The sequence below is a fragment of the Ixodes scapularis genome, unplaced genomic scaffold, assembly GCF_016920785.2.
Source record: "Ixodes scapularis isolate PalLabHiFi unplaced genomic scaffold, ASM1692078v2 PGA_scaffold0__279_contigs__length_252992795, whole genome shotgun sequence".
Lineage (NCBI taxonomy): Eukaryota > Metazoa > Arthropoda > Arachnida > Ixodida > Ixodidae > Ixodes > Ixodes scapularis.
In genome coordinates, this window is record NW_024609835.1 from 10,037,443 (window position 1) to 10,181,621 (window position 144,179).

Genomic DNA, 144,179 nt, shown 5'->3' on the forward strand with positions numbered 1-144,179 from the left:
CTTTCTTGTCCTCGTCTTCTGCGCTGAATTTGCTGCCCTCACAGGGGCAGTGGAGTCGCGCATCAACTTCGCAGGAGGTGCATTCAATTGTAGCTACATATTTATGATTGCAGACCTAGTGTACCTCACTCGTTCTGAGAGTGCAGCTTGTCTTAGACTTTCTGTGCTGGTCTGTGTAGTAAATTAAGCGAGCTACAGTGCTCATCTTAGTATGGCATCCCGGGTAAGAGCTGTACGACCAGTGCGGGTCATGATTTGCTGTTCAGTCTGGGATGTCCATTAATCAACAGAAATCCTGTTTTTTTTTTTGTTTTTTTTTTTTAATTTTCTGAATCTGTTTGGTTTAAAATGAGTATCTTCAGAAGTTTGTGATGAGTATTGTTTACTTTATTCTCTGTTCAAATATATTTTTAGCTTGTATTTTTGTTTTGCATTCCTACTGCTTTGGGGGTATTCTACCCAAACTTGCGCTACATGATGCACGCAGTTATTTCTGGGAGCATCGTGTGTGGAACAAGTCAACGACTGGGGTATTTCTTGCGTCCTTATTTTGTTGCCCCCATTTCCGGCTCTTGGCAGGACTATGTAATAGGTCTGTGCTGCCAATCGTTGCGATTTTGGCGGATATCCGTGATGGAGAGCATCTCGGGGCTCGCGGCCACCTGAACTTGATGTTCAAGTCCCTCCACCGTCATGCACGTGAGGGGATAGCATTGTCCATCAGATGGAGGGTGGGGGTCCTCAGTGTAGATCTGGATCTTGGGATGGGGGTGTGATAATGAGGCTCCGCACGTCCATCGTCACGTCTGGGGACCGTTGCAATGATTTGATATTTCATGAGATAAGCTGTGAATCGTGCGTGGAAAATGGCTACTTCGGCAAACAGGAATGTGGGAGGTCGGAAGGCCACAATGAAGGATGTGACAACCCCGTTTCACGCTTAGCGTAAACATTTTTAAAACTACAACGCAAGCGTGCGTCTTTATCAAGCTTCTCATTTGCGCAATAGCGCTTGTAAATGTGCGCTCTACACGCTTGTGTCAGCGACTTGACAGCTTTGTCTGGTCCGGTGGCCATGTTTCTTGTGTGTAAGTGGGCTTACATGTACATAAATATACAGAAAATAAATAATGTAAGTATGACTACAAAACAAACAGCAAAACACGTGAAAACGATGAACAGGATAGATGAGTACATATAAGTAGACAAGAAAAAGATAATAAAAACTATGTAGATGGTATTGTCAGTACACACAAGTTCTTGAAATTTTGTCAGGTCTTCAGTCGCTATGTGCGGCAGGTCATTCCAATCGATTGTTGTTCGCGGTACGAATGCTTGGGTACAAAGATGAGTGGCATGTGATACGCTTAACTTTAATGAGTGATCTCGGCGTGGAAAAATAATGTGAGGTGCCTGAAAAATCATAGTGAAGCGAGACATTATGATAAAGTTTGTGGAACAGTGTTAGACAAGTGAGCTTCCGGCAATGAGACGAGGCTTGCAGTTGGGTATGATTTTTTTTTAAATTCTGTAACACTAAAAAGCATTGACTAAGAATAAATTAAAAAACGAACAGCATGGTTTTGCAGGAATTTGATGTTGTTTATGATGTAAGCCTAGTCAGGACTCCAAATAACAGAAGCGTATTCAATTTTGAGGCGGGTTAGTGTGATGTAGGCAAGTTTTAAGTGAGCAGCAGGCGCCGGATCTGTTAAGTGAACGATTAGCAGATGCAGGAGGATTAATGTGTTAGCGCTATTTTAAATCGGGCTGAAAAGTAACACCTAGGTACTTATACATAAAAGTGACCTCCCGCATTTTTGTGAAAAACCCGAGACTGAGGTATTGACAGACGACGACAATAAAGGCAAGGAGAACGTCTCATGTGAGACATTCTCCTTGTCGCCTGTCAATACCTCAGTCTCGGGTTTTTCACAAGAATGTTTGATGTACACCAGCTCACTTGCGCCCTTACGTTCTGATCATTGACCTCCAACATTGTTATTTAGAAAGTATGTGGTTATGATTGGAGATGAGCAATTAGTACATCACATACTGCAACCTGGCTCATGACACTTGTCATGAGCCCGGTTGAACACTATGCGCTTGCTGCATTAAGGTCGGACTGAAGGGTTTGGCTTTTGGTGTTATTAGAAATGTTACGATAAATGGCGCAGTCATCTGCGAATAGTCGAACTCGGAAAGAAACGGGTGGGTAAGTCGTTAATGTAAAATTTAAAAAAAAACTTAAGAGACCAAGCACGCTGACCTGTGGAACTGCAGACGTCACTTCATCAAAGGAAGAGTTAGAATTACCACCGGAAGTGAGCTGATGTCTAGATGAGAGGAAGCATTTTATCCATGCGAGAACATGAGGGTGGATATTCAATAGGGCAAGTTTTAGCAGAAGCCTGTGGTGAGGGACGCGCTCAAAAGCCCTAGAAAAGCTGAGAAAATTCCATCAACCTGAATACCAGCATCTACAGATGAGTGTAAGTCCTGAACAAATCCGGCAAGTTGAGTGTCACAAGTAACACCTGCGAAAACCATGCTGCTGTTTGAAGCCGTTATGGTCTTCTGGAAGTTCATGACTTGAGAATGTATAACGTGTTCCAGAAGCTTACAGATGGTACTCGTTAGTGAGATGGGTCGATAGTTTAGTAGGGACGAGCGATCACCGAATTTAAAGGGACCACGGAATGATTTTCCGGCTTTTTCAAAATGAGGACCTTAATTAATCTTTCTTGTTCATAGAACCCGGAGCAGGAATTTGTTTTCGTTTTACTGCCTCTTCGCACAAAAAAAGGAAAATGAAAACTCGCGTCGGCTTTCCTCCTCGACTCAACCGGACTAAGCCACCAACTTCTGAAATCACTTGGCCGTAGCATCAAGTAGTATGCCTTTTTACCGGAAACGAAAGCTCTCCCAACCAGCGAGGGAGCTGCGCTGGACGGCTGGACACGAGCACTGCGTCACATGGACGTATGCACCCGTTGACACTCGATCCGTTGACAAATATTTGAATTAGCGTTTGTGGCCAGTGTGATATGAACCCGTCCGCAACAAATCGCGTAGTCCAGTTCATGACCCAAAAGACAATGAGCTCAACGGTTCCAATATCTCCGGCAACGACACTCTGCCGACGCATGCATCGTATCGTTAGCGGGGTCGGAGTTATCGGTACGATCTGAAACTCTTTAATAGTTGATATGTGATTTCGTCCCGATTTTGGAGAAGTCGTCCGTTTCAATTGTTCGATCGATGGCAGCTTGTTTCCAATTTAAAGTCCTCCTGACTGTGTTTAGATGTGCTAAGCTGCTCTTTACGTGGCCTTTGGCGAAGAGGATATATCGTTCACCCATTTCACGTAGAGTTCAGTATATTCCCGAAACTTCTTTCTTCTGACTTGAACGCAGACTAGTCTTTTTTTTTCTTTTTTTTCCCCCAAAACACTGCTCGACGTATTCTCGGACATTCTTCTTGTGGAATATTGTTCCAACATGAGGGCTTCCTTAAATATAAGTCCTTCCCCAGCGAACGAGCGACAGTTTTTCACTGACTAAACTTCCCAGGGTGAAGGAAGGTAGAGGGAAATGTAGGGAAGCATACTGGCGGGCGAAGCCAGAATCGACACTACTCTGTGTGCCACCTGCTATGCTCACTTTTAGTCGTGACTCGTTTTCAACTACAAGCGTCTTTACCTTCGAAGGACAAGGCCACACGCGAAAAGGTTGACAATGTATTTGAGATTAACTACCGAGTCCTCGCCTCAGTTATAAAACACTCAAACAACAGGCGAGCTGGTGAAAATTCATCTTTGAAAAAACCTCGAGACTGTGTGAGGCAAGGTGGAAAAAAATTACGGTAAAATACAAACAAACAAATAAACTATATTTATTTTACAGTGGAGCTGTTAAGCGCTAGTTTCCCCAAGATCGTGTCCGTCCTCAAATGACCTGATGACACAAAACTCTGGACAGCTAGCGCCATCTATAAGCGACGACGGCAACCAGAGAACCGGCTTGGCGGTTGTCTGGCTGCTGTCGTCGCTCGTAGGTGACTGCAACCTTTCAAGCCTTTTCACTCTGGCTCGCCGATTTGCAGCCAACCATTGCTTCATTCCAGCCACAGTACAGCTTCGCTGGTCTTCCTTCATCACCAGAGTGGAAAGGCTAAAAGTTTTTTTCATTATTTGTATAAGATTTATTTGATTTAAATTCGACTAACTTTAAATTCCTGTAGCCATAAAATAATGATTTTAATCACTCTACCCGTTTTCCCCTCAAGAACCGCAGTAAAAAAGAGTCCGGCCCCTCGCAGAGCATTACTGATTTTCCCCCTTTATGTTGGTATCTTAGATTATATGTGTGTTGTCTTATCAGGAGGGACACGTTCCAAACGCCAAAAGCATCGCGTTTTCCTTCGACAATTAAATCTCCTAAAAGCTATGCTTCGCGCCGCGTATGAAAAATGCCCAAAACGTTTTTCTTTTTTTCTTGAGGTGAAAATGGGTATATGTATTTTCAAACAGGGCAGATTCATTCATCAATCCGTCCAATCACTGAAAACAATGCGGAAGAAAGAATTACCGCGAGTTTAAAGTACAGTTTAATTAATAAGTCCTTACTAATTAAAGCCACCACTAAGGGGAAAAAAAAGCTTGCTGTTTTGGGGTTAGTGAAGCAGCTTTATTTGCTTTTTCTTTTGTGTTCTGTTTTCTTTTTTTTGCAACAGGCAATTACTTTTATAATGCAATTAAATGCAAAGGTGCAAGCGAACTGGACAAGAATGACGAAAATTCCCCTTCTCCAGGGATTATTTTCGTCGGCAATTACTTTTCTAGTTCCTTTCTTTCGCATTCTTATTTACTTGCAATAGGGCGTCGCGTAACTGACGAACAAAGTTAAAGAGAGAAATCTCAACATTCCGATTTGCTCAGAAGACCACTGCTTTCTGCTCAACCTGATATAAATCTTTCTTACTAGATCATTCCTTGATTTAAATACAATACAAATGCATATAGAGAGAATCAAATGATAAACGATATTATATATATATATATATATATATATATATATATATATATATATATATATATATATATATATATATATTGGGGGATTATTTTGCGGGATTGACTTGATTTACATGATCATACTAAGACACGGGCTCAATTTAAATCACGATTTAAATATTGATTTAAATCATGATTTCAATCATCTTGATTTTTATTCTCCACCCTGGTGTGTGGTGTCCCTGTTTGCCTCAGTCTCGAAGTTTTTGAAAGGTGAAAACTCGTGTCAGGTTTTAAAATCTGTTGACCTTGGTGGCGTGCCCTCCGCGTTGTAACTCGGTACCGTGTCCCTGATGACGTGGCGCCGTGGATCCGCCTTGTCTGGACTTTCGTGAAGTGGGGCACCATGGCCTTTCGGCTACAAAAGCTTTTCTCCTCCCTTTTCGGCTTTCAACCCCTCCTGTGTGTGTGTTTGTCTCGTTTCCGAGTCCTCTGTCACAGGTTTTGCACTCACATGGGCCTCGTAAAAAAGTAAACCCCAAAGGATTGAGTAATTTTTTTTTAAAAATTACTCTCTGGAAGCAGTTGAAGGCAAGTTGATTAATCTAATTTCATTACAGTAATGTCCTTACTGTCATCTCTGTGTTGTCTCGTACACTTACGTCTGCCTCCCGTGCACTACAGTTACGGTGGCGCCACGCCTGCGTGGAACAGTTAGTGAGATTGGCCTATCCGAGTTCGCCTCCGTGCCTAGTTAGCTAAGAAAGGCTGGCCTACCTTCCACATTTTTGTTTATTTGAAATGAAAAATCTTCCTTACGTGCACGCAATGAAATACATAATAGGAAATCGGCGTCCGCTCGCATACTAAATGAGACATTCCAAAAGAAGCGTTTTTGTTCCTCCTTTTTCTTTTTCACGCACGTTAACCCGAATGTTGTTTGGTCGACGGCCTCAGTAGACGCCCGGCAGGAGGCGGTACTTGACCCGGTGGGCGTAGCGCAGCCAGATGTCCCCGTAGCGCTGCCGGCACCTCGCCTCCACTTCAGCCGCGCGGGCCGCCAGGAACAGCAGGCACAGCAGCAGGTGGTAGTACGGCAGTACGTGGCCGAAGCCTGCACGCGGCGCCAGGGGTATCAATGTCCGACAGGCGCGCGAGGATCCTGTGATAGTGGAATTGTCCCAAAGCGAACCGAAGGACAACCTCCACTTCCGGTACAACAAATGCCGTGCACGCCATCTGCTGCGTTTTGTTTGGGCGGCCGTGCGACCGTGAGAAGAATCGTTCACTTTGACTAACTTCGCGCTCGCAGTAAACACTACATAAAGCATGAAATGGGCATCAGCCGCTCTGTTTGCACGCGCTGGTTCCTGCGAAAAGTGTACAAAGGTTTGCCCTCAACCAACCAGTTTTCCTCCTGACCGCTCTCTTGGCTACCACAACGCCTGACAGGGATGGAAGTGCTGCAGCATTTGCGCCAAATTGCGCCAAATATTCCGCTACACCTGCGCCATAATGACCTTAAACAGAGCGAAACCAATATAATATTGGTCGGCGAGACTAATATTGGAAGAACTATACTCGTTTTCACCCCAAGAAAAAAGCAAGCTTTGCGCAGTGTTTACACGCCGCGCGAAGTATAGTTCGTACATGATTTGGTGGTCGGGGGAAGAAGCTATGCTTTTGGCGCTTGAAATGTATACATCTTGATAAGATAACATATATCCAATCTCGAATGCACCTGCCATAAAATACCTTAAGGGCGCCCACCCAAAATGAAGAGAATTATGTTGAAAAACATGAAGTAGGTTATTTTTGAAGATGAGACAGCAAAACTTTACAAAACAAAATTACAAGTGCAGGGGCACCCGCTACAAATCACGTGACATGGGAACTGATACCGCAGATCGCAGACACAGCAAATTCGCGTTTCAGAAAGCAATAAACACGCGGGAATTCGCTACGAACTCCCGTGTCGCGAGAATGGATACCGCGACCGCAGATGCAGCAGATTCGTGTTTCACGGTGCGATACACACGCGGAAACCGGATACAAACCTGCGTGCCACGGGAACATCGCGCGCACAGATCGTGGACAAAAAACGCGGGAACTCGCTACGAACCATACCAACTCGCATGTCACGGGAACCGATATTACACGCGCAGATCGTAGACATACTTCTAATAAAAAAGATGGAAAAAAAATCGCAGACAAAAAGGCGGGAACTCACTGTGAACTCGCTTGTTACACGTACCGGTACCGCAGATCGCGCGGTTGATGTGATTTCCGTCGGACATTGCGGGAGGTGTCCTTACGGGATTTTACGGTACACATATCTCATTTCTCCATGTAAAAGTGGAAATTAGTAGTGCTCCGCGAGCTGCCGAACTCTTTTTACTACGATCCCTGAGGTGAAAACATGTACAGAAGGAAAATGGTGTAAACATATATATGCATTGGCACGTCATCGTCTGAACTTTCAAACTATGATGCCGTGATGTCGATCATGTCACGGAGCTAAAAGTATCGAGAAATATTTATGCAAGGGAGGTATGCAGGGTCTCACACTCCTGATGAGGTCGCTTGATTATAATCTCGGTCACACAACTCCACGGTGTGGCACTATACAGCTTTCCAAAAAACGCTCCTCGGCGGCCATTATGTTGCTGATGCTGATGCGGCTGGTGCGACTCTCGCGCCCCCTATCAGCTAGAAATTTTCTGCCACTCTCTTGGACTGTGGGAACCCGCTGAGCGCGATTCTCTACACCTATGTTTTGCGGGTTTGCGTTCGACGTTTTCTGGCCCCTCTTGAAAGTTTCCACTTAATTTTTTCGATGCATGCTGCGTACCCTTTCTGCGTTATCTTCCACTGCGAGAAAGAGGGCTGGCAAGTGACTGTCCATTCAAGCGTTTCTGCTCGACATTTACGGGAAACGAAAGAGGAGAAGGACGTCAATTGGCCGTCGAAGCGATTTTAAGAACAACAACTATTCTCCCTCCCCTCCCAGTGATAATCCGCGTAGAGTCCTCAGTCATAGCCAAAAATAGTTGTTCGGGTTGGAGTCAGCCGCGCCCGTTCTTTTGCCTCGGTTGGGCCTGGTGTGATAAAAGGAAGCTCTCCCCCAAAACAAAATTATCTTGGATTCCGTCCGCCCGATCGTCAAGAAGTGACTGTCGTCGACTGTGACTGTGTTATTTGAGATCTTTCTCAAATAAATTATTTTCAGATAACGCCGCATCGTGTGGTACGTATGTACAATATATTGCTATACTTCGTCTCACCCTACGACGGACAAAAGGTAAAAGCTACGGGTCACCAGATCGAATCACAAGCCACTTGGAAATTGCGTTGTATTTCGCTTCAATGCACGCGGCGGTACCTCAGTCTAGGATCACTAAAGAGTATGGGTGGACAGTGGTTCGAATTGAATAGCACTGAATGACTCATCAATTTTACATCGCAAAAAAAAAAAAAAAAAAAAAAAAAAAGCTACGACATACAGACTCTTTGCACTGTCGAAGCTATAAAAATGATGCCGCGCTTTTTGATTCTGAGCATCATTCGTCCACCCCTAATCAATATTAAGCATGTCATAGTTTAGCGTGTAACGTGATTGGACCTTGCGGCCCGTGGCTGTGGCCTATAGTCCATCGTAGGATGAGACAAAGTATAGGATGTTAACGCTCGCTAAATTGTGTGTCCGTGCCCTGTCCATCGGTAAACACGCTATTTGTGAGCGTGCCACATGCATGCCTTTCGGCTATCTTCTGTCGTAAATTATTTTCGACGGCTAAGCGCTTTGTAGTTTGACACGCGGCTTATCAGGCGGCGCCGTCAAAACTTTTCGTTAAAAAAAAACCAAAAAAACACGACAACGAACATTCCAGTCGCATTCGTACTGTCGCACGTGTACCCAACAAATATTTTTTTTTACAGTTTCCTTTCTTTTTTGCTTTTTCAAATGTACAATGCTTTCTCAATGTTCTCGGGAAAATACATACCCATGAAACACAAAATACAGCGGGAAAAGACGAGAATTTAGCCTCCAGAAACGGGAAAATACGAGAATTTTGCCGCCAGCAGTGTTTGAAACTGCGCCTATCGAAATCAGTCCACTCAGTTAGGGCTAGCAGGGACGCCGGCGGGAGTACCTCAAACCCGGTGACTGGTCTCGAAAACGGTTTGTTGCCCCTGGGGTCGAGTGTTTCTTGGAAAGGCGAATAGCCGCTCGGCGTCGCCCTTCATCGCCTCACACGGGCCCGCGTGAGTCGAGCTTCACCGCTTCGCATCGGTGTGCTACGAGAAGCGGCTTTCGCGGGGAACACCCAGAGTCGTGTAATACCCCTGTCAGAAGGGCTAGTTTAGTGTCACTACAAGCGAGTGCACTTCGCCCTTAGTGTCATTTCTGTAGTGTGCCACACGGCTCCTTCCTGAGGAACACACTTCGCTTGGAGTGAGTTTGACGAACTCACTTCGCTCGATCGAGCGCGCGGAATCAGTAGGAGTGTTTCAACAGTAAAACATAACAACACAGAAACCAAAAGCGTTGCGTAAGTTTTATTTTATAAAGAAAAAGAAATTCGTGAAACAGACAACAAGTAGAAAAGTGGCATTGCAAAAAAAAAAAAAAAAATAGTGGGGTGGACTTGGGGTTTAGGCTTACCTGAATCAAGATTAGCGCAGCGGTGAATTCATAAAAGACGACGACAAAGTCAGTCATTCATGGCTGTCTTGTTTAGCAGAGAATGATGGTCTACTTTTGATTCAGCATGTAATTATTTGAGACAACACGATAATTATGATCTGATTAGGCAGTGTCAGGGCCTCCTCGTAGACTTCCGTGGAACGAAGCGGAACGCCAAAGTTGGATATGCTTCGTTCTTTATAATGGCTTGCGATGATCGATCAGAATCATCCAATTGGCGTAAAACTCGTTCATTAATTTTTTTTAATTTATTAATTTTTAATTTAAAAATTTAATTAAAAAAAAAAACATTAATTTATCAAGAGAAGAGGTGCAAGCTCTTCGGAAGCTTCGAGAGGACAACAACATTGTGATCCTGCCAGCGGATAAGGGCAACTCAACGGTCGTCCTAGACCGGGATGCCTACGAGCATAAGGTCCGCGATCTCCTTGACTGCTCTACGTATGAAAAACTCAAGAGAGACCCAACATCACAAGTCCAGACGAAGTTGAACAAGATTCTTACGGATATTTTCAAAGGTCACCCAGATTCCAGGAGCCTTCACCTGCGCCTTCTTTGCCGGAATGGCTTTACCCCCGGTTTCTACGGACTTCCAAAAATACACAAACCTGACGTCCCCCTCCGACCCATCGTTGACTTCACCACGTCTCCGCTCAAAGCATTGTCAAACTACCTTCATCACACCATCTCTCCTCTCGTTGGGAAAACCCCGACATATGTGCGCAATGCCAGCGACTTCGTGGAGCAGATTTCGCATTTAAAGATAAGCGCCGAGGAGATTCTGGTATCTTTTGACGTGATATCCCTGTTCACAAGCGTTCCGGTCTCCTTAGCAGTCATGACTGCCAGAAACACCCTGGAGAAAGACAGCGATTTGAGCAACAGGACCAAGCTCAATGTGGACGAACTTTGCCGCCTCCTTGAATTCTGCCTGAGTAACACTTATTTCAGCTTCAAAGGAGAGTACTTTAAGCAGACCAGTGGAACCGCAATGGGGGTCTCCATCTCTGTCGCCACGGCAAACCTGTGCATGGAAGCCATAGAACAAAAGGCTCTCCAGTCCTTTGCTGAAAGCCCCAAGGTGTTTCTAAGATATGTGGACGACTGCTTCTGCGTCATGAAGAAGTCCCAAATAGACAACTTTTTGACACACCTCAATTCTATCGAGCCTAACATCCAATTCACCGTGGAACGGGAAAAAAAAAAACACCTTACAGTTTCTCGATGTGCTTGTACAAAGGCAGAAAGACCATCTCCAATTCTCAGTTTACCGCAAACCAACGCACACCGGAAGGTACTTACAATTTGACTCCAACCACCCAACGAGCCATAAGGTATCGGTGGTAAAAACACTCCTATCAAGGGCAAAGAACCTTTGCTCAACTGATTCTGACAGACGAAAAGAAGAAGAAACCATCATTTGCGACCTCAAGAAGAACGGATATACGGGCAGCTTCATACACCGCATTGCCCGTCGTCAAAACCGAAGCCAACACCGCCAGTCGCAGGTTGATACGAAACGCCGGCCAACCACGCGCATCAGCGTCCCATACATCAAGGGAACAAGTGAAGCGCTGGCACGGGTGCTAGCAAAGACGGGGCATTCAGATGGCCCACAAGCCAATTTCAACCCTTGGACGCTTTATGCCACGACCAAAAGATCGGCCCCCTAAAGAGAAAGCGCAAGGTGTGGTGTACGAGATTCCCTGCGCGGAGTGCCCGTCCTCGTACATCGGGGAAACAAAAAACTATCACGAACGGATTCGTCAACACAAGGCTGATGTGCGCAACTTCGATCAAGAGCGCAGCGCGGTTGCTGAACACTGTGAAAAAAATGACCACCGCATTGACTTTCTAAACACACGTCTCCTGGACATTGAAACTAATCCTCGCCGGAGGCTCTTCCTTGAATCTTGGTACATTCAGACCACGCCAACAAACATTAATAGGTCTCTTGGCGCACTGCCATCTGTGTATGTGAACGGACTCCACCAGTTGTCTTCAAAAAACGATCAAAGAGGAAGAAGATGGGATCATGCACATTCGCCTCCGTCATAGAGGAAAAAGAAGATTGCGGCTCCTTTCCTCCATAGTCGCCCCTGAAGAAGAAGCCGAATCGGCTTCGAAACGTTGGGCCCCTGATTTAGGGATTGGTTGGTCGTCGTATTTTAATAATCGTTCATTAATGCAACGTTGTTTTAGAGCACAGCTCATAGGCACCCCTTCTTAATTAAGCGGCGTCGGCGTAACCGCGCGTTGCATTAAGGGCTGTTTCTTAAAATGACGTCACACGTGACGTCACGTGTGTCGTCACGTGTGACCTCACGAGGGTAAACTTTTCCCGCTACATTTTGCGGTAAACGTTTTTGCTCAGTTTGTCGGAAAATTTTTCCGCTAAATTTAGAGGAAATATTTTACCCGTTTGACGTCACATTTAAAATTTCAGATGACGTGTCATGTGACGTCACACGTCAATTCAGCAGGAAAATTTCCCGGCTAAATTTAGCGGGAAATTTAGCGAATTTTTTACGCTAAGTGGGATGGGAATAGGAGAGGAGGATGTGAGGGTACGGAGGGGGACCAGCTGGCATACCCTCCCCTTCGTACCCTTCCTCCCTCCTCTCAAGAGCTGCGCTCCAATTCGGTTTTACAAAGAATTGTGAACGTCAAATTTTTTTAACGTGTCTTTATTAAGGGGTATCGGTGGCCAAGTGGGCTAGCGCCCACTAAAGTCACTGGATCCTGGGAAAGTAACGCCAAGCTCCGCGTGTGGTCGCCATCTTGGTCCATGAAATGAGCAATTTCTCCTTGACCCCTCCGTTCTTGGTGAGCCTATCTAGATTCGCTGGTGACGGGTAGCTTTATTGAGTCGTTTTTTGTATACCGAGATTTTGCTAACCACACACCGGCGAAACAGGCGTACGCGTTCGTACCACCACAAGATGGCGTGTCGGTGCTTGGAGGCACTGAAAAATAAGTTTACTGTCTTGAAATGCGCAAGAAGAACAATATAATTGTAAGAGATCCATGGAGATGGGCCTGATTAATAAGTTGATTGCATACGAAGTGCCAAAGACTCTTATATTGAAGAGGAACGCTTCCAGTACGATGATGCTCCATGGTGATCTTGGCGCGACTGGTTTAGAACGACCCCCTGGAAGCTTCGAAGATTTAAATGGACCAAGATGGCGATTTCCATGGCAACGTAGGCCGATTAGCCAATCGCCTTGCGAGGTTTGGGTCGTCTGTATGTTAGTATCCGTTTGTGTCCGGCTAGCAGGTAGGGAAGGCAATGGCGCTACTTTCCCAGGATCCAGTGACTTTAGCGCCCACCAGATCGGAGTACGTGGAGAGAAAGCTCGCGCTGGAGAACCCAGTGATCCTGAGCTCGATTCCCAGCCCTGCCCGAAGAACACACTTCCAGTGAAGTGAGTTCGGGGAGCACACTACGCTCGCTCCTGTAGACCGAGTGTGTAATCTCGATAGCAGTGTTCATTGAGTAAAAATAATAGAATAAATTAACGCTGCGTAAAATTGGTATTATTTTGATTGGAGTAATATTAGATGCGCACTTGTTTTCTGTTGGCAGGAAAGTAGCGCATTGTAGAAAAACGAGCGGCTAATCTAGTTTCCAGCCTTGGCCCCTGCGCGACGGCCAGCGACGGCCAGGAGGCCTGCGAGACTCCACCAGGAATCTGAAGGTGGCAGGAGAGACGCGAAAGGCTTGCTTGAAATGGAACTCGCCCAAATGGGGCAAGGTGTCTTCGAACCACCGTTCGTTCCTCTGGAAAGTCTACCGTTCTCGACTGATCACGGGTAGATTGTCGGTCATGAGAGCGGCTATGGTTAAAGCATTGGCCTGCAGCTGCTGATCGATGTCACTTGACATTCTTGCCTGTGCGTCGGCATCCAGGTCCAGCTGCCTCTCATCTGAAAGACGTTGGGATCTCCCGGAAAAAAGTGAACCCACCACGCGCTTCCACTGTCCAACATCGCAGATATCGCCCTCAGCTCGTCCTCCATACACTCCATGATGTTTCGTTGTGGCGAGTGGCCGCCGTGCGAGCCGCCAAGTGGGCTCGCGCACACCAGCTCGGAGCACGCGGAGCGAAAGCTCGCGCTGCAGAACCCAGGAATTCTGGGTTCAATACCTACTTCTGCTCGTTTTGATCTATACTCCGTTTCACCTTATGTTGTACCGCAGACAAGGCTAGAAGCGCGAGCTCATAGCGTTGGGAGCTACTCTTAACGCACGAGAGCTTGTGCCGCCGAGATGTGCCCTGAACAAGGAGCTCGCGCTTGTAGCCTTTCCTGCAGTACATTATAAGGTGAAACAGAGTATAGATGAGCATTGTACCGGCGTGCGGACGTGTATCACTAGCTTGTACTGGCTGATCGTAATGATCAAGTTGGATTTAAATTTGGATTAAAGCTCGTGACTTAGCGCAACAATGTGTGGTGACGTGTTTCTAATAAGACGACGAAGTTATTTATGAGAAAATGCGTATGCACTGTAATATTTTGCGTGCCCATTACTTACCCATCGTCATTGCCATCATTTCGGAGTGACACTAAGTTTCCCCGTGTAGCACCAACACACTTGGAGTGTGTTTCGGCGGGTTGAAGTGCACTCGCTTGTAGTGACACTAAACTAGCCCTTCTGACAGGAGTATAAGTTTGGTCAATGGGACGCGCGGACAGAGCCAGGGCGTGCACCAGACGCAGAAAAAGGGTTTGACATGCTCTCTTGGCCAACCAGAAGCCGAAAAGAATCCCTTAGCGGTGGTAGCGAGAAACTGTTTTAATCATAGGTATATGGTTTTAATAAACGCGTAAGAGTTAAAAAGGTTGCTACCCTTCCTGATTGAAAATAGACGGCAGATTCCCGACCCCCGGCGCCTGGCGTACGGATTATGTCGATCGTTCCGCTAGTTGTGCTTTTCCAGCATGGTTTTGGATGACCGTGATTGAAACATCACGTGCACCATATTTTCAGTCACCGAGAGTTACTCCGACGGACTTATTAGTTTCGTTTCTCGCGACCACCGCCAGGGTATTATTTCCGGCTTCCGGATTGGCCACATTCCAATTTGTGAAGACGCCCTGGAATACGCCCGGCCCGCTTTCGGCTATTGGCGCCTCCTCATTTGCCTCCTATACTTCCCGACGAATGGCCAGACTCTCTACATATAAGGGTCTGTGTACACCCATTGTTTAACGCGATGTTCTCGTAAATTATGCTCAGTACTACTACAGGTCGACCTTTTTTGGTCTTGATTGTATGACCTCCACGTGATACAACAGTGCACAGAACACGGGGGCGCTGTTTTATCATGTTGAAATACAAACTAGCTCAAGTTACTACTTTACTACGGCATATGACCTCCACTTTGTAAAACCTGTACTGAGGGGAAAAAAAAAAAGAAACTCACGCGTATTTTTTTTAATGAGGTAGTTAAGGTAGCTCTCCGGCAGCACTCGATCGATTGTTTGCGGGTTTTATGGCGCAAGAGCTTTGATCAACAATGGTCATACTGCTCCAAACTAAAGAAGCAGAAGGCATACAGTAAGGAATCAGGATGCAGCAGTCGATCGAAAGGGCACCAAATTTGATTAAACACTGGCTCCAGTGCCGCTAGTTCTCGCAGAATTAGGAAAGCCAGTTTTAAAACGCAACTCTATTTTTTTCTTTGAGGGGGGGGGGGGGGGGGGGGTTGAGTGTTTTCGAAGTTTACATGTTGGATAGTTGAGTTTGTTTGGTTCATAAATATTCCTTTCTTTCTTCCTTTGTTCCTGCGGATTTGGTCCACAGAGGGTGCCTTCGGCAAAAGGCGTGAAGTCTGACAAGGGCTTGGCGTACAACTAAGTACACGCAAACAAAAACTTTCAATAGGGGTTATAAAATTCCGTACGGAAAAGCACAAAAAAAATGGCATACCTGTGTACAAGAGAATATTCTCTTGTTCTGCGATCAAAAAAACACAAAGTACAATCAAATATGCAACGAAAATATCAAATTGAATTTGAAAAACAAAAACGCACAGAACAAATTAAGATCTACACAATCATGAAATAGGTCTACGATCACAAAAAAAAACGCACACTTGCAAAATTTACGATATGATCTGAGAAGCACAAACAAAATCAGAAACCTTCAGCTGTACATAAATACACCTAATATACCGGAAAAAACAAAAACAAAACATTTGATGTAATATTCATTTCTAGTACAGTAAAAGTTCAAAAGAACAAAATATTCTGAGGACACCTTAGCACTTCGTATGAGTTGTGAATGCGAAAGCACGAATGTTGTCCTCCCGCTCCCTTAGTTCGTCTGCGGCGTACTGGCGTGGACGGCCACGTTTCGCTACTGCCGAGGTAGCGGCTGACGGCCGAGCGCCCGCTCTCGTGAAGGGGCCGCGCCGAGCTGAGCTCGGCCGTGCAGCCTCTCCGGAGTTTGCCCGTGCGGGCTCTGCGGCCAGGCCCGCACCTCTTACCGGATGCCGGGCCGCTGCGTGCGCTGCGCTGCCATGGAGAAGCCTTCTCTGGTGGCGTCCCTTGGAACTACGCAGCGCGAGAGCCAATGGGAGCCTTGTTCCTTGAAACTATGACGCGCGCCAGCCAATGGGAGCCTATCCATCCGATTTCTGCTACAGACGATAGGCTTCGCTCCATTGGGACAGGGGAAGGTGCCGTTTGGCTCGGCTTCAAAAGCTGATGACGTCGGTTCGCTCCATGGGACAGTTAATGCTTTCGCATTAATAAGAGAAACCAAGTTACTGACAACAAGATACGCTCCAATATTTCGTTTAAACTTCGGAATAGAAATTTGATAGTTTATTTCAAGCAGTTCGCGATTTAGGATTGTTGCGACTTGAAATGTCACAACAATAAAAAAAAAACAAAAAACAGAGAGGAACGTTTCAATGAGACGTCCCTTTCTGTGTTTGTTCCTTCTATTAAAAGGTTCCAATTTCTTCCACCACAGTCTCAGGTGTTGTGTGACATGATTAACTTCCTTAAGTCGAGCGCTTTGACGTACCGCACGGCAAGGCGAAGGCCAGGGTGCAGACTAGGTCGCCCAAGTAGTTTGGGTGGCGCACGAGGCCCCACAGTCCGGAGACGAGCAGCCGGTTGCCCGCGCTGTCCGCCACGAAGTCCAACCCTGCGCAGAGCGCACCAGCCCTTGGTTCTCAGCCGCACGGGACGGGTTCGTACGCACGATGGCGTTTCACTACGCTCAACTGCGTTGCGGGACGTACACGTAGAGATCCGGCTGCGAGTTAAAGCAGCAACCAGGCCGCATTGCGTCGCCTGGTTACCATCGCGACCTGCAGTCAAATCCCTCGACCCAAACCTCCGATACCCTGTCGAACGTAAATAATCCAACGCAACTTGCGGACCATGCTTGAGTTCAAACTATAGTTTCACGAAGAGGAACCGTATGCCTATATTTGTGTGTCTGCTGTCTCCGCGCCCTGGCCTTGCGATGAAACGAAAAGTGGCATTTGCGCTCTAAGGTCCGCTCACGTACCTTGTCCCCTCGGAGCAGAGTCCGGCCAGTTCCGCCGAAAGGCGTACTTGCTCTTCTGAGAAAGGTGTAGAATGGCGAGGCCAGTCGCTGCGAGACGGGGTGTAAGAAAAGGGAAAAAGGTCCGTGGAATTATGATGCAATCAGCGTTGCATTAAGCTCTACCGAACATGTATAATAGACTAGTGAAATAAAATACCTCAATACAGTTACTTGAAAAGAAAAAAAAAAATACGTTGCTTGTTACTGCGACTCAATAGGAACGCGTTACCTCAGCTTGAAAGCTGAACGTGACGCGTTATTTTCTCGTTACTCTGAATGTGTAGTTTTTATGAAGCAGTTTACTTCTCGCTTTTTAACGGGTTCATTGGGGATAACTGTACTGACATATATTGTGCAGATCTTTCGATGGTCTATCTAGCGTTTTCTCGTCGTGAAAATTGCAGGCTCGAGCTGGGGTGAGAGCTAGGTTGGGTACTCGTGTTGCACAAGTTCCCCTTAACTAAATAGCACTACGCGTCATAAAAAAACATATTTTACTCGTTCCTTCTCTTAAAAAGTAATCAGGTCGTCACTTTGTTACCGAAAAAAAAAATTAAAAATAGTCGGTAAAGGCCGATTCACACGACGGACTGATCCGCGTACGGATTGATCACGTGACGATATGTCCGCGGTTCGTCCGTCTCCCAAGCGCATCCACACGAGGGAGACGACGAGCAGACGCCAGCGAGGACGGACCGAACCTGTTCGCCACCCCACAATACCGCGAAACTCCACATCGCACCGTGGCACCGTCGTGCAGGAGAGAAATCGACGTTTGCTACCGCGATAAAGAATCTTACGCCGCTGTTACGTACAGATCGAGACAAAACACCGGGACACGTTTCGCGCGAAGCGCCACTAACTTTACTAACCCAAAGCGTGACAGTGATACAGGCATGGTCCTGCTCGAGAAAGCTTCGGCGTAGACGCGACGAAGTTCTGGGCTCGCGGAGGGGTGTTTGGAGATGCCTTCACGCACTCCGCGCTCATGCACAACACTCAAGCACATTACATCCACAAGAGAGGTCTTGCTCGGTGAAACCCTGATTGGACGTGCAAGAATTATCGCGGCGTGCTGGACGAGTTTTGACGGGAGCTTCTTGACACGGACCCGGAGGAGCACCGGAACCTGCGTCGCGTCAGCTGGACAAAGTTTCTGGAGTTTCTTTTACGCGTGGAACCAAGAATCGCGCGACATAATGAACCAACGAACGCACAAAACGCAACGATGCGCCATTTTTGTTTTGAACGCCCAGAAGCAAAATACAAAAAAAAATCATGTACCGTTGCCAGACTAAATGCTTTCCAAGTCAATCTGCCACCAAACGTCCGCGAGTGAACAAGGCGCTCGACTTTATTATAGTGCACCACTTTATCAGTCCGCGCGTCCGCGGACGAGGCGCAGATCGCAGGAATCTGTGACGTGCCGGTCACGTGGTACACGGTCCGCAGACGAAAATCGCGATTCGGTCCGTCGTGTGAATCGGCTTAGCAGGGTTAAGGATTCAGAGGAAACTCCTCCAACCTTTTCCCACCTGGGCCGAGAGAATGCTGGAGAGGAGGTGACCTCCTTTCCAGCGTTTACTCTGCCATAGCCTCCTCCATACTCACAAAGCCTGGCAGTTCTACGACGGAGCCAGAGAGTGCCCGGTCGCAGATATGGAGCGCGAGGATCTGGTAGCATAGAACATCAAAGAGCCATTTGTTGGGCAACCTAGACGTCAGCGCACAGCTATTGCAGTGGCGAGAACCCGAAACACACTTGTTCGCTCGGGGGAAGTGTGTTTCGGCGTTTCGCCGCAGCGGGGCGCCCGTCACGTGGCTCTCCTCTCATCCATTGTCTGCCGCTCCACCTTTTCAGCGGCCGCTTCTCGTGGCGATCTGCCAGGCTTTGTCAGTATATAGGAGGCTATGGCTCTGCTAATGTGAAATGCAAGTACGGCCTTAGGGCGCCGCCATCTTGCGCGCTTGGGGTGTGCTCGGGCACCTCATAATCCGCTCACGACGCGTAAAGCGCGATCCAAACCAACGCTTCTTTTTGCGCCTGTAGGTCGTGCGGCTGCGGATGTGACGCATTTTCGTGACGTCGCGCCGCTTCTTCGCTCCTTCCGGGCGCGCACGAAGAAGTTGGTTGATTTCAACTTCTTTCTCAAGCCGCACAAAAAAGCGCGGTGACGTAGCAGGCCGCGCCTGTGTCCCGGCCAATCGGTGGAGGGCAAGCTAGTTCCGGCTCCGCGTTTCTCGCCGTCTGGCTGCCCTCTCCTCCCCCCCCCCCCCCCCCCCTTTTATTCTCTTCCAACATGACAACGCGATCTCTCTCCCTCTCTCTTTCTCTCGCCGGCCAGTCTGTCGCTGTTGCACTTTGCTTGTGCGCTCGTGCCTGCGTGCGCGCGTGCGCCCCCGCCCGTAGCTGGCCCGTCCAAACCAAAGCGCACGCTTCTGACTCAGAAAGCGCGCCCGGAAACAGCAAAAACGACGCGGAATGCGTCACATCCGCAGCCGCACGACCTACAGGCGCAAAAAGAAGCGTTGGTTTGGATCGCGCTTAAGCGGATTATGACGCGCCCGGGCACACCCCAAGCGAGCAAGATGGCGGCTCCCTGAGGCCGTACTTGCAAGCGTGTATATATGTAAGTGTAACACTCTGCGCGTAACGCGTTATATGTGAGCGCTACGATAGGCAAGAAAGAATGAAGTGCCCAGATTCCCACGGAAGCAGCTGTGAAGCTGTGTATGTGGAAAAAGAGAAATGGTGTTCCTGACGGTATGCTATGGGAAGTGTGTTTGTTACATTACTGCAGTGGCGGCACGCTTTGAAACGTGGAACTTCCGGAAAGCAGACATAACAACGCCGCATTATACAAAATGACTTAGCGCATGCTCGTTGACCCTCAAAAAAGCCCAACACAGCTCTCTTGGGCAGCGCCCTGTGCTTATAGCTCCGCTATCATTAAAGGGATTGTCCGGTCGAAGCCGGAAGTACTTAAGTTCTTGCGCTCGTTACGTCGAGGGAGCCTTCATATAGACAGACGTCATTTTTATTTTGATATATGATCTCCCGTTATTAATTAAACATTTCATGGTCCTATGTACGAAACTGCACCCCGAATTTCGCCAGTGTCAATGGCTGACATCCGTAGGTGCTGCGTGACGTCACAAAACGCAAAGGTTTGTCGGATGGTCGGGATAACAAGCGTTGGTCGATGGATGTCTTGTATTTTGTTTCGAATTATATAGTCTCCTAGGCAGTACCCTGCTGAAATACGGTTCTTTTAATGCAGTTCCCAAGCACGTGCAAAAAAAGCCACGCCTTTTAGCAGGATATTACTCGCAGATAAGCTTCGAGCAAACGTATGCCGTTTCGCGCAAACACAACTGCGACGGACGCCGATCGAACTAGGGGCGTTTGCAAAGCAAAGGATGCAGATTTCGCCTCTGAAGCGGCACTTAGGTACACGAAGTGGCATCTGGGTACACATTTCGGCGGATCCACTGGATCGGTGATGAGGCTGCGGGTCATTCCCTCAGAGGCGACGTCCGCGGGTCGAAGGCAAACGGCGAACCGTTCAAGTGCATGTCGGACTCGTCACTTGACTTGGACGAGCTTGGTGAATCGTAGCTACCTCCATTTTCACACGCGGGTCAAACAGATATCGGGCTGCACGCGTGCTAAATACAACTTCTGGTATCATTTCGAGATTGCCAAGCTGTTGGTTTCGGTTTCGCTGCATAATCAAGGTCTGTTCGATTCGGCCAGGAAGTTCTGAGCTATAGTCGGTTACAAGTCAAGAAGGTAGCGGCAAATGCCCCTCAAAGGGAATCTGCATTTCGACGATAGGTTCGCGGCATCAGGATGATTTTGCGTCGGGAGTCACTGGCGGCAGCGCGCGGTCGGTATACCGGTCACCTCGAAGGCGAAGGCCTGACGATACCGTCTTGGCCAAGACAATTATCGACCGTAACTTTGGCGTCAAGTTGAAGCGAGAATCGGCAAAAAATACCGATTCTCGTTTTTTTTCTTAGGCCCGTTAGTGGGCGTCCACAGATACCAGCGGACAAAGCATGCAGTATTATGCTCAGCTACGGGGACTTGCGAGTGCCAACGCACTAAATCCCAGACCTCTGCAATGTATCGGAGTCGTCAATATGCATTCAAGAGCAACTGAAGGCGGAGGCTATCAAGAGGGCAATACCTTTCCCGTGTCTGTAAGTAAGAATATCAACACTGTGGATCCCAACATAGCATTAAAAAGAAACAATTTACGTGAGCCAATAATTCAACACTCACCACAGGGAGCCAAACCTACGCGAGCAGGTGCCTAAAACGCTTTTAGAATATCATAATCAAGCAAATTCCCACCCTCGGTTACGATCTCAATTCCGCGTCCACCGCGGGCACGTTATTATCATATATGAGAGGAAATGCAACCTCCGTATCGGCGTTATTGTTAAACATCGCAGACATTTCAGCAAGCGCTGCGAAAAATGGCACCGCGAGCAGAGACGGACGAGGAGTTCTGCTATCGCCGTGTGCTCTTGTCGTCTGTTTCTGCACGGACGCTGAACAGAGTCCGGAGCCGGTGCAAGATTTCGAGGAACTGGGTCTGAACTCGTTCAGAACTGGAATGAATCGAGCGCGCCAGTGCAGCGGTCGTGCAACTTACGGTTGAATCGAATGCAGTTCCTGCAATGCCGAACTAGTTCAGCCAGTTCAGGCGAATCGAACAGGCCTAAATTGACTGATCCGATTTGGGCGAGGAGTGGGTGGACGTAGTTTAATATCGTTGGCACAGCATCACACCTCAGCTTACAAGCCTTCTGTCCGCTGAGAGCTCAGCTCGTAGCTTCCTTCTGTGAGACGATTGCTGCATAAGCAGGATCTCGATCTGGACGGGAACCCAGTCCCTACGCACGACGACGATCCACTCGTCACTGCACGTCTCGCGGAAAAGTGTGGAACGTCATGTCTTGGCTCGCATGTGCTGCCCGGTGGTTGTGGCACCCAACCGCGCAACAAAACTCTCACCCAACCACAAAACAAGTTGAGCATAACAACAAAAACGAAGCACGCTGAAGCGTTCACTCGCAGGCAAACAGCGAGACAAAAATACTCGCTTTGTGTTTTGTGACGTCAGAGCTTCAATGTTGCCAACGAAAGCAGCGTTTACGCTAGAATGCGATATGAGCAGTATAAATTCAATTACTCACGCAGAGGGGCATATAAAATTCGAATATTGCACGTACCATGCTTCTCGAGGCAATAACAATGATATTCAATTGTTTTCTCGAATACAAAAATTTGACCGGACAATCCCTTTAAGCGGATGTCTGTTTGGGAGCATACGCCGAACCCGGCTTGACGATCGTTTGGTATTAACGCGGACTCGGAGAACTGGCGGTGTTGGTAGCTCCCGCTCTATTTTGGTACTCTTTATACTTGACGTCAACAATTTTGTGCTACGTTGTCAAGGCGTAGTCTCCAAATAATCCTGGAGTCCCTCACTGCTCCAAGAGCACGTGGCTTCGTCTTGCGTCACAATCGCACGCGCTCTACTGATAAGAAAAGGTCTAACGAAGCCACGCGCTCGAGCAAACAGCTTATGTGGGAACTACGTTAACCTTGGCATTTTGGCATAAAAAATAAGAAATTGACGTTGAGTATAGAATAGAGCTTTCGGTAGCACTTTGACTGAGTGCTGTATACAGTATACAGTATATATTATTAGGTTCCTCCACTGTAAGAAAAAATATGGTCTCAAAGGACTAACGGCAGCACTTGGTCCTCTGAACTCCCATTTACTTCCCGACGAAACCACCTGGTTCGAGCTAGTAGCGTGAGCAAATGCTGGGAACTAACTGCCACTCGACCGGGACTATCAACTTTCTGCGTGTAGTCAGGAGTTACATATACATATAGGCTATAGTCACTGTTTCTGCATCGCTGTGCTCGTGCTCGAGTGGTTCGGACTGATCCACCCACGCTGTAGGTGAAGGCGGTCGTTATAAAGTGGGGAATTGAATAACACTGCTTTAAGGGAGGGAGAGAGAGAAAAAACCTTTATCAAAGCCACCCATGTCCGGGCAGTGGCGCGCTCTAAGGTATAAAGGGTGACGGTCCAAGAACCAAAAATCGAAAAAAGAAAAAGCAGACTGACTAACATTTCAGTATTGGGTCATGATTAGAGTGTTTGCAAAAACAGAACAATAGACGTGCTTTGAGCCAAGACGTGCGCTCTCCCCTCAAACATTTTGACGGCTTTGTGTATGGAAAATCAAGGAATGGATCATTTTGAAAAAGACAGCCACGGTCCTCGGCGTTCCCTTGTGTACTTCTGGGTGTTCAGTCACTCCGGGACGTGTCATGGTTAGTGGAACATTTCGTGGGATGGGCCTGCCATGAAATGCAGAGCGCGACAGATTCCACGCCCGCGATTTGTGGAACTTACATGTTCCTGGAATTATTTGGATGACCTCGTAGGTACTCCAGACTTCTTTAAAGTAATTTTCAGCTTACAGTAACTACGGTAGTTCGAGTTAAGCGTGTGTGTATAGCCGGTGGCTGGTACAGCACGCAGTAGAGGATCCGCCTTCAGCGCGAACTTTCGACCTTTGTGAGCACTTTGGCGCACGCGCAGTCAAAGCGCGACGGAAGGAGATGTCAGAGGGGTGAGGCAGAGCTTCCAGTGGATTCTCAACCGGCCACCGACTATTGACGGTTAATTTCGTATCATAAAATTTTGCCACAGGATGCGATTTTCAGCAAAGTGACTATAAATACATTTCCCCCTTTGTACTGCAAATACCATCTGACCCTGTGCTTTTCAGTGTGCCGAGTATCTTCGAAAGTAATTTATGTCTTTAAGGTATTTGTACTCTGTTCAACATGTTTTGCACTAAAAAAAAAAAAATAAAAAAAAACTCGAATTACTTTATCAGGCGGGGGCAACTCAACCCATGGTTGAACGAGCGATTTTCAGGCTCAATCCTCTGTTGCTCTGTAGAGATACAGTACAGCAACGCGCATAATATGTAAAATAATAGTAAAAAAAAACTGTGTCATTCTTTGGGGAAAAAATGAAGAGCCGAATAAAGTTTTCTCGCGCCTCCGCGGTGAGCAAATTTCTCTCACAATTACCGCGCAGATGCCTACTTGCAACATACATGTAACGTGGCGGGTGGCTCTATAGGCAAAGCACCGTCCTATGCAGTTTGACAGGTGGCGGGTTCGAATCTCGGCCGAGGTGCCCGCAATCTGACCGAAACTGAGAAGGCGCTGTGTAAGCGACTTTTCGGTTGCACGTCAAAAGATCTACAGGTGTTCGAAATTACTCTCCAGTCCTTTGCTGGGGTGTGCCAGATGCCCTTCGATTGTTTGACACGTGAAACCCCCAAATTGTAAATTTGAAGGTGTGAAAGTTTAGGTTTCATGCATCCCCATTCCCCACCAAGTGCCTCATCGAACTGGCAGTGCATGGCCAGTCTCATCAAGGCCCCAAACTCGCCTATCGATCTGCTCACCGAAGAGCGCCAAGATGGTGGCGAGGCGGTGCGGGGCCAGGCCCTGGCGGTGCTCGAGCAAGAACTTGGCCGGCAGCGCGCCCAGGAAAGGCATGGCCACCAGGTTGCTGGTCATCGCCACGTAGCCCAGGGCGTCCTCGGTCACAAACACCGAGGACAGGAAGTACTCCTGCGCAGGCGTGATCTCGGGGTCGGGGTGCGGCTTCGTCCTCGGCGACTCTGATACGGGCAGCGGTAACCAAAAGCCGCAAACTCAGAAGTCCCCGAGTGGATGCTGCTCCCCTATGCACCAACATTGGTCTTCTTTTATGCCCCTGTTTTACAGGCATTTCAAAAAAAGCCCTCAGACCGAAGACCTCTATAAACCCATTTCAGAAAATCTGGCACCGGCGAAAATCCGTTGACCGAGTCCAACAACATTGGGCGGCCGACGCCATGGTGAAGGACTCTGTTGCAGCCTGTACACCTGCTTACACTGCGGTGTTCTTGCGCTTCCTCTGTCCCTTCGCCTCTTTATGGCTGTAGGTAGCGTTTTCTCTATCTCGAGTTGGGTAAATGACATTTCCCAACTCTCAGCCGTTAAGGATGACGAAATACATCGCTTCTACTAGAGTTAATCGGAGCCAGAGCGCTCCCTCGACAGAAGTTACAAGTGGAAACTTACCTCGAATACGTATTTTACTGGTCGGATTTACGCATTAAATTTTTAAGTTCCAATTTCAAATACAAAAAAAAAAAAACACACCTATGCTTTTAAATAGGTCAGTTTTTTATTTTTATCGTACTTGAAGTAGAGACTTGAATTTTGAATCTGTCAATAGGACTAGTATTCAACTTGATACGTTGAGCCGCTCATTTTTGAGTGTCTCAAAATAAAGTCACAAGCTACATTCAATGGCCCGTCAAAAATCAGCGAGCGACTGAGCGTATTAAATTGAAACTTGCCTAGAATACGTATTTTACTTGTCCCATTTACACAATAAAAAGTCAAGTCTCGTCATGACGTAGGCAAAAAAATACAAAAATAAAAACTGACCTTTTTGAGGCATTTTTGTTTTTTGTACTTGGAATTAAGACTTATAATTGTAATGCGCAAGTTTGACCAAGAGAATACGTATTCGATGTAATTTGCTACTTGATACGTTAAGTCCCTGATTTTTGCGGGCAATTTTTCGAGTCGAAGCTTTGTTTTGAAACAGCCTGTAGTCGTAGAGCAGCAGGTTTGTGGTGAAGCAGAAGCTGCAAGTGCGTGCATGTTGTTTTGCATAAAGCATGCGCTGCACACGTGTGTACGCGCTACAGGCAGGTTAAAGCGTGAGGTCGTAAGGCTTCGTGCGTATGACCTAACACATAATTTACGTGCGCAAGTTGGAAGCACCGCGAGCTCGCGCATACGTGAAGCTATAGGGAGTATTCACTGGCGGCCATATCCATGTGCGCTGCTGCTGAGCGCGTGCTGACGGCGAGCTTCCGCAGTCCTTTTGGAGCGTGATTTTAGCACCATCATGGTTGCCGGTCTTAGTAGCCTACTCATGTGAGCTCGTTCTGAGCATGCGCTCTAAACATCGCCCTCAAATATGGCGTCCAGTGAATACCTCCTATAGGCGCTCGCCAAGCAGTCATGTCCACAAGCGGTACCACGAACAACATTATATTTGTGTTTGACGCTATGATTCCTTCAAATAAGCTGAAACTTAAGAACTCTACATCCAAACACTACGAAGTGAGATTAAAAACATTGGACTCCAAACGCCCAAGGGGCGTTGGGTCCCTTGGGCGAATTTTGAATTCTTAAATTCACCCAAGGGCACGCTAATTTCGAAAGGGGTTTTAGACCCCTTTCGAGATTCGCATTCCGATTATTAGAAGGTCGGAACGCCTGCACCATTGCGGAACAGCGGACATCGTGGAACGTGCAAGTCATTCCATAAGGTAGCGACATCGAAGCGCGGCCAACGATAGGAGCCAGCGAGCCAATCAAACAGCGTCGAAAGTGCAAACGTCACTGCGCTCATCACCTTTTGCTGTGGGAGAGTTTTTCTTCTACTCCAACCAGACACATGAAGTGTGCCGTGACGTTACGGTTTTGGTTCACCATTGTGCAGGGATTCCAGAGCTGCCAACAGAGGGCAGTATTTAAAAAGGGGTCCATTGTAGCCGCTCCGGTAGGAGTTCAAGTGCACTTTGTACTTCGCCGCCCCGCAGGAGGAGCGGGCTCAAGTCAAGGTTTTGGCTATGTAGAAACGCGTACTGTGCTATTACAAATTTTACATTCTTTATTTATTTTTTTTTTTAAATTTTTTCATTTGTGTAGTCCCGTGCTTCCTTCCCAATTCTCAACTTCCTTGCCGCAGCGCTATGTTCTCACTTGTAAGTCATCTCCTGACGAAGCCGAGTCTCTCGGCGAAACTGTTGATTAAACTTCCGCTGTTTGTTGTTCTCACCGTGAGTTTTTCACTTTGTTATATATAGTGTTAACTTCTGGTCTTCGTTCAGATCAGAAGGTAGAAAAAGGGTACTCGCATTAGTAGAAAGAAGATAAAAGTAACGTTTTAATACTTAAGCGGTTGGAGTGGCCACACAGGCTGTGGTTTCGTCGGTCACGATCGCCACACAGGCATTCCAGTCTCACACGAGCTCGTGCACACACAGTGCTCCGGCTCACGAGGTCTCGTCGCCGTCTTTTTTTTCTTTTAGGGGTCGCTTACTTGTGGGAACTTTACAATAGTATATATAAAGTCATCCCCAGAAGTGTTTTTATATCGCGGCAATAACGTCTCCCTTCAGCGGCCATGTATAACGCCCACATTACAATTGGGAGAAGGCTCTTACCTCGTGTAGGACTACGAAGCAAATGTACAGGAGCTGGCAGCCGGCGCTCAACGCGAAGGCTCTGTCGATGCCGTTATGCTGCCTATACTCGTGCCAGGCCATGGAGCCCAGGAGTACCGCCTGATTGCCGAAGCAGAAAAAGATATCTTTTAAAGGAATACTGCAACGAAACTTAAAATATACCTCTTATGTTTAGAAATGTGTTAAACATGATTAACTCTATCTGCTAATGATAATCGCATGCTTGTATTTCATATGGATGGTTGTATTTTTTGTCCTAGATGTCCTATTTTGGCGAGCGCTTCAAAATCAGCCGTTAAAGAGAGCGGTGCGTCTCGGGATATCCGTCGCGCCCACGAGTTGCCCGCGACGTCATCGGCCTCCCTAGGGCCAAGCGTACCGTAGTTATGAGCGTTGACACTTGGTGGAGTCAATGCGTTACTACCTCGCTTGGTCAGAGTGCCCGAGGGCTGTAACACATCACCGGCAGATTGTTCTGCAGGCGGAGTCACGTCGTCTGCTCCGCGCGACTTGACCGATATGGTGACATCGGCAACGTCGGTTTCGGGCGCGAGCTCGCTGCTCTTTGAACGGGACGACATCGTCGCGAGGCGGCTTAGGCACCTCTGTTCAGTGATTTATACGGACCCACCGAGGTTGAGCCTGACACCCCCCGGAATTTGCTGCGCAAAGCACATACAAGGTTACATCCCCCCCCCCCCCCCCCCTTTCCCTAGCTTAAACATTCTGGATAAACCCCTGCCCCTGTTATCTCGCACGAGGCGAGATGCTGGTATATATCGTACTTCATGTTGCCTAAGGTGACGGCAGGATCATGTGTGTCATTGGTAGGACTAAATAATTGCCGCTTGCCTGATTTACCACCGATTGTTCACAACGACCAGACTCGGCGAGGGCGCCAACCTCACGGATAAATAAATACCCCTCTGAAGGCGCCATACCAGTTGGCATCCTTCATTTATTAACCCTTTGCCTACCTCAAAACTTTTGAAAGAAACGATCTGAAAATACAGAATATTTTTATGTGCCCTATACATTTTATATGCAATACAAAGGCCAAAAACAAATGCCAAGATATTTATTATATGAGAAATCTTTGAACTCACTGCAAAAGAAAAGCGGACTAAAGTTCCGCTGCACTGCATTACCGCAGAAACTTTACATCACCTTGCACATGGACATTCAGGCCGGGCGTAGCAGTACTGCAGACAGTTCACATCACATGGCACGCAAAGTGAACGCAAAACGTGGAGGGGCTGGAGGGGGATTTTCTACATTAATTCTAGTCCATGCCGACACGCCGACACGATGTCCTCATCGAAATCGGAGTCGTCTGAGCTCAAATCCAAAAACTCAGTTGCATTTCTCTCGCTTTCAATGAAAGATTCATTTCCTCTTCTGAATCTTAAGAGACGCCACAATATCTCCGTTTTCGCCCCAATTTTGAGGCAAGATCGTCACTACAAACGCAGCGATATGGTGTACTATTCTAGTACACCATAGCAGCGACGAGAAGTTGACGTCGCCATTTTTAAATCCCCTGTTGCCTGCGTTGGAACAATTTTCTGCCAAATTCAGAAATTTACCAGGTTTTTATTTTCCGTGAAGCGCCATCTATCCACGGCAAAGCTCACTTGAAACACACGGACTAGCCCAGTTCGTCCATGGTGGCGTATTGGAACCCGAATCAAGGTGGACGAGCCCAGCTCATCTTCGGGGGTAGCGGTACAAACAGTGAGGACAAACTCAGGTCGTCCGTGGTAGGGAAAGGGTTAATGCGAGCAGGGAAGCAGGCCGAGTTCGGTGAGGCAGCACGGCGGTGGCATCACTCGAGTATTTCACGGCGTGTATCGCATCGACAGTGGTGTGACCGCTGCATTGCCACGCCATCATGACGAAACGCGCACTGCATGACGATTTCGCGACATTCCTTGTCATAAGGGCGAGCACTAAACTAGTGAGATCGCAACTTGAGTGCGCCTCAGTTGTGTGAGACAGCATTTCTAAAACTAAATCTTTGGCACTCGACAGAGTTCAAAATAAGTTTATTTCCATCTTTAAGCATTTCTACGTAACTCGTGAACTTGCTGAGCCTGCATCAGCGTCGAGCTAAGGAGGATATGTTGTTTTTATTTAAAGTTCCTCACGGTTTTATTAACTCTCCTAGCCTCTTGTCAGAAGTGAGCCTTAGAGTTGCATATGTGCCTACATGGCATCAATCATCGTTTTATACCTCTCGGAATTTTAATCGATTAAGTTCTAGTTTGAGATCGGCTGAGTTCTACAACATTTACTCTGATGCACTCGATATTTTTGTTTCGTGCTGCTGAACTTTTGATATTTCTGTTTGCAGGCAGTTACTGCTTGAAAAGGGTTGATAAGCACTTGTGTGTCGCTACGGTACCATGTACCTGCCATTATTTAGAATATGCAAGCTTTGGTGTGTCTTCTACTTTGTTCTTCTGCTTGTTCCGAGTGCTTGAACTGTCTTCTGATTTGGGACTATCCTAGTGTCAGATTGGTGAACAGCGTTCCACCACTGTCCTGGTATTTCTGTCTTAATATTTGTTTTCTCTCACAAGTGTACCTGCAATAAGATTCAAGAGGTTCCTGGACGTTGAAATAAACAATTATTGATTTATTATTATTATTATTAAAATTATTATTATATATTTATATGCATACCTCTCTGTATATCTCGCACTAGCATACCTCTCTGTATATCTCGCAACTGTTGTCCTATATCTTATGTAGATGTTGTTAAATATTTAGGAATTCAATTTGACAGTGAATTGTCATGGAATTTCCATCTGTCAGAAATTTTTAAACGACTAAGAAACTTATTTTGTTCACTGTACGATACCAGGTCTATAATGCCTAAACCAACGAAAAAAAACAGCAAAAGAACAATAGCTCACGCTTTAGCACACAGTACTTTGCGTTACGGAATAACTATCTTCGGGCACTGCCAGGACGACGGCGGTCCAAGCAGTGACTAAAACTTGAAAGCAATATTTAAGAGCATTGTCTATGGTTCAATGTCGTAAACTGATAAACGATATGGTAGCAGCCTTGGGTTTGCCATTGTCTAGCTCTGTATAGGTTCAGACCGCTGTACTGAAACCCTTCTGGTGTAATAATTTCAAAGTACCCCATGTCGTGGCTAGATCGCTTCGGTACATCGAGCGCTATGAAATGCCTTTTGTTGTAAAAAAAAGTACGGAAAAAAATTCGGAATTTTTATGTGTTACTATAGTTAATAGCTTACCGCACGATATTCGCACTGTGGACTCGCTAAAAAAAACTTAAGTGCTCAGATGTATTAGTGCAACTTTGTGACTGTGCTAGGTGTGTGCATTTGTTTATGCGACCATCATCGTTTGTATCACAGTTTATATGTGATGCACGTTGACTTTGGAACTTTGCGTGTGTGGGGACCCTTTTTGATCACGAAGTGTAGGGTCCTGTCCTACAAGTTTTTTGTCTGGATTTCACATACCCGGCTCTCTACTTTATCAAGTGAACTAAACGCGTAAATAAACATTAATATTACTATGAATATTATCATTATTATATAGACCCCCTTCTGACAGAATTCCTGACTTTCTCTCTGAATTACGCTGCTGTATACAGTCGTTGCCACTCACTGCATCTCTGTCTTACAGGAGACATTAAAATCGACCTATTAAAACCATCTAAATCTACGGTTTATGAATACCTCACTCTAGTGGCCGACTGCGGAGTAGAAGCTTCTAGTCATACCCCAACAAGAGAAGAATATCTGAACACAAGGCTTGTCAGCTCGTCCATTGATCACATTGACCTAAGGCCACCTTTCTTAACAATCAAATCACCCATTATAACCCATAAACTATCAAGCATGTCAGTTGGAATTTCCTCGTGAAGTGGGTGCTAAGCCCAGTACTCAAATCCGCCAGATTGAAATAGTTGACTGCCAAGGATTTGACGAGCATCTTTCCGATTATGACTGGGTAACTTTCGAACGGTCTGTATGTCATTCAGAAATATATTCTTCTTTTGTTGAACTCTCCCAGAAGTTTGCTGACGCATAAAAAAAGTTATTCTTTTTGAAGCAGAGGAACTCCAATTTACGCTGGATTAACAATGACATATTAGCTGCAATTAAACTTAAACAAATAACCTAGAAGCGCTGCCGCCGCTTACCACACAACCAAAGCCTCATTACGAAATTCATATCTATCCAAAACAAAGTTAGTTCACTCATCCGCTCTGCTAAACGGGCTTACTTCAAAAGAAGTTTTCTAAATATCGAAACAAAGCCGGTAAAAGCTGATCATTGATCAACGAATTGCGCGGTGTTTTTCGCGTAGAAGGTAGCATTGTAAAAGACACCTTTGGTACTGACTCACTTTATGCTGCAAATCGTTTTAACGATTTCTTTGCTTCTTTTTTTGGAACAGCCGAAAACTGCTCAATGGGTTATTCTATTCCTAACTCGAACTCTGCCCTCGCTTTTCTTCCTTACATGACAACAAGCGACTTAGAATCTATAACACTGAGCCTCGGATTCAACAAATCCCCCGGAACAGATGAAATACGCCTTGGTAATCTTCGAAGAAGTTTCACTTACATTAAGGATACACTCTTTCACTTTTAAAATATATAACCGAGACTGGTATCATACCTCGTGCATTAAAAACCGCTGTTGTCAAACCCCTATTTAAGGGAGGTCACCGAAGTAAGGTAGAAAACTATCGCCCCATATCTATTTTGCCATGTGTGGCACAAATATTTGAGAGATGTATTGATATGGCGATGTCATCCTTTATTGATAAATATCAAATCATGAATTTGAGTCAGTATGGCTTTATTGCTGGCTGAAGAACACAACCTCTCTTAAACGCGGTTTCTGACGACTTATGGCTTTTAGCATAACTTGTTTACTTACGCTTGCTTCCTTGACGTGTCAAAAGCGTTCGATAGTCGATACTGCTAGTCACCCCATACTGCTTAGCAAACCTTCAGTCATAGGATTCCGTGGATCTTTCTTGGCGTTTTTAAAAAAAGATTTCTGCTTGGGTGCTTACAGTTGGTTTCAGTGAACAATGTGCGAAGTTCCAAAGTTAGTTTGAAAGCTGGCGTTCCACAAGTCTCCGTTCTTTCTCCACTATTGTTTACCTTTTATGTCAACGATTTACATAGCGTGGTTTCAAACTGCATTCTTTACCAATACGCAGATGACACTCTTTTATCAACACGTCATACTTCCTACCCAGAAGCGCTTCGGATGCTCCAACACTCCTCCAACGAACTCATGAACTGGTTTTCTCGTAACTTGATTTCTATAAATGTGTCAAAAACAAAAGCTCGTCTGCTTTCGCAATCCCTTGAAAGTAGCTTTCTGAAATGTTCATTTTTTGTTACACACATCAAATTGTACCTCGCGCCACTATGTTGAAGTCCCGTAGTCTGGTACTGTAAAATATCTTGGAATACACTTCGACTCCGATCTTTCGAGGAATTCCCATCGAAAGTATGTTCAAAGTTAAGAACCGTTTCTTGTTTGTTTTATAACATCAAAACATTCATGCCCCTCGGCTTACACAAACGCATTGCTTATTCGTTAGCCTATAGTCACCTGCGCTATGGTATACCTGTTTTTGGTTCATGCTCAAATTTATGGCAGACGGAAATAGACAGTATCTTATACCCCTGTCATACCGGCAAGTTTAGTGCACTTCAAGCGAGTGCACTTCAACCTGTCGAAACACACTCCAAGTGTGTTGGTGCTACACGGGGAAACTTAGTGCCACTCCAAAATTATGGCAATGACGATGGGTAAAGTAATTGTCACGCAAAATACAAAAGTGTATACGCATATTTTCATTAATAACTTCCGTCTTCTTATTAAAAACACGTTACCACACATCGTTGCGCTAAGACACGAGTGTTAATCCAAATTTAAATCAAATTCGATGGCTATGATCAGCCATTACAAGCCCGGCAAATCCAAAATCTAAACACCACTTTCTTTCGCCACAACGAAAAAAAAATAAAAAAATTTGGGGTGTGTGTATGTGTAGGGCGACTTGTCTCCCGGCTGTAGATGAGCAATTTAGCCAGCGCAGTACAACCGCTAGCATGGGTTTTTTAACGTGTACCCCGCAGTAGTGATACACGACCGCACGCTGGTACGATGCTCATCCAGACCAAAACGGGCAGGGTGGAGATTGAACCCAGGATCCATGGGTTCTGCAGCGCGAGATTTCGCTCCGCGTCCTCCGAGCTGGTGTGCGCGAGGCGCCGCGAGCCCACTAGCCACTCGCCACAACGAAACATTATGGGGTGTGTGGAGGACGATCTGGAGAGTGATATCCGCGATCTTGGATAGTAGAAGCGCGCGGTGGGGGCACTTTTCTCCGTGAGAGCCCAACGCCTTTCAGATGAGAGGCAGCTGGAGCTGGATGCTGACGCACAGGCAAGAATTTTAAGTGACATCGATCAGCAGCTGCAGGTCAATGCCTTCACCATAGCCGTTCTCATGACCGACAGCCTACCCGCGATCAGTCGAGAACGGTGGAGTTTCCAGAGGAACGAACAGTGGTTCGAAGACACCTTGTCCCGTTTGGGCGAGTTCCACTTCATGCAAGCCTTTCGCGTCTCTCTTGCCACCTTCAGATTCCTGGTGGAGTCTTGCAGGTGCCTCCTGGCCGTCGCTGGCCGTCGCGCAGGGGCCAAGGCTGGAAACTAGATTATCCGCTTGTTTTTCTGCAATGCACTACTTCCTTGCCAACAGAAAACAAGTGCGCATCTAATATTACTCCTATCGAAGTAATACTAATTTTACGCAGCGTTAATTTCTTCCATTATTTTTACTCCTTGAGCACTGCTATCGAGATTGCACACTCGGTCTACTGGAGCGAGCGTAGTGTGCTCCCCGAACTCACTTCGTCGGAAGTGCGTTCTTCGGGCAGGGCTGGGGATTGAGCTGAGGATCGCTGGGTTCTGCAGCGCGACCTTTCTCTCCACGTACTGCGATCTGGTGGGCGCTAGCCCGCTTGGCCACCGATACCCCTTAATAAAGACACGTTAAAAAAATTAGACCTTTACAATTCTCTGTAATGCCGAATTGGAGCGCAGCTCTTGAGGAGGAGCAGGGAAGTGTACAAAGGGGAGGGTATACAGCCGCTCCCCCTCCGTACCCTGCTCTCCTGCTCTCACCCCACTTAGCGTAAAAATTTCGTTGAATTTCCCGCTAAATTTAGCGGGGAAATTTTCCCGCTGAATTGACGTGTGACTCATATGACACGTCACGTGAAATTTTAAGTGGGACGTCACGTGACGCCACACGGGTAAAATTTTCTCTCTAAATTTAGCGAAAAAATTTTCCCTCGAACTTAGCAAAAACTTTTGCCGCCAAATTTAGCGGCAAAAGTTTACCTTCGTGACGTCACACATGCCGTCATGTGTGACGTCATTTTGGGAAACATCCCTTAATACAACGCGCGGTTACGCCGACGCCGACGCCGCTCAACCCAGAAACGGGTGCCTAGGAGCTGTGCTCTAAAACAACGTTACATTAATGAACGATTTTTACGCCACTTGGATGATTCTGATCGATCATCGCAAGCCAAGATAAAGAAAAAAACATATCCAACTTTGGCGTTCTGCTTTGTCCCACGAAAGTCTACGAGGAGGCCGTGAAACTGCCCAATTAGATCATAATTATTGTGTTGTCTCGAATAGTTACATGTTGAAACAAAAGTAGACTCTATCATTCTTTGCTAACCAAGATAGCCGTTGAGTGACTGACTTTGTCGTCGTCTTTTATCAATTCACCGCGGCGCTAATCTTGGTTAAGATCAGCATAAACTCCAAGTCCACCCCACTATTTTTTGGCCAATGCCACTCTTCCACATGTCCTCTCTTTCAGGAATTTATTCTTTATAAAATAATACTTCCGCCACGTTTATGGTTTCTGTGTTGTTCTGTTTTACTGTTGAAACACTCCTATTGATGCCACGCACTCGATGGAGCGAAGTGAGTTCGTCAAACTCACTCTAAGCCAAGTGTGTTCCTCAGGAAGAAGCCGTGTGGTACACTACAGAAATGACACTAAAGGCGAAGTGAACTTGGTTGAAGTGCACTAAATTAGCCCGTCTGACAGGGGCATCAAGGGGGATTTTGAAAAACATGTGGTATAACTCCAATTATTCTCATCTAGACCTTTTTAAGACATTGTCAATGCCGTACTTTAGATCTATTTTTTTTTTTTTTAGAAACAGTGGTGATTACTGGTCTGACGAGAAACACTACTGGTCTGACGACTTTAAATCTTCTCGTCCCGTCTCACGGCAACTAGGAAACGTTTCAAAATATCTCGTCCCGAAATGCTACACACGATATGGCAAGAATATGCGTTCCTTCTACGTTCCACATATTTTTAATCTATTACCAGCAGATCTCTCGAGCCTTACTTCGAAGAAAAAACTAAAAAAGCGCCTCCGCCATATGCATATAATAAAATAAAAAGTTTAATGATCCTTCTTTTTGTCACATTTCTATGGTGTTTGTTTGTGTGAGTGTGCCCTTTTTTGTCACTCCACTAGACTCATCATCTGGAAGTTCTGTGCCTCACATTTTTGTGCCGATATTTGAATGTGCCGCGAAAAGACGGGCAGAAAAAGCTTTCACTTTTTTCTTTCCTGACACTGTGTTTTGAAAAGTCTACGATTTTTTACTAATGATTTATATTGATCAGTACTACTGAAGGGAACATTTACTGCGATCTTCCGTCGTTTTAACTTTTTTTTTTCTTCCTTAACCGACTATGTCACCAATTCTACCTATAAGGGTTCAGTCACAGAAGCCCTTGTCGGCTTTGACGAACCAGACTTCTTCATCATGGGTATATATCCTCGAAAACAAATGTGTCGTTGTTATTATTATTATTATTATTATTATTATTATTATTATTATAGAAACAATAGCTCATTTCCCAGACACTTTGGCGAAGTAAGGGTAAAAAAATAATTTCGATAAGAACATGAAAAAGTCATCAGGTCATTTCGGCGATCAGACAGAAGGTTACAATGCGTATAAACTAACGCGTTGTTATTTATTACAGGCGCCTCTGTCGACAGGAGAGGCACTGCGCATGCGCGGAAACTTGCTTTTCGAAGCATTTGCACAGGTGCTTTTCCCTAGCCAGAAACGTCTCCCCATCGTGGTACTGGGCATTTGTGTGCGGAGAAAGATCGCCTCACCCATCCGAGGAGGCCGCAACGGAACGAGAGGGTGGCCAGGTCGTAAAGCTCGCCGATGCGTGGGGACAACTCCCGGCCGAACACGAAGTCGTGGAGCACGTTCCCTGGAGGGAGAGTCACCATCACCCCGTTCACCCCGTTCACACACTTGCGTCTGCTTACGACCGAGCTCTTGTGACCTCTGACGACGAGAGAACACTAGAGAGCACGCTGGCACCATTTATGAGTTGACCCTGGAACTGCATTTCCCTAGAGCGAGGGTTTGGCGGTATTTGCGAAATCAAATGTACGTTGTATCTATGAGAGATGGTCGTTTATAATCGTGGAGGTAGGAATAAGAGGAGGCGACACACGGGCTCAAGCCAGGCAAACGAGAAATTCCCCAGGGGAAGCCGGAAGTAGAGGTCGCTGTCGGTGAGAACGTCCCCGAGGGTGCCCATGTACGTTTAATAGCGCCTTTTGGTTTTGGTCATTGGTACGGGGTGCGTCCCTCCAAACCGGAAGCCTCTCCCGGCTTCTCCTCTGGTGGCGTCATGTCGCTTCCAGAAGTTTCCTAGCTCCATGTTTTTAACATTAGAAAAATGTTCTCGAGCCAAGAAAGAATGATGCGCGAATAAATTGAAAATATACGGAAACCACTGAAAGTGTCTAGGACTGCCTGATAGGTGGAGTCAGTATGTTCTCTCAACGTAAAATATTTTAAGAGGTTTAAAAAAAAAAAAAAAAAAAAAAAAACTGACTCCTCAAAATTTGCATTTTTTTTGTCTACAGCGATTCAGAACGTGTCATTAACCCCCACTCCCCCCCCCCCCCCCGCCCCCCCCCCCCCCCCCCCAAAAAAAAAGGTTGTCACGTAAAAAAACAAGAACAACGACAACAACAACAACAACAACCACGCTATAGTGAAGTCGCGTGTTTTTTATTTTAATTTTTGCCGTTTTCCTTTTTTACTGGAACTTCCTCGCTTCTTTGGGGATGATGTAATAAAAGCAGAAATTTAAAGGCTTCGTAAGCTACATTTCTATAACATTGAATAACAACATTCCTGAAGCATATTTCTTTCGACGCAATTTCTAATTCTTTCGAAATATAGAAAAGCGGAAAAGCGGAGCCCGGAAGTGTCAGTGACAAAATCGGTCGTTGCCGCACCCCAGTGTCCTCCTCCTTTATCTGTTCTTGCAACATGGCGGCGCATGGCAGCTGCGATGTCGGGGGTGATCGCGCAGTCGAAAACAAATCAGACAAAGTGTTTTTTCTTTTTTTTTTTTCGGTGCCTGATGGCTTTTCGATCTTCAAAAGGAAATCGCCGAGCGTTCGAAACAACTGGGCTCGGTTACTCACGGCACACCTGATCAGAAACAGGGGGATACCGATGTAGTCACCGTGTCGTCGGCACTTTCGGATCCGGCACAACTGGAGTAGCCTCTCACGCAACACTGGCCCGACATGACCCTCACGTCGCTCGCAGAAGTTCCCTACACATAACGCCCGTTCACACACTTGTGTTTGACTACGACCGACTTCGACACGACCCGTTCTAAAGCACCGTTCACACGTATGCAACCGAGTAAGACCGAGAGAGACCAGACCGGTTTTTAAGCCTCTTAAGACGTCTTAGGACCAGCTCCGCTGCAGCGCATCCGGTCCTAAGAAGACGCAAGAGGCTTAAAAACCGGTCTGGTCTTTCTCGGTCGTACTCGGTTGCATATAGCGCCGTTCACATTCTTGCGACCGAGTAAGACCGAGAGAGACCAGACCGGATTTTAAGCCTCTTGCGACGTCTTAGGACCGGATGCGATGTAGCGGAGCTGGTCCTAAGAGATCGCAAGAGGCTTAAAAACCGGTCTGGTCTCTCTCGGTCGTACTCGGTTGCATATAGCGCCGTTCACATTCTTGCGACCGAGTAGGACCGAGAGAGACCAGACCGGTTTTTAAGCCTCTTGCGACGTCTTAGGACCGGATTCGATGTAGCGAAGCTGGTCCTAAGAGATCGCAAGAGGCTTAAAAACCGGTCCGGTCTCTATCGGTCGTACTCGGTTGCATATAGCGCCGTTCACATTCTTGCGACCGAGTAAGACCGAGAGAGACCAGACCGGATTTTAAGCCTCTTGCGACGTCTTAGGACCGGATGCGATGTAGCGGAGCTGGTCCTAAGAGATCGCAAGAGGCTTAAAAACCGGTCTGGTCTTTCTCGGTCGTACTCGGTTGCATATAGCGCCGTTCACATTCTTGCGACCGAGTAAGACCGAGAGAGACCAGACCGGATTTTAAGCCTCTTGCGACGTCTTAGGACCGGATGCGATGTAGCGAAGCTGGTCCTAAGAGATCGCAAGAGGCTTAAAAACCGGTCTGGTCTTTCTCGGTCGTACTCGGTTGCATATAGCGCCGTTCACATTCTTGCGACCGAGTAAGACCGAGAGAGACCAGACCGGATTTTAAGCCTCTTGCGACGTCTTAGGACCGGATGCGATGTAGCGGAGCTGGTCCTAAGAGATCGCAAGAGGCTTAAAAACCGGTCTGGTCTCTCTCGGTCGTACTCGGTTGCATATAGCGCCGTTCACATTCTTGCGACCGAGTAGGACCGAGAGAGACCAGACCGGTTTTTAAGCCTCTTGCGACGTCTTAGGACCGGATTCGATGTAGCGAAGCTGGTCCTAAGAGATCGCAAGAGGCTTAAAAACCGGTCCGGTCTCTATCGGTCGTACTCGGTTGCATATAGCGCCGTTCACATTCTTGCGACCGAGTAAGACCGAGAGAGACCAGACCGGATTTTAAGCCTTGTGCGGCGTCTTAGGACCGGATGCGATGTAGCGGAGCTGGTCCTAAGAGATCGCAAGAGGCTTAAAAACCGGTCTGGTCTCTCTAGGTCTTGCTCGGTCGCAAGAGTGTGAACGGGCCTTATGCGTGAACGGGCTTTTAAGCCTCCTGTGTCGGCTTACGACAAGCAGTGTTGCTGCGGAACCGGTCGTAAGCCGTCAGGAAAGGCTTAAAAACCGGTTTTTAGTCTCTCCGGTCCTAACAAGTGGTGAACGGGCCTCTAAAGGCTCATTCACTCAGTTGCGTTGGAGCGGGACGGCAACCCGTTCCGTCTTATTAGGGAGTTTGCGTAGATCGCGTTTTTCCCTCCGCTAAGCCCTGCGCAACGAAGAAGCCGCTACTGCGCCTGCGCGCCGATGGCCTTGACTGTAGAGTTTCGGGTATCGTAGCGGGTTGCGGAGAGCGTTGCGGGACGGCGAAAACGATCTACCAAAACTCCCTCTTAAGACTGCTTCCATCGAGGTGTTCCTATGGCGACTCTTACGACGAGCCAATAGGGAAGACTGGTGCTACACGACGCGACACAGCTGTGTGAACGAGTCTTACAGGGACACTGGCACTCCCCCCGCCCCCACACACACACACAAATATTTTATTTTTGCCAGGCGATCTATTATGGAGTTAGAAGACTATCCAATCAAGATTTTGCTCATATGTCATGTACAATGACGTGTGAGCTCATATGTCATGTACATGGCATATGAGAATATATCTCATATGTCATGTACAAAAAGAGACCATGGCGAGCATAAATACCCTGCCAGTGTCACTTTAAGTGCACGACCTCACACAGTTTAAAAGCGTTTTAAACCGCCCAAAGAGCGCCAACTAAATTTCGAAGCCCGAAAGGAAAGCGTCCGCGATCGGCTCTGCGCAGAAGAGGCGCGCGCGTAACCAATGAACTTTGAGAGGTTCGCGGAGAGCGGGAAGGATACGACGTTTCCCGTTTGGATACACAAGAAAAAAGCGAGGGAAGCACGGCTAGGGCCTTGACGGCACTCTCATGGGCGGGAGTTTCAAATTCGGGTTGTTTCTTTTCTTTACAAAGACGTAGTTTCCAAACCTAAATTTTATAGGGTGATGTCAAGGCATCGTCTCGGTTCAACAAAGGCCTTGCCTTTGCTGAACCGATATTTGGATTTCGCAAAAGAAGGCCGCAGAACCGTTAAACGGGACGCTAGAAACTCCAAACCATCACTCATACATCGTTATCTATAACGGATGGCCGTTTAGTTGGAAAGGAAGGGCGCGCACAAGCGAGGAATGTGACGTCATGATTCTCTTCGAACAGGTGAGAATGAGGGGAAGCGGCCTCGTTTCCCTCCTCCTCGCTTCGGTTCACCTACTCGGGGGGACGAAGCGAGGAGGAGAGGGAATGAGAATCGTGACGTCACATGTCCCGTTGGCCTCGTTGGCCGTGTTCAATCGCACACTTCTTTGCCAAGAATACGGCCATCTGTTAGAGATACCGCTGTATGAGTGATTTTTGGAGGTTTTTCAGTGTCCCGCCTATCACTCCAACCTTGTTTTCTGAGGTACAAACTTCGGTTCAGCATCCCTTTAAGCGTGTCCTGAAGCAGCATGCGGCTGCCAATCCGTACTGGCTTCTAACCATTCGTGAAACCAAATTCTCACGTGGCTCTGCGCACGCGTTTACACACAGGCACTTTGAAAAGTTGCAGACACAGCTCCGGGACCCACTCGGTACACCAATCTTCGGTCTTCCAAGTAACTTGCCAATAAGAAAGGCGAGAGGCATCGCACCTTCGATCGCCATGAATGAAAAAGGTGCCCGCGTATTTTGCCACTAACGTTGCTCGACCATTGAAGCATGGCACAGATCGCCATATTCATTCTTTGAACGGATCAAAGGAATGCTGCAGTGACTCGGGTTGCGAGTGCGCCATGAGAGGAGCTTTTGAAAGTGTGCGTCCGTATTCCCACAGCGACGGCGCCTGTAGGCGTAGTGGGCTCAAAATCTGCCAAGTGACAGCTACGTTGCAATGAAGTTCGAATGCTTTCGAGCATGTGCTATCGAGTACGAACGAAACGCGAACGGTGGAGCGCGTGGTTTGCAATAGATGCTGCGCCCTAGAGGGCTGTCGGGACGGGAGAGGAAGAGTGGTTGTTTGGGCGAGTTGGTTTGACATCTTATACAATCTTGTGCGCAACAAAGACGAGGACAAAAGCAGAGAAGAGGAGACAACAAGGCGCAACTTTCAACTGAATTTTATTGAAAACGTGTTCCGGTATATATATAGTCTCAACCATCGTTACAATGACAAAAAAAAAAAACAAAAAAAAACACCATGACAGAGCATAACTGGGAAACAACACTATCTCGTTCTCAGGAAAAACAATTCCTTCTCCGATAATGCGATCGACGGCATAGCAACACACATGTCTCCTAAATAATCAATGTGCTCGGCTTCTATGATTTCGCGTGTTACCGCTGACTTGCATTTCCCAATTTTTACGCATTCATCCAACAGTCCCTCCTCCTCCTCCTTCTACTTCTACTTCTACTTTTGTCTTTTTTTGTTGTCATTGTAACGATGGTTGAGACTATATATATACCGGAACACGTTTTCAATAAAATTCAGTTGAAAGTTGCGCCTTGTTGTCTCCTCTTCTCTGCTTTTGTCCTCGTCTTTGTTGCGCACAAGATTGTATAAGACGGGAGAGCAGGGCCGTACCCAGAAAAAAATTTCGGGGGGGGGTTTCGAGGACAACGGCGGCCATTTTGTCTTATTTTCGCCTATGAATCATGTGCATCGGTGGTATATAATGGAGAGTTATAGCAATCCGAAGAACCGGTCCCGGTTTGGTACCCGGTAGCCGACCGGTGCCACTGCGCGTGCGCAGAGGTGGAGATTAAAATCGGCTGGCTGCCAGTGCACCGACCAGGGCCGTACCCAGAAAAGAATTTCGGGGGGGGGGGGGGGGGTTAGAACCCCCTATCTCCCCCCCCCTGGTTACGGCCCTGCGGGAGAGGAAGTTGCGAGTGTGCGCCGAGGATGGTCCTCGTGGCTCCCGTCTCCACTCCGCAGTTTCCCCAGTTCCTCGTAGCTTCTAAATAGCGCCGCCTGCGTCGAAGGCCACGTGCTCCGCTGTTGGCATTTCATTCGCACCCGATAGCACTACATATGGCCTCTTGCACTGTAAAAGCAGCTATTTCCTAACGTCACTTTTTGTAAGCACACTGGAGAGAAAAAGTGCTCGTAAGAGGCGAGAAGGAGGCGCACCGGTGTTGCCGGCAGGGTGACGGTGGTCGCGCCGCGCCGTCCGCCCCTTGACGTAGAGCAGCGCCGAGAGGACCGCCGACGTGGCCAGCGCCGTCAGGAGGAGGTGCAGGCTGTACCGGTACGGTATCGTCATGGGGAAGCGCCAGTAGAGGAGCACTCCGAACACCATGGCGGTGCCCACCAGGTTCACCCAGCCTGAACAACACACGCGCACCGGAATCGTCTTAGGGGACACGGACACAGTCGTTACACTACGCGACCGCGTCTCGGACCACCCGTCGAGATCGAGGGAGGTTCGGGATCTATTCAAAACCTCCTTGTTTTGGAGCTATTGCAAAGGCACATGTTGTCTTAGTAGTGCTAAGGAAACTTTTGTCGGCATCCAGGTGCCTGGCACACGCTACCGCCCATGATCGCGGTCCAGCGTAAACATGTGAACGGACCTATACGGTCTTTTTTCTTTAGAAATACTCAGCCCGCCCGTTCAAGGTATTGTTATTGCTCTGCGTTCCCTAGGTGCCATACCTTCTAGGTGTGTTTTCCACAGCGCAGCATGCCCAGAGCAAGCTCTGTCTATCATCTGCCAAAAGAGCAGTATACAGAATGCTTGCGGCGAACTTGGCAGCAAGCTTCGGCGCCAGCGAATACTAGCTAAGTATGACTTTCACGTGACGTTACTTCGCTTTGATGGTGCTTACTCCTCTAATACACAAGGTGTTTCTCTTTAAGCTTAACAAAGTTGTCAAAAACAAACAACGTGAAAGGTATATTAATACGGTTTGTGCAGGTGTGTTTTATGGCCAAAGGGGATATAATATAGAAGGCTAATCGTCACAATAAGTAAATTAATCTATAAAAATTTAACTAACTTTGGAATAAGTGAAAGTAGACAGATGGTTTAAATTAGAAATTAGCTGGGCGTCATCAAAAACCAATAAATAAAGACTTTGAGCACGTGGGAACTGCAGCAGTGCGTAAAGTTACCACTCGTGAAACAGGCACAAGGCTGGGGTGAGAAAAACGTTCAGCCTTTTTACTGCCCTGAAGAAGGAATACCAGCGGAGCTGTACTCGATACACTGTGCGCATCTTCTTTGCAGTCGTCTTTTTTTCGCGCTGTTTCCTATACGATGAATTCCCACCAACGCGCCCAACATATATCCATTCTTCTATTATAGCTGGAAAGGTGGCCGCCATCTCCGAGCGACGGCGGAAACCATACTGATTGTGTGCTTGCCGCCGTAGCTTATAGATGGCGGTAGCTGTCCAGGTAGGTTTGTGTCGACATACCTACACGGACACGATCCTGGGGAACCTAGCCCTTAACAGCTCCGCTGTCAAACACGGATGATGAAGCGCCGTTCACACACTTGCAACCGAGTAGGACCGAGAGAGACAAGACAGGTTTTAAGCCTCTTCCGACGGCATAGGACCGGGTGCGCTGCTGCGGAGCAGGCCCTACACCGTCGCAAGAAGCTTAAAAACTGGTCTTGTCTCTCTCGGTCCTACTCGGTTGCAAGTGCGTGAACGGCGCTTTAGGGCCGAAAAAATTGCGCGGGAGAGTTATCGAACCGCAATAAAATGCTTAGATGGGCCAGTTGGTACATCATGGGAAATAACCGCCAAAAGAACAGGGACAAAGAGTAGAATAACAACGACACAGGGCGCACTCTGAACTGAATTTATTAGGTGGTGGTGGTGGTGCGCCGTTTAGGTTTTACGTCACCTAGGTTAGCCTAGCCCCAATTAGCTGGCATGGGCAGGTGACGAGCTCTTAAACTGAATTTATTAGGAAAAACACAAACTTATATACCAACGGGAGCACAGCCGTAAGATACCACACGTCACGTTAGTCCCCGCCCAGACCACGTTTCAAATATTCAAACTCATCCGTAGACAGAGCCAGAGATGTATCGCTAATGCATTTTTCACCCCTACTCCTAATCTCAAGTGCCTCGTGAAGCTCGCATGACACTTTGTTTTTGTACTTCGCCAATATTTTCGTGCTGTCAAATGACGGGGCGCAAGTGCATCTGTTGCAATGTATACAGCCAAATGTCCTGACGGTGTGGTTCTTGTTGAAGCGGCATGCTCGCGGACCCGATCATTGATACATCTTCCAGTTTGCCCTACATAGCTTAAACCACACGTCATTGGGATTTCGTAAACGACGGCGGTTTGTGCAATCAGTGTATTTATTCCTATGCTTGGTATTGCACGGGCCTGTTATCGGTTGGGGGTCATTGATTCTCCCGCATAATCGCGACATTTTGTTAGGCACTGAAAATACGACCGGGACATCACAGCGCCCAGCCACCTTCTTAAGATTATGTGAGACAGCGTGCATATATGGTATCACCACAGGCCGTATGCTGCTCTTTTCGCGCGGTGGTTTCTGCGTCCCCTTCAACTTCTTTATCAAGCTCCCAGCCACTTCGACCAATCAGCTCGTCGGGAAACCCCCTTTTTGCAGACGATCTACTTGTCTAACAAAACTATCCTGGGCGCTATGCAGGCAAGACTTTCTGAGAGAAGCCTCCATGCACGAGATCGCGATGCCTCTCTTCACGAGCTTGGAGTGGCAGAAATCAAAGGGAAGTATCCCCTTCTTAGATCTAGGGGAGTACTCCCAGCAAATATGCTCACCTAGAAAACTGAGCTTGAGGTCAAGAAATTGCATAATTCCGTCTTTGGGTGTCTCGTGAGTAAATGACAATCCGTGGCAGCAAGAATTGAATACCCAGGATAGTTTTGTTAGAGAAGTAGATCGTCTGCGAAAAGGGGGTTTCCCAACGAGCTCATTGGTCGAAGTGGCTTGGAGCTTGATAAAGAAGTTCAAGGTTGAACACTTCCGCAACGCGTATTTTGCACCACCAGGGTTAATTATCCGTTTCAAAAGATGAGTGGGATGGAGTTCGTTCTGAGCATGCGCTGTGAACAGCGTACTCAGATATAATGTTTACTGGTGCTTCCTCCGAAGTGTATCAGTTGGATAGCATAAAAATTACGCGGACGATCATGGGGCGTGATGCGAATGGAGAGCGTCAGCTGGTGCGAAATTTCGATGATAGTGCGTGGTGCTCCCGCGTATGCTTCGGCCTCCCCATGTTTGTGCGTGGGGCGTGGAAAGACGGACGTGGAAAGATTTGGGATCAGGCAGCACGAACACTGCGTAGGCACGTAGCACATACCTTAAAGGCAGTCAGGTAACTGCCCAGGTACGACGACTGAAGAGCCTTGCAGCAAGCTGCCGGCAAAGACACCAGGGCCGGCTTGCTGAAAGCATAGTCTTAGTTGAGACTGCTCAAAGAAAGCGCTGCCAAGGCTAGCGCTCGAGCTTAAACAGAGTCTCAGACGCTCGCGCGCCCGAGCGTTGGCAGCGGTTGCTTTGAGCAGTCTCAACTGAGTCACTACTTCTAACAAGCCGGCCCACAGGTCTGGCGTCACCGACAACCGATCACCCATAGAACAATTAACACTATACACGTTCTCGCGGACGCGCTGCACAAATTGCTTGGTCGCACCAGCGCGTCCATTCTTCGCTTGGTAACGTTCTCTTCTACGTGCCGCTTCACGTTCACGCACAGCATAATCAGGACGTCAAATGCATTGCATCCCAACACGGAGGGTGAGACCGAGTGCCGAGTGGCCGGGCGACCGAAGGCGAGAAAGAGCAGGTGGCGCCCTTCCCCGTTGCCAAAGTCAACTGCGATAAGCGCGCGCATGCTCCGTTCGTTTTCTGCGACACGGCACTCGCCCAATAAAAGCTCAGTACAGCTAATATAGCTGACGCTGTCAAAAGGTGCCTGCCGTTGAGGCGGTGCTTGTAGGTCACGTGGCCCACGAACAGCTTGGACGGGAAGCCGTGCACGACGCGCCCCAGTGGAACCGCCTGCAGCGTCGCCTGGCCCAGGAGGAACAGAGCGTAGGCGACGAACAGCTTCCAGCGCAGCAGGGGGCCCTGGCCTTTCGGCAACGCGGGCGCTTGCAGGATCGTGCAGCGTTGCTGCGGGCAATACAGGGCATCCGCGTGAGTCACAACCGTACGGTTGATGGCAAATATATTTATTTCAGAAGGAGATTGGGGGAGGAAAGAATGTGTTTATCCCAATCCCAGGATTTTACTGGCCTCCAGCGCTGGGGTGGCCCTCTCTGCCAGCAGATGCTGGCAGTCAGGGATCGCGGCCGAACGGGCTTCGAGTAGAAAAAGTGTGCCTAGATTGCAGAGTGTTTCCAACTGCTCGATTGCGGTCACGTGATTTATGGGTCGCGTTTGCAATGCAAGCTGGGAAGAGGACGCGAAAGCGTTGGTCGTGCGCAAGCGTCCTCGCACCCGTTTTTCTCCTCGATCGCCGCGCGATAACGCAATGCATTCGCACTGTCAGCCAATCTGCGAGGAGGCGTCCGCTATTAAATTACAAACGCTCACCATGGTTTGAGTCAATTTTAGAGCCCAGCTCTTAGGCGCCCGTTTCCGGCTTGAGCGGCGTCGGCGTCGCCGTCGGCGTAACCGCGCGTTGTATTATGAAAAACGTCCCATGATGCAACGCGCGGGTCTCACTCGTGACCCGCACGTTGCATCGTGGAACGTTTTCTACAATGACGTCACACGTGACGTCACGCGTGACGTCCCGGTGACTCGTGAATGTCGCGACGAAGGTCACGACCTTCACTTCACGAGGCCTTCACGAGTGACGTCACGAGGGTGGAGGCAGGGAGGGAGAGGAGGATGGAGAAGAGGGGAGTGAGGAGGAGAGGAGGGAAGGGGGAGAAGACGAGGAGGAGGGGAGGGGGAGAGGGTAAGGAGGAAGAAGAGGGTCATACCCTCCTCTCCGTCCCCTCCCCTCCCCCTTCTCAAGAGCTGGGTCTAATTCGGCATTACAGAGAGTTGTAAACGCTCTTTCATGTTCTTATAGTCTTTAATTTGATTGGAAATGGGAAGATCACATCAATAATTTCAAAAACCCTTTCTCAACCGCTTGCCAAAATATTTAATAAACGTGAAAATTTTTCCGTGGAGTTCGTAAGTTTTCAAATTACGCCGGGAGCGTAAGTTACGTAGAGCGGCTTTCTCTTGGCAACGCTGAAAAATCTCTACTTTTCTCTATCCGTGAGCATTAGCCGCGCGAGGGCGAAAAGGAGGCCTGAACGTGCAGTTAGAACGCAGGCGAGCTGGTACAAATGTAAGGCACGCTGGACCACAGCACACGAAGAGGGCACATCGTGTATGTCTTATTTCGTGCCTTGGTCTCTTAATGCTCTACACGTTAGAGGAGACAATTTTCCGAAGCAGGCAGACAATCGAGCCCGCCGTCAGTTCGCTCTGAAAAGGCGCTAGTCCTTCGGAGGCTTCACCTAGAGAGATACCACCTAGAATATAAGGCCCACTCATTACGTCATTGTCAGTGAATCCCCGCCCAAAGCTGGAAACACGCACGCCTGAGTTTCACCAGAGCTCAATGCAAAGCGACAGACGCGTGCGTCTTGGCGTCGCCGCGTGCTATGCGGAGCGCGAGTTCGTCTGCTTCTTCTGCAGGGGTTGTGGTGACGTCAGAACGCCGAGCTCTGATTGGCTGTTATTGAAGGATAGCGGGTAGGCCTCAAGGCGGCTTACTTCGAGGTCTATTTACTATCCTTAAATCAGAGCCAATCAGAGCTCGGCGCTCTGACGTCACCACAACCCCTGCAGAAGAAGCAGACGAACTCGCGCTCCGCATGGCTTCGCGCTCCTTGCGAGACGCTACGAGACTTGCTAGCGACGATGCTGCCGCAAGCTCGGGGATGCTGCGTATATCCACAAGTAATGGCGTTTTTTTTTTGCGTTTTTTTTTTTGGGGGGGGGGGGGGGGCGGGGGGAACAACGCAGATTTTGCATTTTAAATGGTATTGCCTAAAGTCACTGCATATGTTAGTTTAGCTAAAGGTGCCATACACAGTGGCCCATCCTCACCTGGTTGCAGAGCAGGTAGAGGAGCACGGTGAGCAGAGGCGTTAGTAGCATCCAGAAGAGGGCGCGCAGGCTGGTCCGCCAGCAGCCCGCGGCCCCGGCCTGCTGGAGTGGGGCGAAGTGCACCCTGGGAACCGCGTAGTCCGAGCTCTCACCGGTCTCCCGATGTTGCTGACCACTGAGCGTCAGACCGGAGCTCAAGCCTCCCGCCAGCTACGGGCACGTCGAGCGTCCGGATAAAGAACAACGGGATGAGAATCCTAGTCGATAAGTATCCTTACATAAATGTCATATATGGCCAAACCAAGATCTGACCAAATAAGGCCAGATGTATATAATATTGCTGTATACGACCTTACTCGCTCAATTCTTGATACGACCATATATGTCATTACTGTATCGGTAAGATCTGTGAAACGTAAGTTGAAGACGTCGAATTCGAAAAAGGTGCGAGAGTCTAGAGAATCGGCACCTTATAACTCGTGCGCGTCGAGTTATTTTTGTTTGTTTTATTTGTAGCAGTGACGGAATCGCTGAATAAAATTGCGCCATCGCTTCACCGCTTGCCGAGCGCGAAAGGGAAGGAGCAGAGAGAAGAAAGAAAGTGGCGTCTTCACTGGCTAAGGAGGAACCTATCGCACACGCAAGCGCCTCATCCGCTCGTCTTGGAGCATCCGCAACGCTGATGTCACAGAAAAACTATTGGACTCCTACGATTTGGGTTTGAACTTTCTTCCGGTATTTCACATGCCGAAAAGTACATTATTATGTGCTCCAGATGCATCGAGCTTAGATGAGGTCAGGATGGACCAGGTCAGAAGTGGACATAGTCTTTCGAGCAGGTGTCAGGTGTAGAAACGCGTCGGTTAACCCCGTTCAATCTTGTGCCTCCGAAATCCTCGGGTATAAACTGCGACGACGCACTCGCAGGGTTCGTCGCCGCAGTTTATACCGTAGGGCTGTAACCTTAAACACAGTCGACATATGGCTTCGATCTCAAGCGTTCTCCAAAGAATGCAAACGTGAAATACAGTTAGTAAAGCAAATATTTTTCCGCGATGATCTTAGGAAAGTACTAACCAAAAACCTCAAAAGGTTTTGGTCTATTATCAATCCTACTGCTCGCGGTGCCAACTTCCCTAACTCCGGACCCTTGTGATCACTTATTACCATCCACAGTGACTGCCTCTACTTTTAACACATATTTCGGTGACATCTTTACACGTGAAACATTGCCAGTGCTTCGCTTACCTAGTTTTGAACGCCCAACAGACATGCGGGATGCTCACCTCTCTATAGGGGTATTTTGAACGTTATTTATCGCCTTCCTCTCAAATCATCTCCTGGCTGTGAAGGAATCACAGCCAGAAAATGAAATCACAGCCAGGAGCCAGAAATTGACGAAACTACATCGGCTAAAATTTTGCTCCTTATTCTTGAACAATACCTGGCCCTTTCTCAACTGTCATCTGACTGGCTAAATCCGAACGTAGTACCTATCTTCAAATCAGGTAATCCGAAAGAGCTAACCAATTACAGGCCTATCTCACTGACTAGTGTATCATGCAAACTTTAAGAGCACATGGTTTTCAGCAACATGATGTCACATTTGGATAGTAACAGCTTGTTTTTCCCTAATCAACATAGATTCCGTAAAAACCTATCTTGTGTTACTCAACTATTCGAACTCGCCTACGATCTTCACAGAACCATGCACTCTTTGAAACAAACTCATGCAATATTCATAGACTTTAAAAAAAAATCTTTATCATTTTTCTTATACCAGATTAATACCCAAACTTTCCCATTTAAACGTGAAAAAATAATATTGTTTCCTCGATTATGGCTCTCTTGTCTAATCGCACCCAATCTGTAACCGTCGATAATACCATTTCCTCTTCATTGAACGTCATCTCTAGCGCCCCTCAGATATCAGTTCTTGGCCTTCTTCTTTTTTTAGCGTATGTAAACGACATTCCTTCTTCTTTATCTTCCTCCATCAGACTCTACGCTGACGACCTTGTCCTCTATCGCAAAGTTACTTCCATAGAGGATTGTAGAATCTTACAAGAGGATCTAGGAAAACTAACAGCTTGGTGTGACTCTTGGCTCATGACGATTAACCAGGATAAATCTAAAATAATTTAATTTTTCATAAAAAAAAGTACAGTCTGTTTTTTATATACTATTTCATCTCGCGAGCTCCAACGGTTGGCCACATTTAAATACTTAGGAGTGTACCCCTCCGAATATATCTAATGGGAGTGTCACGTTGACTACATCACCAAAGATAACAAAACATTGGATTTTTAAGAAAGGATCTGTACCTCGCCAACTGATATGTCAAGCGTTTAGCCTTTACCACGTTAGTACGGACTAAGTTAGAATATGCATCGATCATATGGAACCCATATCAAATATACCACATTAACCAACTCGAGGCTTTCCAGAACCGTGCGGCCCATTTTATTACTCGCAGTTATTCCCGGAATAAAATTTCTTCCTTAAGAGAGTCCATATCTCTCCAAACTCTCGACACTCACAAAAAGATTGGCCGGCTCTCTTTAATGCACAAACTGTACTATAACCCATGGTCACCTACAATATTTATTTCCCCGGCCCATCATATTTCCTCTCTCTTCGATCATCTTTGTAAAGTTGAAGCCATTTTTTTCAGAACTGATGCCTACAAATACTCACCTTTACCACTATGCATTTCTGATTGGAACACTCTGCCCTCTAGCTTCCTGATTACAAGTAACTACAACTATTTCACGCAGCGGGTTGCTGAGTTGATTGAATGATGTCTGTATAGAGATTTTTTTTCTTTATCCATGATTCGGTGTTTTCCTTCAATTTTATTATTAAGCGTGTGACTTTGATGTATCCCCCTTATGTAATGCCTCTTCTAGAGGCCTTTAAGGTAATAAAATGAAAATAAATGAGATGAAAAGGAGGTCTCAAATGCTCACGCCAGAAGTGTCCGTGGCTGCAACGTCATCATGGTTCCGAGGGAAGCTCGACGTAGGTTCCCCGGTGGCCCGGTAGGAAAGCACGTGGGTCTGGTCAATGGTGGCCCTGATCCGAGGCTCGCCCCGAGTTCCGGGGGACCCCGCTAGAGTCTCTGGCCCTCCCGTCGCGTTCACCGACAGCAGCTGGCGGCGACGACGTGGCGGGGAGGTCGTAGGCACCGCCTGGTGCGGCGGGCTTGCGGCGAGTGCGGGAGTGCGGGGCGCACTGGCTTGGGAAGGGCCGCTTCCCTCCGGCCCTTGAGAAGAAGAACCTCGATCAGACGCAATTTGGACGCTAGACTTCTTTCACCTTAAGTTTAGACACAGCCGACGCTCCGACCTGATGGAACCAATCAGATAGCATCTGAAGCGCGCCATCATGGTGTTCGTCGTGTTTCTGTCGGTGTTCTATCATCGGTGAACCATTTATAAGCAGAAAAAGGCGTAGTGACTTGCGCTTTTGACGCTGCTTGATTGGTCCCATTACTAGCATATATCGGCTGCGTCTGAAGTTGAGCCGAAACGAAGTATCGGCACTCGCAAACTCTTGCATACATTGTACCGTCTCACGATGTGCTCTGAACACCTATCACCAGTAAACTTTTCCGTAGTCTAGGAAGGTCGAGCTATATGGCGCCTCCCAGGATCCCTGGGTTCTGCACCGCGAGCTTTCGCTCCACGTGTTCCGAGCTGGTGTGCGCTAGCCCACTCGGTCACCGATCCCCTCTTTGAAAATAGAGTGCGAACGCAAAGAGTCTTTACGTTCTTCAAAAGGATTCGTGATTCATGAGAAGCTGGCTAAAGCCAAGACGAGCGTAGCTAGAAAATGGCAGCTCTCGGGACCGCGGCCACCGCGGCTGCGGCCGATTTGGCGTTCGCCATGAGCGCGACGTCGGCGCCATCGCCGCGACTGCGATTTTCAATAAAGAACGACATTGAACTACTACGTGGGGTGCGCGTCACAAACGGTTTCGAAGATCCAGCAAGGTTGCGACGTGCTAACGTTTCTCGCCTAAAGTGTCAAACGAGACAACTCTTGCCGAGGCGAGTCGCGACGCAAGTGGACACTTCCGATGGACCGCTCGCGTTGCATTCTCATATTTAAATTTAAAAAAAGTCTATAGTGTTATTATGGACCTAAAAACGTTTTTTTGTTTCTCAAGTTAGAGCACTGATTAGCTGCTTGATTAGCTCCAAGAAATCGCAGCATCGACCGCGGTCGGACTTATTGCGAAACGGAGTACAGACCAACCCAACTCACTGACGTCACCCCTACTGAAAAATCTCATTTGTATGAGAAAGTTTTGTGTCCAATAAACACATATGAATCATAGAAGACATACAAGAACATATAAGAATCATATAAGAACTATGAAATAACTATATAAGGTATATAAGACAATATAAAAACCATATTTTGATTTGGCAGCAGCGACGGCCAATAGTTCACGGCACTAAACGCTGAACCACGTATTTGCAGATATCTTGTGCTGCTGCCTCGTCTGTATCATCGGGCAAGGTGCAGGACCGTCGCATCATCTCGGAAACTCTGCCTATCCGTCTGCCTGCCACTTGCCGCTACGCACCAATCGCCTCGCGCATCTACTGGTCTGCGCCGATTACATCATCGAAGCGGTAGCGTAAAAGGGGACCACCATCGACACCACTGTCATTTGGCAGCAGCGACGGCCAACAGTTCACGGCACTAAACGCTGAACCACGTATTTGCAGATATATTGTGCTGCTGCCTCGTCTGTATCATCGGGCAAGGTGCAGGACCGTCGCATCATCTCGGAAACTCTGCCTATCCGTCTGCCTGCCACTTGCCGCTACGCACCAATCGCCTCGCGCATCTACTGGTCTGCGCCGATTACATCATCGAAGCGGTAGCGTAAAAGGGGACCACCATCGACACCACTGTCATTTGGCAGCAGCGACGGCCAACAGTTCACGGCGCTAAACGCTGAACCACGTATTTGCAGATATATTGTGCTGCTGCCTCGTCTGTATCATCGGGCAAGGTGCAGGACCGTCGCATCATCTCGGAAACTCTGCCTATCCGTCTGCCTGCCACTTGCCGCTACGCACCAATCGCCTCGCGCATCTAGTGGTCTGCGCCGATTACATCATCGAAGCGGTAGCGTAAAAGGGGACCACCATCGACACCACTGTCATTTGGCAGCAGCGACGGCCAACAGTTCACGGCACTAAACGCTGAACCACGTATTTGCAGATATATTGTGCTGCTGCCTCGTCTGTATCATCGGGCAAGGTGCAGGACCGTCGCATCATCTCGGAAACTCTGCCTATCCGTCTGCCTGCCACTTGCCGCTACGCACCAATCGCCTCGCGCATCTACTGGTCTGCGCCGATTACATCATCGAAGCGGTAGCGTAAAAGGGGACCACCATCGACACCACCGTCATTTGGCAGCAGCGACGGCCAACAGTCCACGGCACTAAACGCTGAACCACGTATTTGCAGGTATCTTGTGCTGCTGCCTCGTCTGTATCATCGGGCAAGGTGCAGGACCGTCGCATCATCTCGGAAACTCTGCCTATCCGTCTGCCTGCCACTTGCCGCTACGCACCAATCGCCTCGCGCATCTACTGGTCTGCGCCGATTACATCATCGAAGCGGTAGCGTAAAAGGGGACCACCATCGACACCACCGTCATTTGGCAGCAGCGACGGCCAACAGTTCACGGCACTAAACGCTGAACCACGTATTTGCAGATATATTGTGCTGCTGCCTCGTCTGTATCATCGGGCAAGGTGCAGGACCGTCGCATCATCTCGGAAACTCTGCCTATCCGTCTGCCTGCCACTTGCCGCTACGCACCAATCGCCTCGCGCATCTACTGGTCTGCGCCGATTACATCATCGAAGCGGTAGCGTAAAAGGGGACCACCATCGACACCACCGTCATTTGGCAGCAGCGACGGCCAACAGTTCACGGCACTAAACGCTGAACCACGTATTTGCAGATATATTGTGCTGCTGCCTCGTCTGTATCATCGGGCAAGGTGCAGGACCGTCGCATCATCTCGGAAACTCTGCCTATCCGTCTGCCTGCCACTTGCCGCTACGCACCAATCGCCTCGCGCATCTACTGGTCTGCGCCGATTACATCATCGAAGCGGTAGCGTAAAAGGGGACCACCATCGACACCACTGTCATTTGGCAGCAGCGACGGCCAACAGTTCACGGCACTAAACGCTGAACCACGTATTTGCAGATATCTTGTGCTGCTGCCTCGTCTGTATCATCGGGCAAGGTGCAGGACCGTCGCATCATCTCGGAAACTCTGCCTATCCGTCTGCCTGCCACTTGCCGCTACGCACCAATCGCCTCGCGCATCTACTGGTCTGCGCCGATTACATCATCGAAGCGGTAGCGTAAAAGGGGACCACCATCGACACCACCGTCATTTGGCAGCAGCGACGGCCAACAGTTCACGGCACTAAACGCTGAACCACGTATTTGCAGATATATTGTGCTGCTGCCTCGTCTGTATCATCGGGCAAGGTGCAGGACCGTCGCATCATCTCGGAAACTCTGCCTATCCGTCTGCCTGCCACTTGCCGCTACGCACCAATCGCCTCGCGCATCTACTGGTCTGCGCCGATTACATCATCGAAGCGGTAGCGTAAAAGGGGACCACCATCGACACCACCGTCATTTGGCAGCAGCGACGGCCAACAGTTCACGGCACTAAACGCTGAACCACGTATTTGCAGATATCTTGTGCTGCTGCCTCGTCTGTATCATCGGGCAAGGTGCAGGACCGTCGCATCATCTCGGAAACTCTGCCTATCCGTCTGCCTGCCACTTGCCGCTACGCACCAATCGCCTCGCGCATCTACTGGTCTGCGCCGATTACATCATCGAAGCGGTAGCGTAAAAGGGGACCACCATCGACACCACCGTCATTTGGCAGCAGCGACGGCCAACAGTTCACGGCACTAAACGCTGAACCACGTATTTGCAGATATCTTGTGCTGCTGCCTCGTCTGTATCATCGGGCAAGGTGCAGGACCGTCGCCATACCTCGGCGAAGTCACTCACGAACTCGCTCACTCACACTCACTCACGCTCACCGCGTCATGATGAAGGGCTGTGAATGACTTCGTGAACTCGGACCAAGTCGTGATGTGAAGGGGATGTGATTTCGTGAACGCGGAAGGAGTCGTGATGTGAATGGGCGTGACTCCGTGAACGCGAAAGAACTCGTGATGTGAAGGGGATGTGACTTCGTGAACGCGGAAGGAGTCGTGATGTGAACGGGCGTGACTCCGTGAACTCGGAAGAAGCCGTGATGTGAAGGGGATGTTACTTCGTGAACGCGGAACGAGTCGTGATGCGAAGGGGAGTGACTTCATGAACTCGGAAGGAGCCGTGATGTGACGGGGAGTGACCTCGTGAACTCTGACGCACCCGTGATGCAATGGTGAAGGACTTCGTGAATCTGGTATATACGTGATGTGATGGTGAATGAATTCGTGAACTGAATTCGTGATGTGATGGGGACTGAGTTCGTGAACTAGGAGTCAGGACTCAGGAGATGTCGGTATGGATTTGCTTGCGTGTGCGTACTCTTCGCGACTGATAGCCGACTTGACATTTGGCAGTGTCTGCAGCATGTTGGTGCCCTTATACGCACAAACATGCTGTGGCGGTTAGCACAGAGTGCTGACGGAGCAGAAACTTGGAAGGAACTTCTGTTATAGCCCAGAACGAGATTCGTAGGGGTGGTCTGGTAACGTTTGGGGGAAGCAACTGCAGGTGGCGTTTGCTTTGGAGGACTTTGAGAGAGGATGTGACATTTTGCGTGTGCGACTATGCGCGGCTTAAGCGCTAAATCGGAAATGGGGAGGGGACTGTGTATTGCAGACGAAGCGGCACCAGCGCTTCCCAAATGGGGATTGGGGGGGAGGGGGGGGGATGTTTAGACCGGCACAGACTCAGCGGCGACTCCAACGAGTTTGGCGGGCCTCGGCTCCTCTGCCCCGATACTGCGGGCGTGCGTACCCGCGTCGCGTAGTACATGTGCAGCTTAGCGAACGTTAGGGGGGCTTTGTCTGTGCGCGGCAGACGTTTGAGCCTCCTGCATGGCCGTGGGGTTCCGTTTACGCGGCGCGGCTTGGCGGCTCCACCTTTTGGTGTGTGTGTCATTGTGTGTGGGGGGCCGGGGAAGGTGTCGTTTTACCACTGTGCTATTCTGCCACGAGAGGGTTTCTCTTCGCGTTGATTGCATCTGCGTGCGTCCGTGCGCCCATGTTTTTGTCTTTTGTAAGCGCGTGCGTGCGCGCACCCCTCAAGGAAACACAAATAAAACCGTCTTCCCAGAGCTTTTACGCGAGTACTGGTGGGACCCTAACTGGACTATGCAATGTTTGTTTTCTCGCTCTCGCTTAATAATGCTTAGAGATATTCTATGATGCTGGTAATATGCGGCATACGCTCGTTTTTATCCGTCCACACGAAAAAGCGTGCGCTGGATTTGATCTGTTTCGGCCGCTTCCGGATTTTTTCAAACGCTATTTAGCATCTAAGATTTCGGGAAGGCTTGACGCTATTCTAGAAAAATCACGGAAGTTTACGGGCTTCATCCATATTCCAGAGAATTATGATAATTTTAAAAATGTGAGGAAACAGCCGATTGGCATCATGGTTTGTCGCCCACGTTTCCTAACAAGCGCGCGGACATGTCCGTTGCAATAACAGACGGAGATGATTTTACGTGCTCTCAGGCGTTTAGGTGGGGGCTTCGCTTGCTGTTGCCGATAATAGTTTTCATCACAGTCGTGCATATTCCTGAGATGTTGAATTCTAGGAATACGAACAGAGTTCTTCGATTTCCGTTGAACGTGAATATTGACTAAAGAGATTTTTGTTTCTGTTTATTTGAGCAAACGTCAGCTACTGGCACGATACTTGTGTGTAAAAGCCGGACCCCATAAGAAAATATGCGACGAGCACGTGGCGAAACTCAATCCACTAAGCAGCCTAGCCTTACTCCGTGAACAGCGCCTCGAACGCGAAGGCGGAGTACGAGTGTTCAAAGATTCTTGATAAAATGACATAAATCTTTTCCAAGGGAGGAGACAGATAGTCCGTCCCCATTTCTGAATTTATCTCTTTTTTTTTTTATGCTAGCTAGTTTTGCATACGAACCATATCGGCCACATTTTGCTGGAGTGCTTTTCCATTCGAAATCGAGACCACTCTTCTTACATAAGCGCTTAGACATTCGTCTTCTCGTAATTTTCCTGAGCAAGTGACTCATTCAAAGGTCTGTTGAGTTTTTTCAACAGCGTCGGAGCGATACGAATAACTTTCACTTCGATCGGAAGTGAGAGCCCATCACACAGGACCACAAGCAGACCGCGATTGCGTTGTCATCACCGTCATCCTGCTGTTGCAAGCAGGCTACCAATGAAAAACAAGGTGCGCGGTCGAGGTCGAAGTCAAATTCGAAGTAAGTGTTTATACGACGTGCAAGTAGGGGTACCAAAACGTGTCTTTCGCGCTTGCGAACGTTATCGTGACCCATTGAAAAGAAGTAAATACGAAGAATGGCACAACAATCAGCGGGAAACATAAAAAGCGCGCACAGAACGTGCGAAGACGAGACAAAAAAGCGCGCGCCGTCACTGGTCAAAACGAGGTGTAAATAGCGGTACGTCAGAGCGTCTGAGGGGTAAACAAACACACGAGGTGCGCAAAGAGCTGAATAAGCCTGTTATTTTTAAAACATGAAAAACTATTGAACCGGGCTTGCCGCGTTCCTTTAAACTTTTTCCATGCACGTCGCCGTGCTGTTCTGGGGCACGTATCGTCGGTTTACTCAAAGAGCTTTTACTTTCCCAGGCTCTTTAGACACTGGCATTGCACCTTTTTGTCAGATGAGCCGGCGATGTCCAGTTTTTCTGACAGGCTGTGTTCCCCTTCTAGAAGTGTAAACGAGCTGTTTACCCGTCCTCCCATCTTGCATTTCCCACCATACCTTGTTCCAAAATGACCCTTCTTTTGTAACAAAAACAAAATTAAGAACCTGCCTCTATTCATTTCAAAGACTATGTTTGATGCTCACTGAAGACGTCCTCACTGGCTCTGTCTGCTTGAAGAAATCACCGGTTATCAAGGGGAGCTGAAGGAGCGAAGACGACCTCTGTTTCTCTTCCCTTCGAGATTAGTTAGCTTGCTTCTCCTTGCCAACGTCGTCTTTAATTTCACTAGAAAAACGATAAACGGTAGGGAGTTCCTGTAGACGGTTTTCGTGCTCGGTAACGATACCCAATAACGATACTATGCATGCACAAAGACGACAGAAGAGTATCGGGATTATTGGAACAATAAACAAAATTCCCTAGTTTCTTAGACGTGTAAACAGGAAGTATAAGCACTTACTTAATTCGTCCCCAACACGCTCGTTTGCGATTAGTGCTTTTGTGTTTCAAGCTTGGGGTAAGCTTTTGTGTTTCAAGCTTGAGGCAACCTGTAGGTACAAAGTTTGACCTTGCCAAGTGTAGGGAAAAGTTCGCTGTTCGGGTTTTTCCTTTTACGACCTTTGTCGACCCGTTGTGACCTGTTCTTTTTTGTTACGGGTTACGTGTGGAGTCTGTCGGTTTTGGTTTTAAGGAGCCTTTTGGTTTTTGTTTTAAGGAGCATCTATGTTACGCCCGACGCGCCACCACCGTGCCGTGACGTAACAGAGATGAGTTCATGTATAGGTGAATATGTCGCCGAAATTATGTTCTGGCTATACACGAACCAACGAACTCATCTCTGTTACGTCACGGCGCGGTGGTCGCGCGTCGGGCGCACTTCCGGTCTGGGGCTGAAGGCGGAAGTCCCTATGTGAGACGTGTATTCTAGCGTTGTAGTAAAAAAAAAAAAACCTGACAAAAACTTGCCTTTTCTTCAAAACGCTGCGACTGGGGCTGTACTAAAAGAGTCGAGAAAGGTTGGAAGATCAGTTTTCATGTGCTCGGTTCGTTCGAGCACGTGGATATGTGCCGTGAAAATGGAAAACCAGTCGCCGTCGGACCACGATTGCTTGGGCGGGAAGCAGTTTGGGTTAAATTCACGGATACTTGTTGTCATCAGATTTATATGTTTTGTTCCGTCATGAAAGCGGGAATACCGCCAAGTTGTTGGGACCGCCTGCATGCGGACGTTCAGTGTGTCTTCAAGATCGAACGGCCGCCTGATCGCTCGAACTGTCATCTGCTTTTTCAAACGCTTCTGCTCGTCGTCTGCTCTTTTAGACGACACCGGCCCGTGGACCAAATGTTGGCCCGGTACTTGCGATAAGAAGTAAGTGCAGGCCTCAAAATACTTAACTTCGAAAATTGGTAAGCAGGCTCGATGTCAACAGTGGATACAAGGAGATGTTGATCGTTGTTACCAGTGACCATCAACGACTTGTTATGCCTCATTCACTTGGTCCGATTCTGCTTGCGATTTTCAGTATCGATGTTGAACATCTCAGCTACGGTTCACGCTGTTGTAACCCGAGCGACGTCATGACTGAAAATTGTGTCCGAAATTTCATCATGCGAATCAGGCTTTAGCGTACCCTCTGCGGCGTCCACGCGGAATGAATCGCCGCATGTCACATTATTCACGCGAAGTTTTGTGGTGTAGCGAGCCTCGGTAATTTCGCTGAGGCTGCTCAAGTAGTCAGGCATTGCCAGGAAGACGTAGAATCAACAATTCCAACGCAGAAAAGTGCACGGGGACTCACACCGCCGCCGAGAACAACGCAATTCAATGGTTTGTTTATCGGCGACGCGGCGAGCTTCTTGCCCACACCCCATCGCGCATGCGCGGCGCCGGTGGCGTCGGTGACGAGCGCTCCAGTTTGTTTGTAAACATGAGTTGGTGTATAAAATATAGTGGAAAAATGATGTGAAATGAGGTGCCACTGAGCACCACGTTTTACATGCTCACGTCACGTCATGTGAGTATAACGTTAGAAAATTCATTTTTAAGTCTAGATACTTTAGTCCTTGTCATTCGCAGAGTTTTTTCCGTAGGTAGCAGCCGCCTGCATTACTGGTGTTCTCGCGGAAAGTGGCGCACTAGCTCCCAATCAATCGCACAGCGTGCCATCATGACTGAAAGCAATGCCATGGGGTGAAACTGGAAGACCCTGTCCTCTAATAAAACGCTTCGTAGAGATTCCCGCTTCAAGAACTTGCGTCCCATCAAGTTTCCGAGTCTATTATACTCGCGAACACCGCCCCGTCGGACTTTAGCAAATGATTGACTCTTTGTCCCACAGATGTTTAGTCGAACTGTGGTAAAGTTTGAAGGTGGGCCAGTCGGTGCATAGTTCACAGTCTTTGTAGCAAGTTCGGAGCCCTCACCGGCCTGGCCGGAGCGGCTTGGTGGGCTGTGGACTTTTGACAAAGACCGTTCATACAAGGAAAAACGGCGCAAGAGGACGCAGGGAAAGCAAGTAGCGGACAGACAGCGCTGTGCACGTGTCGCTGTTCTACTTGTGTGTGTGTCCTTTTGCGCCGCGGTTCCTTTCATGTTTAGTCGAACGGAGCTTCAGATGCGTAGGAGTTTAACGAAATACGGAAACATGCCGCCCACAGGTTTCGACATAGGTGTAGCGTGCCAAGTACGTTCAGCACATTGCGCTATTGTACTTATATTCAGTGACCGGTGAAGACCGCAGTGCAAGGTCTGCCTGCAGCGCGAGGTTTCTAGCCTCCGGGTCACCACTGCGCATCCGACTGTTGGGGCTGGTATACGTTCTCTGTGCCTCAACTCTCGAGGCATGCGTATCCCGCGCGCCCCGGGAACTTCGTCTTTCATTGATTTTGTATGCATGTTGTTTTCGTGGACCTGCGTCACCAGAAAAGCACAAGCTTGCAAGGGCAGCGAATGCTCGGCGGAAGGGAGCGAGTGCGCGCTCGGGGCTTCGGACTGCAGTCTTAACCAAGTTAAGAATGCAGTAAGCTCCGCATTTTGCGTGAGCCCACTACAGTATAATTAGGGCTCCGCGTTTTCGAATAAACCCTATGAAATCCGAAGAACACTTCCTGTTTAAACTTTTGCCGATTGGGGTTTATCCGAAAAACCCCGAATATTTGGGGCTGCCAGAAGTAATAACGCCGACAGGTCTTCATATTTCCCCGGAATTTGCAACAAGCTTTACGTTTGTCATCTTTTCTAGTTGCAACTTATGAGGTAGCTTCTCTTACGACCACAGTCGAAGTCTCGCATATGAAAAGGCTGATTTACTAAATTCACAAACTGCTGTTTTCTAAATTTAATTCGCACCACCGAAGAAGCCGACAAACTCCGAATTTTGTATACCATTAAAGGAAGCTCCAAAAAACACCCCGAATTCATTCTAAAAAAAATTGCAGTGGCTTAGCTCGGCTATGCCATGATATACGTAGCGTAAGCTTAGGTTCAGCTGGTTATTCTTAGCTTTCCTGGTTGTCTAGGATTCGCTTGATTATCATGCTTACTGCTGCTTCAATGACACAGACGGTTTACGGATTATGTGACTACTTCGGGATCCGATGAGTTAAGCTTCTCCGCTCTTCTTATTGCGGAGGAGGCGCCGTGTAACCGAGCCTTCGGTTGCACGTCAAAAGATCCCCAGATGGTCCAAATTAATCCTCCGCTGGGGCGTGCCAGATGCCCGTCGTTGGTTTGGCCGGCTGTGCGCCGTGTTATGTATCAAGCAACCAAGCTGCCGCCCAGAACAACCGGACAGCGCGAGCCATGATCTCGAGCGGGTCCATGCGCGCGGCGCGTGCATCGGGGACTGACGTCACTGCTCCTCGCGCATACGCAGCACGACTCGCCAGAAGCCACGCGAAACTGCTCAGCCTCGGCCAGTGTAGCCTACGCTACAAAATAAACTCCGAAAAACACGCTCCGTTTCTATTCAAAAATAAACTCCGAAAACACAGTACGCTACCTATAATACGAGTCTACGCGCAGCCAAACCCCGGCGTAAAACAACGAGCGCGCCTCGCTTCGGTTCAAAGCTGAGAAAAGTGGAGTCGACCGCCATCATTAGTTATCTCGACTGCATTTCGCTCAAAGTAGGTTGAGCGACACGAACACGCTCAGAAGTAAACATATTGCTTTGAGGGGAATGATCCAATGAGTGGTATAATTAATGATGAGGTGTGCTCTGACCAACGGGTTTGAATAAAACACAGATTTCATTGCTTCGGCAAGCTGCAGGTCGCCTCTTTAAGAGGTTTTTCAGGGGAGGCACTTACTTTTTTTATTTATTTGTTTAACTGACATACCCTCAGGGCCATCGGCATTACAGAGGTGAGCGGGAGTAAGGAGAGAACAGAACAAAGCTGTACACTTTGGAGCTCAGTCTGAGCTGTATAGATTATTTACGGCAATTTTATATAGTAAGTGGCAATTGTGGTAACAGATGAGGGAAGGTAGTTCCAGTCAACTGAAATTTTTTGGAATGGATGACTCTTGTTTTAAAATGTCTATTTTATATATATATGATGAAATCCGTGACAAAATATTAGACGGGTGATTCAGCGGTCGGTTGTGAAGTATTGCGTTATTATGGTATCTCTTATGAAAGTGTCATCGACGCGCTATTTTACGACGTAAAGTGAGGTAGGCAACGATAGGCTGGTTGCCATGGATCATAATTATTAAGATAAAACACACAGAACAATTTTGTACTGATTGAACGACGGTTTAGCCAGCGAAACCTGGCCCACGACGTTTCATCGAATGGCATTTTAGCGAATTGCGGCGTTCATTTGACCGAATAGATAAAATGGAGGCCGCCGCCGTCCTGTTTTCGAGCTTGCCAACCTTTGGCGATGGACGCTCGAACTTGAGTTCATATTTTTTTCCCAAACTATAGCAAAGCACCCCTTGCTATCGTTCCGAACAGACCACCTGGCGCGGTCTGTTTGGATGCCCAGTTTGCCGCCCCTACAAATGCCTATAATAAACGTCGACTCGCGTATGTGATCTCTGTTCGCTAAAATGTAATTCGCTAAAACGTCTTCGTTCATATAATATGGACTCGTATTAACGTTAGTCAGATGATTCACAAAAATCGTGCACGCAGGTTCGTGTCTGTCTCTCCTTTTTGCCCCCTCGGCGAGCGGTCGTTGGCAAAAATATAAGCGCCTTCTTTAAAAAAAAGAAAAGAAAAGAAAAGAAAAATTGTGCGCAACGAAAGTAAAAAAAAAAAAAAAAAGACAGGCCAGAAGATTTTGAGGTGGGGTCCCCTCCGCAATCCCAACGCCGACAACCAGGCGAAGTCTAGGGAGCCTTCATGTGCGCTTTGCTAGGGTGATGCCACCCTTTGTAATACCGCTCGCCGACAAAACAGCAGCCATTTTGGTTCTGGGCATCCGTGGGGCTTATAACTCTCCCGGAAACAAGCACCCTATCTCCCAAGTTCGGAGCAGGGAAGTCAAGAAGCCGCTCGCTCTCCACAGCATGAGCGCACGACGAAGAAAGCGCGAAACAAAACGAAAATAAAAGAAACGGGACAACAAGACAAGAGCAGGGTGCATCGCCCGGCCCAGCCCAATACCCCCCCCCCCCCCCCACACACACACACACACATACACACACACAGACACACACTGACACACACATCTGGAGCCGTCAGCGCCGCTGTGAAAGAACTTTGAGGATGGCTGAGAGCCGGAGGCAGTGGCGGTGGCCGCGGCTGCAGAAGCCGACGCCGCTTTCCGTGACCTCGGTGACTCGGTGAATGGCTGTGACTCGGTGAATGGCTGTGGCTCGGTGAACGGCTGTGACTCGGTGAAAAGCCGTGAAGTCGAACCGGTCGAACGACTTCATGAACGGGATCAGTTCACGGACGTGAGGGGAACGACTTGCTGAACTCGATGAGCTCGTGATGGGACGGTGAGCGACTTCGTGAATTCAGAGTTGGCGGTGATGGGATGGGGAATGCTTCATGAACTCTGTCGGATTCGTGATGTGACGGTGAGCGACTTTGTGAATTCAGAGCTGGCGGTGATGGGATTGGGAATGCTTCATGAACTCTATAGGATTCGTGATGTGACGGTGAAGTACTTCGTGAACTTGACGGATTCGTGAAGTGACGGTGAATGACTTTGTGAGTTCAGAGATTGAGGTGTCGTGATGGGGATGAGTTTGTTGCCCGGTTGAACTCCGTGATGTGAATGGCCGTGACTTTTGGATGTCGGTGTACTTTATGATGTGAAGAGCCGTGAATATTAGACATCGGTGTACACTGTGATGTGAAGGGCTGTGACATTTGGACGTCGGTGTACTTTGTGATGTGAAAGGCCGTGACTTTTAGACGTCGGTGTACTCTGTGATGTGAAAGGCTGTGACTTTTGGACGTCAATGTACTTTGTGATGTGAAGGGCTGTGACTTTTGGGTGTTGCTGTAATTAGTGATGTGGTGGTGAGTGAGTGGGTTCGGAAATGCCGACCTATGACCGTCGCATCATCTCGGAAACTCTGCCTATCCGTCTGCCTGCCACTTGCCGCTACGCACCAATCGCCTCGCGCATCTACTGGTCTGCGCCGATTACATCATCGAAGCGGTAGCGTAAAAGGGGACCACCATCGACACCACCGTCATTTGGCAGCAGCGACGGCCAACAGTCCACGGCACTAAACGCTGAACCACGTATTTGCAGATATCTTGTGCTGCTGCCTCGTCTGTATCATCGGGCAAGGTGCAGGACCGTCGCATCATCTCGGAAACTCTGCCTATCCGTCTGCCTGCCACTTGCCGCTACGCACCAATCGCCTCGCGCATCTACTGGTCTGCGCCGATTACATCATCGAAGCGGTAGCGTAAAAGGGGACCACCATCGACACCACCGTCATTTGGCAGCAGCGACGGCCAACAGTCCACGGCACTAAACGCTGAACCACGTATTTGCAGATATCTTGTGCTGCTGCCTCGTCTGTATCATCGGGCAAGGTGCAGGACCGTCGCATCATCTCGGAAACTCTGCCTATCCGTCTGCCTGCCACTTGCCGCTACGCACCAATCGCCTCGCGCATCTACTGGTCTGCGCCGATTACATCATCGAAGCGGTAGCGTAAAAGGGGACCACCATCGACACCACCGTCATTTGGCAGCAGCGACGGCCAACAGTCCACGGCACTAAACGCTGAACCACGTATTTGCAGATATCTTGTGCTGCTGCCTCGTCTGTATCATCGGGCAAGGTGCAGGACCGTCGCATCATCTCGGAAACTCTGCCTATCCGTCTGCCTGCCACTTGCCGCTACGCACCAATCGCCTCGCGCATCTACTGGTCTGCGGCGATTACATCATCGAAGCGGTAGCGTAAAAGTGGACCACCATCGACACCACCGTCATTTGGCAGCAGCGACGGCCAACAGTTCACGGCACTAAACGCTGAACCACGTATTTGCAGGTTGGTTCATTATCCTGTTGTCTGACGTGTTTTTTTTTTTTTTTGCATTTCTTCTGTCGCTACTGCCATAGTGTATATTGTATTGTGCTGGTTTGTTCTGTTTTTGTTTTGTACCTAAGATATGGCAAAGGATCTCACCAAAATGTTCACTGAGTTAAAAGAGGACTTAAAGAAAGAAGTAAGAACGTTGAAAGACTCGTTTCATAGAGACCTCCGAGCTGATTTACGTGAAGTTAAGACTAGCATGGACTTCATGAACGGCCAATTCGAACTAATGAAAAAGAAACTGGACGAAGTTCTCAAGGAAAACGTGGCATTAAAAAAAGAAAACGAAGGCCTTCGTCAAACAAATGCAGATTTGCAGAAAGAGATGAAAGAATGTCAGACTGGGCTGCTTCTCTGCGAGCAGTACACGCGAAACGTAAACCTAGAGATTAAAGGCATTCCAAAATGTGATAACGAACAACTCGGAACCGTTCTGACCCAAATCGGTGAGATCATCGGTGAACCGATAACGCACTCCGACATCGAAGTGTGTCATCGTGTACCGACGCGTATCGCTGGAGAAAGCAACATCATCGTCCAGTTTCTAAACCGCCGTAAACGCGATGCTGTACTTCAGAAGGAAAAGAAGAGGCGTATCACTTCTGTTGATCTTGGCCTCTCGCCGGCTTTGCCAGTTTTTGTAAATGAGCACTTATGCCCAGCGCTCAAGCGTCTGCTTGGCAAAGCTATCGGGAGGAAGCGAGAATTTCACTGGAAATTTGTCTGGGCAAAAAATGGAAAGATATTCGCCCGGAAGTCTGACAGCACGCCTATTGTTCAACTTGTGAATGAAGATGATCTCGTCAAAATTTGCTAGATATTGATGTAAATGACTGTCTCGCCGAATGGAAATGCGGTATCCCGACTGTATTTTGCCATCCGATGTAATGAAATGCTTACAAACTAAGAACGCTCTTTCTGCATTTCACCTCCAATGTGCGCTCTCTCAGAAATAAAGTGGATACATTTGACACATTAATTTCTCATTTTCCATCTCAGTTCGACGTCTTTATGCTAAAAGAAACATGGTACCATGACCACGATGATATGTATGCCTTGCAAGGCTCTACTGATTTTTATTTAAATCGTCAGGTGAAACGCGGAGGAGGTGTTTCCATCTACGTTCGGCAAAACATTAGGTGTGAACTTCTAGCAAGGTATACTGAAATGACAGATGATTTTGAAATACTAACTGTACGAAGTAACAACTTAGTTTTCTCAGTAGTATATAGACCGCCATCGGCGTGTTTTGATAAGTTTAGTTCGTTTCTAGATAGGTATCTTGAATTTCTATCTCTAAATATATTACCCCTTTTTCTTGGTGGAGATTTCAATGTGAACACACTGTTACACTCGACTTTATCATCGCAATTAGGTAACATCATCAGTTCAAATGGCTTCATGAATGTGATCCAGTCTCCCACTAGAATAAATATTTCCTGCTCCAGTGCCCTTGACCTTTTCGTTACCAATATTAGCATAGACGTCCATGACGCTGGTACAATAATTAGTGATATTAGCGATCACATTCCTATATTTATATCTTGTGAGGTTGGCGCTTCCATAGTGAAATCAAATAAAGTATCATATGTTTTTCAAAACATATCCGAGCGTAATTTGGAAAATTTTAGGGTTCAAATTTCGCGCACTGATTGGGGCCCAGTTTATTCTGAAACATGTGCAGATGAGGCGTATAACGCATTTATTAGCATCTTTAGCAATGTCTATAGCTCGAATTTTCCCTTATTAACAAAGACAGTCTCTAAAAATATTCGGAAGCCCTGGATCACTCTTCTGCACCTGAAAATGTCAAAAAAGAAGAATCGTTTATATAAGTCTTTCTTAACGTCGAGAGATCCCGATAAACTGATCATTTTCAAGCAATTTCGTAACCGCCTGACATCTGAATTGCGGAAAGCTAAACTGGAGTACCATACACAGCTTTTTAACCGAAATCGCAAAAAACGACCAGAATTAGTTTGGAAATCCATAAATGAGGTGTTACACCATAGTAGACCGCGTAAAGCTATTGGTGAACTTTCTGTTGACGGGAAAAACGTTTCTGGGCCATCACTAGCAGAACACTTCAATAAGGTATTCGTAAACTTAGGCCCACCACCAAGTAATGCTAATGCCTTCAGTTTTATACAAGATGTAGTGCACGAAACAATTTTTTTAGAACCGACTGATGAACACGAAGTATGTTCTATATTTACGGGTCTTAGCAATAGTAGAAGTTGCGACACAGATGATTTACAAGCTAGACCCGTAAAATTTGTTATATTTATCATCGCCTCTTACCTGGTGCATATTTTTAACCTTGCCTTGTCACAGGGGACGTTTCCTAGTAGAATGAAATTAGCTAAAGTATCAGTCATATTTAAAGGAGGAGATAAAAATCTACCGACAAACTATAGGCCTATCTCTATACTTGCTATATTTTCCAAAGGGCTTGAAACAATTATTTTAAAATGCCTCGATTCTTTCTTTGCTAAACATTCTGTGATTTCGGATTTTCAATATGGTTTTCGCAAAGGAAAGTCAACTGAGTCTGCATTGCTTCAACAAAAAGAAATTATTTTGAAAAATATAGAAAATCGCCTGTTTACCCTTGGTATATTTATAGATTTTAGTAAGGCGTTTGATTTCATAAACCATAAGATACTACTTGATAAACTATACTGTTATGGAATACGTGGTGTAACTCTGTCCCTTTTACATTCCTATTTGGAGCACCGTAAGCAATGTGTTGTGATCGATGGTCATACATCGCCTTTTCTTAACATACGATGTGGGGTTCCCCAGGGTAGTATACTTGGGCCAATGGTATTTAATGTGTATATTAATGATATTGTAAATATAAACAAACAAATAAAATACATAATATACGCTGATGATACCAGCCTATTTCATGCCGAAACGAGTGTTGAAAAATTAATCGTAGACGCAAATGATGTTCTTAGCCAGTTCCTTTTATGGTCCAACAACAATGGCCTTAAAATTAACATTCAGAAAACGAAAGCTATAGTTTTTCGACCAAAGAGCAGGGCTCTGCCAATTAATCATAATATTACAATAGGCAGCGTACCAATCAAGTTAGTGAAACAACATAAGACGCTTAAAATAATTTTTTCTGAACACCTTTTGTGGAATGATCATGTCAATTATCTTGTTACGAAGCTGTCTAGGGTGGTTGGAGTTATGTCACACTGCCGCAATATTTTCCCAGTTAACGTGAAATCACAGATCTACTATTCACTATTTCAGTCTTACATTAATTATTGCCATCTTGTTTGGGGGACAACTACACAAACAAACATAGAAAAACTTTCTTTACTTAAAAAAAAAAGCTGCTTCGTTATATCGCCAATGAGCACTATCTCGCTCACACCAAACCTTTGTTTGCCAAATATAAAATAATTAATCTTGATAAGATGTATGACTTTAGATTACTGCACAGCTTTCGTTTTTCATCTCCTGAGCATGCTTCGCTTTTTTGCAAGATGTCGGAGCTCTCCGAACATCCTCGTAGTTTCAACACCCGTCTTTTCGAAAAATGGATAGTACCACGAGCTCGTACTAACTATACTTACCAGTCAATTACATATCGTCTACCTTTATTACTTAATCATCTTCTTAATAATAATACTGATATATATCAAATGGGAAGGAAATCATTACTTATGCATTTCTTGGGAATTGTTCCGTGAAATTTCTTGAGCATACCCATACCTTTGTATAAATTTTGCATTTTGTACAGTGCTGTTAGAAGTTATGCGTTTGTGCGCCTTGTGTTTTGCGTAATTTTCTTCTATATGTAGCTGTATATGTTTTCAATCTGTCACAAGTTCTGCGAATAACTTATTATTTTTTCTTTTGTATAATGCTGTTAGAAGTTGAATGCATGAAGTGATTACTCAGCGTATCTTTGCATGTAATATCCTTTTGTGTTCTGAATGGATGTCCTGCTGACAAATTTTAGACAGGCCCCAGACCTCGTCAAGCCGCCACTGGCAGCTTTTTGTCTAGGGTCTCCGTTGGCTTAAAGGCCATAAATAAAACGATTGATTGATTGATTGATATCAGAAACTCGTGAGCAGTTTATATGGTTCTCTTATATGTCTTACATGGCGTTTATTGGACACAAGAAATTTCTCATTCAAATGGGTTCTGTGGACACCACAGCGGTGGCGCTGCTGTCGGAGCTGTGCATGCGTAGGCGCTTCACTTCACGCGAATTCGGTTTCTGCGCACGCGCAGTGCTGACACCTGGCGTGGGCAAAGCGGGCTTGTTTGGAAACACTGTGTTGGTGTGTAATACTGAGCTCGCATGGCCATTTGGGGCCATGATACGGATCGTCTAACTCACTGGAACGAGTACAGTGATCGGTGTTTTGAGCGCGTCGAACGAACGGTAAACTTCGCCTGGCGCCACGTTTCTTTGTGCGCGCCAACAGAAACTTTTGTGATGCCACGCGCAGAGCGAACGCCGTTGGGAGAAATTAGTCCTTTTTTTTTCGCTTTATGAAGTCCAGCGTTTAGAGATTTCTGGGAGTGTGCGCGTCGAGTTGTAGGGCTACGGGGTTACAGCCTTAGAAATGTTGTAACCTAGTTCAGCTGGTCCAGATATTTATTTACGAGCAGCAGCATGCTCGGCCGTCACATACGCCGGACCCTCGAGCCGCGAGTCACGCGAGCCCGTACTCGTGGCTCCATGGCGCCCTTGAGAAATACCCAACGGTAAGACGAATGTCGCCGACCTATTAGCGGCGAGATGTTTTGGTGGCGCCCTCCTATGGTTCTCTCGTGACGTCATTACCTTGCGAAAAATTAGTTCGACGTTGTTGGCATCGGCATGGGGGGAAGCTCGAAATCATAGCGCTCAGAGCAAGACTGCCAACACCGTCAAAATTAAAGTTCTTACTCAGCCGATGGGAAAACCTTTGGTGATGTCATAGTCAGCATTCGGCTAATCCTGGAAGGCCGACCACAGCGACGCTTTCGATCGCGCACGTCGCCAGTTGCTTTGCGACTCAGTCGAAACACCGATCGCTGGGCTTTCTTATTGACCAGTGCGCACAATAAGAAAATACGGTCTATAACAATTCGTAGCTTCAAAAATAGAAAGTGGGTGGGCGCTTTTTTTTTCATTGCTGTTTTTTTTTTTCTCATTGGTCAAGCGGAAGAAGAAGAAAGAAAAAAGGGTTATGTGCACCGAGAGCATTGCCGGGAAGCAAACATTCGGACGAGTGGTGTGGCGAGCGATGAAACCAGAAAGTATGGCAGGGAACCAGCTCGCGTTTAGCAAACTCATCACATAAGAGTAATTTACGCCCCTTGACGGAATGTGTGTTACGCCTCCCCCACGGGAGAATGAGAAAGACAGCTTCTTTGTTTAGATGTGCCGTAGTGAGTAGTAGTAGAGTGTTCCAGCAGATCGTTTTCGCGTTCCGATAAAAATTTCGAATACGGTGTCGACGCTTATGTGAATGCGCGGAATTATGGCTTGCTTCGAGCAAACGGCACATCACGGATCATATGCTTTCTGATATGAAGAATAGGCGGAGCCGTATATTGACAGGGTTTGGCCATTCATTGGAAAGTATAGGAGGCAAATGGGGAAGCGCCATTGGCCGAGAGCGGACCGGGCGTGTTCCAGGCGTGTTCAGAGATACGAATGTGGCCAGTCAGAGGCCGCGAATAATGTCCTGGCGGTGGTCGCCGAAAACAAAATTAATAAATGCGTCAGAGTAACTCTCGGTGACTGAAAATATGGTGCACGTGATTTTTCGATCACGGTGATGCAAAATCAAATTCCAGGAGGACGGTCGACGTGATCCGTACGCCAGGCGCCGAAGGCCGGTAAAATGCCGTCCGAGCGGTTGGACGCCGACCGAGCAAAAAAGAAACCTAGTGGCACATTCGATTCTTACATCTTTTTGCACGATCGTGATCGAAACATCACGTGCGCTATATTTTCAATCATGAAGTGTTACTCCATTTAACTCTTACGCGCTTATTAAAATTGTTTTTTGCTACCACCGATATGAGATTACTTTTGTGTTCTGATTGGCCAAGAGAGTACGTCACGCCTTCTACCTGCGTCTCGCGCACGCCCTGGCTCTGCCCGCTCCTCCTATTGACCAAACTCTGTATATACGGCTCTGGGAATACGGAGAGGCTAAGGATTGTCTTGGGTTGCTTTACTTTTGTTTGCTTATAGTTGACCTACACTTTTGGGGTTCTTTGTCTTCTAAATAGGCCGTCTTTTATTCGTTGATCATGACACAATTTTTTTCCCCCAGAAAGATAATTTGCAAAGCATACCGGTACGTGCTTTTGTTTGTCATGCTGAAAAACCTAAAATGTCACCACCAGGGAACGCTGTCGCGCACATCGGTGCCAAATCGGCTTCACCACAGCCTCCTGAAAGCGTATCCCGAACCGTTTACATCCGGTTACCTCGGGTGAGCCGTGTCCTCAGAGAGCGTTAATAGAGCGTTTTTGTACCTCCAGTAACTATACCCGATTATACGAAAAAGCACTGTCGGAGTATTGGGTACCAATATTGGAGTCATCGGAACTGTCTACTAAAATGTTCTATTATTTGATATCGTTACCGGAGTGAAAAAAAAAACAGATCAACTGAAACTTCCCAAAATAACGCAAGAGCAAGTCCTAAACAGTCGAGCACTGCCGTACGCCGTGCCCTTCTTACCCTGCTGCCGGTGGGCCGGGCTGACGCTCCTCTTGCCGGTTCGCGATCGAGACCTGGACTGTCGCCGCGGGGTGGCGGCCTTCTTGGCCTTCTTGGTCGGGCTGCTGCCGGACGACTTCCGGGCAGACCTCTTGACCGGACTCCGGGAAGACCTCTTGGCCGGGCTCTGGTCCCGACTCGGAGACCTCGCCTTCTTCCTTGCGGAGGCTGAGGCGCCGCTCCGAGTCCGTTCCGACCGTCGCTTGACGGGACTGGCTCTGCGGGGGCTTGCCGCCTTCCTCCTTGGGCTCCCCGAAGGAGTCCTGGTGCGGCTCCGAGAGCGCCTCTCTTCCGTTCGCGCCGAAGTGCCGGCCTGCGTGTCTTCGGCGTCCGATTCGGGCACGGAGGACATCACCGTGCTGCTGAGGCTGGAGACTGAAACCGTCACCCCCGAGGGCTGCGGGTGCAAAGGAATGTCATGTCTGCCAAAGGCCTAAGCGCAAGATCTGGGTACCTTTTGAAATAAGGCCACACAGAAGATGACTGGTTGGGGACTATTCAAAGCACATCCATTTATTTATTTATTTGAAATACTATCGGTCCTACACAGGACCAAGATAGAAGTGGATTTTTCGCAACACAAAAAAAAAAAAAATGCACACGTTCAAAATGCACAGATTAATAACACGAATTTAACACAATAATGAAATGACAACTCTAGGTACTGCTGTCAGAAATCTCTGAAACAAGGAAACTAAACTCTTCTCAAGTTCCAGCGGTAACGACATGTGCGGGTAGCTTGTTCCATTCACGCGCTATTTGTAAGAAGAACGAATACCTAAAACAGTCCTTAGAAAACTTCCGCTCTTCCACATACCGAGCATGCTTGCTGCGGGTTATATGCGACATGCTCTCATCAATATACTGTTGCTTATTTACTAGAACCAAGTTATTCATTATGTTATAAAAAAGGTTAAGCCGCTTCTGCTTCCTCCACACTTGAAGGAGGGGCAGATTTGCCCTTTTATAAAGAGGTGACACAGAGTCCAGCCGTCTATAGCTAGAAAAAACAAAACGTAACGCACGCCGTTGAACTTGCTCCAGATTTGATATAAGATATTTAACATGCGGGTCCCAGACTTCACATGCGTATTCTAATAAATGCTTTATTAGCATCTTGTATGCTGTGAGTCTTGTTTCTGAGGAAGCGAGTTTAAGAGTGCGCCTGATGTACCCTAATCTTTTATTACCTTTTCCGATTATATTACTAACGTGCGGTGTCCAACTTAGGTTTGAGGCTATTCTAAGACCAAGGTATCTAAACTCTGACACTCGGCTTAAGGCTTTTCCTTGCAGCATATACATATACTCTAACGGCTGTCGTTCATGAGTGATCGTCATACATACTGTCTTGTCTAAGTTTATCGACATTTGCCACTTAACACACCATTCATTGATCTGAGACAAATATTTGTTTAGCATAACTTGATCATTAACGGACGTCCCTTCAGTATAAATAATACAATCGTCGGCAAATAATCTGGCTTTTACAGGTGAATCTTGGATAAGGTCATTAACAAAAACCAAAAACAGCAGGGGACCCAGGAGAGGACCCTGTGGAACACCCGAGTTCACATCACATTCGTCCGAGCTAACCCCATCAATACTTACAAACTGTCGACGATCATTTAGAAAGGCCTCAATCCACCGAACAATCTTATTATCTCCCAAGATGAAAATCAATTTAATTAAGAGCTTTCTATGATTAACTTTGTCGAACGCCTTCTTAAAGTCTAAAAATATGATGTCTGTTTGTCCCTTACGTAAAATGTTAAAAGAAAGACATAAATGTATCGGCAATATCTCGTCTCTTTAATAAAAACACGTTATAAGACAACTTGCGTTAACTAACGATCTTTACGCCAATTGGATGAGTCTGATCAATCATGACACGCCAAGATAAAGAAAAAGCAGATCCAACTTTGGCCTTCCGCTTCATCCCACGGAGGCCTACGAGGAGCCCCTGACACTGCCTTATTAGATCATGATTATCTTGTTACAGTGTTCTAGAGGGTGTAGTAGCAAGAGCGGCGCCCGCTTACAATGAAGCGCGTGAAGACGGTCGATGTAGATACCGCGAGTGGCGCTGGAGTTCTGTGACCTAGGAGAATTAATGGCACGTGTGCGATGAACGAAGAAGACGACGAGGGTGACGCGGTACGCTTCTTCGAAATGTAGCACCGTAGAACTTCTTTCGCAGCTATTAAGCCTGCAGCCCAAGTGATAGCGTTGCTGAACGATGTGTCAGTACTGGGGGGTAGTCGATATTAATTAAATAATCTCCCTCAAAACACGGGAATATTTCAAGTAGAGGATAGCACACACTCTAGAGGCATTAGTCCAAAGGCAGAACTACAATTTACTTCGTTTCACCTTATGTTGTACCGCAGCGAAGGCTAGAAGCGCGAGCTCATAGCGTTGGCAGCTGCTCTTAATTCACGAGAGCATGTGCCGCCGAGATGTGCCCCAGAGCAAAGAGCTCGCGCTTGTAGCCTTTCCTGCGGTACATCATAAGGGGAAACAGAGTATACAGAGCTACATTAGCAGTTGTTTCGCACCGCGAAAAGCTCCAGTCAAACCACAGTAGTAAGCGCCGAACAGCGCTGATGATGGGGCTGCGGGGGCGCGCTCCTAGGGCACAGAACAGCAGCGTCTACGCGCAAAATCTTCACAAAGCGGCCGCCGCTCTTGCCACTACAACCCCCTCTAGAACACTGTAATCTTGTTGTCTCATACAGCCATGTGCTGAAACTGAAGTAGGCTCTATCCTTCTCTGCCAACCAAGGTTAGCGACGTGCGCGACCAAAGCGTCGCTGGGATCGGCCTTCAACGATTGGCCAAACGCTTTCTGAGACGTCTTGAGCAGGACTATTTCTGCTCCCATCTACAGAAAAATTCAGACACTCAGCTCTGACGGTGTTGAGTTAGGATCGTGACGACTAAGTTTCCACCGTTCTTCTTACGCAGTATCGAACTTGTCGTCGCTTGCTTCTAATAGCGTGTTTCCACAAGACGTCAATCCGCCATTTTGTTATTAGATGTCAGCGTGATGAAACTTATGAGCTTTTGAGCACTGCCAATTTGAGGGTGTGATGGGAATCTTTGGAGCGCTCGCCTTCTGCACTTAACAACAGCGCTCGCCTTCTGCTCTTAACAACAAAACGGTGGACGAAATGACGTCGGTGAAAACACCCTATAATCTTCGCAGTAATGTCAGGAATAGGAACTATAGACCTTCCCAGCGCTTATCATCCAGGCAAAAAATATCGAGTCACTGGGCTGTGGACGGATGCGCTGCGTCTCATATTTTGTGGAAGGGAGCTACTGCGCACGCCCAGAACGTCTTCCACAGCCCAATAGACACAGATGGCCACGCCCAGAAGGAGAATCCTGGGAAGGTCTATAACAGGGCGCCACCAAAACAACTCGTTGTCAAAATCATTGAAATGACCGACGTTGTCGTCGTCTTTTATGGATTCACCGTGGCGCTACTTTTGCTACAGATCAGCCTAACTGTAAAGGCCGGTTCAGACACTTGCGTTTGAGTGCGTTTGACTGCGTTGCGTCGAGGACCGAAAGCGAGTCATCGGCAAATCTGCGCTTCGTATGAAGCGTGGAATCCAATTGAAGGAATCACCTTGGCACGCGATATAAGCAGCAGAGATGTCCTGGTTTCTCGCAGCCGCAACGCAGTCAAACGAAGTCGAACGCAACTGTCTGAACGGGTGTAGCCCGAAACAACCCATTCCCGTTTGAACCCGTCCCGTTTTGACCCATTCCCAAAATGACCTTCCCATTTGAACCCGTCCCGTTTCGACCCATTCCCGAAACAACCTCCCCGTTTGAACCTGTCCCGTTTCAATCCGTTCCCGACATGCCCTTCATATTTGAACCCGCCGTAGCAAAGACATATTTTACGTTTGAATACGTCCCGTTTGAACCCGTTGGTATAAAGTCCCGCACATCTCAACCTCTTCACAAAAAGTGTTTATCGTTCTAATCCTGGTTTGCGCAGTTTTTCTGCTTAAGAGTATGTCCCGAAATCATGTTAATGCAATTAATGCAAAGGTGCAGGCGAGAAATTCAGTTATGTTGTGAAATATTTTTGCTTGTAAACGTATCATTAAAATATGCAATACTTTCAGACAAGCTTCAAGAAAATATATTTTTACTTGAACCACTTCAAATGTTTCTTTCAAGATGGTCCCCAAAATGTGTACTTACGAAATGGACTATGTACACTGCGCGACAACGCCACAACGAACACGATCTTGGTGATTTTTCGAATTTTACTTCGAAATGGTATTAGAAGGTACCACATTTTACCGCTTAGGTTAGTGGCCCAGATAAGCACTTTCTAACACACAAGTAATATTGATGGCAGTCTTCCGATTTTTTTTTTAGACAAACAACTAAAACCAACAATCATTTGTTCACGCTAACGGTTTTGCGCTCTTTACAATAACAGGGAACTTTCGTAGACTGTTTTCGAAGTCACGCGACGCTCCTCCGCAACCCGCTACGATACCCAGAACTCTACAGTCAAGGCCATCGACGCGCAGGCGCAGTAGCGGCTTCTTCGTTGCGGAGGGCTCAGCGAAAGGGGAAACGCGGTCTACAAAAGCACATAATGAAGTCTTACGCAGGCAAGCACTTTGAGTAAGCAAAAATTAGCGTCGCCTAAGTTTTTATATTGCGACGCTACTTTTAGGTTACCCAAAGCGCTTACGTACGTTATTCTAAAACTTCCTTATAGTGAACGGGATACTTTTTAAATGTGATAACTCAAGACAGGCTGACGGGCATATGATTGCGACTTCATTTTCTTACAAGTTCAAACACAGAACCGTCGCGTACACAGCCAAAAATCATAAACCACAAACTGCTGTCGCTTTGGTTGAGGAAGTCGAGAAGGAAAATCGCGCATCAGAAAGGCGGCACTCCAATTGTGATAGTTCGCGGCGGTCACCTGGCCCGCACGGCACCACCATTTGCAAGCTGCTGCAGCGATATCCTTCTCAAGGATCATCCCGTTTGCAGGTCGATGAAGTTGTAAATGTTCGGATGAGCCCTCCCCGACACAGCGTTTATCTTACGGTGCCAAGTCTCCGAGGTTGTTTCGGGAGAGGGAGAAGTGATGTGGAGCAAGGAGAACACACACTGGACACTTGAACCTAATCAACAATACAAACTAACCGAACGATGGCCGAAGCGGGAAGGTTGTTTCGGGAAACGGCGAAATGGGAAAGGATGAAACGGGAAGGTCGTTTTGAGACGGGTCGAAACGGGAAGGTACAAACGGGAAGGTTGTTTTGGGAATGGGTCGAAACGGGAACCACCCGTCTGAACCAGGCTTAAGGCTAAGTTCTCCCTACTATAGTTTTCATTGCAATGACACTCCTATGTCCTCTCTTCTACAAATTTCTAGTTCTTTTAAGAAAAACCTTTATGGCACGTTTTTGGTTTCTTTGTTGCTGTGTTTTGCTTTTGAAACTCTGCTATACCGAGGCTACGCACTCGATAGAGTGAAGTGAGGTCGTCAAACTAACTTGAAGTCGAAGGTGCTCCTCAGGAAGAAGCCGTGTGGCACACTACAGAAATGACATTAAAGGCTAAGCTCAGTCGGTTGAAGTGCACTAAATTAGCCCGTCTGACAGTGGTAGAAGATGGTTGGGTTTCGACACGCCTCACGTTTCTTAATCTGTCAACCGATTGCGAATAGATCGCGCCGGTCAGTGCCGACCATAGAGCCTGCGTTACCTGAACCAGCGTCGAAAGTCGAACAAAAGCCGACGAGCCGTCGACAAACTGGATCTGGCAAAAGTTCCCTTCGATGTGGACCACCCTGGCTGGCAACGGGTGGCTTTCGACGAACACCTCGCTGCCCACCCCCACCTCTTTGTCGTCAGAGGCCATGCCGTGTGTCGTCACTCGATCCTGGGACTGGATCCTGGGAAAGTAGCGCCAAACTCCCCGTACGGTCGCCATTTTGGCTCATAAAATTAGAAATTTCTTCTTGATATCTTCATTATTAGTGAGCCGATCTAAATTCGCTGGTGAAGGGTAGCTTATAGAAACGTTTCTTGTATACCGAGATTTTGCTGTCCAGACAGCGGCGAGACAAACGTACATTTTCGTACCACCGCCACATGTGGTGCTGGTGCTGGGAGGCATTGAAAGATAGTTTTCCTCTTTTGAGATCCGCAAGAACAATAATATAATTGTTAGAGATTCGTGGAGATGGGCATGATTGATAGGTTGATTGCATACACAGTGCCAAATAAATTTATATGGGCGAGGAACGCCTTAAGTACGATGATGATCCATGGTGATCTTGGTGCCATTGTATTAAAACGGCACTCTCGAAGCTTCGAAGATTTGAAAGGGCAGAAATGACGATTGCCATTGAAACGGAGACCCAAACGCCTTGCGAGGTTTTGGTCGTCTGTATGTCAGTGTTTGTTTCTGTTCAGCTGGGAAGACAATGGCGCTACTTTCCCATTATCCAGTGACTCCATAGGTACACCTACCCTCATAGCCACCATAACGCGTGCAGGCAAGGCCCCTGACCGCCGCCATAGCTCTTCTCGTGCGGACTTGCCCGTGCAATATCAAGCTTGCCAGAACTCTGTTCGCAGTGCTAGGCTTGTGCTAATAGTCGAAATTTCGAATGGTAGCTTCGAATAATAGACTGTTCGATATTCGCTTCGAGAAGAACTGCACTATTCGCGCTTTTCGAAGTGTCGATTGCGATGGGTTAGCCCCGTTGAGTGCGCTTCTCTCCGAGCATTGGTCGATAGCGGAGAAGCAATACCCGCGAGTGCAAGCTCCACGGGTGTTGCTTCTCCGCATTACATTTGTACTCGGTAAGAAGCGCACTTCACGGAGTAACCCGCCGCGATAAACACTTGGAAAAGTATGGACATCGCAATTGCGTTCTTGGAAGAAAAGCATACATTCAAAGCGGGATGGTGAACGCCTGCCGACTGTATTTGAGAATAAATGGAAACTTTGTGAATGTGTATATCTACATTGTAGTAAAAGTATCAAAATTAAACTGTTATGCAAGAATATACTATATTAGGCAGAGATGCCCTTACAACCTGCGTTCAACATGTGCAACTATTTATTTTTTAATTCGAGATTAAAAAAGACATATTTTAAGTAGCAATCTTTGTAAATTTACTCAATTGGGTATAGTTGGCCATCTCTATAGGATTCATTTTATGTCAAATTCGTTGTTTACTTGCCATCCCAAGACATCAGACCTTATGAAGACACAGTTAAAAAATATAGATAAACTTAGCTTGTAAATGAACAAGTGGAACAACCTTCACAAGTTAGCTGGGTTTTCGTCTAAGCATTACGGAATGGTAGTGAAAGGCATGGAAGAACTATTCGATATTCGAATCGAAAATATTCGGCCAAAACCAGTATTCGCTTCGAATTCGCTTCGAACTCAAAATGCACTATTCGCGCAAGACTAGTTCGCACACACGCTTCACGTGCTTGAACTCATGGGGGACCAGTCGGGGCTCCATGCTGACAATTGTCTGTTTTTACTTGCCAGATAACTTTAACACAGCTCGTTTCATATTTGAAAGTATGTTCAGCTACTTTACTAGGGGAATACAGGACACTCTCCTCATTTGCATCAGACAGAAGGACGGCAGCGCCGTAAACCACCCCTGGTGGAATGGTTTATTGGTAGACGCCTCTCTCCCTCACCCTCCCCTTCTCGCCGCCAGTCCATGTGAAGGCGACGCCTTGGAATGTGGTGCAGTTGACGGAGTCGGGGATGCAAAGACGGTACCGCGGCCGCTGTCAAGCGTGTTTCCACAGATCTTTGTTGTCGTCTTTTTCGTTGTATTCTCGGGGAATGTCCTGTATTCTCCTAGTAACCTATTTGCTATGAACCCCCCGCCCCTCCTTTGCCCCCCTCTTGATAGACCGATCTCACCAGCCAGTTTGACTACGCCATTTCTGCCGCAATACATCGAGGGAACTTCAGGCTTTCGGCACGTGCGATAACCTCAGTGGAGCTTTGCGCGTGTAGAGGACGAGGCGGCACTAGCCCTCTCGTCCACTGCCCTTTGCCTCATCTAAACTAAAATTAAGGCGCCGTCACGAATGCGCCGAACGCCTGGTGAGTTCGGTCAGTTAATTTCAAGAAAAAGTGCACAATCCTTACTCGAACACGGAGTTAGGCGGAAAGCCATTAAAGGGAAACTGAAGCGGGTCTGTATTTGAGGAAAAAAAAACAAAACAACACTTTTCATCTGGCCCTCAGGATCACGAATATCGCGATTATTTTTCACGTTGGTGCACGGAGGCTGCAAAAAATGTTTTGTGAAGTTCCGTTGAAGCCCCTTGTTCCCGGAATCTCCGCTCTCGCGCATCTTCAGCGCCTATCAAAGCTACTTGATACATGGTTTTGCTAAAAAAAAAAGACGGACACAAGAGAGAGAAACAAACACGAGCGCAACTTACAACTGCATTGAAGAAACCTTTAGAAAGCATACAGATATATCGTCAACTTCATTACGTCCACGCATGCGTCGTGTTACTATCACACGCTCGTCACAGAAACTTATCAAGGAAGCGTTTTTCAGCATTATACAAACCGAACGTTCACCAAATCGCCCAACAACAAACTATCTTACTGTACATATCAGAGCTATGTTCGCGCTTTCTTTCTATTTTCAAAAACGCCCAGAAAAAAAACGTCACGACTGGTGTCGATGCGAGGGAATATACCTGTCAAGCTTGCGATTGCACACGTTGTCCACTCGAGCGGCAAGCGCTTGGCGGCCGAAAGATCTGCGTATGACGTAACGACTGGTTGCAGGGTTTTCGTGTTTTATCGCGTCTAGTTACATGTTCAAACAAAACAAAAAAAACGAAAAAAAAAAAAACGAACGTGATATTTAAATTCACGGGATAAAAATACTCCAGAATTCACCACCAACTTGTTTCTTTCAAGAACCTCTTTAGTTTCTCTTTAAATATGTCGCAGCCACGCCGTGGTGCACTGTTCAGAGGTCATGCTCAGAACGAGCTTATGCTTATGCGGAGAGCAAGTCGTCTGCTTTTTGCGCAGAGGTTGCGGCGACGTCAGAACGACGCCGAGCTCTGATTGGCTCTTATTGGTTGGATAGAGGGTAGACCTCGATGCTAGATGCCTTGAGGTCTACCCACTATTGTTTACAGCAGGCGTTTTGACATCATCGCAATAGACCTATACGCCTCGCAAGTGGGCTCATTTTCGTCTTCTGCGCATGAGAAAGGAAGTAGCGGTGTCGTCAGAACGCCGAACCCTGATTGGCTGATGGCGACCCCCTGTCTGAGCGTCGTCTGCTCCTTTGCAACGTCGTCTGCTCGCTACATCGTCTGCGTCTGTCTCGCCTTTCCTGCGACTTTCGGAAGTGCAGGTTTTTACGAGCGAGCTCGAATTCCCCTTTCAGAGAGGGCAGACGAAATAACTCGAGCGGTACGTTGTTTTTTTTCTCAACTAGCAGACGCGCATCAAGGAGGGAAGTCAAAGGACTCACTGGCGAGGTGTCCCGAGGCGCCGAGGTTTGTTTGCTAAGAATCGAGACTGAGCGTGTTAGTGTCCGCAAGTTCCCTCCCAAATACTTTTTCCCTCCTTTCGTGTGCGGCGAGACCCCTCATTCTTTAACGGCGTCGGCGGGTTGACGCAGTTAACGTCGTCTGCTTTACGTCTGCTAGTCAAAGCGATGGCTGCTTTACCTTTCCTGCGTCGGTCGGAGATTCACCGCTTTTTAGAGCGCAGCTCTTAGGGGCCCGTTCCCGGCCTGAGCGGCGTCGGCGTCGGCGTCGGCGTAACCTAGGTCATCCCAAGGTCCCGTGACCCCCAAGGTCACGTGACCCCTCCAGGTCACGTGACCCCTCCCAAGGTCATCTCAAGGTCACGCGACCCCAAGGTGACCCCACGTGACCCCCGAGGTTACATGGTCTCCTCCCAAGGTCACGTGACCCCCGAGGTCACGTGACCCCTCCAGATCACGTGACCCCCAAGGTCACGTGACCCCTCCCAAGGTCATCTCAAGGTCACGTGACCCCAAGGTGACCGCCACGTGACCCCCTGAGGTCACGTGGGTGTCACGTGGGGGTCACCTTGGGGGTCGCGTGACCTTGAGGTGACCCCCACCTGACACCCAAGGTCACGTGACCCCCAGGTCACGCCTCCCCGAGGTCACGTGACCCCCCTCCCCGAAGTCACGTGACCCCCCCCCCCGGAGCATATTAAATAATGAGGGGAGGAGGAGGAGAAGGAGGAGGGGTCTACCCTCCCCTCAGTACCCTTCACTCCTCCTCCTCAAGAGCTGCGCTCCAATTCGGCGTTACAGGGATTTGTAAACGGCTTTCATTTTTTATCGGCGAGTCACCGCTGCCTGGGGAAACAAGGAGAAAATAAGATGAAGAAATTGACCTCTTAATCTAAAATTGAGGTCAGCGATCAAAGTATAATACGGAAAGGGTTCACAAGGGTCGCGCGGGCGTATTCCATTCAGCACGCCAGCCGGTCGTGGGCAGACGGTCGCCGAGTCGCGGTCGCCTAGTCAAGCCGACATCTGTCGGCTTTTTGTTCATGCCTCCAGTGCCTGTATTCGTGTACAGACGCAAATAAAATGATTGATTGCCTGCTAGGCATAACTGCCGCGCTCGCTTGGTCGCGTTCGGTGGAGTCGTGGCCGTTGGAGCTTTTCCCGGGTGTTTGTGGATCCAGCGTTCTTGTTCGTCGGGGTCTGTTTCAAGTACTTTTTACTTTTTTCTTGCTGCTTGAAGTCGGGACGCGTGAGAAGCGCACGTAGAAAAATTAACGTCCGTGTGTCGTCACGACCGCGACGCTGTCGGCCATGCTGATTTGATCGTAAGAAGTGCGTGAGACAGCTTCGGAGCTGTCGTAGGATTTCGTCGTAACCTGCGCAAAACTTACGAAAATTTCGTTTCGTGAATACGAATTTGTTCTCAAGTTTTGTCTTACGCCCATTTTTTGGCGTAAGATCGTTTTGTGAATCTGGCCTCTGCACTTTCGAAAGTCGCAGGAAAGGTAAGACAGACGCAGACGACGTTGCGAGCGCCGAGCAGACGGCGTTGCAAAGGAGCAGACGACGCTCAGATAGGGGGTCGCGATCAGCCAATCAGGGCTCGGCGTTCTGACGTCACCGCTACCCCCTGCGCAAGAAGCAGACGAACTTGCCCTCCCCATTGTTTCATTACCCAAGCGTCATGGAGAATGCAAGGATTGGTGTTCCACGCGCCACACGCGCGCGCCTTCCCCGTATAAAAAATTCGAAGTAAATGACCAAAATAAAGCGTCGACGAACGCGCGTGCAAGATACAAATTCTTTTACATTTTTGCTTTAGAAAAGCTACACCTGCTGAGGCCAGCACGTACGGCGGGTGGAACACCAATATCTGCATCCTCCTTGATGCTTGGGTAATACAGCAATAGATCTATTTCCGTGAAAGCAGCAGACGAACTTGTGCTCTGCATAATTTCCCAAGACCGGAAGTCCTCTTGGTGCGGAATGCCCGTAGCAAAAGCTCTGTGAAAGCTCGCCTTTAGCGCGCTGAGCAGCTACGCACTCAGCGATGGCCGCCAGTGGTTTCCCGGCGCTGCGGGCGACGCAGCTGGAGTGAGAGGCGTGTCGAGTTGAGACGCCCCGTAAAAGCGTTGTCACCCTCTCCTTGCATCCGTTCACCAATTTCTGGTTTTTTCTTTTTCGAAAGACGCCATGCCAAGAGGCATGCTACGACGAAAATGGGTACAAAGACGCGAAATCGGCTTGGCAGCCGGCACTCTCTGCGGGTGCTACCGTTTTCGAATCGCTTTCACGAACTCTTCTTTTGGGACGCTTTTTGAAGCCGAATGCTAGGAAGCTATGGAAAGAAGGCGTTTCAGGGTCTAGGAAAAATAGCGGTAATCGAGAGACCGGACCTTACTTACACAAGGAGAGAAGATTCCGATTCCTGGTTAGCTCAGCGGGCTCGGGGATACTGGCGACACTGCGAGGGCGCGTGCGAACGTTCCGAACGGCTGGGGCTCGCGCCAGCTCGCACCGCGCTGTGCGTTGTGCTGGCAACAGCTACCCTCGTTCACAACGCCTTGGGCACGGTCCTTGGGTAGAGTTACAGTGTTGTACAATGAACTATAGGAGTATTTACTGGCGGCCATATTTGTGTGCGTGGTTGCTGAGCGCGTGCTGACGGCGAGCTTCCATAGTTCTTTTGTAACGTGCATTCCGCACCCTCGAGATTGCCCGTCTAAGCAGCCTATTAATGTAGGCTCGTTCTGAGCATGCGCTCTAGACAGCACCCACAAATATGGCGCCCAGTGAATACTCCTTATAACTTCGAGGCACGCACGTGTGTTGATGTCATAACATATGGACTTCTGTCACGCACAGTACTCGCGTAGCTAGCCTTTTAGAAAGCATCACGTCCACGAATGCAAGCTACACGCCCTACTCGGCTTGTAAACAAACGGGCGTCATGATCTTCCGTCTACGTCGCCTCGCGGCGCGAAAATACCTAGCTCGGTGTGATCCAACTTTGATCGGAGCGGCGCGACCACGACCTGCTGTGATCCTCACCTATCCAAAGACGAGTGTGCCAGCGCGCACCTTCTAGTTTATGCCGCGGCCGCATCATTTCGTCGCGCTATGACTTCGCGGCGCAACACAAAGGTCTTTTTGTTTCTTAGCGTATCTGCATATCAATCGAAGGCGCGCAAGGCGCGGCGGCGTGTTATCTGGTCCTGTTCAAAGTTATTAAATTAGCTCAGGTACAGAACTGCTCATAGACGCTGCATGCACGAGGAGTACCCCCCTCACTCACCACGACTCGCCTCCCGTCGTTCGACGCGCCGGACGGCTGCTCGGTAACTGCAGTGTGTTCTATGGGATACGTACGTTGCGAATCGCAGTGTCTAGATGGCGTTCCACCATACTCTATTGAACACAGAGTTGGTAAACGAAATTCTAGATGGCGCCTCGAACGACGGGAGGCGAACAGAAGCCAGTGAAGGGGGTACCTCCTCCCGCAGGAGTTCCACAACTGAAGTAATCTGTTAGCGTTGTTCCTGACTATGCTCTCAGCGCGGGCCTCGCGGGATCTCTTCAGTCAGTGGGCGCATGACGGGTTAGTCACTGTCACTAGAGGCACGGCTGCCTCTAGTGACTAAAAGGGGTATTCACACGAGGGAGAAATCCCGGGGATTTCTCCCTGGCACGCGCGCATCACGAGATGAAAACGCGAGGCTTTTGCACATCGCAAAGCCTGACGTTTTCGTCGTGGGATGCGCGTGCCGGGGAGAAATCCCCGGGATTTCTCCCTCGTGTGAATACCCCTAAAGCCCCTCTATCCTGGGAAAAGTGGCGCCATTCATTGTTGTAGAAATGCTCGAGGCACGTGCCGCGCGCCACTTCTGGGAAATTCATGGCGTCTGAAATCTAGCTCAGTGCTGCGCTGTGCCGCCATAATCTTCCCAAGGGCTGCACGTTGCACGTGCCTCGTGCGTCGACGAACCTTGCGCTACTTTTGAAACATGAATGGGGCTTTACTAATGACGAATGGCTGCTTACGGGTGATCAACGCGCTTATTTCGACAATGGCACGAGAGCAGCAGGGCTAGAAAACGCCCTTGCGCTTACGTGTACACACGAGAGCGATGCCGGCAGTGCGCCCTGCTGCAGTGTGCTACAGCGACCTACAGGCGGCACGCTACGGCAGATGTTCCCGAAGAACAGTAATCAGAAGCCGCGCGCCGTGTGGGTCGGCTGTGAACTGAGTTTGGGTCGCAGAAAAGCCTATGCTGAGCGCTCCCAACGGCAAAGCGAGGCGCTTCATCGGCGACAGCGTCTCCCTCATGGAGGCATTCTGTGGGCAGGTCAGGATTACAGTAGGTCGGGGGCGCGACATTTCCACCTCTTGGCACCGACGATGGCGGCAGTTTCTATGGTTACGGCGCTCAGCGACGCGGCGTCGCTCAGTTTTTGATAATGATGGACCGAATCTGTCGAACTTCAGAATCGGCAAAGTTGAGCACATGCCAAACATTTGAAGGAAATTTCGGCAAAGATTCGGCAAAGATTCGGCAAAAATTTGGCAAATGTCTGCGCACGCAGGCATGGGTTGCAAAAGGACGCCGTGCAGTCGTGCGGGGTTACCATCGTACAGTACAATGCAACCAGCGTTTACGGCGAGGTGTAAAGTAGGCGACACGGTAACTGTGCGTATAAGTGAGCCTTTGTTGGTGTCTTGAATATTTTCTGCCTCAAAAACAGAAGATCGACCAGAAATTTAAAGCACTTCTCGCAATCATTACAATCCTGTTTTCGACTCACAAGTAGATTGTGCCAAAACAAAATAATATTGCTTTTATTTTAGCGTTATTTCGCGGTTTTCATGTATCTGCATGCCAGGCACGTAGCCAGGATTTTGTTTCGGGGGGGCCGCCCATGACAAAATGCTGTATGAGGGGGAGGGGGGAAGAGGAGGGTCCCAGCAAAATCGAAGATATAGGGGGGGGGGGGGGCGGGGGAAGGGGGCAGGCCCCCCCCCCCGCCCCCCCCCCCCCCCCCCCTTGATATCTTCTGCCGCCCTGGCTAAGTGCCTGCTGCATGCATAAAAGTAAACACAGAACTATCATGCTCGAAGTTGCACATCCGACCATTCCTAACTCTTCCCATCTTCCTAAACGTCCGTGTGGGCCCTAACACCAGAAACCGGCATTTTAAAGGTTAAAAACGATACTTTGCGAATATGGAACGCACACGCTCATGCAAAGTTGATGTAAAGTGACTCAAATCGAAAAACATTCATATTTAAATATAACAACCGTTGCATTCGGTTTCTCCTAGGGAACGGTGACTACCAGAGAAAGTAAGAACGCAATGTTATTGACGAGGCTATGCTTATACTCGAGCGTGGTGCGCGTTTTTTTTTTTTTAAAGCGCAACTCTTAGGCGCCCGTTTCCGGCTTGAGCGGCGTCGGTGTCGGCGGCGGCGTCGCCGTCGGCGTAACCGCGCGGCGCATGATGGGTAAATATCCCCGATAAATTTAGCGGAAATTTTTCCCGCTAAATCTAGCGGAAAAATCTCCCCGCTAAATCTAGCGGAAAATTTTCCCCGCTTAATTTAGCGGAAAATTCTCCCCGCTCAATTTAGCGGAAAAAATGTCCCGCTAAACTTAGCGGAAAAGATTTCCCGTTAGATTTAGCGGAAAAATTTTCCCGCCAAATTTAGCGATACATTTTCCCCGCAAAATTTAGCGAAAAATTTTCGCCTAAATGGGGAGCGAGCAGGAGAAGAGGAGGGGCATAGCCCCCTCTCCGTACCTTGCCCTCCTCCTCAAGAGCTGCGCTCTAATTCGGTGTTACAGGGCGTTGTAAACGGCTTTCATCCTTCGCAAAATATTGAATTATCAAAAATCAGGTCGTTTACGATATATCCATCCATGCGCCAATACTGATACGAGAGAACCGTTTGCGAGAACGAGTTTTTAGAGTGTTGCAGCCACTAATCAAATAGTGTTTTAGGAACTACCATTCACGTGAGGTTTTCAAAAGACAATTCCGACACACATTCTACATTAAAAAAAAGTGAAAGCCGTTTACAACTCCCTGTAACAATGAATTAAAGCGCAGCTCTTGAGGAGGAGGAGGGAAGGGTACCGGGGGTGAAGTGACCTGGGGGGTCACGTGACCTTGGGGAGTCACGTGACCATGCCGATGATGTCATCAGGGACGTCACTGATGACGTCATCAGTGACGATGACGATGCGGACTCGTATGACGTCATCAGCGATGATGACGATGACGATGCGGATGTCGGTGACGTCATCAGTGATGTCACTGATGACGTCATCTGTGATGATGACGATGACGATGCGGAAGTCACGTGACACCCCTAGGTCACGTGACACCCCCAGGTCACGTGACCCCCGCCGAGGTCACGTGACCTCTCCGATGACATCGTCACTGATGACGTCACCGGCATCCGCATCGTCATCGTCATCATCACTGATGACGTCACTGATGACCTCACCGGCATCCGCATCGTCATCGTCATCATCACTGATGACGTCATCAGTGATGTCACTGATGACGTCATCTGTGATGATGACGATGACGATGCGGATGCCCCCCGAAGTCACGTGACACCCCCAGGTCACGTGACCCCCGCCGAGGTCACGTGACCTCCCCGATGACGCCATCGTCACTGATGACGTCACCGGCATCCGCATCGTCATCGTCATCATCACTGATGACGTCATCAGTGACGTCACTGATGACCTCACCGGCATCCGCATCGTCATCGTCATCATCACTGATGACGTCATCGATGACGTCACCGGCATCCGCATCGTCATCGTCATCATCACTGATGATGTCATCAGTGACGTCACTGATGAGGTCATCAGTGATAATGACGATGACGATGCGGATGCCGGTGACGTCATCGATGACGTCATTGGGGAGGTCACGTGACCTCGGCGGGGGTCACGTGACCCTGGGGGTGGTCACGTGACCTGGGGGTGTCACGTGACTTCCGGGGGGGGTCACGTGACCTCGGGGGTCACGAGACTGGGCGTCACGTGACCTTGGGGGTCACGTGACCTTGGGATGACCTTGGGGGCCACGTGGCCTTGGGATGACCTTGGTTACGCCGACGCCGACGGCGACGGCGACGCCGCTCAAGCCGGGAACGGGCCCCTAAGAGCTGCGCTCTAAAAAATGTCAGAAAGGCGAATTTGCGTGCATGGCATAAATTTATCTGGGTATTTATTCTGTCAAAATGCAGGCGCCAGATAAATGCTTTCCCAACTTCGACACTTTGCCGGATAGGGGTTTCCGCTCAAAGCGATTCACGGCAGCATTCCTGTTCACTTCCAGACCATAATTGCAGAAGAGAGACTTCATAAATATTTTGGTGATGAGTACCAGGAGATGCTGCCGATGATCTTTGCCATAGCTTCCACAAAGTTTGTCGTCGACTGGTGGACGAAAGTCAGCGCCTCTTGCGGCCGTTTCGGCCGTTTGGCAGAGGGTAAGAGGAGGGGGTACGGCAGGACGGCGCGGCTCTCGTATGACAGGCATCTATTTAGACGAGGCTTTGACCCAGGGATCCTGGGCTCAATCCAACAAGCTTGCTCAATCCCCACCCTTGCCCGTTTCGATCTGGATGACCATCGTACTGGCGTCGTGTATCACTTGTGCGTGGTGCACGTTAAAGACACCAGCCTAGCAGTCGTACTGCACAGGCTTAATTGCTCGTCTAAAGAGGGTAACAATGTCGCATGTTCTGGCACACTAAGCTGCTGCTCTATAAACAACGACTATTTCTTTAGTGTGTTTGTCATTTTGTTATTACGGTAGTCTGGACGGATGAAGCTATCATTCCGGGAAGAGCATCACAAACGAGAACTTCTAGCGAAGCGAACGAGCGTTTCCCGGCGTGGCGTCTGCAATACGGAGGGCAAGTTCGTCTGCTTCTTGCGCAGAGGGTAGCGGTGACGTCAGAACGCCGAGCCCTGATTGGCTGATCGCGACCCCCTATCTGAGCGTCGTCTGCTCCTTTGCAACGTCGTCTGCTTGCAACGTCGTGTGCGCCTGTCTTACCTTTCCTGCGACTTTCGGAGCAAACTCGACTTCGCCTTTAAGAGAGGGCAGACGAAATAACTCGAGCGGTATGTTGTTTTTGTCTCACAACTAGCAGACGTGCATCAAGGAGGGAAGTCAAAGGACTCGCTGGTGAGGTGCCCCAGGGCGCCGAGGTTTGTTTGCTAAGAACCGAGAGTGAGGGTGGCTAGTGTCCGCAAGTTCCTTCCGAAATACTTTTTCGCTCCTTTCGTGTGCGGCGAGACTCCTCACTCTTTAACAGCGTCGGCGGATTGGCGCGGCTAGCGCAGTTAACGTCGTCTGCTTTACGTCTGCTAGTCAAAGCGATGGCTGCTTTACCTTTGCTGCGTCTGTCGGAGATTCACCGCTTTTTCACCGGCGAGAACGCGGCCTTCGAAAAAGATTTGTGTTTGTCCTTTGTCCCCCTTTTTCCCCTTCTCCAGGGATTATATTTGTCAGTCTTGTCCAGCTCGCTTGCACCTTTGCGTTTAATTGCATTATAACAACAATTACTTTTTGGTGTCAACGAGTCTACGACATAACTTGCGCGATACGTTCGACGCCGCTCGGGTAGCTCGATCAATCTTGCTCGGATTCTCTTCCACAGATTAGCGCAGGTTTTCAAACTTTCGCCACTTGGGTTTACGCCACACATACATACCCGAATACGCTAACTGACAACAGCCTTTTAGTCGAGCGAGAAAGTTGTAACAACAAGCAGCGATCGAGCACTTTTAGGCTATGATGTGCTCACACTACCGATCGCACAGCCGCATTTGTTTATTTACAGTCACTATATCGGCTGTCATCTGTCTTTAGCTGATTATCTTTGAACAACTCATTAAACTCAAGGTACCATTCACGAAACTCGTGCAACTAAACGTTTTAACATAGCGATGAACATAGTTTTTACTTCTTACCTGAGTGAGCGATCTGCCACGGCATGCTTATCTTGGGGCGTTGCAGCCACTGCTGTGGGTCCGTCTTGGACAGTCCATTTAGAGCCGCGTAAAGTGCTGTAGCCACCATGTGGCTGCACTTTGCGGCTCCGCGATGGCACTCACAGTGACTCTCTAAAATGTCACCTTTATCGGAGAGCGCCTTCTTTACCGAGCTATAATTCTTAAACGACGCCTGGACATTCGCAACTAGAGTGAAATCCTTCACCTCAAAAGAAAGGATGTATTCTTCAAGGTATTTTCCTTTCGCCTTTTTCGAAGGCCGCGTTCTCGCCGGTGAAAAGGCGGTGAATCTCCGACAGACGCAGGAAAGGTAAAGCAGCCATCGCTTTGACTAGCAGACGTAAAGCAGACGACGTTAACTGCGCCAACCGCGCCAACCCGCTGACGCCGTCAAAGAGTGAGGAGTCTCGCCGTACACGAAAGGAGGGAAAAAGTATTTGGGAGGGAACTTGCGGACGCTATACTCTGTTTCACCTTACGATGTACCGCGATGGATGCTACAAGCTGCACGAACCAATCCGTATAGTTCCTAGCTTGTCTCGCGACCTCGCGCTGTCTGCGTCGCTCCACCCAACCGGAAGGGCATGTGACGCCCTCCGAGCTATGAATTGCTCCTCATAGAGTCCCTTGCGGTCCATCGTAAGCTGAAACAAAGTATAGCCACCCTCACTCTCGGTCCTTAGCAAACAAACCTCGGCGCCTCGGGACACCTCGCCAGTGAGTCCTTTGACTTCTCTCCTTGATGCGCATCTGCTAGCTGTTGGACGAAAACAACGTCCCGCTCGAGTTATTTCGTCTGCCCTCTCCGAAAGGCGAAGAAATCGAGCTCGCTCGTAAAGACCTGCACTTCCGAAAGTCGCAGGAAAGGTAAGACAGGCGCAGACGATGTTGCGAGCAGACGACGTTGCAAAGGAGCAGACGACGCTCAGATAGGGGGTCGCGATCAGCCAATCAGGGCTCGCCGTTCTGACGTCACCGCTACCCCCTGCGCAAGAAGCAGACGAACCTGCCCTCCGCATAGGCATCTAAAAGTCGTTGAGCGCGCCACATCTCGTCGCTATGATATACTTGGTCGCCGTCGCACACGGGGCAAGCTGCGCGATGCTATGGTGCAAAGAGTTATTATAATGTACGCTAGAGGTTCAAATGGCGCTGGTGTCTATGCGACTTCCGGGAGGCAAATTGAAGCAGACAGCAACCAGTCTACTTTTGCGGTGTTCGTGTGCATTCACATGGGAAAACGCACGTGAATTTTGTCTCTTCGCCGTAAGATAACACGAATAACTTTTGTTATTTCGGTTGTAACGGATAGTATGTACCTTTATTGATATTCTGAAAGTGTAATTGATTGAGTTACAACATTTTTCTTTACCACTGAACGACGTTAAACTTCGCTCTATTTCAGGCTCAAACCTCTGTTCAACAGCCGGTGTGTAAAAACAAGCGACGATTCTAAGCAAAATAACAATCGAAAGGAATGTAGAGTGCGTTTAAGGTTCAACAGCATTCCGGTGGCGCTTATATATTGCTAATATGTCCGTTCTGTCACTATATGAAGACTGCGTCGTGCATCTTTACAGTCTGCTAAAAAAATAAAGTATGTGGGCTACGAGAGGTGTGTCTTTTTATTATTTCCTATGTCGGGCAGTTTTAATCGGGCACCTGTTCTCTGGCTTCTCCCCATTCGCAAAGATCTGGAGCCTGCGGGTGATGATTTGAACCCAGAACATGCATCTTTGCACATATTCATGAGCAGAAAGAAGAAAGCAGTACTTATTTATTACAAATCTGACTATAGTACGTGACTTTTAATTTATTTGATCGTCTGCATGCACAAAGAGTTACTTATCCAGTGTTACTGTGTAGTTCTTGCCGCCTCTCTTGGTTTTCCACATGTCCTTCTTTCGTTTAGTACGTATGTCCCTCATGTTGAAAAGTGCCGACGCCGTGTTCGCGCTAACAGTGTCCGACAGTGCACATAAATACACGTACGAAGCGGTTTTAGCATCGTTTTTCGTACCACGAATTTCAAATGAAAACGCTGTAACTGACCAATTATTTCGTCTGCGTGACTGAGAAAAGTTCCAAGCCACCTAGTACGTACGAATTATTCGTGATATTTGCTCTTATAATCGAGCGCAGAGAGAAAATGCACTCGCTTTTTCCCATAGCAATGCATTACCGGAAGTCAATTTCGGACTGGTTGCTGTCTGCTTCAATTTGCAGCAGCACACTAGCGCCAGTTGAACCTTTAGCGTACATTATAATAACTCTATGCTATGGTGCCTGGAACGCGTCTCCAACTGGTGTGTTTACCGCCTCCAAAAAAGTGGTCCCTCGATTTCCGCCTGATGACGTCATACAAGTGTCATGCTGTCGCCGGTCGCGACCCTGGTGGTGTCTCAGCAGCCGTGGTGGATGTGGCAGACGCCTGTTCTGCTGCAGGTCGCTCTTCACTTCGACAGTCCACGGAAGCTACAACAGCGGGAAGTTGGGACGCTTGGGACGCCGTGCCGACAGCGACACTCGCGTTCGCTCGTGCTTTTCGCCAGCTATTCTACGACCAGCCGCCAGGATCGCGACAGGCTACAGCATGACATTCCGGCTTTTGTGACGTCATTTGTTGCCACTTTGGGACCACTTATGTTGTATGGGCGGGATAGGACGCCAAACACACCAGTCAAAGACGCGCTCCAGGCACGATAGCGATGCTGACAGCTCCTCCTCTAGCCATCGTACTGATATGAGGGGCCTAGCGCTACTAAATAAGCTACGCCTCAGAGTAACGACACTTGGCCATATTGTGCCTTGAAATCGAGGTTGCCAGTTATCTGAAGCTTTATCTGAAATCACAGGAAACGCTTTTCCGTCCTCCACAAATGTTTAAACAGTTCGCGACAGAGCAAAGCAATATTGCATGACCTTCCTAACACCGAATCTAATGCTGAGGAAATGTACTATAGAAAAACTTGTGGTTGGGCTAGTTGGTGAACGTTGGAAATCATGGTGTAAGGCGCAACAAACAACGGACACAAGAAAGAAAACAGACATACAGGCGCCACTCACAACTATTTTTAAAAAGTGCAGAAAGAAAGGAATGCACACATCGTCATCTTCATCACGTCCACGCATGCGCTTGGTCATGTGATATTCATCAGCCATTCACAAAACTTATCAAATAGTCTAACCTCGGCATTATAGAGTGCAATAGATATGTCATTTACGCATTGTGTACCCCTTTTTCTGATAAAATACGCTAGGGGGCACGCGAAAAATAAGAGAGCGCGCAAACTAAGACAGCGATTCTGGGCAAAGGCAAGTGTAAAAACACGCACGAGTTATTGGAAGCGTATTTTATCAGAAAGAGGGGTACACAATCCGTAAGTGACACATCTATTGCACTCTATAATGCCGAGATTAGATTATTTTAAAAGTTCTTGTGAACTGGAGATGAAGCGTATAATCACATGGCTAAGGGCATGCGTGGACGTGATGAAGATGACGATGTATGTATTCCTTTCTTTCTGCACTTTTCAAATATAGTTGGTGAGTGGCGCCAGCATTTCTGTTCTCTCTCCTCTGTCCGTTGTTTTTTGCGCTTTACACCATGATTTCTAATGCTGAAGAAGTCGCACTTTTAAACATGACGATTGGCAGTTGCGTCTGCTCTGCATACGAACCAAAATGGCGGTGCCCACAATAATGTCGGGGAACAAAGTGGCGACACTCTAAGCGCAGTTCATTTAGTGGCTCTAGAGGGGCCATTACCACAAGTACGTAGTACGCGAGACACGTACCACATATTCGCGGTACGCGTCTCGCGCGTCTGCGCAGTAAATAACCAAAATAAGGCGTTGAGAAACGCGCGTGCGAGATGTTGTTTGTTTTAGAATTCTACTTTAGAAAAGGTTCTGCTGCAGGCGCCAGCACGTGCGGCGCGCAGATTTATATTGCCAGCATTCTCGTTGATGCTCAATACCTCACCAGACAGTTATATGTCGATGTTACATGATCTCGTATTCAAACGCAGTTGTGGGAATTGAGGCTTGCCAGCCGAGAAACGCCCCGAGCGTGCGAATGCTCGATGTACTCTGCCGCGTACCTTCAGGACAAAACGATAACAAGGCGTGCAATATGTGAATTCTTGCAAAACACTGTCACCCGATCCTCTCCGGGCACTGTACGTGCGTTGCAGGTAAGTTACTTTTAAACGGTTAGTTGTTGTCAGAGTATACCATTTTTTATCATTCCAAAGAGCACATTTTTCTTCGTTCAAGACTCTGGTGTTAGTTAGAAAAGTAAACACCTTGAATATGCTAATACAAATTGTGCTTGGCCCACCAAATGTAACGTCCCATTTCGCCGATGAAGGCTTATTGACTTTATGTCAAAATAAAGTTTCATCGACACGGCTACGTTTTGTCAACAATACATGCTTGCATCTCATCGCCACGTACGCGTTATGGCCACTAGAGCGACGTTCCTGATTTATCACACACAATTAAAACCGAATCACCCGCAATATCTGGTCTAGACCTGCTCGCGTAGGCCTTGTTTCTGTAAGCACACCGCGCATTTAGGCTGAATTTGTCTGCGCACACCGGCACCGAACAGAATATGACAGAAGGGTAAGATCCAGAGTCGACGCTCCTGATCAATTTAAAGGCATGTTCACAGAAATACCAGAGTGCTACCACAGCGCTAAAAGTAGGTAACGCTTACTTCGCGCTGTATTGGTCATACAGCGCTGATAACTGCTGGATTATTCTAACTTCTAAGTTACATTCGAGTCACGTTGCATCAGCGCTGCTCCTAGTGTTCATTTAGCACTGCGATGTACTATGTTTGAACCGGCCTTGGAGATAAACACAGACTCCTGTGACGGCCAAATAAATATAAAAAAGAGCCCCCCAAAAAAAGAACAAAAGAAAGAAGCAGCGGGTTATAAGCTTGGAGCTTTGAAAAGTGTTGCGGGCTGATGTTATTTATGTTTAGCCATGGTGTAAGCAGGTGCTATTCGGCACTCTGCTCCCGGATAAGCACATCTTGACATTGTCGTCGTACCGCTGTAGAACCACTGCACGCGCGATGTAAAGCAGAAATATGCAACCACTTTGTTTCTCTTAGCAATCTGTTCTTTGCAAGCCTGACAAAAACAAACACTCTTCAATATTGCTGAACGAATAATTTTTCGGAGTTTCTCGATTCTTTCCTCAATTGCGAAATCAGATAATTACTTTTAAGACTGACTTACCTTTATTCTTTAAAGTCTTTTTTTTCCCCGCAATTCTTCTGTATTTAGTCCCAAAGGCACACGCACCACCGACATTATATGAGGTTTCGCTTCACACGATGGTAGGCGCCACTAGCATTCCTCGTCCAAGAATGTTCTATTATACTTCGTCTCACCCTACGATGGACTAAGGGCAAAAGCTACGGACCGCCAGGTCCAATCACGAGCCACTAAGAAATTGCGTGGTATTGCGCTTTGATGCACGCATCAGCCCGCGTCTCGGATCACTGATGGGGATGGGCGGAGAGTGGTTCGAATCGAATAGCAGTGAGTGACTCAACAATTTTACATTGCAAAAAAGCCGCGACGTACAGGCTGTTTGCAGCGTCGAAGATATAGAAATGATGCAGCGTTTTTGGGTTCGGAGCGTTATTCGTCCACCCCCAATCAAAGGTAGGCATGTCATAGTTTAGCGTAGAACGTGATTGGACCTGGCGGCCCGTGGCTTTGGCCTTTAGTCCATTGTAGGATGAGACAAAGTATATACACATCCCCAAAACTTCATTTTCCTGCAGGACGCGTACTTAGCCAATCACGGCGAATAATAGAAGGATCTCAGCGATTGAAAAAAGCCAAGTACATGATTAAACAACATCCAGAGAATACGCGCAGAAGCAATCGGCATGACGTTTCGCCTAGTATTGTCCCTGCGCATATGGCGCTTTTTGTGTAAGCGCTTTCTGAGCTTCGTCATTGATTGCGATCTTTCTATTGTTCGTCGTAATTGGTTTACAAAAACGATAACTCACACTTTTTTTTTTTTAACATGAATGGCAGTCGAAGTTGGTAAGAACTTGTAAAGATACCTACCTCCTGAATTTCTCAGGCATCTCCGTCGTTTCATTTAAAGACGCGGCTTTTCAGGGATCCCCAAGAATATGGTTCTCTGAACAAAACGAGGGTTGTACATCTGAAACTTTCGAAATATTCTGTTTGAAAACAACAACTACAACATAATATTTTGTGGCGTATTCCCTGCTTTGAGAACGAAGTACAAAACTGTATGTTGGGGTTTTTGTACAGCTAGAAATACAAGTAAACCAAACAGATTAGATTTTTTGAAACGTTAAACGCGAATGCCTATGATGCATTCCAAAATACTATATTTCGTCATAAAAACAGATATTGGAAATATGATTTCAGTTTTGGCACTGGAAACAGAGAATAGCCCCGCGCTGTACACAAGGATAGTATACGTGGTCCACCGCGATTCCCAACGCATGACCAGGCGACTCTTTCCCTGGGTGGGAAAGTCAAAGCGCACCTTGCATTCTATAACGCGTGCTTGTCCTTCAGCACTGGCGTCTGCACCAATAATGCCTAGAGTTACATGTATACACGTCATCGACATGTATGCACATTCTGAAATACACGGACACCACCAGAAATGATTCGGAGCTCCGTGAGGTCGTCCATAAGACGTAGTCCAACGCTCATTTGTGTTTCTTCAGTTGATGTTCACATTTAAGAAACCGTAGCTCACTCGCTCAGGACGCAGACGGGCTGTGTCTTCAGAAACCGAAGCCTGAGAAAATTTCGGGTCCCATAAATACCGTCCAGGCCGTAAACGTTTCTTGGTACCTGACCATCGTGTGGATGAAATTCACCGAGGGTCAAAGCTGACTCCGCTTGTAGCTGGTCGAGTGCATGCGCAACGTTTCTTGAACGTGCAATTTCCATACAATCACGTCCAGTGAATACCATCCATTACGCGTCCTTGCGGCTAGCAAAATGACGAATGTCTATATCACACGAGAGCTTTCCAAGCAGGCCAAATCTCGGAGAATTGCTCAGCAAATTAGTTCCATCGCTAGCTCCTCATGTCTACGGTGGCTCTGATAATGACCGACCCGTCCCTCATGTAGTCCTTTAACCTATCCACCGCGAGGAAGGCAGAGTAGCCGCAAGCTTGCTCATTTCTGGTTCCTTTTGGTCGGTGGAATGCCTCTGGAGGACAGCGCGCGTTAGTTGGATCCACCGTCTTGGCAAGGTCTCGACCTGAGTTGGAAGGGTCCACTAGCGCCAGGGATATGGCATGTGGAAAGGGCCACGCCAGGACGCTATCGTGCTTACCCTTCCATAGGGTGAAGTAGATACCTAGCACGCTCTGATCATCGTTGCTGGCGAGCGTCTGCAGTGGCGTCGTGACGCGGTTCAGGACGACGCTGATTCTCATGGCGTAGCCCTGGTTCCCTGTGTAGAAGAGGGGGCTTTCAACCTTGGAGAACCCACCGTTCATGAGTAAGTTCACCTTGGCGAGGACGTCCTTGAGCTCCCAAAGGTACTCGGAGACGAGCGCATTGTTACGCAGGGCGATGGAAGCAACGTGGCTGGCGTACTCCTTAAGGAAGACCCGAAAACGAACTCGGATGGCCCCCTTGAGCACGTACTCGTCACCATCGAGGACGTCGTGACTTACCATCTGGCTCTCTCCGCAGCTCCACTCAGCAAACTCCTGCATGGGCTTCTGGAGCGCAATGTCGGGGCATCCGGAGGCCGCGAACGTGGTGTGCGTGATGTCCGCCGTTGCGTCTTTTTGATCGACCAGGACGAGTTCGTATTTCTGAGTGAACGGCCAGTCGAGGACGCTGTCGTAGGCTCCACGCGTGAACACGACATAGAGCCCTATGAATCCTCGGGTTTTTTCGGGATAGAGGCGGAGCATCACACGATAGCCGCCGTTGGTCAGGTAGAATTTTTCGCTATCCACAAACTGGAGGCTGCCCGACCTTGCCTGCGCCACCTTCTCCTTGATGTCGCTCACTAGCCAATCGTATTCGGCGACAACGCTGTCGTCTCGGAATACAAGCTTGGCCTGGTTGGGTGGTTCGATTTCTTCCATGTAAACCACCACTTTCACCAGTAAGCTGCCGTACCTGATGTACTTTCGATTGTAGACCTCTTCGTAGGATATCGTGCTTGAGGAGCCACAGGCGTCGTTACGACCGAAGGGCCGCCAGAAGGAGCCGACGCATGCTTCGTTCCGGATGTACGGATTGTTCGGGTCGACGGCAACTACAACATCGTTGCCGGTCTTCCCGTGCTGCTGATCAATGATGATGAGGTCAAATCTTTTGACGAACGGCCATCTCGCAAGGGAGTCATAGCCGCCTTCCAGAAGCGTTAGGAATACTCCAATACTTCCGTTAGTGTGATTCTGAAACTTGAGTTGCATTTGCATCAGGTATCCCTGGTGTCTCGTATAGAAGCGTTCACTTAATAGGTTGCTGGCTCTGCCGGAGCTTGCGAGAGCAATCTTTCTTTCAATGTTAGGCACCTTCCACGTGTACTCAGCTACCAGGTGTCTGTCTTTCACCGATACCGAAGCGAAGTTGGGCATCTGGTCGAGTATCGCCGTGAAGCGAAGCAGTATTTTTCCGTCCTTCTTGAAGTTGTTGCGTTCAAGCGCGCTGAAGGAGACAAGCTTCCGAAAACCGCACGGCGTGTTGGGCTGGTACTGGGGCTTTGTGAAGGCATTCAGCGAACAAACTCCCGACGTTGGATCTATGACACCCTTACGATCGGCCGTCAAGAACCCGGGCGACTGGTCTACTATAGATAGCTCGAAGCTGTAGGAAAGAGGCCACTCCAGGCTGTCGTCGAACTCGCCCGGAACGACGACCGCAAAGAGCCCTAGGTGCTCGTCCTCCGGATGGAACATGAGCTGCAGAATCATCAGGTAGCTTTCGCTGTTGATATAGAAAAGGTCGCTAGTGAGGGAGTGCAGCTCGCCCTTTCGGGCCTGCTTGATCTTGGAGTCGACGTCGTCGATGGCCCACTGGAACTCAGAGACCAACTGGTGGCCCCTCATGTACGCCTTGGCCCTCTTGGGGATGGCGCCCTTGTCCTCGAGGAAGATGCTCAGCCGTATGAGCAGGCTGTCGTTGGCGATATAGCCCAGGACCTTGCTGTGCGGCACCAGGAATGACTTTCCGCAGCCCTCGCCGTCGCCGTTTTTGCGGACGGCGGGGCGCTGGAACTGCTTCCGGAGCCTGCAGATGGCCGTCATGGGGTTCATGGACACGTGAGCGTGTTCTTCTGAGCCTGACGGGTCAATCACGCTGATGTTGAACTTGTACTGAAAGGGCCATTCCAGAGCGTCGTCGTACCTGGTGGAAGGCAGTGACCAGGGTTAGTGTCAAGTTACTCACTACCCAAATCAGTTTTAGGGGCAAAGCGAAAGCCCCTAAAGCGCTCATGGCAGGGTGCGTGCGTTTTCCTCGCTTGCTTAAATGACAAGTACAAGCTACCAAAAAGGTTTTTATCTCGCGCTGAAACATTGGTACATTTTGTAAAAAGCGGAAGGAGTGTAGTACTATTGAAAAAACTTTTTTATAATCTAGATTTTTTATTACATCACGATGGAACTTTACAAGTTCAGCTAGGCTTCGACACGATCGTCATACATGATACATCCCGCTTTAGAAGATATGGAGCAGACACGTAGAAAAGTGTCAATGAATATGGATTTAAGGAGAGTTCCTAAAAGATTTCGGTTGCACCTGAACTGGGTTCTGACTTTCGCGCGCAGCGTGTACCTTCCCCTGAGGATGGTGAACCAGACGCCAAGGTAGGGCATTCCGTTGGCCGGGTTGACGCGGCCGAAGGACAGGCCCAGCCGGACCCTGTAGCCCGGCGTGGCTGTGTAGAACTCGGGACCGGCCAGGAACAGACCGTGCATCATGGATGAGCGCTGCAGCAGGGCGTACATGTCCTGCACCTGCCACTCGAACTGCGACAGGTAACTGCCGTTGCGGGTCTCCTTCACTTGCGAATACAGCACGGCGTCTTCTGCGACGGGACGACGAGAGACGGTACGGTATACAGAAACAACAACAACAACGCGACACACACAGACAGGACAAACATATAGACATAGCGGTGACGTTACTTTGATGCGTCTTTTTTACACACACACACACACAAAAGTTTTATGTTAAATTTTCAAATTCGCGCCTATTTGGCAGAGTATTTTGTGTTTTGCGTTGTAGTTTCGGTATACAAGTGCCTCCAAACTAGCCTAATTTATGCCTTGCTGGTGGTAACAAGTCATAGTAAAAAAACGAGGCCTTTCTGGTTCGTAGACCAGAGCTACCGATCCGCTCGATATCTTTCCCCCTAGATGCTGGTGCCCCGAGGTCAATGTTGTGCAGTATCCACTCAGGGGCTTCTAAGAGCGAAAGATGTTCTCGTCTGTGTACCACAGGCTTAGAAGTCGCCTGCTCTATGCCGCATTGGGATGCTCACGAGCCACAAGTTGTTGCCTTCCTTTAATCAGTGTAGGCAGTGAGCGCTATCACGCAGCGATTGTCGTGCAACCTCAATAAACAAACCAACAATGAAATACCGCAGCTTTTGCTACTGAAACCGAATTACCATTGGACCAGGCTCGATGACTCAATGGTCACTGAGCATAGCCCGATGGCCCGAATGGTAACTCTCTCATTGGCACAGCATAATTAAGCTGGGTTAATCTCTTCATCCTTCTAATAAAGCAATTTTATCACTCTCCCTCCCCCTTTCTCTCTCTCTTTCTTTCTCTCCCTTTCTTTGGCTCATTCAATGGTTCATTCGCTGAAGTGTACGAAGAAATACCATTTATTTGTGTTCCGAGTGCAGTGCAAGTTGAATTTAGTATACATGCAGGAGCTTCCAAGGGCGTAACTGCCTTAGAACGAGTGTTTTGTAATTAACCGGCGTATTATTCGCTGTTGAGAGAAACAGGTCAGTTCCTTTAAAGGGACACTGACACCCCCCAAAAAATTTTTTTTTTTATTTTTTGCCAGGCGCTTCATTATGGTGTCGGAGGACTACCCAATTAATATTTTGCAACAGAGTAGCGTATTTCTTTAATAAAGCCAAAAGACGCAACTGCTCGAAACCGAAACCGAAACCCGACGGAGGTCGGAGAAGTGGAGAGAAGAGAGTGACTGGCGGAAGTCACGTGGCTACACCCGACCGTGCGTTTTTTTTTTTTTCTCCTTTCCGGTAGCAGACGACACGACATGCGGCGTGCGATGCGGCGTGCGGGAACTGCTTGCCGTGCGATTCTTTTGCAGTTATGTTTGTTCCGCTCGTTGTTCTGTACTCCAAGATGAGTTGTTTTGTACATTGAGGAGTTCGAGATGAGTAGTGAGTGCCCGTGATGAATTTCCATGATCGGCTCCGAAAAGAATAAACCCAAGATGTTGCGTGAAGAGCTGGCTCACATGTCCTGCATCCGGAAAAAGCGGCATTGTGCGACAGAGTTTCCGAAAGATCAACGGGATCGGGACCAATGGCTGGCTGCAATTCCCGTAGAACATTTACGGGCACCTCGGAAAGCGGACGCTACCTGATTTATATGCTCCTTGCATTTTGTGGAAAGTGATTACATTGAGTTCGCAGGTGTCAAAACGGAAATCCCATACCATTTAATTCAGCGAAGTGTCGTCCACAACATTTGTTTGTTATTTTTTTGTTCGCTTCTTCAGTGATGATTGTAAAAAAACGAAAAAGATATGCAAACAACGGAAAATGTTTGAAAAAAAAAAATTCACGGGGGACCGAACCCGGTCCTACCGCGTGTGAAGCGGACGTCTTTCCCACAGAGCTACTGGGGCATCTCATTCCTGGTGGATCTCTTTCCTTAGTAGTAATGCAGCCGGTAAACTGTAAGTTGGAAAGTTTGCTGTCGATTTTTCTCTAGCAAAAACACTCCCGGGTCTAAGTCGGGAAGCACCACGCTTTGGGGACATTCGCACCTAGTAAAGAAATCGTACGCGTGCATATTCAACTCGAAGTAGACACGTCGTGCTTGACGTTTGCGCGAGCGTTGTCTTCAGCCACGAGAAGGGAGCGACGGCTCGGCGACGTCTTAGTGCGAATCGGCTTGGTGGCCGGGCGTGTCGTACGGGATCAATACCAATTCTTTTGATCAGTCCCAAATTTCTCTTTTAACGGTAGACAGAGTTCGCCGGTACCGCGAACGACAGTTCTGAAATAGAGGTCCCACGCCCGTCGTCCGCTGCCATCGCCGTCCCCGCGAGTCCCACGATACGCGAAACGACGAACGCACAGAATGCTTCCGGTTGTCTGTGGAACTTTTTTTTTCAATCAACGTATTTGCAGCTTTTTAGAAGCCACAAAAAATGGGTTTCATATTTTTTTCTATTTTTAATATTGAGTGTGTGCCTTCAGTGACCCACGACTTTGATTAAATTTGGTGGTCGCATCGATACCTTAGAAAACGGCCCGTGACCGCGAAAAAGAGAGTGCGCGAGACTCGAACCGGCCAATTCTTGATCGGCGGTTTTCGGGCGGAAAGAAACCGAATTTCGAGCCGCAAATTGTGTTCTGGGTAGTTGAGCTCTCATATGCCACGTACAACTAAAAACCTCGGTGAGCATAAATACCCTGTCAGTGTCCCTTTAAGTGAATGAATCAATTAGATTTTTGAGCTTCTAGATCACGCACAATGCCTACAGACATCTTAACAAGCGCAGGGCGTGGCTAATTATCTCCCCGTTTTGTGATTCGGCTTCCTATTGGCAATCGTCGGATGCGGAGCGAGACAAGCTGATCGGTACTCGCCCTGCGATTCTTCAGTTGTCGGTGCCTCGAGACCTTGCCAGCGCTAATCACCCAGGCCGAAACATGCTCAGTCAGCGGGCTCTAAACACATTCGCTGCGTCTCTTTTTTTTTTTTTTTTTGTGGAAGAGCATTATTGCGCTGAGAACGCCTTCCACATCTAAGTAGACAAAATGGCAGCGCCCAGAAGGCGGTTTCATTGGAAAGGTCTATAGTTTCAAGCATTCGAAATTAACGCGTTGTTAGTTACACAGATGACGGACGATATAAACACCTGGCTCACCCTCGACCGATGTTTTGCTTAGCGCTCTAGAGGCACAGTTTGCAGCGTCCAGCGTCCCAGGCGTACGTTTATTATGCCTTGTTTTTTCGTTGATCTTTTTTTTTTTCGTGAATGTTCGTAATTCAGTGTTAACATTATGTAACTCACCAGAGCATTGAACGGCGCCAAGAACTATCCACATCCACAGGGACCCGAAGATAATGCCTGAAAGAAAAAGAAAAGGACGAACATCATTTCTTGATTGTGACTGCGATGCCTGATCTGAGAAAATATATCCGTGGTCGAATATATATATATATATATTCAGCCTTTCCACACTGATGAAGGACGAAAACCAGCGAGGCTCTACTATGGCGGGAATGAAGTAATGGCAGGCTGCTAGCCGGGCAAGCCGGGTAAGCCATAGTGGAAAAACTCGAAAGGTTGCCGCCCTCCATGAGTGACAGCGGCCACCAGACAGCCGAAAAGCCGGTTGTCTGGTTGCCGTCATCACTCATAGATGGCGGTAGCTGTCCAGAATTTTTGTCATCATTTGTTTGCAGACGGACACGATCCTGGAGAAACTAGACCTTAACAACTCCGCTGTAATAATGTAGTTTTTTAACACCTTAGACTGTGGTAAAGAAGAAAGCTTTTAGTCAACGGAAGAGACACAGAAGGGAACGTCTTAATTAAGCCTTTCCCTTCAGTGTCTGTTCCTTCGACTAAGAGTTTTCAATTTCTGCACCACAGTCTCGGGCGTTAAGCGTCATGATTAGCTACCACCAGCTCGGTTGCGCACTCACAGTCTTTGCAATAAATGGGCTCGAAGTTCGATTTGCTTTGTATTAAAAAGAAGGTTAACAGGGCATTGAAGACAATTTCAAAACTAATCTCCGTGAGCCTGATTTGCGATTGCGGGATGAATAACAAAACTAGAGGGTTAGTTCGCCGAAATTTCCTCCAAAGCGGTTCTTCCAATCTGGAGGCTACCAAAAGAAACAAAAATGTTTGCACCTTTCTCTTCTACTTCAGTTGTCAAGAGATTCTACAACAATAAAAAAGTTTTAGGGAACCGTTTTGAAACGATCGTATCAATATCCGTTTTAATTGTTAAAGGACGTGTCAAAAAGTTTTTCTAGTTTGCGTGGCTTAGGTTACAAAATTGCCATTTTGCGCACAAAGGGCGAAGAGGCTGGATATCAAGGTCAAATAAGTCCCATGATATTAGTACTTCAGGTGCGGTGCGTAATCTTAGTGCCGAGAAATACTGTACAAATTAAAAAAAAAAAAGAATAAAAACAACAGCAGTCTAAGGCTATGCTCGCTGAAGAGATTAGCGTGATTCTATTGCACCTTTAACTCTTCAAGAAGCATTCGTTACGCAGTTCATCTCATATTTTTTCACAGGGGCCAAATCAGTAACTCCCTTGCTACATTTAGTGATTTCCAGCGTTGTGCGTGAGAAAACATTGTTTGGCGGGTGGCGGGATCTATAGTGGTTTTCAAGTTATGTACTTTCCATTCATCAATCGTCATAGTTTAAGTTTCGCGATAAGTTAGAGTCATGGGGTCATCATCTTCTATTACTGTCAGCAAGATAGTCGTTAATGGCAGTTATGGGGTGTCCCGCACAGAATACGACTCCGTCGAGCGTTTAGCGGATGGAGACGTATGCGTTTGTTTACCCGCTAAACGCGCCCACGTGCTTTCGTTTCCCCCATTTACCCGATAGCGGCGCTCTCATTAGCTGCCTCGTCATCACGCGTTCGCATTCTCTGCGTTGTCCTTTGAAGAGCGTGTCCTACCTTCCCTTCCGATGCGTCAAAGACGCATTTTAGAACATTTTCTCGCCAGATGGTTTTCCTCGGCGTCATTGAAGTGAATTCGTGGTTCACTCGTGCGTCCTTTAACTACCTTCTAAGACGACTTCCTTTCTCCGACCAAGATGCGCGTATCGAAGAGCTATGCTCCATCATCCCTCGGGGAGCGAACCGTGCGAGCTTGACCGGCGCTGACTCCCCGCCGACCTTTTTGCCGCGACCTGCGTGCCCAAGCGGGCCTACTTAACCTCAATCTCGGTTCGCCAATGAGCGCCCGTTGCATCCCTTTGGCTGGGTGGACTGACACATGCTAATGCCGGAATAACAACGACGATTCTCCGGCCGGTTTGCCTGGGCCGCCAGACACGGGGAAGCCGCTGCGCCGGAGACTGTGCTCGCACTCTCCAGAGGCAGTTACCAACTGCAAACTTGGAGCCAGCTAGCGTGAACTTTCAAGGGGGCATTCGCGGCAGGCACACCCGAAGCAACGAGACTGTCGTCCGCTTCTTCTCGGACAGGAGCGTTGAGTGCTGCGAAAAACGAAATCGGCGAAGATGGCGTGTCTGCAATGTTAATACCGTGCCGGCGCTGACACAGAAAGCTTGGACTGGTTTCCGAAAGACAAGAAAGGTTGCGCAGGGCAAAGGAAGAGACGCTTGCATTGCATCGACAGTCAGCGCCATTGACCGGGATGGCCGTCAGAGGGCGTTCGGATTACCGGTATGATCAAGCAGTGCGGGGTGTTGCACCCTCGTTTGTGAAGCTGACCTGGACGTTTCAGCATCGAAAATGCTTTGTTATACTTATAACAACTCGAATGGGAGGGTGTGTTAGAGAGAGCGCGTTTTCTTTTTTTCGCGTGCGATTGTTCTCATGTCGATTCGGGACCTGCCGGAACTAACCGGTCAGAATAACAGCCGCGATCTCTGATCTGCTTTAACACTTTCAAAGATGACCCCTCTGGCTAAAGCGCTGGATGTGCTGTTCTGTTCCGCATAGTGGATGTAAAATGGGATATCGTACGTGACTGGCGCGGCAGATAAATCAAGAGGGCCCTTCAGAGGCCCGGGGTTGTCCGGGTAGCATTGCTCCGGCTTGGTTCTCGTCCGGCGGCGGCCTTCGAGGCAGGGCTTCCCCTCGGCGGCGCCGTCTCTCTGACCGTAACCTCTGACTCGGGCGCACGCCGCGGAGATGGTGGCGGAACTAAGCAGTACGCGTTCGCGCTCCATCGAATTGCCCCTGGCGTCGGGAACGGTAAAAGGACGGGAGCAGCACGACAACTCTCCAAGGCTGATTGAACGCCGATTGAACACGAGTCGAAAGATGCACTTTTGTCTAATCGGTGGCCCTCGTTCATCTGTTGAAGCTGGAACATTCAGCACTTTTGTCTAGGCGGTACGACATTCCTATTTCGACAGTAGAGGCGCTCGGGCAAATGGTTACGTGATTCCTCCGCCACCGATGGGGTGCGCACGCCCCGTTCAAACCACGTGCCGAGTGAAATTACCCCCTGGGGCCTGGTTTCCCTCTATGTGTGGCACGGAGTAAGATATAAGTGAGGACCCCGCAAGCGTCGAAGGTGCAAGTCCTCTCCTCGGCTTATTTGCAAGCGGTGCCACCAGGCGGCTCCTCGATATGCGGCTAATTAGGGTTCCTGTATAGGCTCCCTACGGGAGCCAGAGTTGCGCGTCTGTTTTGCACGTGCCGCCGCGCCGCTATTCGCCGAGATCCGATCACGTGAGGAGCCGGATCAAGTGCCGTGCAGGAAAGTAAACGTTGCACGCGCCACACCGTACGTACCCCTGCTTTTGAGCGCGCCGCGCGCCTCCGGCGTGCGGCGCCGATTTTTGCCGAATTCAGTCACGTGACGAGCGGGATCAACATGCCGTGCAGGAAAGACGGCGCTACGGAGATGAACGCGCAACTCTGGCTGCCGTAGGGAGCCCATATACAGGAACTCTACGGCTAATGGCAGCCGGTCGCGGACCAGGTTTCCCATGTTTTCTTTATGGGAGCCGTGCTTCTCTATTAAGTCGTTTTCTGGGTGCGCCACGTCGTGTAAAACTTGGCTCTTGCGCTATGCTCGTTGCTTAGGCACTGCTTCGTCATTGTCCCCTAGTTTCGTATGTCAACGGTGGCAATAAGAGTTTTAGAGGGGAGCTGAAGAGGTCCTTGCCAAAAACGAGTCAGAGGCGAATTATGAAGTATTTTTATTCCGTGAATTTGAATATTACGTTTGTTTTCCCCGACAGTGTAAAGCGAGAAAGCACGAAAAACATCCGACCAATCGTTAGGTCATACCCGGATCATTTGGCCGACAAGCGCGTGTCGCTCGTGTGGGGAGCGCGTGCAATTGCAAGCTTGCCAGGTATATTGCCCCGCACTGACAGCAGTCGTGACGTCTCTTTCTTACCTTTAGCGTGCGGGTGCCTAAATTCGATAGGCGCTGAAGATTCGCGAGAGTGGAGATTCCGAAAACTCTGTATATGACGTAACGCTCCGGGAAGGAGGGACTTCAGCGATACATTAAAAATGATTTTCTGCAGTCTCCGTGCACCAAATTGAAACACATATTCGATATCCTGGAGGCCAAAAAAAAAACGATTTAAGCGATCTTGCTCAAATACAAAACCGCTTAATTTTTCTTTAAGAATGCGGCGAAGAGGAGAGATCTCTGGCGCGGTGTTCAAGCCAGCGTCCGTCAAAGTCAGAAGAACGAGCGCGCTCCAGCGCGCCATGTCGACGAGATTTTATGTTTTGTTTTTTTTGTTTACTTTTTTTCTCAATTGCGCCCTCTGAGCGGCGAAGACGCTGTCGACTGAGGCTCCGAGGCTGCTCGGGCGCGCGCAATGAGAACTTTATCTGGTCGATTGCGTCGCACCGTTCGCCGTACTGTGTGTCCTCAATTACAGCGTGATGTTGGGACAACACACTGTGACAATGAAGCCAAAGTTGTGGGCGCTCGGGCTCTCGATCACCTTGAGCGCCGATCAAAGCTATGCACGCACACTCTTCGTTTATTATCTAAATGCCACAGCAAGTGTTCCCCTGAGTTTTGTCGACTTCTGCGAAATCGAAATCATCAATATTCGTGACTCGTGAACAACTTACTATGGCGTTTCAGAAGAGGTGAAGGTTGCGCTTGATCGGCTCTGAATACAGGGAGTATTCACTGGACGCCATATTTGTGGGTGCTGTTTGGAGCGCATGCTCAGAACGAGCTCACATCAATAGGCTGCTAAGACTGGCACTCTTGATGGTGCGGAATGCACGATGCAAAAGAACTGTGGGAGCTCGCCATCAGCTCGCGCTCAGCATTCGCGCACACAGCTATGGCCGCCACTGAATACTCCCTATACTCCGCTCACCCTTTAGTTGAGACTACATCCAAAGCTACAAGCACGAGCTAGCCCGCGCTTTGCGACATGCATTTCTAGCGTGAGGCGCTCGCTCCGCGGAAGAACGCTGCAAAGAAGCGACGTGAAGCTTTCCTGCTCGTGCCATTGGCTGCAGTTTCAGCTGAAGGATGAACGGATATAACTTTGATCTGCGCTACGAGTGCTTGAGCGCCTGTGCGTTCATAGCTTTGACTGCACAGCCACATAATGTCCCCGAGTGCGATAGTTGTGACAATGCCACCTATACACTTTGTGTGTTATGCACGCGGATTTCCTGGCCATGGTTGCATTAGACCTTTCACTAAATTACTCAAGCATCAAGGAGAGTGTTGGAAACGTGGGTACACGCGCTGCACCTGCTCGCCTTCTCTATAGGGAGTATTCACTGGCGGCCATAGTTGTGTACTGCTGAGGGCGTGTTAACGGCGATCTTCCGCAGTTCTTTTGCAACGTGCATTCAGCATTGTCAAGATTGCCGGTTTTAGCAGCCTATTGATGCGAGCTCGTTCTGAGTATGTGCTCTAAACATTGCCCTCAAATATGGCATCTAGTGGATACCCTCTATAGAAAAGATTCGAAGTATAAATAACCAAAACAAAGCGCCCGTGGGACGCGCGTGGGAAGTGCCCTTTGTTTTAGATATTTGCTTTCTAACAGATGGAGGTGAAGACGTAAGCACGCGCCCGTGTATACCTACGTTCACTGCATTATTTTTGATGCTTGGGTAGTTCCACACAACGTCCATTTCGAGCGAGTGCTGACTGGACTGTGATGTAGCAAATCTGGACTGTGGTTTTCGTAAACAGTGGAAACGTGCATATTCGTTGCCGCGCCCGGAAAAACAAAACGTTTTGTGCATCATTCGTGGCTTTTAGAGTTTCGTACACGTCCGCGTTTCAATAAAATAAGATAAAGGTCTAAGGCGCACCTACATACTATACCACAATTTAACGCATGAAGGGTGAAATTAGCAACGTTCCGCGAGGACTCGGACATTTTGTTTTCACTGCGGTTCTTGAGGGTAGTACAAGCATAGAAGAAAACAAACCTTTGCACTGCGTTAGCGTTAATGGATCCCCGAGCCGCCCCAGGTGGTAAACACCAAGGACGGGTAAAGGCAATCAAACACGATAAAGGTCGACGAGAGGCGGCGCAAAACGGCAGACGCGTCTGTCTGGGCGCCGCCGTTTTCTAGCGTCGTGCTCCTTGTGAGTCGTTGTGAGAGGCGCTGGCGGCGATGCTGGCCTCGGCTGTAAGCTGTGCCTCGATCCACTAGTAACCACATTGGGGGGAGAAGGCCTTGTCTTCTAGGTGGTATAGGGGTCTAGGAGACGAAGCAGGTTTGTCTGCCGGATTGTACAAGCGGATCCCGTTTTTACAGCGGCTGGGGGTCTATACACGAAGCCGTAAAAGGAGGGTCGAAAACACGCGATGAAAATCGCCATGTACGAGAAACTCAGCGGCCAACAGCGCCCTATCGTAACAGGAACGTTCGAGGGGCACGTGTCGTCCCGTCGAGATTATCGCAGGCGGAAGAGGAGGGTCAGCCGATCGCGCTTTCGTTTCACGGATTCTTCGAAGAAACGCTGAACCATATTGCCTCCTATATACTGGAAAGCCGGTCATTTTGATGACAAAACAATGGAGCGCCCGGTCGCCGTTAAAGAGAGAGGAGAAGCTGCGGAACGGCGAACGCAATGGTAGGGAGGCTCAAGGGAGGGTGGGTGCAACTGCTAGATCGGGGATCACGGGACATGGACGCCATTTAATTGCTAAATTCTGCTGGGAGTCTATGGGGCAAAGGGTCGTTTTATTTCCTAACTCGGGTCATAAGAGCCCATTAAGGTGCTCGAATAATTCGCAAAAGGTATAAATGATTACTTTTCCATAGCCACCAGTTTCGTTGCGATAGGTTAAGTACTTTTTTAACACGAAAAATGGTAAATTCCGCCATCTTGGACGTTGCTGTTTTTGTCTGGCAACCCTGCTTTCTCCTCTCGACGTTTGCGACAAGGCGTTCGTTGCTTGCAATGGGAGGCGAGAGGAGGAAAGGACCATGGAGCAACAGAGTTGCAACAGAGCGGGCGTCTGCTCTCGTGCAGGCAACATCGGCGCACATCCTTTCCTGAATCCTCTCCCTCAGGCGCCGCCATTAAATTGCAAACGCTCTTCAGGTTTTGAGTTGCACCCACCCTCACTAGAGCCTCCCTACGCAATGGTAGCGCAGGGCGCGACCTCTCCTCAGCGCCAGCGGACCTAGCGGCCTCTCTCCAAAACTCACATGTACTCTTTCTTTTTTCTCTTTCCTTTTTTTATCCTCTCCCAAATGCAAACTTTTTACTCTCTAAAAAAACAGAAAAAGAAAAAAAAAAACATGAGTGTTTTGGATTTGACCGCTCGCGCTGTGGTGGCGCCCCCCAAAAGATCCCCTTCAGTACGCTTTGGGCATCCTCTTTCTCCACCTCACCTCTCCCTTTTTTCGTGACCGCTTTTTTTCTGGGTTTTGACCGGATTTGAAGTATAAAGGAGGCTATGACTGGAACCATATTTAATTTTATAAGTGCTTGAATAGAACAGATGTGTCACAAAATAATCTTTCGTTAATAAAGAAAAAAGAAGAAAAAATGGGAGTATTGCGCGTGCACAGAAACAAGATTTGCGTGAAGTGTCTGGGCATGCTCCGTACCGACAACAGCACCACCACAGCGGCTTGACATCGGAGCCGCGTGTTGGTCTATGTTAAGGTCAAAAGACTCATTTTGAGTATCGTCGACGTACCGAAATGACAGTTTCGGAATCGCTCCTCACTTAAAATTAGCCTCACAACGTAAATATAGCGGTGTTGTTTTGTTTCTCGGGAAGAGTTCATTTGTTCATAGATGTGCAATTTAGACACTTTAAATATTTTCTGGGTCATTATAGTGTCTCTAAGAGCCCCTCCGAAATATGTTTATAGTGCGAATCATCGTGCCAAAATATCAAAATTGCTCCTAACTGGAGTTGGGTCACGCGACGTCCAGCATTTTCCTGCGCACATCTTCTGTTTTTTCGCTACAAATTTCCGTCAATGCGTTTTATAGAACGGAGCGACTTATAGGCGTTTTTTTAATGCAAAATAAATATAGGCCTTAATTTGTCCGGACCAGCTGACGTCCATAATCAAAACAACAAATGTTTCGAGGATTAAAAAAAAAAAAATTGGAACCTTGCTTGGCTGCACGTTTTTACGCAAGCGGGAGAAGTGGAAGCGGATTGAACCTCGTGACATCATTTATTGTGAATGCCAGAAATATAAGTAACGACTCGAAAGTTGGACTTTATTCTAGATCGAGCGAAATGAAAAATGAGGCTACAATTCTCTGGCAGGAGGTCCGTGCAAGTTGTGCCAATGCATCGTTATGATGCCTTTTATTAAATGCTATAGTTTCGCAATAAAAGAAAAAAATATCCTGGCACGAATTATGGCCGTTATACTTGGCGTAAAAGGGGGAAAAATACGTGACGTGAATGGCAATAAAAGGCAACGGTACTTTTGGCATTAAATTCGACAAATTCGACGCGATGCAGAGCTTGAACAATCGCCCTCCGATGTCCTATGTCTGATAGGTCGAGGCAATCGCTCAGAAATGTACCAATGCGAAAAGCCTTCAAAACTTAAATTTTTTTCTCCCGCGCTTGCGGGTCTTCAATGCCCTGGAGCAATACCACATAGAAGACAAAGTGCTTCTCCCCCCAATCGGCGTCACTAGTGGATCTACCTAGTGCCGCTTAGCAAACGTCGGCATCGACGCCGATGCCTCTAGCAGCGTCTCACTAAACGCGCGCGACGTTAGCACACAGCGACGCCAAGATGGATGCATTTGCTGCTTTGCAGCGAATCTACTGGTCGAGCTGCAGCGTTTTTGCCGCTTGGGGCGCGTCGAGGGCCCACCGACGATGACGTCATGCGCAGGCCTTTTCTTCTAGTTAGTATTGCCACAAGTGGCGGACGATGAGGCAGAAGAAAGCGGAATGAACTAAAGATTTAATGGAGGCGAACTTGTGCCAGAAACGAAAAATAACACACGTCGAGAAAGAAGCAGCGAGGGTCCGCGGCGGCAGCAGCAAGCGACGGTGCGTCGGCGTAACGGCTGGTTATCGCTGCAGAGAATCAGTGAATGAATCGGCAATATTGCGCTCGGCCCTTTATCTACTGTGCTCGTCGCCTCGAATATTCAACCTACAACGTTGGGGAAAGAGCTAGGGCGAGACTAACTGAGCATCATTCTGGCCTCCTTATCTTTAATGCTCGGGTAAGAGTATACGCGAGTCTTCTAGATGAACGAAGAAACAATGTTCTCAATCATGCACGCGGTATTGCCTGGAACTGGCTCGTCTTGTGCCTTTGGATCTCCTATCGCCCGTATCCACTATAGCATTACAGGCGTGTAATGCATTCCTCCAACGGAACGAAAGTACCGTTGTCTCGGTGACCCGAACACTCTTCCGCAGCATCACCTGTTCATTGATTTAGTTATTTTGTGATCACCTAATGAAAGTGTTGGAGGCGTTGCCACTAAAGGAGTTAACAAAATGCGCCACTCGTTCCTTTAAAATAAAAGACGCGCGTTATTACCCTTACCATTAAAGAGTAATGCATGTTACTTCTGCGTTACTTTTTATTTATGAATTAAAACGGTTTACTTCTCTGACGTTACAGAACTGCATAAGCTCCATATTTTATAAAATAATTTTGAAGGCATGAGTGATGAGTGCAAGCATCCAGACGACTTGACGCCTAGAAGCACGAAAACAATTGAAGTGTATTCCTTAGGAGTCTGGGCAAGAAGATGTAACGAGTAGCGAAACTAGGTTACTCGTTACTCGAAATAAGTAACGTGAGAGCGTTATCTGTTACTTTTTTGAAAATGTAACGAGTACGTTATTGTGTTACTGAAAAGTGTAAAAAGGCGCTACCTGTAACGTCGTTACTTGTAGAGCGTTAGCAATAACACTGACTAATACACCTTAGAGGAAAAAAGAAAAATCTGGAAGTGTTAACAAGTTGTTTTGACGCGTCTGCGAACGGTGTTTGTTACTTTGTTTGCTCATCGAGAAACCAGGTGTTCGAATGCTGCAACAAAACGTATAGCTGAAGTTTCATAAGGAACAATGGAATGGGAATGTAGTAACACACGAGTTCAAGGGCAAAGAAGGACAACATTATCTGCAATTTCGCGATTGAAGTACCATCACTATCTCTAAATATTTTGTTTCTTGAGGTAATGTGGTTTTTAAAAGCGCTTTTTCGGGGAGGTGTACATCTTTAAACATTTATGTAAAAATACCATCCCTTCCCGACCCTTCTCGCAAAGGTAGCGCACAAATTACTAAAATTGCTCGGGGTGTCCCTTTATGTACAACCAGTTTGACTTATTTTATTTATTTATTTATTTGTTTAATATTTACACTACTGATCATTGTTCAGGGCCGTTCTAGGAATTGTTCATAAATTATAATATACGAAGGAATACATGATTGAGATGCAAAACATCTAAACTGTAATAGAAATTATGTCATAAATGTATAGTAGAAAAACTTGGTAAAAAACCCAAACGAAAATTCATATAAGCAAAAAAATGTAGCATTCACTCAATATTAAAACATTTTTTTACACTATTTAGGAATGAGGTAAAAGCATTTGAGTTTACTATTTCAGTGGGTAGATTATTCCATTTTTTGGAGGTGCGAGGTAAAAATGAATACTTGAAGACATTGCTTTGCAATGGCTCTACAATGTAGCATTCATATTGGCTGCGTGTATTTGACCGCTAAGAAAAAAATATGTACCTCTCTATTGATGTTAATTGTGCCGCCATGAATTATTTTTTACAGTAATTTAGGTCTGTAAGGAGTATTTCTAGCACAATCGATTGGTACGCGTGCTTTATCAAGCAAGACGCTAATTGTAGCTAACTTATTATATTGCCGGGAAACAAACGTAACCGTTTTTTTTAAATGCCAATTCTAGACTATTGATGTTCGTTTTGGTGTGCGAATCCGAAATTATACTTGTGTAATCCAGGATAGGAAGCACATTAGGTTTGTAAGGGTTTGGTATCGGGATTTGCCAGTCGTAATTTGCGTCTCAAGACCCAGAGTTTCCTAGAAGCTTTATATATATAGCAGCAGAGTTATGCTTTTCCCATTTTAAATGACATACAATTATAAATTCAAATTAATATTAGCAGCTAAATATATCATTTTTGAATAACACGAAAAGCAGCGGCCCTGCGACCTACCCCTGCGATACCCCGGATTCTACCTTTGCATTGTGAGATGTGGTCTGGTTAAACATCACGTACTGCCTCCTTCCCACCAGAAAATATCAGTTTAGTACACAATTTTATTGTAGCTTTAGCATCGGCGATTAATAATTGAAAAACAAATTTTGCACTGTTTTGTAACTGGGTTAATGTTTATAACACAGTTCTACAGCCATGTTGCGCATTAAACACTAGATTATGTTCCGTGACAAATGAAATGATGTGTTTAGCAATCATGTGTTCAAATAATTTAAAAGTAATACACATTAAAGAAATGGGGAGGTAGTTAACTGCTTCATCGGGGTAACCTGATATATATAGGGGTTCGACAAGTGAAAGCTTCCAGTCAACCGGCAATCTCGAAGTTGCAACAACGTTTTGAAAATAACAAACAAATATTTTCAAACCCATTCCGTGTAGCGTATGAGGAACATTATGAGGATGTCATTTTTGCAATAATTTTTCATTGCATCATAGTTAAGTAATAATGACAAACTGCCTGCATCGTTTACACTAATGTTCTCAGGACCAGGTGGCTGAGAGGGGTGATCGTAGTTAGGCCTATCACTGTTATATTTTGTAAACAAGGAATAAAATTGAGCACTTAAAACGGTAGCGATTTTAAATTCATCATCAACTATACAACCATTAAAAATAAGAAAACATTTTTTTTCTCTTTTGGTAAGCTTATATGTCGCCAAAGTTTCTGAGGTGCTGTCTTGAAAAGGGAAAGTTGCGTACCGTTTTTTTAAGTTTCTTGCTACAAGAATAGAATAGCATGCTCTGATGGAAAGGAGGCCGGATCGCTTCCAAAGTTTCTGCAGTTTATTCACGTTTTTTTATGTGTATCACATCTCTCATGATTCATGGAATCTGGATAGCTTTCATGAATTACTTTCGTAAATTACTTCGTTTTATGCATCACTTTTTTTTTCATGGATTACTTTCTTATTGCGACAAAGAACACATTTCGAAACGCATCGAGTAACAATAGCAAGAAAACATTTCCATCACTGACCTACAGAATATGATGTCAATGATAGGGATACGAAGTCATCATATTCAAAAATAAATTCGTCAATAATAGCGTTATTGTCAGGATTACTGAAGTTCAGCACATTTAGCATTTCTTACTGTAGAAAGCGCTATGCTATCGAACACACTTAGTAACACGGTCTTGGAATCAGATAGTGCGTGAATGACTTCTCATTCGTATCTGTTAGGTGACTGGGTGCCATTAAAAAGCCGTCTTGAAAATTCGTTTCAACATCCAAGTTTTGCAAGCTGCTTTCAATCTAAGCTTGATACATCAAACAGCGACCTGCTGGAGGATTTTAGCGATGGAACCCGATTTAAAAAAAAACACCCCATTGCAAGTTTTTATGACAGAAATTTCATCTATGCTGTTGCACTGTGATGACATTGAGTTGGCCGATCCGCTCGGTATGAAGAGAGGATCTAAAAGCAAGTTCACAATATATTGTGTCATTTCTGAATATGGAACCATCAGAAAGATCTAAAGTAAGCAACATTTTTCTGCTGGCAGTTGGAAAATCAGAAGATCTAAAGTCAAGAGAAGCAAAGAGCATGCTCCTTGAAGACTTCATTCACACTGTAAATGATCTAGAAAAAGAGTAAGCTAAAAATCATGTGTGGCGAAGAAACATTTTTTGGGCTCTTGCTTACTGTGGCGATTCCTTGGCATGCCATAATTTAGTAGGATTTAAGGAATTGTTCAGCAAGAATGTTTGCTTAGCTTGCAGAACATGCACTGTTCAAACTGCAGAATTTCACAACTTTCATTTTGAGATAAAGTGTCCACTGCGCACACAGGTCCAGTATAAAGGGCAGTTGTTGCAACTTGAAAAAGCAGAGTCAAAGAAAATGTTGTGGAGTCGTCAGCACAGTTTGAAATTTGTTCGAGGTCTTTTCTTGCACATATCACTCACTTTTCAGTGTTGACAGACCTTCTGTATGATGCTATGCATATCTTGCTAGAGGAAGTTGTCACCTTTGAGTTGTCACTCTTTAGCAAGTTTATGGTGAGGAAAGCATCATGGCCTACTTTAAGTCAGCTCAACAGGGCCCTCTCTGAGTTCTGTTTCCATAGACATGTAAGCAAAAGTGACGACCCACGATCCATTTTGTCAAACTTCAGCTTTCCCTCTTCAGCGAGCTCTAGCTTTATACTTTTGCTGAATTTTCTTTTTATGACGCATGATTTCCTACCTGAGAGTCTCGTGCAAGAGCCACATTGCGAGTGTATTTTGCTGCAATGTATCATATTATCTATGCCGATTTTACCAATAAATATTTTTACTATTCATCTTTTTTTGCAATGTGATTCATAATATTGGCGGAAAGGCCCAAGTAGCTGTAAAGTACAAGTTTGATAGGTAATGATTGTTGCAGGTGCCATCATATTTTTGATACCTCCTCCATTAAAAGATTTCATCAATACATTTAGAAAAAAATTAAATTTGTTTATGACGCCATAATTTGTGGTGAAAGTTTGATGACACACTACTTAGAGAATGATGTTTTTGTGACAAAGTTGACTCGTATTTCAGGGGATGTGTTTTTTATAAGTATATTTTAGCGGATGGGCTCTTATGTATGCTTAGAACAAGTCAATTAAATTCGAAGGAGCTTTGTCAAGATAGCATATTTCTCTAAAGCATTGTGTCATCAAAGTTTCACCATATGCTTATTTTTGTGTTGTGGAAGAAATATTTTTGTAACCTTTCAGTTTGTTGCACCGTTTAAAGGTTACAACTAATGGCAAACAATGAAAACATATAATGTAACCTCTAAAACATCTGAAGCATGCATACCTATACTAAAGGTTACAGCACTATAGGTTACAATGTATCTTATAAAAAAAAGGTATACTAAAATTTGAAAACGTGCACCTATAATAAGGGTTACCGAGCTTAGAGTGTATACGTACAAGATGCTCACGCGCAGTTACTTTGTTCACTATGCATGAGGGCGTTAACATTCACGAGGAATAGAGGAGTAAAATGGCTTCCCCTTGCTCGTTATTTCTGATCTCGAGACAAAATGTTTACTCTCTATTCCTTACCCTGTCGTCCTGGGAAATACCCTGTCAATTTCAAATTTTATCAAAACTGAGTTTTATTTTTGTTTTGTTAGCGGCCCTGCGTTCAACCGAACTGCTCCACAATTTCTTTAGGAGTTCTCGAACGTGGCTAGAGTCTGATATGTATGTATTTGATGTCGATATGTTGAAGTCTTTCAGTTTCCGCGCATTATTAAACATTAATCCCTTTTCCTGTATTCGAGCAGCTTCAAAATACCCGGGCTAGGTCTTTCCTTTCTCTTTATTCCCCATCTGTGGCATCTCTGAATGCCAGTGATGGAAACGCCGAGCTTATCTTTAAAAATCGTGTTGGTTACAGTATTACGCAGACCTTTTCTGAGGATTCACTTTGCTGTTTGCTGATTCCATAAATGACAACACTGTCACGTCGTGAACGATTCTCCAAGTTATTCGTTTTTTTTGGCGTAAGGGAACGAACAGCGCGAGCGACGGATGCTTTCTGCCTTAATCAAAGCCCCCAACTTTCTGCCGTAAGTTAAAGTACACCATTCGGCTCCCTTTAATTTTCTCAGTTGTCAGGTCTAGAAACGAGATATATTTATACAGAAGGGGCCAGGAAGTGGTGTGGAATGAACAGACTGTTTCTTTCCGTCTTTCGTGCCTTACGCTTACTGCGGTATGGTCGTTGGAGTCAAGCTGTTGATACGTGTTCACGGAGACCAACAATCGGTGACGGGAGTTCAAAGGGGCTTCTCAGTTGGACACTAACACTGTGCGAGCACTCAACCTCGGTTTTGTCGCAATATATACATTTTATTTTTCAAAAGTCCTTCGAGAAACATTGGCTGTCGCTATGACTTGGGCACGATGCCAGTGACTGAATCTGAGTCATCGCCGAATGCTGAATCTTGCACTTTTTTTGGATACTAGCTGAGCCGAGTTCCAGCCGAAAGCTGGCTCAACTCTCGGTATTCAATACATGCTCAAAGCTACCGCCCAAACATTCAAGGACTCCGATAATCGGCGCAGCGGTTACTGGACGGCGCGCACTTCTGAAAATGCTCTATCGACGGGCGCGTTCAGTGGCGGCTCCCTCGACTCCACACAGGGCGACGCGATCTCAAGGAGCGGTGTCTCCTGAGTGGCGGAAAGAGACCCCGCGAGGTGGCAGGATATCTTTAAGAAAACGGAAGCAGACGGCGCGGAGAACGATCGCTTTTATTGGAATCTGGAATTGAAAAAGTCCGAACAGGATCTTCAGAGAACAGGGAAGTGAGGGTCGGTGTCCGAAATGATTGAGTTCTGTACGGGACGAGCGGGCGTCGACTGCAATAAAGACGACCCATGAAGTCGTCAGTGCGTACGAGGAACTACGGCGTACACGTAAGCCTTTTAGCAATAACTCCTATGCGCATACCACACAAACGTATGGTACGTATGCGACCCTTTGTTTTGTTCTTATTCGCGAAACTCCTCTAAGATTAGTTTGTACCACGCACGTGAAGCTGGTCGCACTTGTCGGTTCATGTTTTGTTCAGTCACAATTATCACAGCCGCTCAGCCGACGCGAATTTAGCTATACAATTGTCCGAATGATGGACCTTGTGGGAACCACTTGTTCCTCGTCTCCCTATCTAAGCCTAGCACATGCAGGTCTGCAGGACCGCAATGGCGGCGGCTCCCCGGAGAAGAGGCGAGGGCGAGGCCTCATTCCCCGAAGAGGGCGGTACCTCCCTCGCCCTTTTGGGTGAATCTGCTGCTGACACACCCTCGGGATTGCTTGTGGACGCGACCCATCTGCGACCCACCTACCCCAGCCGCGTCTATTCCGTAATCCCCGAGGGGAGGGGAGGGGGGGGGGGGGTCTTTCTCGCTGGGGGAGGCTCTAGTCCTCGGAGCCTCTTTTTTCAGCAGCTTTCCCCTTCCCACGAATCTACCTAAGACGGAGGCGTGGGCCCCTCTAGGTGAATTTGCCTGATATGACAGCGCCAACCTTTTTAATATGTTCTTTCATTTATTTGGCCGACGGGCAAAGCGTGGAGGTGAGACCCCATTAAAACACGTTATTTCACGGATTCAAAGACCTTCTGCGTTTCTACGTGGTAACCCTTCAAAAAGGAAACCCACAACCTTTCAGGTCTTTGCGCAAAAATATGTGCCCAGAGTGGACCTTCTTGGTTTTATTTCCTTCTCCGAAATCTCAACTTATTTACGAATTCTGTATGCGTTATTTTCTCTCAAGAAAACAATCCAAAACACCTACGCTACCCGTGAGATGAAACACTGCCACAGCTGCGGTGTGACTTCGGAGCCGCTAAGGTGTCATTTCGGAGCAGATGGACTGAATAAATGGTAAAGGTGCAAGCGCGAACCATGGAGTCTGCGTGTTTTGTATTAAACCGAGTAACACACGGGACGAAAATTCTATTGCGCTTTGGAACCAGTGAGGGTGTAATAAGTAGAGAGCATTTCGTGAACCTGTTAAGCAAATTTATTAGACACAAACTGGGACTGCCTTGTGATAATTACAGAACACTTCGAAAATCGCGAGCCCAAGTTTGAAATCCAGAAAACGGCAAAACTGCATGTGTTTACGCATGAACCGTTTTCTTCCGTTGGTGTGGCTGTTTGACCGTCTTAGGCAATGGTATTGGACACAACCTAGCACCGCCTTGTGGTCACTGAAGAATATTTCCGAAATCGCGCATTTTCGTTTCAAGAATGTAGGTCCACCTAATTTCACGGCCGTGGTTACTCCGGCTTAACATCCACCCAGCTTTACGAAATTACGGTCAGTGCGCAGGCAAGCTGGAGGAAGTTTACCATGATGATATTAATCCGAGAGTCGGGCAGAAGAACGATTTTGTTTTTACAGTGGAAGAGGAAGTAACAGGGACAGGGCGTCTTTAAACTTTCCTTCGTCCGCTCCAGTCTCGGGTTAATATTGTCACGGATGACAAGTGACGAGGCGGCGAAGGACAGAGTAAGCTGAACGTTTAATGGGGCGAACTTGTGCCCAAAAATAAAATGGTACAAAAGATAATAACAGCGTCGCGGGCGTCGAAGGCGGCGAATCAGCTCGATCGAACGCTGAGGCGAAACTGACCGTGGCTCGCCACGCGGAGCCCCTTATGTACATACATGCGTGGTCTTCTGGAATAATCGGCGTAGAAAGTTTGACGCGTAGAACATTCGGACCTCGAATACGCCCAACAGGATTCTCGAATTTACCAGAATACTAGTCTGCAGGAATAAACAAAAAGATGCGCCGCTCCCAGGAATCGAACCCTGGCTTTTCCCGTGGGAGCCAGGTACGATAATCGTTAGGTCACGCGCGCTGCCTACTTGGCCAGCTCCGCGCGCGGCAATATCATCATGGTAAAAACCTAGCTTCATTCGTTCTATTGTCCGAGAACCTTTCTGGCATAATGAGCGAAATCGCCTCGTCTTTATTGTTTCCATTTTCAGAACTCTCATGTTTATGTTTCTACGTGCCGTCATGGTGTCACGTGACGACGTTTTGTCACGTGACGTCAAAGTGTCACGTGACGTCATGACATCCCGTGACTCACGGTGTCACCTGACGTCATTACGTCACGTGGCGTCACTGTGCAACGTGACTTGACATGACAATGTCACGTCACGGTGTCAGCTGACGTCAGGTAAAAGGTGAAACGACGCGCGGCGTGACGTCAGGGTCGTGTCAATTGGCGGAGTGCCGAAAATGGCCCTCGTCGATATGGAGCGCGGTCGACTGCGCGAAACCCGCCAAGTGTCCCACTAACTGTTATGAGAGTAAAAATAAAAAAGAAAAATAAAACCGCGCGCGAATTTAAAGAAAATCATTAATCGTCTTGAGAGAGAGAGAGAAAAAAAAAGAAGTTCAACGTTCAATTTCTCTGGGGCACGCGAGAATGTCTTGGCGAGGAACCAGGTTGATCGCGACGTATAGCAAAAACAAGCTCACGCGCACCGGATGGCAATCCTTCCTCAGGGACGCCGAGCGCCATTGAGCTGCTCGGTCATTTGCATGCACTGCATGCACGCACTTCCTTTGTACAGGCGCACCGCCAGAGTTCAAGGCACACTGAACAGGATGTCAGCTTCGGGTAAAACAGGTCGACCTATAGTGCGGTTGCAGGTAGCGTATACTACGTCCGGCTCGAACTCTCGCGACGGTCTATACCAGTGAATCATCTGTCCTTCTATGTACAGGCTGCAGCCCCACATGGCTCGAGTTCTCTCGCGTTGTGGCCACGGTGGAAGAGGAGAGGGGTGTCGAAACAAGGCCAGAAAGAGGGTCGAAATTACACTTCGGCTTCGCGCATTTCCCGTCAGGGGCACTGTCGCAATGGGGCTAGGCGGGCAGGCGCTGTTGCGCGCCTCGCGACCTTTGAAATGTGCGAGCGGAAACTTCGGGACGGTTCCTCGAGCCCACAGCAAAAGCGCGCGTGTTGTATGAAGGCGCTCTACGAGCCCCTGTCATGCTGCGCCATCGCACGGCGTTTGTCCGAAGTGGGAGCGAACCTTCGACACACCTGCTCTGTGGCGAGGCGGCGCTGTTCGACACCTCTGCTTTCTTCCACCATGGTTGCGACTAAAGCCCCGTGATAAAATGTACGCTTGGAGTTCCTTTCAAGAATCGACAACCATTCTTGTGCGAACGCGCAAGACACGTGCCACGAAGTCCTTTGCCGCCACACGCTCCTATAAGGGCCACTCGTGTCAGTGCTTCGACGGCATTTGTTTACAAGGGCCGCAGGGGGACGCGCCTCGTGGATTAACGCGTTTGACATAACTCGTAAGACGAACGCAAACGCATCAAAGGGATTTAGTTATGACCGGTTGTGCATGCCGTAGTAAGTCGGCGACATAAAAAGGGACCTGTTCCTACCTGGTTTTCGCACATGGCGGCCTCTAGTCGGCGCTAAGTCAAGCCGGCAGTACCCGAGGTGACCTTGGCGCCGCTTGGACGGATGAAAAACACCGAGTACGCGGACGTATCCTGCGACCCACATACTGTTCCAGAAGGCGCTTCTTCACTTCTGTCGCCGGCACTGCCAGCTACGACTGCTTTTGAGGAGCTGCCAACACCAAATGATAACGAGGAGACACACGGAATGCACCAATTCCGTTAAACGACCAAGCTCTCTTCGATATACGTTATCACCCCTGTCGGCCACGGTCATTTTCACACGGGCAGGGGCCGTTTTTCCCTTACGACAACTTTCGGGCGAAATTGACTCGTGCTCCACGTATATGCAGTTAATAATTTGCGAGTTGAAAATGGGACTTACCGATCGTGTACCTCGAAGTTATTTAAGAAAAACTGAAGCGGTTTTGTATTTGAGAGAAAAAAAAACAAAAAACAACACTTATATCGTCTTTATTTGGTTTCCAGGATCACGAATATCAAAATTATAGTCTTGTGCGAATAGTGGATTTTGAGTTCGAAGCGAATAGTGGTTTTGGCCGAATATTTTCGAATCGAATATCGAATAGTTTTTCCACACCTTTCACTACCATAACATAATGCTTAGACAAAACCCCAGCGAACTTGTGAAGGTTGTTCCACCTGTTCATTTATAAGCCAAGTTTGATCTATCTATATTTATGAACTGTGACCTCAGAAGGTCTGATGTCTTGGGATGTTAAATAAACAACAAGTTTGACAAGAAATGAATCTAATGGAAATGGCCAAATATACCCAATTGAGTGAATTTACAAATCTTAAATATTCTTTCTTTAATTTCGAGTTAAAAACGAATGACTCGCGCATGATGAACGCAGGTTGTAAGGGCATCTCTGCCCAACTCTTGCAAAAGAGGAAGTTTAATTTTAAAACTTTTACTACAAGGGAGATACTGTATACACATTCACAGTTTCCATTTATTTTCATATACAGCCGGCACGCGCGCACCATCCCGCTTTGAATGTATGGTTTTCGTCCAAGCACGCAACTGCGATATTCATACTTTTCCAAATGTTTATCGCGGCGGGTTACTCCGTTGAGTGCGCTTCTTACCGAGCACCGATGTAATTCGCAGAAGGAACACCCGCGGAGCTCACTTCCGCGGGTATTGCTTCTCCTCATGGCACCGGTACTCCGTAAGAAGCGAACTCAACGGGGCTAACCCACCGCCCTAAACACTTCGAAAAACGCGAATAGTTCTTCTCGAAGCGAATATCGAATAGTGTATTATTCGGAGCTACTATTCGAAATTTCGAATATTCGCACAACCCTACTGAAAACTATATTTTGAGATTCACGTGCCAAGTAGTCACAACACTTTTAGTACAACGCTGACTGCCTTTCTTTCCGGCGCGTTCGGTGAGAAGAGAGAGTTGTGGCCAGGGTGTAAGATAGGCAGGTGGGGAAACGAGAGCCAAATGAGCGACCGGATTGTGTCCCCCTCGGGTTTCTCTTTTTCTGTGGCGCCATCTATGTGGAGCACCGCGAACTCTCACTCCGGGTGGGCGACCGGTGGCGACCGGCTAAACTGACGGAGATGGTTTCTCGTGGATTTTCAATAAAGGAATGTCGTGCTCTCGGTTTATTTTGCGCACTCTCCCATAAAGTTCCATGCAAATTCAATTCCGACTTTTTTTCCTCTCGCCGCAGCGCCATCTGTCGCAAATCGGGGGTACCCGCAAGCAGACGAGTACACAATCCGGTCACGGCGCTGCGGTAGGCTTCTATGGGCCGTTTCCCCACCTGTCTATCTTACACTCTGGTTGTGGCGTATTATACAAACATTTGAACATTTCCGCACTTTCCCTATGCCTTTTACCCGAGCAATCAAAAACGGTGCAGCAAGCGCAAGGCAGTTGACACCTCCGGGCATGGCGTCACAAGTCCCACCCAGCGGTTAGTTTTTTTTTTTTTTTTTTCAGTTTCTCTCGCATCTACCGATGCGCTCGGATCATGCTCGTAATATTGAAATTTACGCGGCAAAAATACGTTTACCTCTAACTCATATTTTCTTTCAAGACCCTCTTTAGCCTCTTTTTAACTTCAAGATCGCGTTTATCAAACATGCGTAGCCACCACAGTAGTCAACGTACAATCTCTGCCAACTAAAGCTATCACGCAGTGAAAAAAAAAAAAAAAAGCTGAGGATCACGCCCCATTCGTTGTGCGTGGTTGGTTACCACGTGCATGGTGATAGCGGACAAGCAAGGAAGGCGAGCGCGATGATGATACACTTCTGGCAAGGCTTCTGGCACTGTTTGAATGGAAGAAGAGTGGTTGTTTGGGCGAGTTGGTTTGACATTTTATACAATCTTGTGCGCAACAAAGACGAGGACAAAAGCAGAGAAGAGGACACAACAAGGCGCAACTTTCAACTGAATTTTATTGAAAACGTGTTCCGGTATATATAGTCTCAACCATCGTTACAATGACAACAAAAAGACAAAAAGAAAAAAAAAGGTGTTTTTTTATTTAAATTTTGTCTTTTTGTTGTCATTGTAACGATGGTTGAGACTATATCTACCGGAACACGTTTTCAATAAAATTCAGTTGAAAGTTGCGCCTTGTTGTGTCCTCTTCTCTGCTTTTGTCCTGGTCTTTGTTGAGCACAAGATTGTATAAGGTGCTTGAATGGCTTCATCGGATGGTGGCCTTGGCTGCGGCCACACTTAATGTGAGGCTGCTAATCGCCTTCGTATGGATAGCCGCGCGCTGTACTCCTTCGAAAGCGAGGGAGAAACGCGCCTGTCACCGTCGAACCAGCGAAAGGCACTATACACTCTAACGACGTGTGACGACGTAACTGTTACACAGTCGCTTTCTTCGCGGGGCGGACACACGCACACAAGGGCGATCTGGAGTTGAAGACCGAGATTATGTAAATGTGTCGGGAGATGCGAACAGCGCGACGACGTGGGAAAGAGGAGTTCCCGCCCCGCCGAGGCGGTCGCGCTGTCCCCAAGGCCTCCGCAGACGTCCTCGTTCCCGGCGCGACACGTCCGTGCGCCGACTGCAGAGATCGGCGGTCGCTCTGCTTTGTTGCGGGACCTTCTGGCGACCGCCGCGTGATCGGGTGACAACGCCCGATTTTCTCGTTTTCCCCCGCTCCTCTTCCGAGAAGCGTGTACCGCTAGGTTTCTTTTTTCTAGCGGTCTCGGGGGATTCGCCACGCGCATTCCAATGGAGAGCCATGTATCGTGCCCCGCGCATGCCGAGGCGCGCCGAGCCGGGGATGTTCCTGGTCGCTAGACGCTCTCTTCGAAGCTCCCAGACAAGAGGGCGCGCACTGGGCTGCTTAATAAGTAGCGAGAACCTACGCGGAGCCGTCTGACGTGACGCAACGGGTCTTTGGGACAAGTACTGCGGTGCTAGCAACAGAATCAACTCGGAGGTAGCTCTTCTTTCGAAATTCTGTACGTGGTGCCTATTAGTAGGAAGGCGCTGTGCGCGCAGTATCGAGTGCCTCAGGTTTCTTGGGAGGCGGTGAATGTTGCTGTCAATTTGAAACGGCGCACGCAGTGTTTGTTTCAGGATGAGCGCGCGTTGCCAGGGGCCTACATTCACGTTGATTCTTCCAAGGCTGCTGCCAAAATAAACCGGCGAATAGCCAATAAGATAAACAGCAGTTCACTCTAAAACCCGGTGCGTCTACTTCCTCGCAAAGCAGTTGAGAAAGCGAATCGACCGTTTTCGTTTAGGTCTAAAGATATTTTCAGCCTCGACATTCGCCTATGTTCCCTCCATCGGTTGCTACGATTGCCATATAGTATATATACACATATTTATTTATTTTTAATCTTTTTATTAGGATTGAACAAGCTAGAACTTTTACATCTTGCTCCACAAACAAACGAAACGACGCTTTGCTGTGTGTTTTCTTTTTAAATTAGAAGCAAAAAAATGAAAGCCGTTTACAGTTCCCTGTAACGCCGGTTAGAGCGCAGCTCTTGAGGAGGAAGATGTAAGCGTACTGAGGGATAGGTGACTCCTTGAGGTCACGTGACCTCAAGGGGGTCACGTGACTTCAGGGGGTCACGTGACCTCAGGGGCTCACGTGACCTTTGGGGGTCACATGACCTTATGGGGTCACGTGACCTCAAGGGGGTCACGTGACTTCAGTGGGTCACGTGACCTCAGTGGGTCACGTGACCTCAAGGGGGTCACGTGGCTTTAGGGGGTCACGTGACCTCAGTGGGTCACGTGACTTCTGGGGGTCACGCGACCTCGGGGGGTCACGTGACCTAGGGGTTTCACTTGACCTCGGGGGGGGGGGGGGTCACGTGACCTCGCGGCTACGCCGACGGCGACGGCGACGGCGACGCCGACGCCGCTTAAGCCGGAAACGGGCCCCTAAGAGCTGCGCTCTAAAACAAAAAAACAAAAAACGACGAGTATTTTGCGGTTTTTTTTAGTCCACTACTTGATGGAAAAAAGGCAAGCTATCCAGAAATTAAAAAAAAAAAAAAAAAAACACATTAACGGGGCGGTGCAACGATATTCAATTGGAATGTTTTTCACTTCCCACGAGCTAACTGGCACTATAGACCTTTCCAATGTTTACAAATCCACAGCTCAGCACGCGCGTGTGCGTCGCTCCGGAAAACGAGCAAAGCACGCGCCATACGCACGAGCACTGGAAATGGCACCGGCCATACGCTCTTTCTTGGAAACGTCTATAGACGATTGCAAGCTGGGCGACTGGCCGCCGCCATGTCTCTGCTCGAGCAGGCACGCCCGTGCGATTACGAGCTTGCCAATGCTACGTTCACCCGCGCGTTGCACGCGCTTGCACGCATGGGGCACCACTTGTGGCGCCATGCTTGCAATTGTCTATAGTGGGACTCAAGAATGCTCGCACGACGCAACGCCATTGGCCAAGAAACTCCTTTGTTGCAGTGTAATTTCAAGGACAAAAGCGAGCGTTTTCATTCAATCTCTCCTTCGCAAAGCTCGATGACGTAACTGGGAGAGCGCAGTTTCGTCCAATGACGATATTTTAATCCGGCTCATAGTTTGGGCCCGATCGCTGCGTACGCACTCGATTTGGGCTCGTGATGATCCATAGCTCGGGAAGCATTCGGGTAGTGGCCCGTGTCCAACCGCTGCAATGACGACAATAGCCGAACCATAACAATGTCCGGAACTGAGCGCGCGCCACATGTGCCTTGCCAACCCCAGCGCGTGGCTATGACCAACATAGGCGGCATATAATCGGCTCCACACCACGTGTCTGCTTGTTCCGGCTGCGAGTGTAGGGGGTGAACACTGCTTGTTTTTCTTTAATTTTTTTCTGCGACTTTTCTGCGTTTGGTGAAAAACAAGCGCGTGTTTCATAGGTCATTGACGTCAGGGATCCGTTCTAAGCAGTGTTTGCGCAAAGTACAAAAATTGTTGCATCTTCGCTTTAAAATAATAAAATGAATAGCATTCCTTTTATGTCGTTGTCTGAATGTTTTCGGCTGTTTGGTCTGTGCCAACTGGAAGGCTCTTGTTTTTTATATCGTTATTATGTTTAGCTAACTCTAAAGAGCCTTACGAGAGGCATCGAGGAGCTTACCAAGACTTGGAGTGAAAGAGGAGTGAATTTTAACGTTGAAAGAATTGGCATCTTCTACTTTTGACATTGTTCACCTTGTCAGAAAGGACAGAAAACATAGCTCCTTTCATAGAAATGTTGCGATTCCGCCGAGTAATCGCGAGGCAAAAATTAAAGTATTCCCCGCCCTGCAGCCGCGAGCAGCGGCCATCAGAAACACGCGGCATGACGTCAATGGGGTCTTGTAGAAAGATATCAAGTTGTGCGAAATGCGAATACCTGCTCGATAAAAGGTAAATTTTATATAAATCTTGTCGCTTCAACATAGATAGAAACGCGTCAAAAACCTGGTATAATCGACAAAACTTTTATTATACGTAGTTTTAGTGGCGCCATCTATCCTAGGTCCACAAAACCGTAGGCTCTATCTGCTACCGCCAACGTTACTAAAACACTTAGTTGGGAAACTCGCCGTCGAAACTTGGGCCGCTGGCGTCCACCGAGACCGAGCTAAATACGACAACAGCGCCACTCTTTATCATTTGTCTGTACTGTGGTCACCTTGAGCTTTTAGAAAGCACGTTTTTGAGTAAAAAACAACGGAAAAGACTCTTTTTGTATGAAATTTATTGGATTTTAACACTAAATGAAGGGCGCGTGATGTTTTAAAAATATTTAGTTTGCAAGGCTTTGCGGCACAATTAATATTGTTTTTATACAACCATGCCTCAGCGGTACTTTCACGTAGCGCGTCCCGACCTAGGTGCATTTTGACTTCGGTAGCAAGACGCGGCGCGTCCGCTGGGGAGACGGGCGTGGCACCCCTGTAACCTCTTCCACTGTATCTGTTTCGGCGCCAAAATGGCCGATTGTAGCCAAAATAGAAGTAACGTGCAGTTCCTCGAGTGGCCGCTGCGGGAGAAATGGCGGCGTTGTGTTCGCCATTAGCTCGGTTCTGGAGGACAGATCGGGGCCACTTTTTCAGTGCAGTCTCTATGGCAGTATTCCAACTGAGTGGTTCTAGACTCTAGTAACGTTGGCTACCGCGAACAGCCGCCAGAAGCCGGAGGGGAGGGGGACAGGGCCGGACGGGTATGGCCGGACGCGGATGAGTCTTTCCTCCTTTCAGCATATTGTTCGCGCGGCGCCCGCCAGCAGGTGGTCACACGGTCGCGAGCGGATGAGTTCTCGCTGCTCACTGATGGCTCTAAAGAGAGAACTTTACCGGAACCCCGCGCCTACTCCATCAACGTCACTGCGCACGTGACCCAGAAGGTGATGTACGAGTTGAGAGCCGGCAAAAACCTGGATCTTTTTCATTTTTTTTAAATAAAAACTAGGGTATCCAGGCAAAATCTTGTTTCTGTAGTTCACTTCAGAAGTGTCAGACATCAACTTCCACAATTATTTAAGCAAAGCCCTGAATTTGGTGCACAACTCCTTTCAAAACCGCTGTAAAAAGAAGAAAAAAAAAAGTACGCGTGCTTGTTTTGTTTTTTTTAATAGATATTTACGGGCCGATGAGACAATTTTGTGGTGCTTATGCTTCGAGTCATAGCCTCCGCTATACTCACAAAGCCTGGCAGTTCGACAACGGAGCTATAGACTGCACGGTCGCAGATTTAAAGCGCAAGGATCTGGTATACTCCGTTTCACCTTATGTTGTACCGCAGCGTAGGCTGGAAGCGCGAGCTCATAGCGTTGGCAGCAGCCCTTAGTACACGAGAGCTCGTGCCGCCGAGACGTGCCCTAAGCAAGGAGCTCGCGCTTGTAGCCTTCCCTGAGGTATATCATAAGGTGAAACAGAGTACAGGGAGTATTCACTGGCGGCCATATCTGTGTGCGCTGCTGCTGAGCGCGTGCTGACGGCGAGCTTCCGCAGTCCTTTTGGAGCGTGCATTTAGCACCATCAAGTTTGCCGGTCTTTGCAGGCTATTAATGTGAGCTCGTTCTGAGCATGCGCCCTAAACATCGCCCTCAAATATGGCGTCCAGTGAATACCTCCTATTAGCCCCGTGCGCGACCGAAAGCGTCGCTGTGGTCGGCCTTCCACGATTGGCCGAACGCTGACTATGACGTCGGAAAGGGGATTAATCATCGACGGAAATAAGAGGAATGAAAGAGCTTCAATTTTGACGGTGTTGGCAGTGTTCCTCTGAGAGCGCAATGATTTCAAGCTTCCACCATGCTAGTAACAAACACCATCGAACTTGTTGTTTGCAAGGTAATGACGTCACAAGGGGGAACCATAGGAGGGCGCCACTAAAACATCTCGCCCCTAATAGCACAATGCATTTCTCGGGGAACCTGGTCGTCAGCGCACAGCTTTTGCAGCGGCTAGAACCCGAAACATAGTTTCCAAAGCCGACGAGAAAAGAAGCGGTAGCGCGAGGAACACGAGGAGCACGAGCGGACATTCCATCGCTCGGGAGAAGTGTGTTTCGGCGTCTCGCCGCAGCGGGACGCCCGTCACGTGGCTCTCCTCTCATCCGCTGTCTGCCGTTTCCATTTCGGCGGCCACTTCTCGTGGCGATTTTGTCAGCACAGAGGAGGCTATGCTCTAGTGAAGACCACGGCATCAATGCGACTACGTGGTTACAGGCAAACAGACCCTAATTTTTGCTTTCTAATAATAAACCGCGACATGCTTCACACTGAGCTAAAAGAAAAGCCAGGGGTTTATAGTCGTACTATAATGACAATCGGGGATGGGAAAGGGGGGAGGGTAGGGGTTTCCCTGTTATGCATACAAAATTTTAGGGGGAAAGGAAGCGGGGATTTAGAGACGCAGCCTGGGATGAGGTAGATATGTGTGTGTATGGGGGGGGGGGGGGGGGAAATAAATCACTGCTATTTCTTTTTGCCTTGACTAGTCTTCCAGCGTTTTGGCGGAACCATTCTACATCTGGCTCTTATTGGCGAGTTACTCTAGTACGACAGAACAAAGTTCACAGACACGTGGATTACGCTTTATTTTGTTTGCCCTTTTTTCCTTGTGAATGTCTTTAATAGTCCAGAAAAGACAAATGAGGACATGTGGTACTACAGAGGACTGCTCGGGTCACAGAAATGCCGAGACTCTTTTGTTGGCGAACCAAACATTTCTGTGTGTCGCGATCGTGGGGCACAGGCCATTCGAAAACTGGAAGCGCCGGTTCTCGGTGTCCCCCACTTCCTGAAAGCCCGACCCCTGACTGGATCAAGGGCTAGCCGAGCTTCCGGTGAGGGAGGTGCACGTTTGAAACGATCCGCGGCAGTGCTCGTAATAATCGTTTAAAAAAAGAAAACAGGACTCGGGTTGTGCACACACATCGTACAATCTACCTCGCCATCTCTCTCCCCCGCTCGTGCGTGTTAATTTCATACGACGCGGAGAGCGACCCAGTTGGAGAGCGAACGAATCGAGCGGGCGATGGTCGGGGTCGCAATGTACGGCACCGGGCAAGAGCTGACTACGCTTCGTTCGCTCTATAAGCCGACAGTGCGGTGGAAGCTACGTGCTCGGTAGACCAGTCTCACGTCGACCTTTTGTCACGTGATCAGGCTCTCTCCCATACCCACGCGCAGAGAGCGGGGTCAAGCAATAAAAGGGGGTCGGTTCTGAGTTGAGTGCTGAACGCAATATAGTCCTGGCAAGTCGTTATCTGGGCTCCCCAAGACCGGAAGTGCGTGCGACCGGGCGCACTGGCAGAGACGCTCGTTTTTTACGGCTAATGTCAAGGCTGAGCAGACATCCAGCCCTTCGTGGATGTCCCCGTAGCGGCGGAAAACATTCTGCCCCCGCGGAGGGCATATCTGGCAGGATTAGCGGTTTAGCATTTGTGGTCGAACGCCACGAACGAAACGCCTAAACAGGAAGCGTCACATTTGTCCTTCCCGGTGGCCTAGTCTGCTAGCGCACGGCAGCCAGGAGTGCGCGGAGCGGAAGGAAGCTCGTGCAGAAGAACGACTGTGTATACAGAATATATACGGGGCAGTGTTGGGAACGTTGCTGCTCGGCAATCGGTGCTCGTTAAGCCTGCAGTGGCCAGATAAAGTGCTCTTTTCGCCTTGATACCAAGTGATGCCACCAGATGACCCTTCGAGAAGCGGCTAGTGGTAGCCTGTTGTGGACCAAGCTTCCCATGCTATGGAAAACATATGCTTGTTTTTCAGGTAGTTTTATTAGTGTGCCACATCATGTAAAACTTGGCCAGTGCGCTAAGCGTGCTGACACATGTTCGTTATTGACCCTACTTTTGCGTCTCAACGCGGCAAGAGCAGTTTTATGAACGCGCTGAAGCAGACAGGCCTCTAGTACGGTGCATAAGCCAGCATCTCTACAGTGGCGCTTATCCGTACACTTGGCAAAGAAGCCGGCAGGTGCTACACTTGACCTTGGCGCCGGCCAATCAGAAGCGGTCGAATTCCTCGCCGTCTTTTTCGCCAAGTGTCAAGATTAGAGCTCCAGGTCAGAGCAGACGCGCCGAGCGAAAAGTACGTGCGCTCCGGTGCATATGGCAACGATAAACTTTTATTTCTCCAGTTGCGTCGTCTGGCCGGTGGAGGCGCTGTCGGCATAGGCCGCGCGTCACAGACTTTATCTGGTCGATCGGGCCGCAGCGTTCGCCGTGCTGTGTCCTCACCTGAAGAGTATCTTACACCTTGGACACGACAAACGCTTCGAAGAAGCAAACGTCGTCTGCGAGCTGCATCTGGAACGCCGCTGCTTCCTTCGTAATTCATTTACAATCTAAACAACCGAACTGCACCTGCACTTTGTATTCTCGCGCCTATCGCCGCGCTCGGTCACAACTTTACTGTGGGTGCGACGGTGTCGACATGTGACGCGATCTACACCATGGCTCCTCACGTGAGCCGCTCCGGTCTCCACAGAACCGGAGAGGCGAGTCGTTCCGAGAGTAGAGAGTTGTAGTAGATCGTTCCTATGCCTCCGATAAGGGTACCCGATAGCGATACGATGCGTGCGACGTCGAGAAAGTATCGGATGTCCTTATCCGAGTCATCGGAACGATCTCGTAATATTTCCTAGTGTTGGCACCGGTCACGAACAGTTCTAAATCGCTGAAGTGTTGTAAGTTGGGCGAGATGGTATGATGACATGGTGAACAGGACAGCGCACAGAAAGACGAAGACAGAGAAAAGGAACATGCACAACGCACAAGCGCTGACACGCAGCTGAATTTATACGCAAAAGGAAGAAGAAGAGGACGTTCTGCGTGTCCTGCGTGTCTTTCAGAACGTCCTCTTCTTCTTCCTTTTGTTTATAAATTCAGTTGCGAGTCAGCGCTTGTGTGCTGTACATGTTCCTTTTCTCTGTCCTCGTCTTTTTGTGCGCCCTTCTGTTCACCAGTTCTAAATAGTAGGGTTGAGGTGAGTCCTGAATTCGAAGCGTCTGATTACTGTCTTAGTATATCGTATCGATACCCCGATAACGATACTCGATGACGATGCGATGCATGCGCAAAGACGGTGGCGGAGTATCAGATAGTGTTATCGGAGTCATGGGAACGATCTGCTAAAACTCTCTATCATCCCTTATCAGCCAATAAGGTTGCGGTGGGAGCCGACCCGAACGCCAATAATAGCAAACCCATGTTATGCAAAACGTTTCGGCAGTTACTCTAGGCTCCTCAAATATTGTTATTTGCTCCTTTGAAGAACACTACTGTATAGGTACAAGCTTACTTGGTGTCGTCGAAGAGCTTTGTTTCTTACTTGGAGCACACCATTCAGATAAAATGGTATTCTCACAGTAGTTGGGAGAAAGGTGAGTTCTGGCGCTGCATGCAACCGACAGCGCTACAACTCACCTTCGCTTTTGGGTTCCCTCCAAGGCACGTCTTGGCCTCGCCGGCAGGTCCCAGTGGAACACGGCTTTCACTTTCGCTCCAAGGAATGCCTGCGCCTTTATGTTTCCACAAAGCACGCATGGAAGCCAAACGCGGCCAGTGAACAAACAAGCCTAGATGGTGCGCCCCGAAACGTATTTTTCCTAGGGACAGCTAGTGAACATGGCATTTCGTTCGCTCACTCATTGTCCCCGCGAAAATTAAAGATTATCTTTTTTTTTTTTGTTTTTTTATTCCTCGGTTATCTGTTGGACGTGCTCCGTAGATCCGTGCGACTGGGCCGCTGCGTGCCCTGAGCGGAAGTACAGGCGGGCGCATATCTCACGGCGTGCCTTTCTTCCAGTCGTGGAGCGCATACTAAGGAACCACGCGGCAGGTCGTGGTTGCTCTCAAACTTTTGTTCCGAGCAATTTGTACTTACTCCTGAAATTTGTTAGATTCTTATGCCTGTTTCGCACTTGAGCGACAGACAGAAACAAAAGACAGCGACAAGCCTCAAACCCATGCAGCATGCTCGCGATGGTACCTTTGGCAGGCGTTTAGTCGTTCGGTGCTCGTGAAGTAAGCACGAGCGGTTGCAAACCTGCGAAAGATACCCTCGCGTGCATCATGCTCGTGTTTGAGCATAGCCTCCTTTATTCTACAAAGCCTCTCAAATGGCGAAAGACTCTGGCTTGTCGCTGTCGTTTGTTTCTGTCTGTCGCTCTAGTGGGACACGGGCATTACGCACTTGAGATATTCGCTCAGTGATAATTTCGGGTTGAATCGCTCGGAGAGCTTCGTTTCTGATCCTGCGGATTGCTGCAGAGCCTAGGGGGAGTGTAGCCATGGTCGTGTTACACTACACCCTTACTACACACTTGGGTGCCACTGCACACGTGACGTTCCTCGATTCATAAACTCGCAAAACTCAGTCAATGCATACGATTATCCAGTGTGTATAGAGTGAGCGGTATCGTGCCCCATACAATGGACATGCGCGGCGCGTATCTAGTGACAGAAGGGCCAGCCCTGTCTCGTGACCGAGACCGCAAACTAATTGGGCCACGATTCCGATCTCGCAACTCATCGGTTGAATGATCGAAGGGCGATCAATGATTGGGGCTCCAAGTGTACGTGCAGCCGGCGCCTTCTGAGAAAAAGCACCGCCTTTTATCAGACACCGAGTCAAGCCGCGAGCATGGTATGCTTTCCATAATTACACCGCAGCCATGCCGAGGTAGAACGCAAGTCTATTCCCGGTGCTGCGGGCGACGCAGCTTGAGGCGCGTTGACGCGCGACAAGGAAGCGTGGCCCAGACAAGACGGCACGACGAGGTTGGATCCAGAGGCGAGATCAACGTGGCAGTTGGGTAACTCTGAAAAGCTGCCGTTTCCAAAACACTTTTTCGAACGACTTTTTGACGCCTAAAGCTGAGGCGATCACGTATAATAAAGATTACATGTATGAAAAATAATTGCCTACAGTCGGTGATAAAAGAAAAAAAAAAAGGGTGACTCGGTTTATTACTTACGAAAAGCGGAAAAACTGAGGCAGAGAAAGAATTGAGGAAAACACAAGGCGCCTTGTGTTGTCATCCCTTACTCTGTCCCTCCTTTTGGGTTGCTTTTAGTACGTACATATCAGGTCGGTTTGTGTGTGATCCGTGATATCGTTGTTGAAACGGCGGGTGCTCAAGCAACAACATGCCCTATAATGGGCTGTCCAAACAGGACACATCATATGGCGTGTTTCCTCACAGCAGATAAAGTGTTTTGTAAATTCACGGCATATGCCGCACTCCGGTCCGCTTTGGTATCTTTCTTGCCGAGGGGAAAGCTTCCCTCCGCTTGCGTCCTTGACAGGCTTTCGCACCCTCTGCTGGCCGTCGTCAAGGCCTCCGTCCCCCCCCCCCCCCCGCCCCCCCCCCCCCCCCCGTTGTCGTCAATCCCCCATCTCCCGAAAGAAAAAAAAATGGGGGGGGGGGGGGGCGGGGGCAACAGGAGAAAACAAGAAGGAAAGCTGTGTTTGTGTAGTTGATGCCAGAACTGTAGAGACTGACGCAGAGACACAGCAAATTTCACGCCATGGCGTGAAAGTGAGTCTAATATGCATATTAGAGAGTATTAGAATAAAGGGCATCAACGTTTGGGGTCCCCTAAGGCATTGGGGGACCCAAACGCAACAAGGTTGGCGTCGACGGCTTATAGATTAGGGGTTTCGCGACGCAGCGCAGCGCGCTTACGTTTCTCGCTTGCAGCTCCAATGCGGCTCACGAGCGTAATGATCAAAAAATAAAAATAAAAAGAAAACATAAAGCATGTGCGCTTAGCAAGTACTTTTTGTTTACAAATAATAGCTAAGGCAAACCCCAACTAAGCCGGCTGAGTGGGCACGGGAGCTTTCTTGCGAATGCCACGCCTGACCCCACTATGTTCCACTTGTTGCAGCTCCCGCTCGCATGCGTCATCTTCGGCTGCATCTTTCCTTCGACTGCCTTCAGCAACACCACGGATCTTGGCCCTGTCATCGTTACGCCACCAAGTTATCCACGGGAGCTGTTTCCACCGCCGGTGTTGTGCACAAGCCATCTGCAGTTCCGCACCGTCACTACCCCTGAAGCGGATGTGTCGTCATCGGACTGCGCAGTGGCCTGCCTACAAATACTGAGCGCCGGCCGTCGTCGCGTCAGTGGGCACGGGAGCTTTCTTGCGAATGCCACGCCTGACCCCACTATGTTCCACTTGTTGCAGGTGTGTAAACGCTATTCCTTGTATTCTAAGAAATCTAGCAACCTGTGCCTCCTAGTGCTCCCGTGCCCAAGTGTGCTTTGCTGCATAATATCTGACTCCTTGAGCTTGATTCGTGCACTGTTGCAGCTCTCTGGCGGTGTTGAATCCAATCCAGGCCCAGATACTAAGAAACAACCCCAAATGGACGAAATTCTTGCCATTGGAAAAAAGATTGAGGCAAATTCTTCTAAACTTGAAGAAGGTCAGAACTCTATTAGGTGCGATGTCAAAACTCTTCCTGAGAAGCAGGCCCAGTTGGAGGGCTCACTTTCTGCCATTAAAACGAAAATTACAGCAATTGAGGCTGAGCTTGAAACCCTTTCCGAGACTAGAGCCGAGGTAACTAGCATTCGGAGTGCACTCGCTGATCAAGCCACGGCTACAGCGTCATTGCTATCTCGGAGTAACGACCTGGAAAACCGATCCCGCCGCTGCAATTTGCTTTTTCGCGGCATAACCGAAGTCCGAGGAGAGTCATGGGCGATATCTGAACAAAAAGTACTCAAATTCGCCGAAGAGAACCTTGGTATTACTTTACAAACTTCTGACATTGAGCGTGCGCATAGGATTGGCACATTTCAAGAAAGGAGAAACCGACCCATAATAACGTGTTTTTCGTCTTTCAAAACTAAAAGTCAGTTACTACGGAATGGCTCTCGCCTCAAGGGCAGCTTATTTTCTACTTCAGAAGACTTTTGTGAAAATACACGGATCGCGCGCCAAAACCTTGTTGTTTTTGCCAAACTTCAGTCTTTACCTTTCAAGCTTCGACTAGATAATCTTCACATTGGCACTAAGACATTCATATATGATGCCCAGACAGAAACCGTAATAGAAATGTTGAGATAAGGGGACGCGGGGAGTGCTACTGATATCGCGGGTTCCGAAAGTTTAATCAGTGTTTTGTATGCTAACGCACGTAGCGTAATACCCACACTCTAAAAAAAAAAAGGGAGTAGTACTTTTTCCCTTAAAGGAGGAACTCGCGTGTCCCTTATATTGCTCTATAAAGGGAGGAAATTTCTTCCTACAAAACGGGGAGAAAATTTGCTCCCCTAAGACGGGAGGAAAATTGCCACCTTTTTTTCTCTCAATGGAGGAAACTTCCTCCCCTCGTGTAAGTGATATAGCTTTCAACAGATGGCGCTCAAAACGGAAAAAAAAGTCGTAGAGGCGTTGTTGTTTTTCTTTCTTTAGGTTTTGCCGACTTTCGAACGCCACATACATCACTGAACATACAGAACACACGAAAGACACGCAGATCAACCACGCACACAACAGCAACACCGGGTCCCCTTGTCTCTCTTTTTTTTTTTCTTTATTGCCGTTTTTACAAGTCACTCACTGCGTACATGTCTGAGGTAGTAAAACAGCAGAAATGACAGTGTTACTTTCTACCAGCCGGCCTTTGGGCTAGTAGAATAAATTAAAATGATTTCAAATGCCTAACGGTTTCCGCACATTGAATCCAATCTGGCACGCAGCTCTGTGCCTTGTGTACTTCTACAATCAAGGCAAGACTCTCTACGTACGCCAAGTTCCCACTAGCTCTATATATGGCAGTCTTATTTTTGAATCCGACTTTTTCGGTGACTGCAATCATTTGGCACATAAACACGGAAAGGTGGAGTAAATATTACTCTTACTTAATACATTATTTGAATTGTCTTGTGGAATAGCCCCCATCTCTTAATTCAACACCCCGAGCAAAGCAAATGTAGATCATTAGGCTAATTAACTAAAATTTAATAATTTTCTTCTGAATAAGTTTGATGAATTATCTTGACAATGCAGTGCTGAAATGCAGTACACTGTGCTAAACATTGCAATCAAGCAATTGCTTGATTGCGGTGTTCAGTGCCTGTGTAATTATTTTCAGTCTTGGTAGGGTAATTGATCATTTTAATTGTTGCACAAGTTCAACGGATTTTCAAACAAACAAGATTACTGATTTTAACAAGACTTCTTGAAACAGCAGAGAAGATATCGTGGTTCATGCTTTGTCACCGGTGTTACAGAAATTTAGAATTGTTTTAATTCACTAATCTGGAGCGTTTTCCCTATAAAAAGTAAGTGCCGGGCGTGATAAAGGCCCACGAACCATGACTTTGGTATCCTCAGCAGGCAACTAAAATAAGACTGTCTTTGGTGATATAATGCAACCGCTTGAAAACATCACATTGCCCGATTCAGAAAGTTAAAAAGCCCGTGTTGAGAGTTTTAATAGATCGTTTAGTCACTCGCAACTCCATAGGCAATCCGTTATGGCTTCCGCTATATATACCGTAGCGGAGCCGCGTTTTCGTGTTCTAGTAAAACGTTTGCAGCCCGGTGCAGAATATAGCGTTCCGAGAGCTAACGCACCGGAACTCTTTCGGACACTAAAGCTAGAATAGAGGTTCGTAAAGCAATTTTTAGTAATCTTCTATTCATGTCTCTATCTAAATAGTATTTAAATTTATTATCAAGTGCTTATGTTTATGTTTGCTTCCTTTATAAGTACGTCCAGTACGTTTGCGACGAGTTTGAGATCCAGGTTGTTGACGCCGGGTTAGTTGCGTTCGTTTCGCGACACAAAAGAGATCGCGTGATAATAGACTAAGTCAATCGAATAAAAAAAAACACGTAAAAAACTGGGTTTTTTTTTCTTTTTTTTTTAGTGCGAGTTTTGACATGTAGCAGGAGATGGGGCGCAGCGCAAACTAAAAAGAAGCAGCGGTGAACCGTTGGCTCTGTCGAATCATGCGTTTCTTCAAGCCCGCGGATCTGCCCTCCGCCCCCACTTTGCCCCGCAACGAGAATGGAATGTCTGTACTACCCTTTCTTCCAAGTGGACTCTTCCCGAATGCATAGTTGACCTTGCTTTCCGGATCCGTTGCCTCGTCCCTTCCCCGAATCGTCATTGCAATTTGCAATGTCGTTTCTTGTGCGGGCTATGGTTTTTGAAAAACGCGTGTTCCCGCAAGCCGGTCGTTTTTCCGATGTGGACGGACTACAGCGTGTGTCGGACGGAGTCGCTCGCCGCAACGCAGGGCTCGTTCCTATCGACTGGATATGCTGTTCTGTTTTATACAGAACTGAAATAAACGCCTCACGGATTACCTTTCGCTGTATGGTACGTACGCTTTATTTCAAGAGTATACGTTTCTCGCGGAGGTGACGGCAACCAAGCTACAAAGCGCTCAAGTTGCCGTCACCGCCATTAAACATGTTTGCGGTGGCAGCGGCGGTTCGACCGCCACTGCCGCCACGAATGTAGAGGAGGAATTTTCGTCCCTTTTTCAAGCGCCACTAGGTCGCGCTGCATGTGGATCGGTGAAAGGGAGGAACAAGGGCGATTTCCTCCCTTTCGTTGGCGACAGGGAGGAACATCGTTGTTTTCCTCCCTTTCTCCTTCCTTTTTTTTTAGAGTGCAAGCGTGATGATATGTCGTCTGTTATTACCTCATGTGATGCTAACGTTGTTTTGCTATCAGAAACATGGCTTCACTCTGACGTCCATGATAGTGAAATAATGCCAGACCATCCCCATTTCAATATTTATCGACATGACAGAGCAAACCGTCGAGGTGGCGGAGTCCTTATCGCTGTAGACAGAAGAATTACAAGTCAGAAGGTTTTGTCTCACACTACTCTCGAGATTGTTTGGGTTTCTTTAAGTTGTTGTTTTGGGTCCTTTTTGATTGGTGCATGTTACCGTCCTCCCGACGCTTCCCCCGAATTTAGTAACTTGCTTCGTCATGAACTGTCTATGTTGTCACTGAGTCACACCAACAAACCTATTTTTCTTTTTGGTGATTTTAATTTTCCTTGTATAGACTGGAATGCTCAGACTACGAGTTGTTTCGGAGGATCTAGTGTGGACCGCGATTTTATAGACGTGGTTTTCTTTTAACCTCACCCAGTTGGTTTCCTCCCCTACAAGGATCACTGAAAATAGTTCAAATATTCTGGATTTGGCACTTGTCACTAATCCTTTTCTAGTGAAGGATTTATCTCCCCTAGATGGCATTAGCGACCACAAGGCTCTTCATTGTTTTCTTGATATCAAACCATCAAAGTTGACGTGCATTTCTAAAAATATACGTTTGTACCACAAGGGAAACTATGACATGATGAACTCCGAGCTCTCCGACTATTTTATTTCTTTTAATGAAAACTTCGACTGCCATAACGCTGATGAAAATTGGCAAGCTTTTAAGACCAAATTGTTTGAACTTATTGAAAAATACATACCGTGCGCAGCAATTCGAACTACCGCGTCTAAACCATGGTACAATAATTCCCTTCGTCGTCTATCTAACAAAAAGAAAAGATTTTTCAGGAACGCTAAAAAAGCAAATACACCAGAAGCTTGGTCTAAGCATGCCACTTGCTCTTCTGAATATAAAAGTATGTTGAGGGAGTGTAAGCGCACATTCTTTCAGCACACTCTACCTAATGTGTTACTAAACAACCCTAAAAATTTTGGAGCTTTGTTAATGAAAAACCACACTCAGAAATCAATCTAGTAAATAGCTCTGGTGATAACATATTGAATAGTGAATGTACAAATATTCTAAACAGGGTATTTTCTGATGCTTTTACCGTTTCTACACTCATTACTGGAATTCCTCCTGTTACAAAAAATTATTTTCCAATGGATCCTGTTATTATAGACTTTCAAGGCGTAATCAGCATGATAGAATCCCTCAGAATGTCTTCATCATTTGGCATAGACGGTATTAATGCGAAGGTTCTAAGTAACACTAAATTTGCATCCGGCCTTTACCTCACAAAGATATTTCAGCAGTCCCTTGATACAGGTGTGTTACCTTCCGATTGGAAAATCGGTAAGGTCATTCCGGTGCACAAGTCCGGCAGTAAAACATCTCCACTAAATTATCGGCCAATATGACTCACCTCCATCTCCTGCAAGATCCTCGAACACGTCATCTACACGCACCTGATTAACTTCCTGGATTCCTGCAACTTCTTCACCAACGCGCAGCATGGCTTCCGGAAACACCTGTCTTGTGAGACCCAGCTACTTTTTCTCACTAACGACCTGTTTAAAAATCTTGACACTGGCTATCAAACTAACGCTGTTTTTCTTGATTTCGCCAAAGCTCCACACAACCGCCTTCTCTTTAAACTTAGTTCGCTAAAACTGAACCCTCCTGTTCTTGAATGGATTGAATCATTCCTTACTCATCGCTCTCAATTCGTTTTCGCTAACAGCACGTCCTCCTCTTTCTCTCCCGTTTCTTCCGGTGTTCCACAGGGAACTGTGCTTGGCCCCTTACTCTTCTTAATCTACATTAATGATCTCCCTCTTCACCTCTCGTCCTCTGTTCGTCTTTTCGCTGAGGACTGCGTTGTTTATAGACTAATAGAAGACCCAAACGACCATATTGCACTCCAGAACGACATTAACAAAATTGCTGAATGGTGCCACACATGGCAAATGTCTCTCAATATTAACAAATGCATGCACCTCTGCTTCACACGTTCCTCCTCCCAGCCCTTAAACTCTTTAACACTCAACGGCATTACCCTTCAGACTGCTGCACAGTAAAAG

General features: G+C 47.8%; 2 protein-coding genes across 2 annotated transcripts; both read right to left on the reverse strand.

The window, feature by feature from the left end:
• Positions 1–5,686: 5,686 nt before the first annotated feature.
• LOC8029595 (delta(14)-sterol reductase TM7SF2) lies at positions 5,687–91,840 on the reverse strand. Its single transcript, XM_042290822.1, has 11 exons — positions 91,732–91,840; positions 73,125–73,560; positions 48,926–49,049; positions 46,786–46,981; positions 42,977–43,171; positions 36,915–37,018; positions 27,646–27,765; positions 24,814–24,982; positions 17,257–17,343; positions 16,765–16,887; positions 5,687–6,128 (listed from the first exon to the last, which is right to left on the reverse strand). Exons 1-11 carry the CDS (start codon positions 91,838–91,840, stop codon positions 5,968–5,970), a joined length of 1,824 nt encoding a protein of 607 aa, XP_042146756.1. The 3' UTR covers positions 5,687–5,967.
• Positions 91,841–98,876: 7,036 nt separating this feature from the next.
• Positions 98,877–101,777, reverse strand: LOC8033322. The gene is made up of 2 exons (XM_040207892.3): positions 101,605–101,777; positions 98,877–101,175 (listed from the first exon to the last, which is right to left on the reverse strand). The coding sequence occupies exons 1-2, from the start codon at positions 101,775–101,777 to the stop codon at positions 98,877–98,879; spliced, it is 2,472 nt and encodes an 823-aa protein (XP_040063826.3).
• Between the last annotated feature and the right edge of the window lie 42,402 nt (positions 101,778–144,179).

What these genes read in the sequence shown, in the direction of transcription:
- LOC8029595 (XM_042290822.1), bottom strand. Translation starts at nt 91,840, where the DNA reads ATGGTGGCTACAGCACTTTACGCGGCTCTAAATGGACTGTCCAAGACG. An exon ending in GTGGCAGATCGCTCACTCAG is followed by an intron (nt 73,561 to 91,731) that starts GTAAGAAGTAAA and finishes TTGCACCCGCAG; the next exon opens with CCCTCGGGGGTGACGGTTTC. An exon ending in TCTACCTGCTCTGCAACCAG is followed by an intron (nt 46,982 to 48,925) that starts GTGAGGATGGGC and finishes TATTGCCCGCAG; the next exon opens with CAACGCTGCACGATCCTGCA.
- LOC8033322 (XM_040207892.3), bottom strand. Translation starts at nt 101,777, where the DNA reads ATGTACGCCCTGCTGCAGCGCTCATCCATGATGCACGGTCTGTTCCTG. An exon ending in TTCACCATCCTCAGGGGAAG is followed by an intron (nt 101,176 to 101,604) that starts GTACACGCTGCG and finishes GCCTTCCACCAG; the next exon opens with GTACGACGACGCTCTGGAAT.